Consider the following 143,547-nt stretch of genomic DNA (forward strand, 5'->3'; position numbering starts at 1 on the left):
TTCTTCGCTTAAAGTAATTCCCTGAGTGGATGGAATATAAAGTTATTCTGTTTGGAATTTTTTTATATCTACATTAAAAATAATACTGCTACATTTACACATCCATGACAACTTTTAACTTGATCTTATGAAAGGCCCATTGTCTTAACTTTGTATGAAATCCCACATGCAATACTTTCGGCCGTACCCAAAGCATTTTGCTCTTTTGAAGCTATTGTGAAGGTCAAACCAAAATATTTGGTCTTTCTGAAACGTGTTGGTATGTCAGGGAGGCTGGGGCTGACAACAGGGATCTGCCCTCGCCGGCTAAGTCAGCTCTGAAGTTAGTTTAGCAAAATTCTGTGCAGTGGAACCTGTTGTTGGTGGTCCTCTGGTAAGGGTTCATCCCCGCAGAAGAATCCAAAGGGCTCCCCGGCCTCTCCGGCCTCCCCGCCCGGCCCGGCCCGGCCCTTCCCCCGCCGCCGCCTGAGGAAGTCCATTGTGTCCGCGGCCCCCCCGACGGACGTTTCTGGTGCGCTGGGCGAGTTCCCGGCCGTGCCGAGCATTCTTGGGAAGATGGGGCGATAAGGGGAGGAAATGACGGCGAGTCACCCCAGCGCCACCCACCCCCCCCCCACAGCCGCCCCCGGGGCCGGGCCCGCAGCGCGGGCTCAGGTGAGTGAGGCGGCCCCGGGCCCGTCCCGCCCCGCTCGGCTCCTCCCGGCTCCTCCCCGCCCCGCGCGGCCGGGCGGAAGTGAGCGCAGCGCGGCGGAGCGGAGCGCAGCGGGGGGAGCTGCCCGCAGCCTGGAGCGCTCCCGCCGGGAGCAGCAGGGACCAGGGGAAATGGCCGAGGTAGGCGCGGGGAGCCCGGGGGTCGGGGCGAGGTGCGGGCCCCGCTCCGTCCCGGCCCCGCCCTGCCCGGGCCGCTCCCCGCTCCGCTCCCCGCTCCGCCCGCCCCTCCCGGGGGTCTCCGCGACCCTCGGCCTTGGGGCTCTGCCGCCGCCGGCGCGGCCTCGGCGCGGCCCCGGGGCTGCCGGGCGGCACCTGCGGGCGGCGGGCCCGGCCGGGGCAGCGCTGTCCGCACGGCCCGTCCCGCTCCGGAGCCGGGCGGGCTCCCCGCGGGAAGCGCTTCCAGGCGGGAGCTGCGTGTGCGGGGCGCGGAGCCGGCCGCAGCTCTGCCCGCCCCGCAGGTGCTGTTGGAGCCGGGGGTGAAGGCTCCGGGTGCCGGGGCGCTGGCTCGGGGGGTGCCCGGCGCAGGGGGCACCTTGGCGGTGGCTGCAGACACCCACCGGGGTTATATTTTCCTTTTTGTTCATCCCCTTGCTGGCTGTGGAGCGGGCCGGCTCGCCCCGGGTTGGTGCTTTGCTGTGCTCCCAGAGAAGTTGGATGTTTACAGCCCTGCTGTTTCCTCCGGGAGCTTTGCCGGCGTTTCTTAGTGGTACATGGAAGTTTGTGATTGCCTTGCTGTTCTTGGCTCGATCTGGTTTATTATTCTGTATCAACACAATAAAAAAGGTATTCCTGCACCTTTGTTAGCACAAGTATCCTCCCACTTCAGCTATGCTGTTGTGGTAGCAAGATGCAAGTCAAAAGAAAAGTGTTTAGAAGAAAAGGAGAGTCTGGTGGTCTTTCTACATTTCTTTCTACATTGTATTATTACAAGCCTGATACCAGAGCATAGCACAGTTAAACTGATTTGGAGTAGAGGAGAGAGGCAGAGGTTTTAACTAAAAGTTGCATGTTTAGTGCAGATCTCTTCCCAAAGGGAACTGAAAATTTGAGAAAAAATGTCTGGTGTTTGTACAAGACGTTGTGCAATACTTGTGTTGAATATAAGCTGTGTTCAGGAGTAGTAGTGATGGATGATTTATGAAGAATCCAAAGGGGAAGCAGAAATGGGGCAGGGGAAATGAAATCAGACAGACAAAAGTATTTTTTTGTATGGCTTTGTTGGTTTTGAAGGGAGCTGTGTGCTTCATTCCCCCAACACTGAGAGTGGGCCTGTAACAAACTTTATGCGTCTGGGAGAAAGAGAAGTAGCTTAAATTGGCTTCACTTAGCACTTTTGTGGGAGAGGGAGAAAGGGATTGTAATTCCCACCAAGTGCTGTTTTTTTTTTGGGGGGTTGTGTTTGTTCTTTTGTAAAAGCAAGTTGGAGCAAAACTGGTGAGAGTAAGGGGACAGTAAAAGAAAGTTGCATAGAAGATAAAGGCAGAGGGAGAGAACACAGGCAGAAAGGACAAATACTTGAAGTAAATTACCTTTTGGGGGGGAGACCACAAACCAGACAAGTAATAGGTTATTATGTCTCATCTTCTTAAATGGTGTGCTGTATTTGAGTATTCTTTTACGTCTCTTAGAGATGCTTGTTTATGAAAAATACAAAGGAGATCTTAGGAAATATTTAGAATTTTCATTGATTTAATAAAATAGATTTGTCTTCATTACAGTGCAGTAGTAATCCTGATTTATGTACTTGAAGTTCCCCTTACCTGTGGGTTATTGCTGTCATCCCTTATAACTCAAACATAAAGGTTCATCAGGACATATAATCATTGTATTGAAATTGACGATTTAGTTTTTTTTATCTGATTTGAGTAGCTCTCTGTGTACTAACAAAGAAAATTGAATGCCTTAAATGGAAAATTATGCACTTCAAAACATCAAGTAAAAAAAATACTTTCTGATTTAGTGTTCCTTTGTTTCTTACTTCTCAAACTAAATAGAAACTGCTGATATTTCTTACTCACTGTTGCTTGTTGTGTTTGCTGGCTAACTGGAGACACTTGGATTAAAATGTTGTTTAAGAAATAAAAATGCTGAGGTGATGTTTTGGAGGGCTTTTTTTTGTTGTTGTCTTAGGCTTTGATGTGGGATCAAAACCAGACGGTATGGGGTTATTTAGAAAAATGAATGCTAGATTTGAATTTTATTAGAGTAGGATTGCATGTTGTTTGTCTTTTAAACTCTTGAACAATCTTAAGGTGGCCTTATGGGAGCTTCAAAAATTGCAGTGCAGTGGCACCAGTTTAAGTCCAATACTGACATGACTAAAAGTCATAAAATATAACGTCAGCCTTAAAGATGTTCAAGTAAAGATCTTCTATTTTTTAAATTTTTTTGTTGTTGTTGTTTTAGAAGTATTGCCTTTTAATGTCTGCAGTCAGTACAGAAATTATTCGGTGTTTATTTCTTTTTAGGATAATACAAAAAGCTTAAGGATAGAGAGTATTACACAAATGTAAGTCGTTTGCTTTATGGATGTGTAACTGTGTAAACATATAGTTCTATTTTAAGTAGAAGATGTAGATGTGTCATTAATTACCAGAACCAGGGTTCAGTCTTTATCAACAGTGGTCAATAAAATCAGTCATCTAATACAGCATCATCCAACCCCTTTGTAGGTAAGGAGGTTGGTGTGATGTAAGTTTGTGAGAAACGTGATGAAGTTGTTTCCAGGCTGGACTGGAAAGGGAAAGAGGAAGTGTTTCAAAGCATGCCAGTAATGATAAACCTCACTTAAGCTATAAAAAATTTTGAACTAAATGCTTTTGTCAAAGTGCACATAAAAAAAATTATGAGAAATATTACTTCAATCTATAACTTTGTAGAAATGCAGCTTGAAAGTGTTTCCTTAGATTAAACTGCCCAAGTGATGGTCACTTCAGAGGGAAGAAATGGAAGTAAGAGGGAGAAGGTATGTCTGCATGTTTCATGTAACATGTAATTTGAAGTTACAAACAAAACATCACTTACAAAAACCCAACCACAGCTTGCAGTGTGTAGTGTGTGAGGACCTTGTGGTGTTTGTGCTAAGGGAATGTCACTGGATCAGATCTGGAGGTTGTTTAGTGCATCATGACCCAGAGGAAATATAATTGAGCTTGTAGGCTTCAGTGTTGTAGTTGATGTTTGTAGGGGACTGGTCAGGAACAGGTCATCAGTAACCAATGTGACCTTCTGCTTGGGTTGCAGTCACAGGAGAGGAGCAGAGCTGGTGACAGTGCTGTTACAAGGTGAGGGCTGGAAGTTTACCTGAGTTCAGCATCCATCTGAACAAATTCCTGATGAAAATGTCCACCAAGAGTCTTAATCTTAGAGAAGTTACCTCAGGATTCAGGAAGTACTTGAGTGCCAAATTAATGGCAGTACCCTTAGACTAGAAGGGTATTTTGAGGAAGTGTTTGTGTTGGTTTAGCTTTTTCCTCTTTGCATTTCCAAAGCCACCTTTAGAGACAAGATAAGGATGAGATGAACCTTTGGTCTGAGTGTAGCCATCCTGTTCAGTCCTCTACCTGTGTATTGTAAAAAAAACAAACCCCATGGTTGTAGAATCAATACATGTAATAAACATTTAGTATTTTCTAATGGATAAAGCATGGGGGTACACGTGAAAGGTGCATTGGTTCTGTCAATTAGTAATCAGCAATTCTGCTCCATCTCCTATGAATATGAGGTGTGTGACTAAGAAGCATCTGCTGGTTATAACTGAAACTGTGCAAGTTTCCTGCCTGAGGGGAAACTCAGCTGCTGAAGCAAGTGGTGGAAATAATTTGGCTACTGCAGCAGAATTGCATTAGGTTAGACTGGTAGGGTGATACTAATACAGTGATACAGAGTGAAGTATTTATCTCACAGAGCTGAGGTGTCAGTGTTTCCTCTCCATGCATGTTTTTGATGATGTTTTGTTGAAGGTGTCTGTTGTGCACTGATGCACAGGGAGTAAGTAGGATCTCTGTGGGGGGAATCTCTCTGTTTTCATCTCCCTGTATTAACAGCCTCTGTACCTTGCATCATGAGCCTCCTGCATTTTGTTGTGTTCTCAGTGTTTTGTGACAATAGGAGGATGTATGCACGGCTTACTTCGGGCACATAACTTAGGAAAAATTGGGATTTTAACATGGTCTTCTGTCTATGCTGCAGAATATTATAGAACTATATGGAAAGCTTTTGGGCATCTCTATTGTGGTAATTTAAGCAGACAGCACAGATGTTTCTGTCCTCTTTCTCTGTTCTACCTACACTAGACAGTTTCTATGGTTTTGATAAAATTGGATATGTAGTTTAAAATGTTGTCTGTCTTCTGTTTAGTTCCACTGGGATTGGGATTAATGGAAGTACGAGTTTAGCTACATGCTCCAGGTAATTTGTCATTCTCTACTGGGGTCAGGCCTCACACTGCATGAATAACTAAGGTCCCTTCCTGTCCTAATTGTTCCATGAAAGTGGTATTTCAGAATAAAACTACTTTGCAAGTCAGGAATTACTGCACCAATTATTCAGCTGGGGAATCAAAATATTTGGGATAATGACCTCACTTAAAGAATGGGAAAAAGCCTCCCCTTAGGCCAGCAGCTGATGTTGATTCTGTATGAAAGTTTGTATTGCATGAGTGTTTTCAAGTAGCCTTTGAAAAGCGGGATTGGTGGAGGGATCGTGTACGTCAGGGTGACGTGGAGGAAAGCACAGTTTAAGAGGTGTCTGGAGAGCAAGGGAACCAGCACAAAGTTTTTAAAAGCAAGCTTTTGAAACAGGAGGAGAGGAACTGAAAGGAGAAACATTGCAACAGAACTAGAATTCCTAGCCTTTGTCAAACAATGCGGGTAATAAGCTTGGCTGTAAGGCATGGAAAAAAACTATCTTGGCTAAGTGCATCGGAATGAAACAGCCTGGGATGCCATCAGTTTCATTCTTGCTCTTTTCTGGTACCTGCATCCAGAAAATACTGGGCAGGAACAGACTAGGAGGATGCTGTTAGGAAGCTGAGAACAGGATAGGAGGAAATACAGGGATGCAGACTTTGGTGAGTAGTAGCTGATGAAACCAGTGCCAAGTTTCCTGTTGATTTGTATCTTCCGCTGATTGGCTCTAAGGACTTCTTGCCATGATTCAATCGTTTATAAAGTTTATCCTGGTGATAAATCTGCAGTGTCCCGTTATATGAGCTCATGCTAGGGTTTTCCTCTGGCTGTGACACTCAGTGTTGTTGTCAGGATCAAGGTTTTTGTTTTATGAAACTTACATGGAATTCAATTATCTTTATGACTCCCATCTCTTAACAGACCTAAGTGGAGTGGTGATTAGGTTCAAAATTTGAGGGGAGGAGTATAATAGCAGAAATGTGCTGAATAAGCTTGCGAGCCTGCTGTACCAAATCTGCATGTATCCACGTCTTTGTGATGGAAGGGCTTGCAGTGGCCAGTGGTGCAAACCATTGCAGGGAAGAGAGTGGCCATGAGAAACTTGTGGTCTGTAGGTATCTGTACCTGCCCTCACTGAGACCAGGCTGGAACATCACAACAGATGCATCCATGCTTTGTCTCTCTTGAAACATTGATCAAAACCTGAAGATTCAAATTTAACAGCAGCTACAAAGTGTGCCATATCTGCTAATGATCCTCTGCACAGTGTCCTGGGTGAAAATTGATTTCAGTAGTTCATACATTTTTATAAGCACTGAAACAGCTGAGGTTGGATTTTTCAAGGGGTTTTGCTGATGTTGAAAGACCTTAAAGGCTGAGACTTCCTGTTCTAGTGCTAGAAACATCCTATTCTTGCTTAGCCCTCGAGATCAAAGGTTTTGTGATGAAATTGTACTTTCTAGATGTAAATGAAATTTCAAAATCAAAGTTAAGAGATGTGGTTCCTGCTTAGGTATTTATGATCTGAATGATTTGAGCAAAACAAGTGAAATCAGTGTTAGTTCAGGTTTTGTGCCCAGTTAAAAATTGCACCTGTGTTTGAGCTAGTGCAGTTGTCTTTGAAGGTTCTGTAGATATGAGCTGAAACAAAATAGATTCATTTTTTTGTTTAACTGTGTTAATCTCATTTGCAAGGAGGCACTTGCTAATTTTGCTAAAATGACTGGATTAAAGAAGCTACTAAGTTTTTAATGGAAAGATAGCGTGATAGAACTGTAAACCTTTAACACTGACCTTTCAGAACTGTTATTGAGAAAACCTCCAGTGTAAACCTAACATTATTTAAAAAGAATAACAGCCTTACTTGAAGAAGTCACGTCATGGGTATGTGCTCAGTTTTTTCTCAGTTTGTAGCAATCTGAATGCATCTGGCAGAGAGGGCTTCTGAACATCAAAGTTCTTGTGACTTTTTTCTTTCTTTTTTTTGCTAAGGAGTTTTCCTGCTGTGGCAAATGTCTGGCTATGAATTCCTTTGCAGATGATTAGTATTTTCCACAGTATATTACTGCTGTCGTATTTTGCTAAGTTTTCCCTGGTTTCCCATAAAACTGCTACTGTCTCTGGTATGCAGGCAAGATTTGTTAATTTGTAAGTTAGCTATGATTCAATGTGAGGCAAATGCTTCAAGTGTTTTTATTTTTGTTTTCTTTAATGGCCAAATAACCTCAAAGTTACTTTGAAAATTGCACTTGTTTTGAGGAAGCACTGGCTACTCTAAGCCAGGGCCTTACTTTATAAGGAATGCAGGAAATGGCCTGACTTGTTATCATTGCTTCTGTATTTAGTGCTTGGACTCCAGGGAATTCATGTGCACTGATTTCTGATAGCTATAAAGTACTTCTTGTAAAGAAATTACCAAATAATATGTTCTATGCTTGCGTAAAACAAATTATAAATAGGGTATTACAAGCCTTGGGTGTTTTTGAGAAGAAAGCTGTGCAACTCATCTGAAATAGAGAAGAATGTTAACATGTACATGAGCAGATGGTGAGATTACCTCTGCTTAAGGTAAAACGATTTATGTCTGATGAAGTCATCCCTTGCTTATTAAGATAGGAAGCTAATTCAGATTTTGGGAGTTTTTGTCCTGGTAGAGATTTAATGTCTCATATTGGTTCCCAAAAGCTTCTTACCAGAAAACTATAAATGCTTTATTGGAAAGAAAATTCTGCCTGGTTCCATTTTATGTATTTGCTAGACTAGAGCATTTTTAGTTTTTTTTTAATGTAAGTCTCTCTAAGTGAAAATCTGGTTTAAAATTAATTTCCATTCCATGTAAAGGTTTTGATCTGAAGGATATGATCAGGCATCTTGCAGTTTCTTGGTTCTTGTTTTCTTGCTGCTTTTTTTTAAAGAGTATTTTACTCTGAAATAATGAATGTGCCATACACAAAATTATATGACAATACACAGGTACTTGAGTGATCAAATTAACTTTAGGCTCTAAATACATTTATGTAAAATTGTTACCAAGGAAGTATTGCTCTTGCAGCAACTCTGCTAGATGGGAGCCAAAGAGGTCTGCAGACTCCTGTCTGATCACAGCTGGCTGAGAGAGGAAATACTGCTTCAAGTTAGTGAAATCTGACTGCAGGAGACTTTATACTTGGTCAGGGCTGTAGATAAATTATGTGGTTGAGGTTTTAGACCCACTTTTAAAGGAAGCAGGTGGGGTTCTGCTAGAGCAGTAGAAATGTGGTGACTTCACCCAAATATTAATTTGTCAGTTTAATTTCAAAATTAGGGGACAAGTAAGTGGTGTGGGGGATTGTTTTATTACTTCTTAATTTCTGTTATAATCTCTTCAATTGCTTCTGGCTTTCCTTGAAAAATAAACAAAATAAATTCACATTCTTTGAGTGCTTGGCAAGAGGAGTTCTCTTGAAGGTGAACAGGTTGACAACTGAAAACTGATTATTGCTGTTACTTAAAATAGTGTGCAGCAGTTCAGATGAGAGCAGTCCTAGCTCTGTAAGGATCACTTCTGGGGCTTCAATGACCTCCAGTTGTTGCAAACTTCTGGTGAGTTCCTATAGCTTGGTCAGTAATGGTTCAGGATTCCAGGATATTTGAATTGAAACTTATTTTTCTGAGTGTTTGAGGAGTTCCCTGCTGGTAGATGATCCTAATGGAATTTGCCCTTCTCTTTGTAAATGTTGGAGAAGTTTAAATTCTGCTCACTCTCTGCCTTTGAACTTAAATGGCTGCAAAGTGAGAGGTTCAAAGTGAAGCTAAACTTATGTTAAAAAAGTTAACTGGTGCTGCATGGTTAGCATTTAAAAGAAGGTCTATCAGTATTTTAACAATGGTTATGCCTAGGGGGTTTTTCTTCTTATGTGTTACATGAATTTACTGCTTAGAACAGGGTAAAGCTGCACCAAAACTATTCCAATTTTATCAGATGTTTTATCAGGTTTTTTTTTTTTATGTCAAACTGTCTGAAAAAAACCTGCAGTATGCCTATAAAATTTGACAGACATTTATACACTGACTTTAGAAGTTTCCCAAGGACAGGACTTAAATACAGCAATCACATTATGTGTGTGTATGCTGTTGAGGCTGACTTGCAAAGCACAAGGCTAAAATTCAGTTTTTCAGATAACCACTAACAATAACCTTCTCTCTTGAATGCTAGAAGCCGCTGGATTTGTCAGTGCAAGTGTGCTGTCATAAACTGACCAAAACACAGCAGTGCAATGTGAAATTGTGCAATAAACAAACAGTTATTGAGTGACTGGGATTCTCTAGATGTTGTGAATGGAGGTGCTGTGGTAGCTGTGTACCTTGTTTTTGAGAGCTGAGGAATGTGTGTGTTTATCTGCAGTTGTGACTTCCTCGAGCAGTGGCTCTTCCTTGTGAACGGGAGACTCCTTAGTGATACGGAGATCAAGGCCATTGATTTCAGCAGAAAAATAAGGCTTTTTTTTTTAAGAGATAGCTGTTGTTACATATAAACTTTGAAGACTGTATGATTTTTATTTTCATCTCCTTAAGAAAAAAATCCCTTGTAATTGTCAAGCAGCACATGAATGGGTTGATAATCTTGTAAGTTGTAGCCCAAGCAGTTCTGAATAGTCTCGGAAAGCATGATTATATTTTATTTTTTGGAATAAAGTTCAGGAAAAAGCCCTGCTGTTCTTTAGAATCCTTAGGCAACAGCAAGACTGTGGAAACTGCAAACTGCACTTACCTCAGGCTGCTGCTTCTTGGAAAAGCCAAGTAGGAATTCTTGAGAGGACTTCATAACTGAGGGTGTTCTTGCATGTAGAAATCTGACATAGCAGTTTTAACCAGCTGTAAGTTAATGAAGAGATTAAGGCCAGCTTAAGCTTTCTAGACAGTCTGAGAAGGTGGTGTCAAGTATATGAGACTTCTCATTAGGGTATTATCTGTGGCTGGTAGGCTTAGACCATCTACAAAATATTCAGTACATCTTCAGAGAAGTCTTAGTGTGATTGTCCTGCTAACAGGAGCGTAGTAAATAATTGAAGGCCACATTTGTGCCATTAATGGGACCAGAGACCTGCATTGTCTTGTATTGTAAAGGAGCCCTGCCAGAATAGTTTGGGATTTTTTAATTGATTCCCTGACTGTGTACTACACTGAACTCTGGAGGTAGGGCAGGCAGCAGACAGGGCAAGACTTCTTCCTAATGGCAATATTTATGGCTTTAATGGTTGGCAAACTCTGCGGCTTCAAATACTGAACAGAAGAGGATCTGGTGTCTGGTTTTTTTCTGTAGACTTTGTCTGTGTTGAATATTTACATAATTATCCTGTGGAATGGATTCATACCTGTAATTTCCAAAGCTCCTCCTTTAAGACTTTATGCCCCAGGACCTGAGTTGTGTGGTTTTCAGGGTTTTATAATTTTGTTAGTCTGACACTGCTTTCTGAAGTCACTCTTGTCTTGGCAACTGTAACATCATTTCTTATTTAATTTTGCTTTGTGAAGAGTTTCACTTGGATTTGTCTTCAGACTGAGCTGAAATGTATAGAACCTCTTATAAAGATGTCTGTCCTTCACACTATAAGCCATTGAAATGAAGCAGATAAAACAAAAGCTTGGCCAGACTTAAAGAATTTAAAGAATCTGTTATAAATCTGTTAAGAATCTTGCTGTCTGTGTGGGGAGTCCAGAGAAATACAGTCACTTTGTTTTAAGCACTTCTTGCTAATTTGATTCAAGGAGGGCAAAAAACCCCCCCAAACCCCTGTCTAAAATCCAAACCCTTGTAATGAGTATGGATTGAAAGAGAACATAAAGAATTTCAAGTTCTCTGCCTTATTTGCTGCAGAGAATTCTTAATTTGTAGATTGTTGCATGACTTAAACTCAGAATGATTTGCCTCTATAAGGCTCATGTAGTTCAGTGAAACTGTGTTTTAATGAGGATTGCTGATTATGTAACCCTCCTTGCAGAAACTCATTATTCCTGATTTTTATCTTGCTGCATGATGTGCATACTGCCTATTGCTGGAAGACATCTTATCTCCTGGGCCCCACTCTGATCCAGCTGTGTGCCAAAAGCTGGAGAATAAAGTAGAAGTAATGCTGAAAAATCACACAGTTCTTGTGGTAATCTCTTGCAAGATTATTTTAATAAATAGTCTGCAGAGGTACTGTGATGAATATGGGAAGTTGTATCATAACCCTAAGCACACAACTGGAATTGAAGAAATGTAAAATACCATTTTCTTGGTGGTAGCCTTAAGCAAAAGTGACCTTTTGTAGTTTCTTCCCTTACCTAATAGTGAGTGACACTTTCTGTAAAGGGCTGTTAAAGAGATTAGTCAGTGAGCAGCTGTACTTAAATAGCTTATTTTGCTTCTCCAAGAAATATCATTTCATAACCATTATTTTTCTTGTTAAGAGGGTAAAGTACAATATTTTCCCAAGGAAGAGAGGTCCTTCAGTGTCATTATGACCATTATAATCATGGTACAGCAGTTTGAAAGGTCTGGTTTTGTAATCTAGTGAAATAAGGTGGAAGTCCTCTTGATAATGGACTTTATCAATGCTATATTTGTATAGTATTTCGCATGACTTCTACTCCCAAGATTGCACCTGTGTAATTGCTCAAGTCTGAAAACCGCTACACACCTGGGGGTGGCTTTTGTGTGTCTTGGGTCTAGCAGTGCAAAAAGAAACCAAGTGCTTACTAGCACCAGTAGGCAGAGTGAGAAAAATAAATGGGTCTTGCAGAATTCAAAGACTGAATTTATTTATGTGGCTTCTTTTTAAGTTTCACACTCTCTCCCCCCAAAAAAAACAAAAAATCAACCTCTTTAAAGTTTTACATCCTGGGTTTCTGAAGGACATGTGCAACTTTGTCAGCTGGTGGTGTGTGACTTAGTAGTTGTCCTGGTATGATTTGTTGCATGTGTTTCTAATGTTTTATTTCTTTTCCAGGTCTGCTGAATCCGCTCTGAAGCCAAGGGTGGACAACCAGTGCGAGGGGAGTGTTGCTGCTGTACATGGACATCTGCTCTTGCGGCATGGCCCAGATATCCAGCAGCAATGGATTCAAACAGCGCTCCTCACCTTCTCTGTCAGCCCCAAGGTCAAAAGATGTGGACAAAGAGGAGGCACTGCAGATGGAAGCTGAGGCATTAGCCAAGATGCAGAAAGAAAGAGGTGTAGCTGGTAATAAACAAACCTTTCATTCTTTAAGCAGCCCCAGACAAAAAGCACAGACTCACAGCAAGCAGGACCATGATCTCATGGTGTTTCCAGAGTCTGATGCCAAGAGCATGGAAGATAAACTAAGTACCATTGACATAGAGAAGCTTACTCATGCTGAACTAGAGAAACTGCTGCTGGATGACAATTTTGAATCTAGTAAAGTACCTACATTACCAGCAAGTCCTATTTTGAGCCCATCCATGTCTTCACAATTTTACCTTGGGCCCACGGGTCAGAGGAGACAGTGGACACCTGGAATACCAGCGCCTGTGACATGCACTTTACCTCCTATTTACACCTCAGCTTCTTACACAAAACAGACTGGTGTATTTCAGAATGGATTCCATCCAAGTATGCCATCCTATCCCTCTAGAGAGCCTATTTATCTTGGTTTTCCAAGGCAGTCACAATACATTTCATACCCACTGGCAGCTACCACACCTTTCCATCCACATGGAAGCCTACCTTTGTACCCTCCAGTACTCACACCAGAAATGGCAAAAGTATTTGATAAAATTGCAAGCACTTCAGAGTTCCTGAGAAATGGGAAGTCGAGCACGGACCTAGAAATGACTTCCATAAAGTCTGCAGTGTCCAACCTGCCGGCCTCGGAGAGCTGTGGGGATGTCAGTAAATTCGACTGGCTGGATTTGGATCCTCTGAGTAAACCAAAAGTGGACACTGTGGAGACTTTAAACAAGGCAGAGGATGATGGGGAGAGGGTTTCAAGTATGACTGCTGAGGACCCATGGGATGCTGTTCTGTTAGAAGAGAAGCTGCTACTAGCTTGTCATCTGGAAAGAAAGGTTAATGGGAAATCTTCTGGAGCCACAGTAACGAGGAGTCAGTCCTTAAACATGAGAACAACTCAGCTTGCAAAGTTACAGGGCCAAACATCGCAGGTATGTAAATCAGTACCTTTAAATTGCAGTATAACAGTAAAGATTAACAACAGTACTTAAAGACACTTTAAGGTCTGTTATTTACTTTGTGTATTACTTGGCTTGAGCAGTGTCAAATAATGTGATGTTATGGCATGTGTATTTGTGCTGTTCAGAAAATTGAACATTACTACTGAATTATCTCTCAAAATACCTCTGCCCTTGTGTAATCCTTCCACATTTACTGAGGACATTGATGGTTTTCAATTCAACACTCCAGTAAGAATAGAAATAATACTCAGCACAATTACGTGTCTAAATCATATTGATAAATATTTCAATTTTATGAGCAATTCACATGATACTGTGAAATAAAAAGGTGGTCAGCTAAGCACTGAAAGTTTTATTTTGCCTTTTACACAACGACAATAATTCTCTTTCGTAGGTAGAAAGCTTTCTTTCTGTGTGGGAATGCTAGACAGAACTTTTGGTTATACTGTGCTGGGTGGTAGAATGGCTGTTGGGTCAGAACACTCCACTTCTGCTCTAGAAGAAGGCAAAACATCTTTGTGTGATGTTACTTTTATCAGGCAGGGCAAAAAGATATTTGAGAGATCCTTCGCTAGGATCACTTTAATGAAACATTCAGGACCAAACACCTAACAAGGGCTTTATTTATGGCACTGGTATCTTTGAACATGGAGCACATGCAGTTTGTGTCAAAACCAAACTGCAGGAGATCATCAATACTGTCACACTCTCATCTGCTTAATTACACCCCACTAGGACATCCTACTTTTTCCCAAGTCCAGGAAAAGATTGTAGGTTATTTCACTTTTCATATATTTTTAATTCTGTGATAATTCCACCACAAAGAAAAAAAAAAAAAAAAAAGACATTGTGTTTGAAAATATTAGTCAGTTCGCTAGAAAGTAGATAGAATACTTCTGCGTTTGGGGTTTGTTTTTTTTGGTGGAGTACAAAGAAAGAGAAGTGGAGGAGTTTTCAGTGGAAAAGCCAGCACACTGGCAAGGGTGATAATGGCAAAAAAAATTGTATTTGTAGAAACTGGTTAGAGAATGGGAAGTAAATGATTTTTTTTTTTGCTTTGGAGACTTCGGTTTACAGCTGTTTTAAATCTTAGGTGTTGTCTTTCTAGGTGTTTTTTAATAGGCTAGGGACATGCCATAAAACCCAACTGTTATCACTCAAGGACATTTTCCAAATAATTTCTTAATTCTTCCCTCCCCACCCCCAAACTGGAGGAGGTGTTTTTTTTTCCCTCAGAAATAGGAATATTTACTAGACTGTGGCCTAAAAGGCTGTTGGAATTTCCACTGAAGTGAAATTTTTGGCCCCTCATTTGAAGGATTTCCTGTTTTTTCTGGGTTAGGTGTCAGTATTCTGGCAAAAGTTCAATAGAAGGCCAGTGGAGAACGAATAAAAACCACCCTGAAACCCAAAGAATCCATTTATCTCTGGTTTTGTGCCATGTGTACAGATCTTGGATCTGACTTAATTTTTTTTCCCCACTTGCTGTTGAGCTGTGATACATTAGCTCTGTTATTTCCTGGTATTTGGAGGGGCATGTAAATTTGGGCTCTAGAGCAGTTTGCTTCTCAGTTTGCTCTGTCATCTGATGATGTGTTTCAGTTTTTCAGTGGTGGTTGGTTGGCTGTAATTAACTCCTGACTAATAATGGGTTACTTTGGATCAGCACTTCTCAGGTGGTGTCTGTGGGAAGTAATGTTTCACTGTTGCTGAATGAAATCTGGCTTTATACGTTCCAGGTTTTTTTAAGCAATGTAGGATTTCAAAGGGTCTTTCCTGTTCAAAAGGTCCAGTCTCCTGCTATTTGCATGTCATGTGTTGACTACTGATCCATAAATGAGGTTCAAGCTCTGCCTTCACATGTGGTCTTTCCTCCCTGACACTTTTGATTTAAAGGCTGTTCCAACTCCTCCTCCTCAGTCATCTGATTTTCAACAGAGCACATTTGTAACTAGCTGTTAGCAAATGTTCTTCTTTCAGGATGGAACAGCAGGTACTTAAGATGAAAGAATAATTTTGATATTTACCTCAATATGCTACAAGAGATGGTGACTTTCTGTCAGCTTTCTTTGCAAGCTCTGTGTGAGCACTTCTCTTTTCTTTTTTATTTTTTTAGAGATGACTTCTGAGAATTTTAGCTCTCTGTCTGAGAGCACAATGTACCACGTGCCTTGTCCATCAGCCTGAATAAACCCTCATTACAGACAGGGGCATCCTGCTTGGAACTCTTTTATTGCATTTGCTTTATTTGTGATAGCATCACATCAATTCTGTAGTCAATTAATTTTTATTAAGTCACCATCTTTGTCAAGCAAGTTTTTAATTTATAGCAGACTTCTGCAGTGAATGCCCAATTGAAGTTTTGAGATGTACTTTCTACTTGTGCTCCTCCAGATTTGTTTTGGCATCACACTCCAGTTCTAGCCTGTATTATGAAGGTAGATGATGATGCAAGATTGTAAGTTAGCAGAGTTGTTTCTGCTGAGTTATTAAGAAAATAAATATATTTTGAGTCTGTCAATTGGATATATAACTTGGATAGTCTCTCTTTTGCCTATCCTGTGATTCTACTTTGTTTTCTAGTTAAAATAATTTTCTACTCACTATAACAGGAAGCTGAGTTTTGTAGCTTCTATTTTTGGCAGTTCTCTTGTATTTTACGCAATTTATCCCAGGTTTATATGTTATTTAAAATATATTTTTAAGTCTTGCATCTTAACAAGTCCAGATCATTCCCGCAAACCCTTCCTAAAAAGCTCAGTCTTGCTGCCCTTTAAGCAAAAACATTATATTTTGAATCAATCAAAAATATGTTTTTATTTTATCAAAACTTATGACTGTTTGTCTGTTTAATCCCTGGATCGATAGATTGCTTTGTTTTGGTGAAGTATCTGTTTGGATCTATTCTTATTTTTGCCTATTTAATGTATATATTCATATTTGAAGTAGCTATACATTTAATATTCCCCTTTAAGCACTTCAGTATTTATCACTCATTTCTGAAAGCAAAGGCAAAAAGTATTATTTTGTCCTCTTTTATGTGTTGTTTTCTCTTGCTTTCCACAGAGCTGCTGAGTCTTGTGGCTTTGTATACTCATGGAATTTTATTTAACTTGACTTTTGTTAATTTATTGGAGTTTGGGTTTGTTTGCCATTGTTCAGATTAATTGTATTTACAGCCCACTTCTATTTTTGTAGCCAGTGCTGACATGAACTATTTATCTCATTTGGTCTGAGATTCCTTTCAAGTTATTTCCTGTTTGACTGATAGCTTTTGCACCTCCTAGATTGGTCCAAGTGGAAGTTAAAAAAATTAAAATTCTACTTGTTGCTCAGAACCCATCTGAGTCCAGTGGGTTTAAATAGCATTCTTAGTTTTTCAGAGCTTGTTGTCCTGAAATTATTTTCCCAAAAGTAATCAAAAATTAATATTGAAGTTCAGCTAAAAATAAGGTGTTTGATGTTCTTAATTTTCCACCAGGAGGTCTTTTCCATCATTACATATTTGTAATAACATCAGGATTCTCTCCTTAGCCAAATGTGGCCCTGAGGTGGACCACAGATAACCAAATCTCTTTTTTCTTACTCATTAGATTAGGATTATTATTTATCCTGGCTAAGCTTGCATGTGTTGACATGCCTTGTTAATTCCCTAAACTTTGAATTTAACAGTAGGATAACCTGCAAATTCTTCTGTAAGGAATTCAAAAGCGTCACATAGTGGCATGAAGTGGTGTTTCATCACTGATGTGACTTTATTTGAAGTAGGCTCCTTGTTTAGTGCTTTTATCCTGTGGTTGCACAGTGCTTTGTGTACTTACTTGTAGTATTCCTTAAAGAGTTTCTAAATTGAATTTAACATTTGTAGAGGCAGCTTCTTGATTTGCAGTGGCTGAGTTTTGTGTTGAGTGCCAACCAGCAGGTGATTAACCTTCATCAGAGGTGTTTGCTTTTCTCTGGGTTTGTTCCCTGCCTGTTTCCTTGGGATTTTTCGTGTTGTTGTTGTTGTGCAATTGCTTAGAGAGTGTGTTTACTAGATACAGTTGCACAGGTTAGCAGGTCTTGTGAGGTTGCCCAGTATTTTATGTGATAGGACTTGTCTGAGATGTTACAATAGAAAAACCTATTTAAATTTAAGGTATTATGCATGCTCCTGCAGCTCATTTCAAGTTTTGTGGCTTTACAGCTTCCTGCTCTAATTGTCTCTTGTGGTATGGCTAATCCCCAATTACACAGAATTTCTTCTTTTGACTGATCAGTGTTCATGCAACCAATATTTTAGCTGAAATAATTAGGTTTAAATGCAATTCAAGTGGCAATTATAGGTTGTATCTCTTCCAAGCTTATGCTGTACTGCTTAAACAAGTTAATTTGAAGGGAAAAAAGTGCTTAAATGAAAAGACCTGACAGTATGTGGCTCTCTTAGATTTGACCCCTTTTCTGAGAGTCTAATTTAACTATATTGTCTGATACACTCTAATGAAATTACCTGACTACTTTCGCTAATAATAAATAACCCACATTCTAGTTAAGTAGTTAATCACTGCCTCAAATATGAAGAAATTGTGATTTTCAGGAGAACTGTAGTGCAGTCTGCTTTGTTCCTGGCCTTGTGGTTGGATTAAAGATTTCTATAAGCACTGTAAAATCTTTGGATGAAAAATGAAAAATGTAACTGGTCGTGTAATTTGTTCCAGGGAGGATCTGGCAGGACCTTCATGAATCCTTCAGGCTAGTGGTGGCTTTTAGACTGTGGACAACTGAGTTCCACTGGTTATTCCAGCTTTTCTCTGCTTTTTGCTCACTCCAGCATTTGTATGGATGTATTGTGAATTGGATCAGAAAACAGATACAGATTTAAAACCTTTTGCTGTTTTTTAAAGTTTATAAGATTTTGCTGTTTGAAACTGCAGCTCTCTTTTAGCAGTTATTTTTTTTTTTCGATTGGATACTTTAAAGACTGTAGTTTTAATCCTTTGGCATAAGGGATTAAAACAGTGGTAAATTGATTCCATGGAGTTTGTTGTAAGTTTTATGTTTTGAATGCTTTTTCCTTCCTGTGTTCAGCTTGTATTTTCCTGCTTTGTTGGAAGAGATGATCATGGGCACCAGTGATATGTAGTGGTTCTTTCTGGAACTGCACTGAATTTGAATTGCAGAAGTGGAGGAAAAATATGTTTTTCTTTCATCTGTGGTTCAGCTGAATTTGACCAAATCCAAATGCAACAGGTCACTGCTGAGAGCTCAGGAGCTGCTTGCAACTTAATATTAACTGATAGTGATGCTGGCAAATAAATGACCTGCTGTCAAGGAGTCACTGCTCCAGTGAATCTATACTTTACAAGTTAGTAGTGATAGATGGTTTTCTCCATAGAGAAATAGATGCAAAACTAATAGTACACCTCAGACCCATGAAAATCTGTCACCTGCATGTGGCTTTGCTGGCTTTAGGAATATGTTTGCAGCTGTTTAAATGCTGTGTTCTCTCTGAGTTGCAGAAAGACAACGGGACCACTGGCACGCTGACAGAAAACGTGCTTCTCCGAGCAGTTGAAGGGCAGAATCAAGAGCTGTCAGCTTTTTCTGAAGCAGTTATGAAGTAAGAAATGACTGAATATGAATTAACTTTCAGAAGAGGAAAAAAAAAATGCTAGATGATTCATTTTCAGTTAGCTTGACAGGAACAGTCCTTTTTTTTTTTTGCTGTTTGATGGGACAAATTTCAGTATGTATCCTTTTTCCTTTTCTTATCTCAGTTTTTCCTGGTTTTGTCCTGCTTTGTTTATTTTTTTTTTCAAGAAGGAAACAGATCTTCAGTTAAGATCTTCAGTACTAAGGTTATTGTATTATCATATGTCCTCTTTCTTATTTTTGTCCTATGACTTTCACTTTTCCTTGGTTTTTATAAAACCTTTTTATCCTCAAAGTATTTTTCTGTACCTTGTTGGGTTTTTATTACAATTTCTCTTGAAAGGATTTGAAGTTTTTTTTTTTTCTTATTAGCTGATACACCTTGCAGAATCTATCACTCAGTGGAGTTGCAACCTTTAAATGCTTTTATTTTTGTTGCTTTCACAACTGGAATTCTGTAGCATAAAGCCTTTATCTTACATCAGATAGTGAAGTTCCTTAAAGATCCTGTTGGGTTTTTTTTTTCTTACTGCCACAATTCAATGAGAGATTATTTTTTTGTTTTCTTCTTAGAGAAGACAAACTACTTTTGCCTTTTTTTCCTTTTAAGATCAAAATTCAAGAAATAATGGAGGAAATAGAGACATTTGAATCTCAACAATAGCACCTATGTTTTTTAAAGCAGGAATGGTTATTAAATGAAAAGGAAACTCCACAAAAACAGTGAAAATTCATTGCATGAATATACTGGTGAATATACTGAATGTATGAAACATACTGATGAACAACATTAGGACAAAGCTCACATAGCATAGGCTTTTTTCAACACTTTCTGGTTAAATCTAATTGTTACCCATTCTTTCAAGACCCAGTGTTCAAAATACTGATGGACTTTTGACTGGACAACTCTTGCTGGAGAATCTTGGTATTGTCCAGAATCAAGATAATTAAATAAATGATCCTTACAGAGGAGTTCTATTCTTAATCTCCTATAATATTACTTTAATATTAGCAAAAGTTTAGGGATAAATTATTTTATCCATATTAAACAGCAGAAGATAAAAAGCAAATTTCAAAGTATGGTTTGTTCACTTGTAGGTAAACGTGCAATACTGTTTGCGTCCTAAATAAAAACCTTTACCTCGATTAAGGCCTCTTCTCAACTTCCATACCTTGGAATAGCTACCTTCTGCATGGTATATAAATTCAGATTAGATTTCTAAAAATTGAAACATGAAGAGTTTTGTTGTTCTTTTTTTTTTTTTTTTCTAAACTAACTTTTAGAAAATACTGTGAATTACCTTTTTTAGAACTTGTTTTAGAGCTTAGCTTCTGCAGGAGCTGGATATGTCCTGTAAGAATTGACCTATTAAATATTTTAAGCTATGTGGAAAACCTGCCTAATTATATGCTAGGATTTTTTTCCTGTCTAACTATTACTTGTATAATTATTGTGGGCAATGTTCTGTTGAGAGTAGAAAAATTAAGTGGTGCTTTGCACATGCAATTTAGGTAGAGAGCCAAAGGTAGTCTTTACTGTTCTGCCTTGGGGTTATTACCATGTTATTTTGCTTTAGTCTTGGGCCTCTCCATTGCAGTGTTTAATAAACCTTCTCTTCTTCCAGATTGAGGACCAAGTTTCCTTATACTGATCAGCAAACAAACCCAGGTTTTGTGCTGAGTCCAATCATGCTGCAAAGAAATATGAGTGGGGAGAGTGCCAGTATCAAGGTTTCAATAGAAATCGAGGAATTCCAGCAACCAGTGACTTTCACATGTGATGGTATGTTCCTTGTCTGCTTGTTAAAGACTCTACACTCAGCCCAGGACAGCCTTTCAGTTTTTTGTCATCCTTGGGTCTCAGGGGCATGGGTTGCTTGTGGGAAATGTGGAAGAGGTAACTGAGGAAATGCCCAGTTCTGCGTCACTGTCTCCATCAGAAAATATTTCGAGATTGACAAACTGTAAAAAAGGGAAGTCCAGCAAACCAGAAGCACTGTTCTATCTATAGCTAGATAGGATAAAACAGTTTTTCAAAACCTTTTACTTCATAGTTATTGAGAGGATCATGACACCAGGACAAAGATTTTCAATGTATAATTTTTTATTTCAACACTCTGACGTATTTTAAAATAATTTTTTTAGGCTACCTGAAAATTCAGGCAAACTGCTGCTGGAAAATAGGAACAAACACTAAAACTATCTATTGCTTGCCTTCAATACATGCTTATGAACACAAATACTAAAATAATACTGTTGGATGTGCCACAACTGGCTGTCCCAGTTTTGTGGGTAACCAGGAATAGTGGTTTGGGGTGGACCTTTGAGGTCTGCCTGGTTGTACCACATAAATTCATGTTGTCTCTGCAGTCTTGATTGCACAGTAGTTGTATTTGTAACTGCATGCTGTCAACTTCTGGCAGTTGTGGGTGGTAAAATAACTGGTAATAAATGTTTTTGCCTCTATACTTCTGTAATCTCTTGTCACTTGGAAGGGTTATCATTTGAATCTCAACTTCTAACAGTGTAGATTCTTCAGAGCTGGCTGTTCTCAAAAGATCTGGAGTTGTTCTGTTACATGAACTTGCTTCTCTATTGGAAAAACAAGCTCTCAGTGCTTTCTTTCTATATTAATTTGCTAGACTTTACATTTATTCTGTGGTGATTTAATAATCTTTTGTCAAGAAATGAGATGGATTTTAAATATAGCCTAGGAAGGGTTTCTGCACTTAATCCTTATTAAGACTACTCTTGTCTAATATTACAAGCTTAATCCTTTCCTACAAAAGGCTTTGGTAGGGTAACTAAAATGTTAGGGCTTCAGCCCTTTATTTCTAGTATTTTTTGTAAATAGCTTGGAACGTGTTTTGTATTCTAACTCCACATATTTTCTTCTTTACACTTTCTACTCCCTCCCTTTTTTTCTGATGCTGAAACTAATTGCAGTTACTTGTCTTCCATAGCTGGGGAGGATGGGTATGTGACAAGTAATGGGGGTATTTAAAGTTGTTCTCTACATTTAATTCATTCTCTTCTTGGTCAAATTGTTGCATACCTCAGCATCCTGATGCTAGAGCTGCTTTAATTCAGTGTGGCTTTCAGTCTTGCTCAGAAGGAGCTGCAGCCTCTCAGTGCTCTGACAACTCGGTTTGTAGAAAGGACTCAGGAGGGAAACGGATGAACTTTAGAGCTTATTTGGATTCATTTTGCATTCATTTATTAGACTTTGCATGGAAGTTTGCTCTGTCTGAGCAAACATTGTGTGTCAGCAAGGAATTAATGTCTTTGAGTAAGATGTAGGGCAGGGAAAAAGTGGTAACATCTTGGCAGTCTTCACTGGGCTTTGCAGGGCTGGCAGACCTTTGGCAGTGCAGCCTGTAAGTACAGCACAGAAAATATCCCTGCATGAACTATCACTGCATCTTTTTTTTATTTTTTTAATCAACTATCAGATATAGTCTCTGCTGAAAGTAGCACAGTGATTTCACCTATAATTAGTTAAACAGTGTTAATGACTTAAAGTGTTTCTGAATTCATACTTCCTATCACTCCTTGTTGAATTTCACAAGGTCATTCTTCATATACAATCAACTACCTTTGTGCTTGTAATAATTAATTATTTGTTAATGAGCTGATGCACATGTGTTGTCTTGTGGAAAATATTGTTGAGGCATTACCTCTCTACCATATCTATCATGGTAGTAGTATTTCTTTCTTTAAAAAAAAAATTCAGAAAATCAGGGAGGTCCCTGGAGGGGGAGAAAACTCTATTCTGAAGGTAGTGACAAAATACAAAATTACTTTTATACAGTGGGGTTTTTTTACAGAATTTTAAGGCACTTAGTGATATTGTTCACAAATTATTTAAAGGAAATCATAAGAAGTTAGGTAGGGAGGGCTAGAGAGTATTTTGTATTTAAACAGCTTGCGTCATTCAAACATATCTGTTTTTAGTCAGTGACAGCTGGTGGCTGTGGGGCGATGGAGTTTTTGGGTTGACTGAGATTATTTTTTAGAGTTGCATTTTGCAAAGGCTCGGTGATGTTAACTGAGACCTGCTCTGTACTAAGTGGAGACTTCCCTGGACAAGTGGAAAGGAAAAAGGGAAGAGGACTTGCAGTAGAATTTGCCTCAGCTGCAGCTGGTATTCAGTTCCTAAAAAGCAGAACAAATAGAGGAGTTCCATCTCCAACTCTTCAGATAGTGTTTTTTAAACTTGAAGTGCCTCTGGGATCACTTACCTATTTAAGGTCCTTGCTAAATAGGGCAAATTTATAATTAAAAAAAACAAGAAAAAGGCTGTCCTCTGTCCTGCAGACTGCGTTTGTACTTTTGGTTAAGTGACCACACTGTGTCCTACTTTAAAAGGATTTTTTTGGGCTTTTTATAATGGCAGGCAAGTTTTATGAGGTTTTTACCTTTCTTGGTGAGAGAAAAGTAAAGATCTCAAACTATGACATTTGGGTGACAATAGAAGTGTGGAAGTCTTCTCTACAAGTATAAAAGTCCGTTTCGTTAAATAACTACAATTTCTAAGTGAACAATTCTTAATATCACTCACTGTAGGCTTGTACTTAACTTTTGGATGTAATTTCTTTAAACAGTGAGTTCCCCTGTTGAGCTTATAATAATGCAGGCACTTTGCTGGGTGCATGATGACTTGAATGAAGTGGACATTGACAGCTATATCCTGAAAGTCTGTGGCCAAGAAGAAGTTTTACAGAAGTAAGCAAACTCTTTTCCATTAATACTTAATTTCATGCTTTTTCATGACACAGTTACTGGAAAGTGTATCTCTAGTGATTAAATGTGTGAAAGAAACCTTTAAAATGTAAGGGAGTTGCTCTTTGCACAAAGACCAAAGTTTTTGGAATTGCTCTGGGACACAGCAAAGCAGGTTGTCATCAACTCTGTTCTAATGCAGATGCATGTTTCTAGAGCATTTCTGTAGATAGATATTGTAGGTTTTGACCACTCTTCAAATCTCAGAAATGGGGGGGAAAAAAAAATGAAACCCCAACTAACTGTTTTCAAATCAACTGGGGGAGTTGTGGTTTGCAGTTGTTTGTTTCTTGGTTTAGTTTTTTTTTGTTGTTGTAATTTTTTTTTCCCAATACTAATGGCTTACAAAGCCCCATTATTTTTCTGGGTTAGCATATTTGGTTTCAGTATTAACCACTGTGGTTATGAGTTTTAGCACAAGTACAGGTATCTGCAGTAATGTATAAAAACCTGTGCAGAAGTAAAAATCAGATCAAGGATGGTGTGGAGGTTGATTCACCCTTTCCTTACTTCATGGCAACAGGTTGCCTGGAATATTTTGTGTGAGTTTTTGGGAAAGCAGTGCTTTGGTTGTGGCTGTAGCTTGCTTTTGTTCCACAGCAAGCACTGCATTGGGAGCCACGAGTACATCCAGAACTGCCGCAAGTGGGACACGGACATCAAACTGCAGCTGCTGACCCACAGCGGGATGTGCAGCGACCTGGCACGAACTGTGAGTACCTCCCTGTCTGCAGGAGAGGGCTGGGACCAAGGTGTGGCCTCCTGGTGTGACTGACAAATTGGCATGCCTGCTGCTGGAAATCCTGATCCTACCAGGAAGTGAAATGCAAAACTGAATTTTCACCAGGCAAATTACATAAATATGGATAATGCTCCTTACCAGAACCTAGTATTTTATACCTGGAAAAAATGTGCAAGCAGCTAGACTAAACTTGAGGCTTGAAAAAGAAGGAACAAATTTCAGAGTTAAATAAAAGTTGGGAACAGTTTTTGAGTTTAATTAAATATGCATCAGAGCATCAAAGAGGGAGGAAGGAGTATTTGGTATCTGCATAGTTGGGCACTTGATGGCTGTTACTTCCCTCTGTCCCCATGTGTGCACATTTCACAGGCTATTAAATAGTTATTTCTTTTCCACTTTGAAGAGATCACCTTACATCTTTCCCCTTCAACACCCCAGGTGTTAGTAATTAATCTTTTAAAACAGTATGCATGTTATAGACAGATGAAAACTGGACTTAGTACCTAATATTTTATTGCAGGAAGATGATGACAGGACACCTGTACATCTAACCAAACACCTCTACAAAGTAGAAAAGCCTTTCAGAGAACCTATCATAAGGTAATGTTTTGTGGTTATTTTAATAATCAAGCACTGATCACTGCTGAATTCCTCACCAAGGTTGTGTTCTGTTCTTGTACTTGGGTTCAATAACTATTATTTCTTGCAGATCTTCCATTGAAGAGCTTCTTGAGTTGTATCACAAGCAAGTTATCACAGCCCTTAAGAATGAGGTAAGGTCATTGTACATTACTGCTGCACCAAAAGTAGCATGACCAAATTCACTGATAAAATAGCTGGGAAAAAGGCTTGCAGATTTTCTCAGGGAAATTGAGAATCTGAGCAAGCTGTCAAATGTGAAATTATAATCATGAGTACTTAGATTTCTGTTCTTCTTCCTGGCTTTTCTTGCAAACCAGCTATTATGTGATTATCACAACTAGAAATGTATCTTCCAAGTCCTGGGGTGCAGAGCAACCTCTGTCTCAAACATGCTGGAAGAGGTTAATTCAGGAGAATAGGGAAGAGGTCTGAATTGGCTGTCGTTGGACAGCCATGAAGGATGTATTTACTAACAGATAAAAATAAAAATCTGCGTAACAGGGAGCAGGATTACTTGTGTACAATGGGAGTTAGAAATGAAATGCATTGGGAACACACAAGTAAGTTCTACACAAAGCATAATAATGTCTCATTCTGCGTTATTCAATTAATTTAAAATACTCTGTCAAAAAATTCTCTTTCAGTGTATGGCAGGTAGCTTAAAGCAGCTTGAATGTTGAATAGTTTGGAGTAATATCTCATCTGCAAAAGCTTATGGATATAACCTGCTTTGCTCATTTCTCAAAGGAGAAGGTGCTTTTAACTGCTGATAGTAATGTAACTTGGAGTCTTAAATGCTTAAACATCAGATAACTGTATTTCTTAACCGGTTTCTGTAAGAACTTCTGTAAGAAGTCTTGAAATGAATTACTTAATTGCAGTACTTTTCATTTCCACTGTGTTTGTTTGCCTCTCCAGGAATGCAGGTCTGAACAAGCTGCTGTCTGCTATTTCCATACTCCCTCAATATTATTTAATTCCCTTGGTGGTGATTCACCACGTTCTCAGGGGTAGTTTTGAACACAACCTTTCTGTAGAAGAGTAAGCTGTTCCTGCCCCCTGACATGGTGGTGGTTTTGTTGCTTTGCTCTTGCAGCTGCTTCAGCTTCTTTGTTTAGCTATGATTTCACAGGCTGAGATGAGAAATGCAAAACATCTCAATTCAGACTTGTGTTCTACTCCTTGTAGTCTTTTTGAGGCTGGGAGATGCAGTTTGTAGGTGGTGATGATTAAGTCTAAATAGCAGCAGCTCTGCATTTGAATTTTTTTTACTTCATAAAGTGAATTCCTGTACATATTCAGTAGCTGAAGCTTGCTAATCCAAGTGGTTATCCATAGATAATTTGTACATAGGCTTTGATTTCACATTGTTGAACGCTTTGGAAGTTATCAATTGTCTTTTTATTGAGATTTGAGAGCCTGTGAGGAAAACAGCAGTGGAAATTTCTCTTTCCATGTCGCAAAGAAGCTGTTACCTTCAGTTTGTTAGCTTTGGAAGAATAGCTTAAATATTTACAGTGTCTTCTGACTTCTGTGGTTATTTTCTTACCAGAACAGTTAATTGTTGCCAGGTAACTCTAAATTTAAGAACTTTCTGATTCAAATGGCTTCTTTGCTATCCATTTGTAGAAAGGCCACAAGAATATATCTGGGAGAGCGGTGGTTGGGAATCAATTTACGTCTTAGTGAGAGAATATTGCAATAATTACTCCTCTTATTTAGTTGTAAGTGCTCAGAAGTTATTGTGAAAAAAGCCTATACATTAAGCCTTTAAAAAGTAAACCATTATTTTGAAGCAAATATTCTAATTTTCTACATGTATTCTTTAAAATTGGGTGAAGATTTTCCTTATATTAAAAAACAACCCCCAGGAAACCTAGGATAATTCAGATTTCAATCAAGTGGCTTTTCTTCTGTTGGAAGAGTAGTAGGAAGAGAATATAAGGAGCAGCTCAACTTTGTCTTAAGTAGCCTACAAAAGTATATTAAAGTGAAGTAAAAAGATTAGTTCCATCATGGAAGCAGTACTGTAGTGTAAGTAGTAGAAGTGTCAGAAGTGTCTAAACCTGTATCTCTGTGGACTGAAATTGAAACACAGCTTCTTTAGCATTCTTCCTCACACTAATTGAATTTCCTTCTTTGAACTGCATTTTCTTTTTAGGCCATGAAGGAAATTGAGCTTAGTATCTCATTAGAAAACAATTGTTTGCCAACACTTTATTAGAAAAATGGTTGGGAATCTCCTAGTGTTTCCTGGCACCCCATTCTAGGATCTGTACTACTGTGTTTTTGGCATCCATTAGGAAGCTCTCAATATTGAGGTTTTACTTTATTCCAGTCATTACAGCACAGTTTAATGTAATGGAGATATGCATCTCATAGTGATGTTTTCTTGGCAATTCATTAAAAAACATTAAAGCATTACTGGGTTTCACAATTGTGATCAGATCAATCTGTTCTCTCATACATTCCTTATTAGAACCAGCATAAAGCAGTAGATCATGTAATTAAGACTGTCAGAAAAATCTGTTCTACATTGGATTGTGTAGAGACTCCTGCAATAACGGAATCAGTGAAGAGGCTCAGGAGGGCTGTTAATCTCCCAAGGATTAAAAATGCTGAGGTAAACTTTCACTCTGTAAATTGTATATTTTAACAGATAAATATTATTTCACAGTCTTTAGTAGCTGGCAATAGCAGCAATGGTTCTGTCAGGGTTATGTTGGGATTTTTGGTGGGATTTTATTTATTTATTTATTTATTTATTTATTTGTCTATTTATTTATTTATTTATTTTGCTTGACCTCTTCCATTTATTTTGACATCTCTCTACTGTTAATGCATTAGTTGCTTGCTTTGGGAATATTTTCCTTTTCTAAATCATGACTGTTTAAAAACTACTTTTAAAGTACTGTTTTCTGGTTCTGTTAACTATAGAAACTTGTGTCACTGGAGATGCCACTAAATCTGACTGAGGGGAACTGACAGGAGCTCATGCTGTCTAAAATTAATGCAGTTATACTTTAAAGGAGGAATTGACATCATGTATTTTCCCAGTAAAGTTTGTGCCTAGCAATAGCATCTTAAAACTCTTAACTGTTCATGCTCCTGCATTCCTGAGCATAAGGAAAAACCCAAAAATCTCTCAAATAGCACAGAATTTTATGATGCAGCTGCCTTATAATGAATGGTTCACTTGAGCAGGACAGTGTCAAGTCACGTTGTCAAAAACAGTCATTAAGTGGAGAAGTGTGCAAATAAAAAAGCTAAATAATCTTATAATGCTATTTCTGTTGTCCTGCTGCTTTATTAGAGTGGCCATTCACATGATGCTCTGTTTGCTTTTGGCTTCAGCATGTATTTTGGCTTCAGTGATGTATTTGTAATACTGAGCAGAAGACTGATAAATATAGTTGTCACAAGAACTAAAATTCTTACAGGGAGGTGCAGAAGACATGAGAACAACATAGTGAAATACAGCCTATAAATATTTTTTCAGAGTTTGCTTTTTATAGGAGAAAGCTGGAGAAATAATTAGATTATAGTGTACAAATAGCTCCCAAAAATAATGTTGCTCCAGAAGAATTTGAAAAAGGTGGGGTTTTATGAATCAAACCCTGCAATTATTTTATGATGGACATTGACTTACACAATGATGTGTACGAGGGCATGTAGGACTCCTTTCAGAAACACAATTGCTATAAATGTTGGAGACTGTTGCATTGTAATCTTTTGTAAGATACTGTTTGATTTTATTTTCTTAAAAGTAGTTCTTTGTGGTTGGAAGAAGCGACCAGGTTTTTTTGTAAGAATGTGACATTTTTTGATACTCAAACTACAAGTTGAAGATGCTAAATTAGTACAGGAAAAGTGTAAGGAGAGCTTTCATTCTTCTGCACCACTTGTGGCAAACTTCTTTGGAAGTTAAAAATCCACTGAAGTTTGATTTTAAAACACAGGGTTAGTTTTCATTAAAAATCTAGTTTTATCAGGGCTTGAATTTGGCATGCAACCTGTCCTGATTAGAAGGGAGTAAATTCCCATGATTTGTTTGTCACCTCTTGGTTTCAACTGTGTTTTTGTTGAGACTAGACATTGCTGTGATGTTGCATTGTGTTGAGACTTCCATTTTAGCAGACCAAGAAGCAAACAAAGATAGTACAATGTAACAGTCCTTGCTGTTCATTTTCTCAGTTGTTTAATATTTTTTAATTCAGTAAATTTATAACTCTGCCAACAAAAGGTACATTAACAAATGCCACAAACAACAACAACAAAAAAACTGTTTAAAGCTGTTCAGATTTAAATTACTGGACAATAAGCTCTGCTTTCATCCATAACAGCCCTGAGCAAGCTTTATCTCTGCCTAGAGAAGTTAGATTATCCTGAGCAATATTCCAATGTACTGTGTCTTTCTGGACTTGATAAAGGATGTCAAAACTTGTGACTTGACAAAAAATGAGCTTTTGAATTTGGTGAATAGTTGCAGCATCATATGGAAATTGTGATGCTGTTAGTTAACTCTTGAGGAACTTTGAGTGAAAAGATGTGTTACATAAACTTAAATATGAGCCTAATTCAGATACTTCATCATTTCTGTATAAGGTACTTAATAGCTGTGGAAAATTAATATGGATTTTCAGTATTGAAATTTCATCTGACTTTGAATTTCCTCTGATTATGTAGGTATCCTTAAAATGTGGTGATGACAACAGCAAGAGTCCCTCTGGTGAGTCAAGTTCTTTGATTTTCATTTAAAACTTGTTTTGAGGTGGCTAATTTAGGAAGAAATGCATAAATAAAATAAATTCTCATTTAGGTTCACTGCAGCCTGAAAACCCTCTGAAAGTGAGTCTAGACCAGTTAACAAGGGCAGTTGAGGCCCTTCTGCAACTCCACACAAATTCCTGTAGCAGTTCAGCAGCAATTTCTCCAGAAGAGAGTAAGAGTACCAAGGAAGCTTGCACTGCCACAGAACATCTCCAATTCACAATATTTGCTGCTCATGGAATTTCTTCTGGCTGGGTGTCCAAGTAAGTGACTTACTTGCTGTAAAATTCCTCCTTTTATAGATTCTTTAAAATGTTTTGATGGGTTATGTTTAACTGTTTTTTCCTTGTCCAGTTATGAAAAATACTACTTGATTTGTTCTCTGACCCATAATGGAAAAGATCTGTTCAAACCTGTTCAGTCCAAGAAGGTTGGCACATACAAGAACTTCTTCTACTTGATTAAATGGGATGAACTGTAAGTGACTTCAGCCTGTTAAAAACTCAATAAAATGTTTTGTTTTAGCTAGCTGCTGAATACAGTCATTCAAGCAACTCTTGGTTCTAATTCCATTTCAAGCATCCAAAGAACAATTTACTGATCAGAATCAGAAATATTTTTCCAAATGATATTTCAGTGCTCATTTTAAAAGGGGGAATGGAAATGCTGGACAAGTGCCCTTTGCTAATGTGTTAGTAGCATACAATTACAGAGAGTTGGGAAGGTCATAACATTCCTTGCAATGGGAATGGCTTGTGTTGCTTTAAGAGACATTAAAGAATAAAGCTTGCTTGTATGTACTGCTCAATTTATGTAAATGGAGAGGAAAACCAACTCACTTCTACTAACATGAATGTGGAATCAGTTTTTATTCCAAATACAGAGGGTAGAAATGAAGAAGGAAGAGCATGCAGAGAAAAGATAGGGAGATAATGGCAGGTGGTATCTGATAACTGAAAGGGGAGTGTTTTTCATTATCTGTGCACAGCTTTATCTCTGCCACTTGAGTTATCAGGCAGCCTGTCATAGCTGAAGCATCATGTGAGCTCTGTGATGCCCCATATCTACTCTCCTGACTGTTTTTAAAGGTCAGACATAGACCCTAAGGAATACCCTGAAAGTTTGTGGTGAACAAATCGTTTCAGACCAGCAATGAGAGTTTCTAGAACACCTCCCTTCAGAGAGTACTCCCAACTACCTTTTTTTTTCTGGTGATGTATGGGATTAATTGTCAGATCTTTTGCTGGCAAGTACTAGTGTATTACAGTGAAAGGTCTGCTAGATTGCTTAAAAGCTGCTGACAACAGTGTAGTGCTTTATAGTGCAATTGTCATGTTTTACAGAGAAATCAAACTGAAAGAACGTTTGTAGGCAGTAAAAACAGTGTAAACAAAAGTGGAAGGCTGAATAGCTCAGTGAGGTGTATACTCCTCAGCTGCTTGCTTTTTAGGTTTTGTACCATTTAGAATTTAACTTTCAGTAGTTCTTAATAGATTCTTTCATTTGGCTGGGGACCAAATTGTCAGCTGACCCTTTCAATCTGAAAAATTAGGAGGTGGCTACCATGGAGTTTTGTGTGCCCTTCCTAGTGAGTGGAGTGGGAAAACTGGTTATGCTGGGCAGGTCAATTCTGTGCAAGGAATATGATTTCATAGACAGAGATTAAAAAGGGTTGCTCCAAATCTGACTACAGTGCAGACATGCAGTTTAGCAGGTTTTACAAACTATTGGTGTGGGAGATGGAGTGAAATATGATTGCATGGATATTTAACACTCGTTCTTCAATGTTAATTGACTTTTTGAAAGCAAGAGGCATAAATGGATTATGTGGATAAGGCTGTAACTTACTAACTGCTGCCTTTTTTCTAATTGACTTATTTTTAATACTTTTATTTTGTAGAATAATTTTTCCCATCCAGATTTCACAGTTGCCTTTGGAATCACTCTTATGTCTGACTTTGTTTGGAATCCTAAATCAAAGTAGTGGGAGTTCCCCTGACTCAAATAGGCAGAGAAAGGGCCCAGAAATTTTGGGTCAGGTTTCTCTACCGCTTTTTGATTTTAGGCGGTAAGTATCCAAAACATGGGTAAGAGTATCAATATAATTTGCTCTGTGTAAAGCTTCCTCCACACCCATAACTATAGAAATTGCCTCTGTGATATTAAATATAGTAGGCCATGATAAAGGTAAGAATTGTAAACTATACGGATACAGAAAAAATACATTTCATTAAATAGAGGACAAATTGTGGTCCTGTATTGTAGGATTTCCATCTAACTGGCTGAAAAAACTTTACTGCTGGAGGAAGTTGAATATTGTTTGGATGATTATATCCTAGAATATTCTAAAACTATTCCTTTTGATTCAGAGCTGGATTTATTTTAAACAATTAAAATACAGGGGTAATTAACAACTGTGTTAAACTTGTGACATATTTCTGATTTGAACTGGCTTTCCTTCAAATACAGCTGCTGGATGCTGTTACACGTTTTTCACTAAGAATGAAAAGCCTGCTGTAACTTTCCTAAGCTGAGTGTTTCTGGATTGGTTCAAGTTGCTTTGTGCTTCCAACTTTGATTACCAAGTGAATTCCAAAATTCTTATCACTTGGGCAGCTACTCAGTGAGACATTAACCAGTAGGCTTGAACCACAGGTGCCCAAATTAGACATTATGTTGCAGAACCATTGCAAAACAGCTTCTGCATTTATGCTTAAGGTTTCCTATTTGTGTGTGCTGCTGACTTCTGGGTCTGACTGGAAGTTTAAATTGTCAAGCAAGGCTGCAGAAAGGCAGCCAAATCTTTCCTGGACAGTTACTGCTGTGTGTTGCTTGTGTCTGTTTTGTGTGCTCTGGTTCTGGATTTGACTTGACTTGTGCTGCTTTCTCCTTTGTCTGGTGATTATTCCAACAGCTTGAGGGTGTCACAGAGTTTAGAATTTCCTGCACTGGAAAGATGGCCTGCAGCTGCTTTCAGTCTCCACCAAAGCTTGGGTTTCTTTTCATAAATCATGCTTGTTTCAACTTTCTGTTTAAATGCTGCATTTCAGTCTCCCATCTAAATACCACATTTCACAGTCCTTGAAAACACAGCTTTTGATTTAAATTCAAATTTATCTTGTCTTCATGGTGCTCTCATAAGAGTTAGTTGGGGAGAAAACTGTATTTTTTGTTTATATGGAACACTGCAATGGTGTGTGTTGTTGCAGAGCTTGCTGAGTGGCCTGTATGTAGCAGCTGCAGAGGTGCTTAGTGGTCTAATCCACTTGCAGTCCACATAAATTAAATCCAGACCTAGGTAATTAAACTTGGTAGCCAAATATTCCGGTTACAGTTGAAAATAGCATCAATGGCAGGCAGGAGCTTAAACTTGAAACTTAACTGAAATATAGGGAGAACAAAACTGGTCGTGTATGTGTTTTGGAAGAATCCATGGCCAAGTTAAAATTCCTTCTGCTGAAGTGCATGTGGGTTGGCTTAAAACATCATTACTTGAGGATGAGACAGAAGGCTGTGGCAACTGTATTAAATTGGAGAATTATTTAAAAGAATAAGCTGCTCAGTTGTGCTTTAGTGGCATGATTTGGTAATCTTTATTGGCATGGAAAGCTCCTACTTAATATTTACATATAACAACCTGTTCCTTATTTGAAACACATATAAACCCTAAAACGTCTTTCAAAATACACTTAAGGCTTGGCCTTCAAGCAGTCTTTTGAGCAACATTTTGATTTTAAAAGACTGATAGAAGTTTTCTGTACCTAACATTCAACACTTAATTGATTTATGAAGTGTCATCAGTTGTGCCCTACTATTGAAAATGGTATTATTGTTGGGAATACACTGGCAAATGCAAATATCATTTGATACGCCCTTGCAGAATATAGTAATGTGGGAAGTCCAAGCAGATAGTGAGGCCTTTAAGATTCATATGCCTGGGCCTTTTTTCTAGAAGCTAAGAAGAGAGTATGTGTGTGTTTGTGTTCAGTTTTTTTCTCAGAGGCAACAGTATTCCTGTGTCAACTAAATCAACACTGAACTTTTACCTTTGCCTTTTCTACCTAGAAGGTGTGTGCAGCCCTTTAAAGCACATAAAGTACAGATGACAGCCAGTGAAAATCAGTTAATTGACATGTAATATCTTGGTGAAGTAAACAGACTGTGATGCTAATAACCGGTACATGTTCTTTTCTCAGATTGCTAACTTGTGGGACAAAGCTGTTGCAACTGTGGACCTCATCACATCCTCATCATGTGTCAGGGGTGGCCAGTAAGAAAGGAAATATGGAAAGAGTAGTATTGCAGGTGATGCATAATTCTGATTTACTCTATCTTTGTTTGAATGTTTGACTGTGACTTGTAAGTCATATTAGGTGAACGTTTTGGGGAGAGGGAAAAGTACTGCTAATATTTGAAAGTCAGTATAGAATAGTGATTACTGAAGTGTAAGGGCAAAGAATGGGAACCTCCTGGAAGTCTCTACAAATCTGTTATTGAATAACTGTCTGGAAGTAAGAGAAATCAGAAGTGCTTTGGCATTACATGCTGTCAGTACTGGGACATTAGGATGTTTTTGAAAGCAATCCACAGAAATGTGTGCTGAGATGGGAGTGGTCTGGACACAAGCAGTAGCAATTCCAGCTCCTTTACAGAACACAAGCATCTCTGTTTCTCAATTCAGAGCTCAAATTTCCCTCCAAAGAGAAGGTGCCTTACTAGGCATGACTCAGCAGTCCCAAAACATGGCCTGAGTCAGTGGTTGGGTGGAAACCACTGGTGTGGGTTTGAGTAGTTCTGTGATTATCTCTGCTCTAAGCATTCTCACTTCTCTTCTGAGGAGTGCTGCAGCCACTGCATTGTGCAATAACACAGCTGTACATTTGGGAACTGTAGTCATGTAGAACAATTGAGATGGAAAAAAATATTCAGCAAACAGTATCCGGGGAGTGTTGCTCTTGTAGAACCAAAGAGTTCAGATACCCAAACACATCTGAGATTGCTGGAAGGGTGAGCTTTCTCTATTTAGAGACTTGCATCATCTTTTTTTCTTCTTTTTATTTTTTTTTTCCCAGATTGACTTCCCATCCCATGCTTTTGATATTGAATATAAAATGCCTCAAGCTGCAAAGACTACTGTGCATCATTCTGTAGAAACACTAGAAAAACCATTGAGAGAACGTCTCCTTGCCATTCTCTCCAAGGATAGCACCATTGGGTATGTCCATCTCTTCCAGCTGGGCTCTTTTTGCACATGACAATTTGTAGCTTGAGTATGGAATGCTTATATATTCTTAAGTTTCTGTAACTTTTTTTTAATATATTTTGAAGACCTGTAGAGACTTAAACAAGAGATGGAAAATTAACCATGTGAAATCATGGTACTGACTTAATGAATTTCCTTGTGCTTTCCATGGCTGGTGCTATATTTTCTTGCTCCAAGACTGCTGCCCCTTTGCCTGCCTGTTATAGTCACCTGTTCCTGTTTGGCAGTTTCTCAGTTCCAGGGAGCAGTGGCAGTTTCAGCAGTGGCTGTCGTGTGCCATGGAAGCTTTTCTGGCAGCGTTTCCTACTCATCTGCACCAAACTAACATTGATGGTTTTGGTTTATTTCAGATTATACTAAAACTTGATTTTGTCCTGCCCAAATTATAGATTTGAACAAATGTTTCCTTAATGTTTGAGGCTTTATTTGGCTTCTTGTTTTATTTTTGTGGAGGAAAGAGTCATTTCAATGTCATTCCATTCTGTGTGTTATCTGTGTGAATACAACAGTCAGTGGCATTGGGATTATTGAGGTGATGGTTTGTCATATGCATTTATAAACTGAAATGCTCTTGTCTGCAGGCTGTCAAAAGAAGATAAAGATTTTTTGTGGGAGAAGAGACATTATTGTCATAGCCATCCTAATAGCCTACCAAAAATACTGGTTAGTGCCCCTCACTGGGACTGGGCAAGTCTTCCAGAAATATATTCGTTACTTCAGCGGTGGCCTCCTTTATCACCCTTAGCTGCCCTGGAACTACTTGATTCCAAGTAAGAAAACCAGTGTAAATAAACTCTCTGTGTTTTGTTCAGCATTAAATGACTCTTCTTTGGTAGAAGATCCTGGAATGGTGGTTTGTGGGAAAAAAACTGCTGAATTTCTTGTGGCAAAAGTTAAACGTTTTCAAATTTTTAAAGAACCCCATGCTTACTTTATTGATATAGGCTTAACCAAGTCAGGAAGTGAAAGCACAGCAACAGTGGTTAGGGTTCTGAGGTTTAACATGCAACAGGACAGGGGTTTATACAGCCAGAGTTTTGAGAGGTTTTTTGAGTGTGCTTGTCCTAAACATGTACATGCAGTTGCATCTTTTATGATGGAGGGCCTCATACTTGTGGGTCCCTTATTGGGCTTTTAAAGACTTTATATAGTTGCTTTTCCATCTGGCTGATCTCAAAAAAAGAATAAGAAAAAAGTCCTACATGAACAGAGAAAACTTGATGTGGCTTTGTGGTGACTTTCTAGGTTTGCTGATCAGGAAGTACGAAGTACAGCTGTGAACTGGATGGAGACATTGAGTGATGATGAGTTAACAGATTTCCTCCCTCAGTTTGTACAGGTAAGACTTTCTGTCTACACAGAGACTTGAATTTTTCTGGCTCTTGCAAACCCAAAGGAATTGCTTCTGACTAGAAGCAGAAGTGCAGTTGTGTGCCTCTAACTGTAATGCACAGTAGGGGAAACAGTTTGAATAAATAATCACTTTGTGACTGTTCAAAGTATTTGTGGTAATTCTGTCTATGCGTTAGTAACAAAATACATCAAGAGTTAAATGCAGACCTGATTTATGTAATTTCTGTTGTATTTAGGCACTGAAGTACGAAACCTACCTGGACAGTGCTCTTGTGAAATTTCTTTTGGCTCGGGCACTGGGAAGCATTCGGATTGCACACTACCTGTACTGGTAAGGGGTTCTTTGTTCCATTGCTCCTGTAATGTGGGTGCCACAAGATTAATGTTTCCAGATAAAAAATCCTTCTTAACATCATCATTCAGTAACATAACAATGACTGTTATGAATGGTGATTATACAGAATGTAGATCCTGGTTGTTGTTTGGGTTGGTTTTTTTAATGAAAGAACAGATAGTGCCTCTACAAAGCACAAACTTCTTGTCTTTTCTATCCTGTATATCAGTAAATTCAGGCATGCCTAGTACTGATTAATTAAAATATTTTGATGTCTTAATATTGCATTGTTTTTTGTATTTTCCATAGGAAAATTTAACTTATATCCTTTATTTTAGGCTTCTTAAGGATACGCTGTATGATACAAAGTTTGGTGTAAGGTATGAGCAAATTCTTGGAGCTTTTCTTTCAGTCTGTGGAAAAAGGCTGAGGGAAGAGCTGGAGAAGCAGACCAGGCTAGTGCAGCTCTTTGGCATGGTGGCAGAAAGAGTAAAGCAAACGAGTGGCTCTGCTCGGCAGGTGTGTATATATTTTTAATTCAGAACTAATCCACTTAATTGTCTTTTTTGTCTAAATTAAAAATGTTATGTAAATGTATAGGAAGGTTTATGAACCGGTTGCTCTGCAAAGCTTAATGAAGTTGGTGCTTTTGTCAAGTTTGTCACCTGAAACATTTGGTGAGATGATAGGGCAAGATAGTATAGGATGGTTTCTGTGTCTGATCAACTGGACATGTTGAAACTGTTACTGCTGAAGAATAATCTCATCATGCAAAAGAATGGGATATCTGGTTTTGTGCTGATAATAGAACTTAGAGTTTGATGGGGTGGGATGCTGTCATCTGGTTCAGTCAATAAAACCCCCACAAACATGTGTGATGAGTGTTACATTGCTAGGCTTAGATATTTTTAATAGCTAAGCCAGTAGCTATAATTTCTAGCATTCCTTTGACATTGAGGAGTTAAAATAGTGCCTTCAGGGTAACTTTGTCCAGAAGTTTTCTGTAGATGCTTCAGTTAGGAAAATGTCAGCTGAATTTTCTTTCTGTCTGCAGGTGGCCTTGCAGAATGGCATGGAGCGTGTGCAGTTGTTTTTCTTGAAGAACAAATGCCGTTTGCCTCTCAATCCGAGTCTTGTGGCAAAGGAGTTAAACATTAAGGTACTGCACATTCAGGGTTTCAAAAGCCTTTTGTAAAAATTACATCTAGGTAAAGCTTTTACAAATGGAAAAAATCACTTCAAGTGCTTGAAAGGCCTTTATGCTGTGGAGATGGGGTTTAATCAAAAATGCTGATTAAATAAGGCAGCAAAATTAGCTGAGCAAAGACAAAATGTGTACAAATACATTGTAAAACCAACAAAGGCACTTGTGTTAAAAAATACAGACATATATCTGCAATAACTTACTACATCTTCAAACCCTGTCTCCTGAGACAAGCAATGCTGGTTATAGCAAAGCAGGGGACTGCTCAGAATGCATGAAAAAATCCTGTGTGCATTAGTAATCAAAAGAGGAAATTGACCAAGAATATAAAGTTCAAGCAGTGAGTAAATACTGTGAAACACATGAAGCTAGCTGTTACTGATTGTGTAGCAGTAGTTTTATTTTATTGTGAAGGTCCAGCAAGTAATAATGTAGGAGAAGCAGGTAAATTATTTTTCCAGAACTCTGCAAGGTTTGACAATATCTGCTCAACCACAGTCTTGATTATATCATCATGCATGACTGAAAACCTAAAAGTTTGTTAATGCTTGAACTAATCCTGTGTTTGAGAGACAGCTCATTTCACTTTCCTTCTCTACTGTAATTATTAAATCATGAGCAGGGACTTGAAAGCAGATAAATGAGAAGATACTATGAAACACACAAATACATATTTTTAATACATCTTCTATATTTAAAAAAAAAAAACTGTTGATAAAATATTTGTTCATGTTTTATTCACTTTTCCCTTCAGAATGTATAAAACGTCACTGTGCAGCACTGTTGGCTTTTGTACAAGAATTCAACAAATAATAGCCAAAGGGCTCATTATTCAAAGGCAGCACGTATTCACCACAATTGAAATGTTAAAAGTTTGAATAGACACATTGTGTGTCAAACCTGCTTGTTGTCAGAATGTCTTGTTTTCTGGGCTAGCAGGAATAGTCCTTTCTGACCATTGACACTAATCTACTTGCAGGCCTGTTCTTTCTTCAGCTCCAATGCAGTACCACTCAAAGTTGCACTGATAAATGCAGACCCGCTGGGAGAAGAAATTAATGTGATGTTTAAGGTAGGCCTTACATGTGTAATGGAGAAAGGAAGTTGAATGATAATCACTATTTCATTGGGCTCAATTAATTTTATCATAGATCAATAAGCTTAGTTATTCCATGAGTTTGCTCCTGTGTATCTAGAAAGCAACATGTGATCAAGCCATAAAACATAAAAATCTACCACCATGTGAAGTTTAATTGTAGCCTGTTTCTCTTTTAAGTTTACTGTGTCACTGGTTAACTCTTTTTTTTCCATTTAAGGTTGGAGAAGATTTGAGACAAGATATGTTGGCTTTACAAATGATTAAGATCATGGATAAGATCTGGCTGCAGGAGGGACTGGATCTAAGGATGGTTATCTTCAAGTGTCTCTCAACTGGAAAAGACAGAGGTGCTAAACCAGATGCTGCCTTGAATCTTTGCTCCCCTCCTTCAATTTCTTGTCACACTGATAGTGAAAAACCTGTGGGCAGAGGTGCCAAGGAACAGTTCCACTTCAAGGAACTTCAGTACTTGAGAGTACAATAAGTTAGATTGTTCTGAATTTCCTGATGGCTGCATGGCATCCAAATGTGTTTCTTCTGTTGAGCATTCTGTTGTCAATGAACAGTGGGACAAACAAATACAGTGATAAAAGCCAAGGTTGCTCTTGGTGCTCTTAATGCAACACAAGAAAATAATGGTGCTATAGCAGTCCTTATTCTGGAAGTTTAATTATGGTGAAAGCATTCCAGTGCAAACCAAACTGTTTGGGAGTGTTTGGAATCTGCTGCAGTTGAGTCAGGGAGTATTGTTCTTGTACTGAAATGTGCAAAAAGAAGAAAAATTCCAATCAGCCCTTGCCATGCACACGCACTATCCCCCAGAATTAATGTCATGCTGGTGAAAGTTCTTGGCAATATGAGGCTCTCTGGGGTTTAAAAGTAGGTCACAGAACTGAGTGCAAATACTGCCCTGCACCTTGAACATGTTTTTTGCTAGTTTTAACTAATTCTCTAGAGTTAGCCAATAGAACCAAAGTTATTTAAGCGGATAAACAACTTAAGTATTTCTTCAGTCAGATAAACAGCATGACCAAAACTCTTAAATACATGGAAAAGATGGAAATGTAGGTTGGCAAAACTAAGCAAAGAGCTTCTATATATGTAAGACTTGCTTTTTAGAGAAACAGATGGCTTTTCCTCCTACTCTGAATGATGATTTATGTAGCTTTTTTTTTTCTTGCTGCTAATATTAGTGTCCTTAATGTGCTCAAAAGATTAAAGAGGAAAAGTAAAATGTATGTAAATTACAGATGTACCTTTAGTAGCTCTTGCCAAGATAGAAGTGAAATTCTGTTAATCAACTAAATGTTTTCATTTTATGATTTAGCTATACAAATGTTTTTAGTAAAGTATATCTCCAAAGTAAGGCCACATATAAAGCCCACTGTCTGGTCTTTTTCAACACTTGACAGCAGATAAAGTTACTAGATTATTTCACTGTCAGTGTGTATGACTTGTCAGCATCAAAGTATTTTGCCCAAATTAGACTAATAGGAGTATGTGATTGAAACTAAGAATTCAAGTATAACTTAAGTGTGCATTGTAGCAACTGTAACTTGTAGTAAAGTAAGCAAAGTTGGATTGCTACATGTGTTTCATGGTTTACTTTGTAACATAGTCTGTGGAAATGCTTAGGAGACTACTAAAATTGTTTTTGCACCTGAGTTTTGAAGGAGGTTGGTCTAAGACTGTAAGACTCATCATTTTTAGGAAAGTTTCTACTGAATAATAAAAATGCTGCATTAATTAAGGAGATAACTAAATAGACTTTATTTTGTTCTATATCAAGGCATGGTAGAGCTTGTTCCTGCTTCAGATACGCTTAGGAAAATTCAAGTGGAATATGGAGTGACAGGTTCTTTTAAGGACAAGCCTCTGGCTGAATGGTTGAGGAAGTACAATCCTACAGAGGAGGAGTATGAAAAGGTAATGTTTCAGCACTGTTTTGTTGTTTAAGATTTTTAAAAGGGCTAAGTACAATCTGATGAAAGAATGAAATTCATATTCCATGTCTTCCATTGAAATTTTTGATTTGTATATTTCAGAAAAAAATTTTCTGTACTTGAAAAAGAACAAATTAAAATCCCCCCTGTAAAAAGGAGCCAGATGGATTCTCAGTAATCTCATCAAAGTGTTTTATTGCGTATAGAAAAAAACATACTTTAAATTTAAGAGAGGGAGGAATAGTGGCCACTCTAAATCGTATTTCAGGAGCAGTGGCCTCTCCTTGTACACATGAGATTCAAAAATTAAAATATTTTTTAGGGCTATAATGCTGTTACAATACATTGGAAATACAAGTTTTGTACCCTTTTCTTTGCTAATATAGTTTTGTGATTTGTCTTCAGCTCCTCTTTTCTCTTTCATTTGTGTAAAAAACAAAAAAAACGTTTTTGCTGGAGAGAGGTATGTCAAGAGATTTTGGCAAAGCTAACTGTTTGAAGAACAGTATTTGGGGAAAAAAAAACAAATTTAGGGTCTGTTTTGCTTGGGTTAGATTTTGCACTCATGAGATTGACTGTTATTATGTTTTATGTTCTATGTATTATAAATTATGTTTTTCCACTAATATTTGATGTCCATTCACGTCTTTTCTCTCCCTCCCAGGCTTCAGAAAACTTCATCTACTCTTGTGCAGGATGCTGTGTAGCCACTTATGTCCTGGGAATCTGTGACCGCCACAATGACAACATAATGCTCCGGAACACTGGGCACATGTTTCACATCGACTTTGGAAAGTTTTTGGGACATGCACAAATGTTTGGTAGCTTTAAAAGGTATTTTCTGTACCTAAGCAATGTAGAGAATGAAGTGATTTTCTTTCCAAGTGTTGCTCTGGGAGATCTGCTGTAGGTCCAGTACCATGTGAATATGCTGTGTAACCTGAGGCAGCACTGGGGAGAGGAACTCAACCCAAACCCATTTGGGTTTAAAAGTATAAACCCAATATAAAGAATGATGTTAAATATTCCATTGAAAGCAGTAATGCAATATTTAATATAATTACCTCAGCGTGGGGATGGAGGGCAGCAGGAAGCACATGGCAATGAAGAGACCTTATGATGAACTCACAATTCTGTGTTTTTTGAACAGGGATCGAGCTCCTTTTGTGCTGACATCAGATATGGCTTATGTCATTAATGGTGGGGAAAAACCCACCATTCGCTTTCAGCTGTTTGTGGACCTCTGTTGCCAAGCTTACAACTTGATAAGGAAACACGCCAGCCTCTTCCTTAACCTACTTTCATTGGTAATCATTTTTCACATTCAATTGAAACTTGACAGATCTGTCATGCTGGGTATTAAAAACTATGCTTTTTATGCTGCAGAAATTCATAACGCAGGCTTTTTTTAAAAGCTAGAACCATCGGATCTACTTTATGGGAAGCTTTATTTGGAATTTTTTAAGCTTTTTTACTGCCTACCTCTTTCTTGAAAATTTAAAACTAATACACTACCACAAATTGCACTGCAGAGAGTTTTTAACTGCTTTCAATTCAGCAGAAATAGTCAATGACTGCTGATTATAAGTAATTGTTGTCTATTGCTGTTAGCATTTAGCAATTTAGTGTAGCTACGAGTGATGAGGGTCTAAGTCTTAATCATTTCAGTATAAAATCATACTGGGTTTATTGTGTTAAAACTAAAATTCAATTCCTTGTAGATGCTTTCTTCTGGGTTACCAGAACTGAGTGGGATTCAGGACTTGAAGTATGTCCAGGATGCTCTCCAGCCCCAAACAACAGATGCAGAAGCCACCATTTTCTTTACAAGGTACTGGATAAGGGAAAACTAAAATATCTCCCAGTATCACCCTCTTAATGGGAGATTTCTGATAGAAAAAGATGTACTAGGCATGGTCACAAACATGTCTGTACAAGCTGAATAGTCACACTGTACAATCATAAAATACCAGTTAACTACATAAGTAAGATCAGTTCCATAAAAGAGTAATGCTTGTGCTAAAATACCTTGCAGATTTTAGGGGTGACCTTGTGTGAAACAATTGGTTTAAAGAGCTGAGAGTAATTCTGTCTGGCTGTTTAACACTTATATTTTGAATACATCCTAAATTGTTTAATAGCAGAGTATATGATGGAAAGCATTGTAAAGAAGTTCTCTCTTGGAAAAGTGTTTTTGCACCCTGGGGAGGGAGGGATGATGGCCCAGTGTAAGTGGAGGAGTGCATACAGTGTAACCGAGATGTTGCTACATGTTAGAAAAGTGTTACTGTACTTCAGATATACAGGGGAAACTGCAGCGGTGTACACACGACTTAGAATCATAGAAGAGTTTTGGTAGGAAGAGACCTTTAGAGGCCATCTAAGACCAGTCCACCTGCAGTGAGCAGGGACATCCTCAACTAGATAAACTTCCTCAGAGACCTGTCCCGACAACCTGTTCTGGTGTTTCACAACTCTTACAGTAAAAAGATTCTCTTTCTTATCTGTAATCTGATGTTCTGGTGTTTCACAACTCTTACAGTAAAAAGATTTTCTTTCTTATCTGTAATCTGAATTTATCCTCATATACTTCATCTCTTGTCATCTCACAAGAGGTCCTGCTAAAAAGTTTGTCCTCATCTTTTGTGTAAGTTCCCTTTAAGTAGGAATGGCCTCCCTATGAAAGGCCACAGTAAGATCTCCCCAGAGCCTTCTCCAGTCTGAGCAATCCCCATTCTCTCAGGCTGTTCTCACAGGAGAGGTGTTCATCCTTCTGATAATTTCTGTCACCCTCCTCTGGACCTGCTCCAACAGGTCTGTGTCTTGCCAGGGTTCCAGAGTTGGATGCAGGTCAGGAAAGCCTTCACATCTTCAATAAAAACCTATTCTAAAGTTTGGATACCTGAATCTTCTATTAAATGTTGATATGATACTATTTATGTAGCCCATTGATTACTCTTAAAAACCTTTTCTTTGTAAGTAAAAAAATAGTGTTTATTTTTCTTAGACTTCAATCTGCTGCATTGACAGAACCACTTCTGTGTGTTTTGATGCTTTCTTTTTCTAGACTGATCGAATCCAGTCTGGGAAGTGTTGCCACAAAGTTCAATTTCTTCATTCACAACTTGGCTCAGCTGCGTTTCTCAGGTCTGCCCTCTAATGATGAGCCCATCCTGTCGTTTTCTGCTAAGACCTATTCCCTCAAACAAGACGGCCGAATCAAACAAGTGTCTGTGTTTACGTATCAGAAGAGATACAACCCAGATAAACATTACGTAAGTATGTGGGAGTTGTTTCCACTCAGGGAGGATAATGGTGCATTTTCTTCCAACAAGACACAGCAGGGACAGCTGACCAAAACCAGTCAGAGGGATATTCCACAGTGTATAATGTCCTTGTCAGCAATAAAAACTGGGGGTACAGGGCACAGGACAGGGTTGTCTTCCAAGGTGGCAGTTTGGGAACTGGCTGAGCATGGATCTACTTGTGGACTGTGGTGATTGTGTTGTGTCACCTTCCCTCCCCAGAACTGTCTTAATCTCAGCCCACAGATCTTCTCACTCTTGTTCTTGTTCTCCCCTCTGTCCCACTGGTGAGGGGGTGGGAGTGAGCAAGCAGCTGTGTGGGTGCTGAGCTGCTGGCCAGGGTAAATCAGCAACAGCACTGCTAGAGTACAGACTGGCATTTCTAGCATCCCATAATATCCTTCAAAATGAAAACACCTCTTGAAAAGCATCTAGAAGGAAGTAGAAAGGGCTGAAGTAGTGTTGGTGGAGATTATTTTAAAATGCAGGAATTTGAGTCATGCTGATGGGCTTTTATGTAGTTGCCTTCTGTAAAATGGCTCCTTCCTGAGTAGGAGTCATTAAATCAGGCACTCTGGTTTTGGTTTGGCCTTCCATTAAAGTTTGATTTGTTTCTCCTAAGTAAAAATATTGTTTCCTGTACTAAGGCACTTACACTCTTAGTCTTACTAGAGGCACCAACCAGTTTGCCCTCAGGATTTTAATAGACCTGGGTTACACTTTGACACTTAATATTTGTATTCCTATGCAGATGTGCAACCTTCAAAATTTTAGTTGTTTTATTTCTCTACTGCTATTTGCTGGGCTGAGTAATCAGCTCAAGTTACATACAAAAAGTCCTGAACTTTTTTATAAAGTGAGCTATATTGATAGATGCAAATGTGTGTCTCTTTCCAAGCTGTGTTTGCTCTGTGTGTCTTAATCTGGTAAGAGACCAGCAAGGGAAGGTAGAACGAATCTGACTAATGCTGGAAGTGAAGAGCTTTGTACTGAATCACTGTATAATAAATGTATTTGAGTATTCCTGGTCTAAGCCAGAACAGCCTTGCCTCTTCCAGGAAACTGTTAGTATGGTCTAGAGTCTGTCTAGATTTTTAAAGTTAAATTATATGCTGTAAGTTTAACTCCTCTACCCATAAAATGAGGCCACTGAACTGAATTTTCTGTGCAACTCTCAAACTTCATTTCTCTTGAATAATGTGAATGTATCCTGGGACTGTACCCATGATATTTTAAAAAATTCTTTTTGTATAATGCAGTGAACTTGCGTCTTCCCACCAAATTATTACTTTAAAAGTGGAATCCTTTAGAATCAGGAGGTAATTAAATTGAAAAGAATACACCTGAAAGGTTCTGTGGTAGTTCTGGCCCCACAGATACATGCCTTGATGTAATCCTGCATCAGTGTTAACATTTTGTATACCTGGTATGACCTTCCAGTCAGCTTCAAAGGGGGAGTGTGCACAGCTCAGCCTTACCCACCTTCATCATCCTCCTCTCAGCAGTGGCTCTGCCTTATGGGAAGATTGTGATGTTACTTTGCATTAAGGGCTATTTATAATTCTAACTCTACTATGAAATGCAAATGGTGGAATAAGGGATATAATAATGGGATATGTATTCAGGAGAAGGATTACTATAGGAGAAGGTTGATTGTGAAGAAAATTATGTCGTTAAGTGATTTTATAGTATTTTTATATAAGCTACTTTTATTTTTGTGTTTTGGGCAGGTCTATGTAGTGAGAGTTTTGAGAGAAGGGCAAGTTGAGCCAACGTTTGTCTTCCGAACGTTTGATGAGTTCCAGGAGCTCCACAACAAACTTGGCATTCTCTTTCCTCTTTGGAAATTACCAGGGTATGTTCCTAACTCACTCATCACTATTACAAAAACAACAAAGCTGCTCCCAGCTGGGTGGAGAAAGAAATAACTTGAAATGGAAACAAAACTGCTTGAGGGGCAAGCTAGACCTCAAAGATGGCAATTAAGGGAGAAAACAATTGTCTCTCAGTTTTAAGGAGGAGATCCAGAGGAGCATCTCAATGTTGTGGTCTGTGTGTCATATCACATAAAAGAATTACCTATAAATATTTCCTTGCCTTTCTGGAGTGTCATAATGTATCAGCGTGCTGTGTTTCCACTCAGGATTGGCAAAAAACCAAAATGGATGTCAGCACTTCAGGATGGAAATGACAGTGGAATCCTACTATACTTACCTCTTATAAATTAACTGAAAACTGTGTTGTTCTTGTCATGTAGCTTTCCTAATAAGATGGTTCTGGGAAGAACACATATCAAAGATGTAGCAGCCAAAAGAAAAGTGGAGCTCAACAGCTACATACAGAGCCTGATGAACAGTTCTCCAGAGGTGGCAGAAGTGAGTACACAGAATTTAAATCAAATGCTAGTTTTCAAGTTTTGGTGCTTTTTAACAGTTAAACTAACATGTAACATTTCTTCCAAATTTAGTGTGATCTTGTTTATACCTTTTTCCATCCATTACTTCGTGATGACAAAGTGGAAGGAATAGAAGGAATAGCCAAACCTGCAGGTATGGGATGTTTATGAATTGGATTATATAGTACAGCACATTTACAATGTGTATCTTTGAAATCTTTTTTAGTTAACTGTAGTTTTCTCTCAGTGAAAACTACATCACTGTCTTTCCAAATGTGCCTACATACAGTTTCAAGGACATACATACCAAAAATTGCAATAATGTGTGTGATCACTGGGGCTTGTTTATGGCTTGACTAAATTATTCAGGTTTTCACTCCAAACTGATTCTTGCAAGAGAATGCAAAAACCTTTAAAGCTTATAGCCTTGCCTCTGTTTGGGATCTAGAAATAAAATTAGGAACTGAACTTGGTCTAAGGCTTGTATTTTTTCCTATATGTGATAGGTCAGTGTAGTAGTGATGAAAATGTACCAGTATTACAGAAGAAATAATTGTCTGTTATTTCAGATACAAGTCCATCAAGTCCTACCTCAGGCAAAGTGGGAGGAGAAGTGAAGCTTTCCATATCCTATAGAAATAGCACTCTATTTATCATGGTGATGCACATCAAAGACCTGGTAAGTGGAGATACTGCACTCATTGCCAAAAACTCCATTTTCTCAATTACAATCTTGACTTAGATTGATGCAGGAATGGTGAAACTCTGTTTCCCTCTAAATTTTCCAGCTGCCAGCTTAAGTAACTGTTGCTTTTGATTAGCTTGATTACCAAGTCTAGACACTTGAAAATAAATATGCAAACAGTTATGCACTAATTAGTTTTCTAACTTGTCTTGTTTCTTTGGCTGTAGGTTACAGAAGATGGTGCAGATCCAAATCCCTATGTGAAAACTTATTTACTTCCAGACACGCACAAAACATCCAAACGCAAAACCAAAATCTCCCGGAAGACAAGAAACCCAACTTTCAATGAAATGGCAAGTTAAAATTTGTGACAACTTCCTATAGCTTGCTATAATTTCTTATTCTAAGCAGTAATTAGAGTATTTTCTAAAAAAATCTGTGAGTATGTATAAACAGAAAAGGAACTGTTTTCAAAAATGCGTGCCTTGTTTAAATATAAAGCAACTGAATTAGATCAATGTGCTATTACAAATAAGCAGAAATTTCTCAGACTCACTCTGAGGAGTGATGTGGAGAAGGTAAGGAATCTTAAACTAAAAATCCCCCTGCCCTGGATTCACTGACTCATCGTGCAGAGAAAAATTAATTCAGAAGTCTTGGGAGTGTAAACAGTACTTCAGTGAAAAAACACCAGTCCTTTATAAACACTTAACTTTGAGAACACGAAGTAAAATAGGGGTGGGTGTCCTTCAGGCCATTGTCTTGAGAAAAGGACATACTGAATGGTCACAATGTACAGTTCTGTCAGTGACAGGGCAGTCAGAAGAAAAGGCAGTCTGGGTAATTTCTTTTGGCTAACCAGAACATTCTTGACTTTTCACCTCCTAGCTGGTGTACAGCGGATACAGCATGGAGACTCTGAAACAGAGGGAGCTCCAGTTAAGTGTGCTCAGCGCAGAATCGTTACGTGAGAACTTCTTCCTGGGTGGAATTACACTCCCACTGAAGGACTTCAACTTGAGCAAGGAGACTGTTAACTGGTATCGACTGACTGCTGTACCCTATCTGTGAACTCAGACACACCAGAACTGTTGTATTCACTCGTGCTTTGTGCATCTTCCTACTTGAAGATAACCTGTACATCTTAAAACAAGAGACTCTCCATTTCAACAGATAAGTTGGACCAATGTTCAGGTAGCCTAATTTGGAGGATTGCAGAAAACCTGGTTTATACCCATGTGATGTTATCAAAGCATCATTTGTACACGTTGAAGAGTTGTGGGTAAAGGAAGGGGTTTTTAAACCATCAGTGAAAGTGAGATGAGCAGTTTGACCTTGCTGGTTGGTTGAACCATAACTCAGTCGTTAGGCCTGTGGATGCAGTGCATTTTTGCTTTTAATTTGTTGCCGCTATTGTGTCATCCGTGATACGATGCTGGAGAACATCAAAGAAATTGCATACCTGAGGATTACATTCCCACTGCTAATGAGACACCACAGAAACAGCGACAGGTAAATTCCGGTGGCTGCATACACACCTGTAGAAATGAAGGTTGAAGGGCTGGAAAAATTCCTTAGCATTACATTTAATCCCAGATTCATGCTTCTCTGAGACTTATTGGAGTGAGTGCCAATAGTGGAAGTTGTAAATAATGGTGCCTTATAATTCAAATGCTTATCTTTTACCTCATTTCTGGTATTTAAATATGTATACATATTAACTTTCAGCTCCTTATAAAGGGGGAACATTCTCATATTTGATACCTTGCAGGTCCTACTGGAAGCCTTTTCCCAGGATGTGTTATTTACAAATAGCATCACTTATACTGATCTTCACAGTTTGTTCAACTTAAATACATTTCTTTTCTACTCCATCATCTACCCATGGTCTCCAAAAACTGAATGAAGATTGGCTGAATGTGGTACCGTAGGAAATGTGCCCAGCTTCTCGGTGGGGGATTTTGTTGTAATTTCTAGAACTTTTCAATACTGCGGTGATTAAGTGTGGAACACATTCAAGCACTAATCCAAAGTGGCATTTGCATCTGTGCTTCCAGGGGAAGGGTGGTCTCTAGTTGAAAAGCACCACTGCTGGATGAATTGCAGGCCAGAAATTAATTCAATTAACAGCTTTGAGAGAGGAACTTGGCTAGTTGTTTTTTTTCTGTTAGCAGTTCACAGCAATACTGTTTCTCACTCCCGGTAAGAACTACTCCCAGTAAAATACTTCATTCCAAGGAACATTAGATTTGAATACATTTGTGACAGTGGAGTGCAAATGTCCCATTAATTGCCCATTAATACCACTGGTTACTTAATTAGGCCTTTCTGCACTACAGGTGTCACCTTTTTGTTCACCTTATTTGGGATTTAGGATGTTCATGTTCTGTGTAAACAAAGTTCCAAAGTTGTACACTTCTTTAGTACAAAATCTTGAAGCCAACTTTTAAAGTGAAATATGCAACTATGAATGAGGACGCAATACAGGGAGAGCCTTCTATCTACCCAACACTAAAACCCTATTTTATAATCCAATTTTTCCTTCCCCTGCTATTGACCAATCTCCCTTCAATACAGAAGAGAGAAGTAAACTTGAACCTCCTGGTGCCTAAATAATTCACGGTCCAATTTCATAGGAATTACTGCAATTTAAAAGTTAATGATACCTTGAATGTTAGAAACTGGGCCAATACTAATGGGCGCTAACAAATCCCAGTTGTAGTAGGCATCCTCTGCATATTTTTCATTTAGTATATAGCCTGTAAATAATAAACTGTATAACTAACTAGATATATTTCCTGCTCACTTGACGCTTTTGAGACTTACTCCATTCCATCATTAGAATCACAAGTCACTGAAACACAGGAAAGTAGACTACTGTTTTTGTGAAACGTTCCATTGTGAAATAAAATGAAAGCAATATGGACTGCCTTTTTTGCAGTTTGCTATTAAAGCACAGTGTCTTACAGCACAAAATACAATTAAACTAAAATCATTTAAAAAATGGTTTGCAGTTTTAACAGTTGTCTGGACTGAAAAAAAAAAGTATAGTACTGTATTATTGTTAGCACATGTCCTGACTTCTGATTTAGTCTTCTTCATAGCTTAACTCATTTTGTGCCTTTCCCTTCCTTATCAAAATCGTCACTGGCTGGAGCTGTTTATATTCATGGAGTTCATGTTGTCTATGGGATTTGGCCTTGGCCTCTCCTCACGTGTAGAGGACCAGCACCAAGCTTGCACCTCTTTGCACTATTCTCAATTACAAAAAAACCTGAGTGTTGCAATAAGAATTTGCCGTACTACATAGAAAAACCAAGATGGATGTGAAAGAGGGAAATATTTGATTGGGATGGAATTTACCAGTATGCTAAGTAGCTTGGAAATGTAGTTTTAACAGCTTTTTATACCTTGTTTAATGAAAAGGAAAAAGAAGTCTTTTATGCACCGTTTGACCCACAGCCAGAAGTGTAATTGTCCCTGCAGGCCGTGTGTGGTGTCTGAGAGCAGCAGCTTGCGCTAGGCCTCCTCCTCTACTAACCTCCAACTTTGCACTGAACTTTTTATTACTGCCTTTGTACCACCTACAGCTGCCTGTCTCTGGACGCATGTGCGGCCTTTGGTGAACGCTCTTTTCTCTGTTTTTACAAGTGCAGGGTTGTGTAGACCCCCGTGACCTGCCTTAAGGCCGGGGGGCAGCGACAGCAGGGCGCCTCCCTCCGTCTGTCTGTCTCTGAGAACCAAATACTTTAATTAAACCCTAATAAAGATGTACAATGCGGCCCCGCGTCGGGCGGGTCGGCTGTGACTCGGTGACTCTCCTGTACGTGCATTAAACACTATTCTGGAATAAACCCCGCGCGTGCCCGGCTCTGTGGGGAAAGGGGCGGGGCGGCTGAGGGGGCGCGCGCCGCGCGGGCCGGGCGCCGCTGATTGGCTGACGGGGCTGGGGGCGGGGCCGGGGGCGGGACCGGCGCTTCCTGCGGAAGCGGGCGGGCGGGACCACTCCTTCTTCCCGCTCTCTCCGCCGCCATCATGGGCCGCATGCACGCTCCGGGGTGAGCCCAAGGCCCGGCCGGGACCGCGCCCCCGGGGCAACCGGGGCTGCTCGGGGGGGTGATCAGGGGGCGCCGCCAAACGGGCCCAGGGCGGGAAGGGGGCAGCGGGAGCGCTCCGGCGGCCGTGGGGATGGCGAGGGAGGCGGGCGGCCGTGTGGACATGGCGGCGGGGGGGGAAGGCTCGGGCCGAGTCCCTCCGCTCTGAGTGTCTGATGGATGTGCTTCTCCCCGCAGAAAGGGCCTGTCCCAGTCGGCCTTGCCCTACAGACGCAGCGTGCCCACGGTGAGTACCTTCCCCAGAATCTGCCGCGCTCCGGGACCCCCAGCGCAGCTCCCGGTGGCCGCGGAGCGAAGGAAAACGAGATCGGGAGTGTTTTGCGTCATCACTTTCAAATTGCGGCCTGTGTAAATGCTTGCTTGGCATGTGATGGAACAGGCTTCCCGCAGAGATCGTGGTGTCTCCCTCTGGGGGAACGTTCAAAACCCACCTGGATGGGCTCCTTGTAATCTGCCCTAGGGGACCCTGCTTTGGGGAAGGCTTGGGTGAGGTGATCTCCAGAAGTCCCTCACCCCTAAAAATTCCCTGTTTCTGAGATAATCTTAATATACGGAGAAAGCAAGTGTCTTTTCCTGGCCAGATGGTTCGTTTGGCAAGGAAGTCTCTTTTCATCTCGTACCTTTTTCTATTTAGGTATTTCTTCAAATACTTCGAGTCCATATGCTGATAATTCCTAGAGATTAAATCATTGTTTTCACACTCGAGTTTGCAATTGTAGAATTAATTTGTTGGTCATGGGACTAAACGAGGTAGTTTTGGTGTGCTCTTGGCTCTTTCAAGGGTACTTCCACTTTAAGTGGCCTTTTCGGTCTTCCTTTGCAAGATCATTTCTTAGTGGATCTGTTTATTGGCAGAACAATTTGTGGTGCATGTGGAATAGCAGGGAGTAAAAAACAGTGAAACGAGAACATGAACACAAAATCTGAAATTAAATAGATAGGATTAAAAGTAAGCTAATAGAATAACAGAGCTTGTTGGTGTTAATTAATAATTAACGCCCCATTAATAATCATGGAAGCAGTGGCTTTATCTGTACTGTTTAACATAAAACTAATAGAAAAGGCGCAGTCCTATGTTAGTTTCATTTTTAAATTAATTAGTGTACTTAAAGTCTGGTTTTTCACTTCTCTGTGTAGGTACTTTACTGAGAGGTGGCTGAATGGGTCTCAATTTTGTATTTGTCAAAGGACCTAAATAAAGAATTTCTTCCCAAGGGTGGTGATTTTTTTTTTTTTGTCTGTAACATTGGATTTGTGCTTCTGGTGTGACAGTTAAAGTAGTTGGCTGGGGGCTTTGTGGAGTTTCTTAAATGGAGACTCTCATCTCTGCCTTCCCCCATGGCATTTCACTGGCACTACAGATTTATTATGTGCTTAAAAACTTTCTATATTACTAAAAGTGCAATTTCAGTTCTTGATTGTTTTTTTCAAGCATTACGAAGCATCTCTTTCTGCCATTTATTAAAAGTTTTCGTGTAGCTTGCCTGTGCCTCTGTATTTAGTTGTTAATCAGTTGGCTTTGTTTTTCTAATTTTCTTCAGTGGCTGAAACTTACTTCTGATGATGTAAAGGAACAGATCTACAAGTTGGCTAAGAAAGGCCTGACTCCCTCCCAGATTGGTAAGGATTATAAACCACTCCTGAATGGGGGCAAACCTACATTTTTCAGACTGTAATATTGTAATTATTCCTTCAACCTGTATTAAATAATATGCTAAGAGAACACAGCATTTCTGGTGTACCTGTTCATTGTGGATACCACTGAGAGTCCTAGGGTCATAAATATCCTGCCTCAAGGATCAGCAAGTCCAGCACTGGGACATTATGTGTGTTGTTCTTGCAGGGAGCACATTTGGTGAGGCAATGGGTTAGTTTGGGTTTTTTTTTCCAAGACTTGAAGCATTTGTTTTATCTTACAGCCTGTCCTTAGGAATAGCCACTAATAGTTTATAGAGAAGTTTGGTGTGCCCAGTTTCCTGGAGGAAATTTTCCAATACCAGCAGCCCTATGGGGTGTATGGGATTTACTGAGCCAGGCACTGCAGCTGCACCATGGACTGGTTCTGGGGTTTGAACCCTTCCAGAGCTGAAGTGTTGGCATGACAGTTTTATGTGGTCATGAGCTATGTGGGCCGTGTAAATAATTTTTTGTTACTGTAATCCTCAAAGCAATATTAATTCCTTTAGAGGGATCCATAGAGTGATTGAATACATTGTTTTAGTGAGTTCTGTGAAAATTTTCCAGTAGTACTGGAGAAGATGAGCACCTCATGTGTTACCTGCCTAAGCATGATGGGGGAGTCAGTTGTCTTTTAAGTGCTCCCAGATAAAATGTTTCGGCTTCTGTAAGTTGAATTTTGCTCACTCATTGTCTATCATTTCTTCAGTCGCCACTAGAAAGGTTTTTAACTTGGAGACCTTTTCTTGGATAGGTGTAACCAAGGTCAGTTTCAAAGATTTGTTGGTGTATGCTCTTTCCAGTGTCAGATGTGCAATGTGTGTTTCAGGTGTGATCCTGAGGGACTCCCACGGTGTTGCCCAGGTTCGCTTTGTTACTGGCAACAAGATTCTGAGAATCCTTAAATCGAAGGGACTGGCCCCAGACCTCCCAGAGGATCTTTATCACTTGATCAAGAAAGCAGTTGCTGTTCGCAAGCATCTTGAGAGAAACAGAAAGGTGAGTGCTCCTTCAATTAGATAACTCAGTGTCTGTGGCTTTCAGTTAGGCAGTAGTTCATGTACAGTGTGACAAAGCAAAGACTCTGTGCTGTTAGCCCCCCTCTGAGTAAACTCCTGAGGCTGGGGAGGCATTTTGATCAAGGAGAATGGTGTTTATGAAAAGAATTTTATGTTTAAACCACATATTTCTAGTCCTGCTCTGACTTAACCGCAGCTTTGGTAATGGAGATGTGAAGTTTTTAGCAGTAGCTGTGGGTTATTTGCTTTACTGAAACTCCTCTGAATTCTACATTGAGAAGTCCAAGTAGTTGTAACATTGTAATGTAACTTTGTTTTCCAGGACAAAGATGCCAAGTTCCGCCTGATTCTGATCGAGAGCAGGATCCATAGGTTGGCTCGCTACTACAAAACCAAGAGAGTGCTGCCACCCAACTGGAAGTAGTAAGTCTCCTCCTGCATTGCTCTTGTAAACTATGCTGGGGCTGTCTCTCAGAGTTTGAAGAATGCATTGTGATAGGTGTGTATCACACACCAGGGAGTAGAGAACAAGTATTTTCATAAATAACTGAAAAATCAGTGAAACTTACACCTGGGTAAAATGGCTGTTGTTTGTAACTCTTGGATAAAAACCTTGGTCTCCCAATAAATGAAGTCACTGCCAGGCAATTTTTATAACACTTTAAACTGTGGTCTTGGTTCTCAGGTACTTTTATAGTTCATGTCACTTTCAAAGCTTGGCAAAAAGGAAAATAACTTGTAGCTTTTCTCTAGGGGAGGTAACCACCATAGAATTCCCATAGATGTTAGAATTAGCCTTGTTTCTCTAAGGAGACTCAAGTGTAGCTAGCCTGGTTTTTAAAGATAGGGTTTTATGCTGTCACCCTAGGATTTTTATTGTAAAAGGAAGAGTGAAATCTTAAGCCATAAAAATCTTTAAATAGTGATTCAGCTGCTGGTAGTAGTTAACTGATAGTTAAAACTTGTAACTGAAGCTTTGTTTTTGATAACCAGTTTGAAAAACTGCCTCTGCAATTAACATTTGTTTCTTCTCTCTCCTCTCTTTTTAGTGAATCATCGACAGCTTCTGCCCTGGTCGCATAAGAGCTGGCTGTGACTTACTGAAAGAATAAATTTTCGTTACCTGAACTTGTGTTGTCTCTTATTGATGTGTTGGAAACTTCTGCTTCTTTTAGGAAGCTGCCTGTAAACAGGACCTTTTACAGGTGGAGCAGGCTGTGATTTCTGCATTGCTGTCCTGCAGTATCAAATCTGGGTCTTGGTTGTTGCAGCTGGATGTTGGTGTCTGGGCTTAAACTGGTTTGTTTTTTTTATTACCTGGGAGCCTCAAGTCAGTGAAGTGCCCTGTTCCTTCGCTGCAAATGCATTTTGTGCCTCTGGTGTCCTGCAGGAAAACTGGGGGAGAAAGCAATGACAGCAGGAAGATTTGGAAATACAGAAATTGCACAAGGTGAGGGGTTGCAGGAGGTGAGGGGTTAAAACAACATTGGAGAGGTTAATTAATTCATCACAGGTCATGTGGAGCTGTTGCTTGTGCAGAGAGCTTCAGCAGACCTCAGCCAGTTCCTGGCAGTAACTTGCTGTCATTTGTAGCTAATCTTAAGAGTAATCTTTGAGATTTGGGTAAATGTGGACAGCAGTTTTAGCTCTCCTCAGATGTTGTATCTTGCTGGAATAGAAACCCAAAGAGCAGGAGCTGTTTTCTAGTCATTATTGCCAATGTTATGGCTCCAGATTTTTAATAGCTGTGACCTGAAGTCACCTTTCTGCTGAAGAAACATGGAAAACAGACTGACAGCTTTCTCCTTTCCTAGGAGAAAATTATAAATGGAGTTACTCTTGAGTAGTTGTGACTTGCTTTCAAGTGTGGGTACATTAGTTAACTTTCATAATCTTGAAAAGTTGAGTAAATTCACCTAAGCCATGTAATTTTTGTATAGTGTAGTAGCTACTTTCTAGATCTTAACTAGTGGGACCTGGATTTCATAGAAAAACGGGATTCCTCTGGCAAATTGCAAAGCTAAATACAGACACATAGTTAAGGAGTTGGAGAGGAAAGTGCAGCCTTGCAGTCACAGTGTGTAGTGCTGCTGTCTGGTACCCGTAGAGTGCCGCCCTCCATCCGCACATCCCAGGCCACTGCTTGGTCCCCGCTGCCCGGAGCCGTGTGTAGGTGGGGACAGCGGGCGGGAGGTGGCGCTGGGAGCCAGCGCTGCCGCCAGCCCCGCGCATCCCGCAGCGCCGCCTGCGGGGCCGCCGCTCCACAGCCAACCGAAAGGATCTCGGAGGTGCCGGCTGCTCCAGGGGCTTTGGGAGCTCACTGGAGCTGAAGGTGTTTTCCTGAGACGTACACCATATTCTTGTTGAGGAATAAGTAATGGTGTTGCAATTGTACCGTTGTGCTCAGGGCTCTACTTCTTATGTTGTTAAAGATTCTGTATTTCCTGTAAACCATACAGGCTTGTTTAGGTAAATTGCCCTCGCTAGGATTAATCATAAAATCAGAATAGCTGTGTTGAAAGGGGCATTAAAGATTTTCCAGTTCTAACCCCCTGCCTTGGGCAGGGACACCTCAGAGCCCCATCCAGTCTGGTCTTGAACACTTCCAGGGATGGGACAGCCAAAACCCCCCTGGGCAACCTGTTCCAGTGCCTCACCACTCTCATTGCAAAGAATTTGTTCCTAATACCTGACCTAAACTTCCCCTCTCTGTTAGGACCCATTACTCCCTGTCCTATCCCTCCAGCTCCTGATGAAGTGTCCTTGCCCAGCTTCCCTGTCCCAGCTTCCCTGTAGGCCTCCTTCAGATACTGTAAAGCTGTTGTGAGCCCAACACAGCCTCTTCTCCAGACTGAAAAAATCCCTCCTGTCTTCATAGGGGAGCTGCTCCAGTCCTCTTTACCAGCTTCATGGCCCTCCTCTGGATTTGCTCCAATAGTTCCACATTCCTTTTGCACTGGGGACCCCAGGGCTGGATGCAGTGCTCCAGGTGGGGTCTCACTGGAGCAGAGCAGAGGGGCAGAATCCCCTGCCTTGACCTGCTGGTGCTATCGTTGCAGCCCAGGGCCTGTCCATCCCTTACCCTTTGGATTGCCAGAACAGGCACAGCAGGAGTTGGGCTCACTCACTCCAGGGCTGTCTGCTCAGAGCTGCTGTGGGAACAGTGGGGCCAAGCCCTGGCAGGGGTAAATCCTATGAAACTGAGCAATGTGTGCTCCAGGAGGAAAAGGGTCATTTGGAAGCACCAAGTAAATTCATCATTTGTGGTACAGGCTGTGAAACTCTCTCAGGTAGTCTGCTAAGTTTTCTGCCATGTTCCGAGCACCAGGACTGTCCCAGGCAGCTCAGGAGTGGTGATCCAGCTGCCCAGGAGAGTTAATGGAGTCTTTCTTCCACTCTGTAAAGGTACAGTAACTTCTCTTGTCTGGAGAGATGTGACAATGGGGATAAACCCAGACGTGAATATAGTTGCTCAAAGTCTATTTTTTAAGGGCTAGCAGAAGCTGCCCCTGCCTCAAGGTTATCTCCAGGCACCACTCTGGCTTCCGTCTCCCTTAGCACTGTGGGTGTTCTCAGGCTTTGGGCCCCTCTGCCCTCTTGCTTTCTCCTGTCACTGTCACATCTCTTTATGGCTCCCTTGCCTTGATTTAACCTTCAGAATATACTGGTTTTGCCTTATTCCCAGCAGCAATGCACAAATATCCAGGATTGCTTTTCCGTCCAGCAGTATTTTTTGCTCTCCCAGCAGGTACAAATCTGAACTATGATTATTTTATTTCTTTCCTATCCCAGTATGAGCTTTTTTCCTGCTTTTTGCTGGGACACACATCAGAAAGGAGCTCTCAGCCTCTGTCACTTCCATCTCTCTTGGCCCTTTCTTCTCCAGAGAGGAGTAGCCCCCTTTTTTGCACATCAGTCAAACCAATTTTCCTCCTTTCCTTTAGGTAACATGAGTTTAGCCTACCCTGATTTGGGTCAGCTAGGGCAACACTCAAATGGATGAACACACCTTCATGTTTTCTTCACTTCAGCCTGGAATGGTAAGTCCAGAAAGGTCTTTGGTTAAATTAATAGGTGCCATGTGCAGTTTCTACCTCTGTTTCTAGGAAAGCATTTGAAAGGTGACTGTTAAGTATGAAAAGGATTAACCTTGACAGGGATTTAAGGGAAAGCTTTGATTCAGTCCTGGCCAGAGGACTCTCTTAGTGCTAGGTTTCTCTTTATTCTGAAGGCTTTGGTGGTGTGTGGCTGATTCTGTTGTGGAGGCAAATAAATCATCTTTTACCCCTGAATTTTTCTGATTGGCAGTTCCTGTTTACAGGTACCTCTGCGACAAAAACCTTAGTAATTTATTTCAAGTGAGGAAACTTGAACACCAGTTATTCCACTGTTAAGTCATTCCCACTGCTGGAAACCATGAATTTATTTAGCTGAAAAGGGGCAAAAAAGGTAAACCAGGCTACAGCAGTGACAATCTGAAAAGGCAAGAAATTCTGTGGATTTATAAAGGCAGAGCTGCAAGTATGTGCTGCTTTGTCTTTTCTTAGAAACAGCCTGTTTCCAGTTGCATTTTCTGCCACTGTGCATCCTAATATTCAGCTCAGAATCATTGCTTGCAAGTTAATACCAAATAGTGAATGAAAAGTGCATTTTTTTCAGAGTGATGCTGTGTGTGTGTGTCACTTTCTCCCTCTGTTTTCAGTGTCACTTACAGCTCGTGAAACCCCGTGTAGTTAAAAAGCACCTCACATGTTTCTCGAGGCTCACGGGCTGGTTTTTTTCCCTGTTCCCACTTAACTAAAGAGCAGCAGAGCCCGTGGAATTCACCAAAGGCAAGGTTGGGTGCTGGCCGGGCTCTGGGATGGCTGGTGATTCTGGCTCAAGCTAATGCCGCTTCACGTTCCTGCAGTTGTTTTGTTCCCCTTTCAATGCCGGGATCAAACTCGTGAAAAAATGCGGCTGTTGCTGGGAAGTCCCCTCAATAACTCGGCACATTTGCATGACAATAGGTGGCTGTGCCCTGGTAACCTCCCTCCTTGGCCAGCACATAACTTGGCAGCAGGAAACGCTTCCACAGAGTTTGCTGCGCCAGTGGGATGTCCTGTCCTTGCTTCCAAGGATTTCTGGACATAGTTGCAGTTGGATAAATGAAGGATTCCCTCTTTTTCTCTCTCCCCTCTCTTCTGCTTTCAGGATAAATTTTAGAAATCTATAAAGTTTGTACTGAGCAGCGTTGCTGTGCTTTCCTCTCACCACGGGGTTTATAGGAGGTGTTTATCCAGCACTGATGCAGCCCTAACTGGAGCTGAACCGATAGGAAAGGATAATGTTCATGGCACGGCAATATGTATCGGATGTGAGGCTGAACTGCACATTGGGCACTGTGCTACAGGGCCTGGTGACTGCAGGAGGACTGGCAGCCCCTTTCTGGAGGCTCTTTCAGTGTTTGGGGCAAAGGAAGTGAAGCCCAGCCTGTTACCTCAAGGCCTGAGCTGGAATAGTGGGTGGCAGGTAATTATGCCGGCTGTGCCTGAGGCTAGAGGTGTACCTACATTAAAAGATCACCTGAGTTTTCCAGTGACTGCTGGTTTTACAGGCTGATATTTTATTCCCTTTGAGGCTGCTCACTCAAGACCCCTTTTCAGGTCAGAATTCTCCTTCTTCAGAGCCAGGAAGGGGCTTTCAAGTTTAGTGCAGCTGTCAGGGATCAATCTCTTTTACAGCTCCTTCAAGTTCTTTCTGATGCAGATGAATAATTTCCGTAGATCCCGAGTCCTGGGTTATGCCGGAGTGGGAAGGTGGTGACTGGTGTTTTGAACTGTAGGAGCTGTTGACTGGCTGGGTGAAGAAACCAGTGACAGCCATTAAAAATTAATCAGGTTAAATGAACTTGGGAAGGATCCGAATCTAAGGGGACCAGTTCTGATGCTGAAGGCATTTGAGATTCGCAAGAAAGGGGATGGAAACCTCTTTCAGTATAATATATTTTAGTGGACATGGGAGCACACTGGAAGCTGTTGTGAAATACAGGGCTATAAAAGAAATTATTTTCTCATGAGATTTTTTTTTCCTGTTGCTTTGTTGTTACAGAAAAACCATAGCATGTGCCTTTTTTTTTTTTTTTTTTTTTTTTTTTTTTTTTTTTTTTTTTTTTTTTTGTGAGTCCATCCCATCTTGCTCAGCTCTCCTGGCTTTGGCAAAACTAGGACTATAAATCAATAAATTCTCAGAAACTGCTGATGGAACAATATCTATCTACTATATTGGGTTATTATATTAATATATGTATTAATATAATATATATAATAATAGAATATATTATATTATATTCCATTTATACCTCAAACTCATGCTACAGATATTTCCTTACACATCACTTAGGTAGTTGTTCCTGATAACTTTCTTCAGCAGTAGATTCAGCTCTGGATTTTCTTTTGGTTTAGTATTCTGTTATTTTCAGTACTGTATCTGACAAGCAATACACAATAATATTTTTAAATGGTATTTAGGATCTCAGTCAAGTTAGGATCTCAAAACCATATATGATTATTAAATAAAGCCCTTACTAACAAATAACATTCCTGTAATGTGCAAGGAGGTGGCGGTTTCAGTGGTCCCAAATTCTATGTGAGTGTTGGGTAATGACCTGGGAATAGACAGTTTCTGGAGAGTGTTTGGTTTTCTGGAATGCACCGAATGTGAGTGTTGCAAATGTGATGCTGCAGAAACACCATTTCACTGATGTCCAGCTCTTAGTTTTGACCCATAAATTCAGTGGTTTGTGTGAAAATAGAGTAGATACCCCCCAGCTTTGCAGGGTGACAGAGGCATAAAGCACCAAAAGGGTTTGCTTGGGGCAGCAGGAGCACTTGGCAGCAGCTGTGAGGTCCTGGATCCCAGTCTCCTGTCCTGCACTTTAAACAGGGCTGGGTGTTGATGTGTAAATAGCTTGTGTGGGGAGTGGTGCAGAGCAGAGCATGGGGGCAGCTCATAGAGGCTTTTGGGGACACAGACCATGGCACTGACTCCTGGCACGGGATCCCAGAGTGTGGCTCTTGGTGGACAATGGTGGGTAGTTACAATAATCCCTCTTTGCACTGATGTATGTACAAGGCTTAGAGTGGAGAGAACCATCTCTCAACCTCTTCCTGCCCAAAGTGGGGAGTAGGCTGGACCTTCCTTCCTCAAAGGAGAACCAGGGAAATGGAGCCAGCTTTGTCACCGAGATTTGTGCTCTTGGGCTCATAACTTAATTCTTCAGTCAGCTCAAAGCAGATCATGTGTTGTTAGCTTGTCTTTCTGTGTATGGCAAATATAGATGTAGGAAAGGAGGACATAGAAAGCAGGAAAATTAAGGAGCTTGGCCCTGTTGTACAGTTGAGACTCTGTCATTTTGCAGATTTGAAACTTCTTAGCTTACAAGTTCTGTGATAAATTCCTGCACAATAGTCTTCTCAATTTCGTTGCTAAATATACAGGATTTTCCTTAAAGTATGGGTAAATTCTGTGTCTCAGTGATCTCTGGAAATTGTGTCTCCTCTTCTTAACAAAGATCAGTCCCTTCTGCAGCTGTTTAATGAAACTCTGAGAGCTAAATCAGTCAAGTAAAAAATTCTGTTTCATAGAATGATTCCTGTCTGCCTTGCTTCTGATTCAGAGATCCGACTAATAGGGTTAAATCTGAGCAGTTTAATGGAACAATGTTATTTAAGCAAAGCAATCATGTCCTGCTGCAGCGTTGTTTGGTATTAAACACCAATTAGATTTGTCTGCCCAACAAAATTGCAAAGCTCCTCTGAAAGCAGCTGTAATCGGAAATGTCACACTGCAGATACAGATGATAAATATGGCCTAACAAAACACAGGCTTTGGCTGCAGTTCCCCACATTGATGGATAATCCCATGGCATGCAGCAGTTTAGGACTGTTTATGTAGCCTGCAGTTTGTGTTGGGATTATTCCTTCCACTGTCCTGTACAAGGTTTTTCGCTCCAGTGTGCCACTGACAGCCAGGTTAAACTGAAGGGTTCCACCCCATCACTTACCCTGCAGTGAAAGTCAAGTGAAATGGCATTTGGGATGGGGAACTGAGCTTCACCCAGCAGTGCTGGATATAACAGCACATGCACTGGACTCCACTCTGATGTCTTTGCAAGGGCTCACTCTGGAAGCACAAGGAGCTGAGCAGCAGTTTTGGAAAGCTGCACAGGTGGTTTGTGCAAAGTCAGCACCAGCAGTAAAGCAGATGTGCTGAAGTGCTTGTTTAGAGGGATGTTCCCACAGACACATTACTGGATTTGGTTCAGCAGCCTGCATGGGAACTTCCACAAAGGATTCTTTGTGGATTGCACAAATACCTATCTCCCAGACTAATGCAAACTTGTGAGAATTTTTTCTTAAAAATGCCCCTAGAACATATTGAATGTGTGTCAGTCAGTGTTAAAAAGCAGAACTTTTATTAGGCACAATACCCTCAGTAATAAGCCTTCCTCTAAGCATCCTGACTTTTAATCCTTAAACGTTTGTATTAGAAGTGAAAGAAAGCTTTATTATCATCAGACTACAGAGTAGGTACAATCACATGATGTAGGTAAAAGACCTGGCCATGGGTGTATCTTTAGTCTTAATATTTCCTCTTCTGTGAGCTGGGAGATAGTAGGAAATTGCCTCTTGCTCTGTATTTTTCATGGGAAGACCCAGGGGCTGTGAAGGAGTGTTAAGGTGTAGTTGTCCTGGGGGTCTGCAGCAGTGACATTGCTATGTGTTTTTATGGCCACAAACCCAGCAACAGACCATGGATTAGATTGTGCTGGCTATTTCAAGTGTTTTTTTTTTTTCTCCTGCCTAGTCCCTGTGTACTCCTGCACTTATCAAAGCACTGAAACTCATCAGGGAGTATGTTCAAATGCCTGGATCCTGATGTGTGTTCTTTGTAACTTCCTCTGATCTGTGCCAGTTAGATGTAGCTGGGGTAGTCTGAGTGCTGTCTCTTCCATCACTTCCCCTCCAAGATGGTGATCCTTTAGCAGATCACCATCTGCTAAAAATTCCACACTTCCATGGCTGGAAAAATTGTCTAGCCTCATTTGTGTTCATTTAGGCTTCAACTTGCTCTAGGGGTGAAGATCTCACAAAGAACAATGGATCTGTATTTGTGCACTTTGCATATATTCCCTGTTCATCAGGTGTGCAGCTGCTTCCGGTTATCTGATCCTCTTTCCCTCTCCTGCCCCTGGCACTTTTGGCATCACTGTTTGCCACAACCTGATGCCTTGGGAAGGCTGACCTGAAACAGAGACTGGACAGAGCTGGAGAATAAAGTAGATATTTATTGAAAGGCCTTGGGCAGGACAAGAGCCTGACCAGGGCTACACCCAGGGTGGGCTGAGAATGGTCATAAAATGGACCCCTGGTCACGAGGTCTGACACTTTTATAAGTTCAGGTCCATTTGCATATTGGGGTTAATTGTCCAATTCCAGCTTCAGGTTGTGAGGTCTCATCCTTCTTGTTCCTCCCTTCAGTCCACTGTTTGTGCTTTTGGGCCTGAAAGTTGTCCTTGGTTTCCAGCAGGAAAAGGATTTGTTTTGTCTCCCTACTCTGTGAAGAGAGCTAACTAACACTCAATATGAGGCTCAGAGCTACACCCCTAGGCAGCACAGAGTCTGAAAAACATGAAAGCTAAAACTTAAGGCATCAACCCAGTGAAGGGGACCCAGAAGTTCTCTCAGTGGCAATGTAGGGTGCAGTTCACCCTTTGAGCAATGTTGGTGTAGCAGCCTGGTGCTGCTGGAATTGCAATCCAGCCTGGAGCTGCAGTTGCAGTTGGGTCTTCAGACTCCGATGATCTGACACAAGCATGGAGGAGGTGCAGGGAGGGGAGGCAGAAGAGGATCCCAGTCAGCACAAGTGTCTGTTAAATGCTCTTTGCTGCCGTGCTGGCTGCAGGTTCAGCTCTGCCTGAGCTGGCTCAGGGCACACAGGAGTGAGTGGGTGTGTGGGTCACGCAGCTCACGGTGTGCTGAAGGAGGCTTGGCACTTCAGCAGCTTTCCCTCCTTGCCTGGCTGGTGCCACCAACCCAGCAAATCTGGGAAACTGGGCGTGCCATGAGTTTGTGTGGCCCCGGTAGCAGGAGGCTTCTGCCACCAACGCCTTTTCTGGGAGACTCTTCCCTCCCTGCTGTGTGACCCACACAGGTCTGGGTAAAAAGGGGGACAGCCAAGAGAAAGAAGCTTTGGCACAGAGACATTGCCCAGCGTGGATACAGGCCATGCCCAGGCAGCCCAGTGAGGGGCAAGTCAAACAGAAAATTAGGATAATTAGTTTTATATGTGGCAGTGTTGTAGTTCCTCTCAGAGGGACCCCAAACTTCTTAGTAGAGTATTTTTTCCCCTTTTAATTATTGTTCAAATGTTTCTTACTCCAGTCATGAATTACTTTGAGCACTTTTCATAGGTCAATCTGCCTCTTTTCCCTTGAGGGTAATTGAGCAGTCACTGGGTTTGCATTATTTTTCTCTTTATCTTTCAAACGTCTATAAGCCATTGTCATTTTTAAAATTAATTAAACACCCTCTATAGTTCTTTTATAGTTCAAATTTGCTACAAAAGCAAGATTCAAATTGCATCATTCTCCATGGAGTGTGTTATATAGGGGTGCAATTCCTGTTCTTGATGTAATAACTCTGGTAACAAAGACACCTTTCTTCAGGGTATTCCTTCAATTACCCTTCTATTTTTCTTTCTTTGCTAATGTTAATAATTCAGTAGGTGGAAGCAAAGTCTTAAAGGGAGATAAATGCTTTGTGTCCCGACATTTTGAATTGAAGTTCCTTTGGTAAATGCAGTCCCTGGTGTGTTTGGGCTCAGTAACCCTGGAGCATTAAGCCAGATCGTGCTGCCTTGGGAAAGCCATGAGAGGACAGTACTGTGAGTGAAGGCCTCGGAGCAGTTTGTCTTCACCTTTTAGAGTCGTTTATCCAGTCCCCTGGGAAAGAAAGCCTTTTAGTACTGCACAGTATTTTATAGTGCCTGCTTTTCCTGTTACGTAGGGAGTACTTAGGGCAGGCAAGGGGAGCAGTGGGTTTTGCACAACAGTAATTACTTCAGGCTTCAATACCAAGGACCTTTTGACCTAATGCCACTCAGGCTGATTCTGTCATGTTTAATCCCTCATGCCCCATCCGTCCCTGAGAGCCTGCAGAGGTGTCCTGTTCTTTGCCCTCAGCCAAAGAGCTTCTGATATACTTACATATAAACAACGCCTTAAAGGTAAAATTCATGTGCTGCTTCACTTCAAATTACGCACTGAAGCCTTCAGGAATTGCTCTCAAGCTTTGAGGAGAAGCTATGCTTTTGTTGGGAGGCTGGGATGGCTGGTGGTTAAAGCCTGAGAAAGGCTGAGATTATGGATTGTTTCTGTTCTCTTCCTGCCCTGCAGATTTGCCCGGAGCTGGTTGCTAATTGCTGAGGCTTTGAAAACAGTTTAACATTTTGGCTACGTGTTTTCGTTTCCCCAGGGCTGGCTCTGCCCAAATAGTATCATTTAGTCATTGTTTAATTTTCAGACTGAATGCTCCACGCAGGTGTGGGTAGCCAGTGGCTTCTTTTCTGGTCGTTAAAATCAGGCAGTTTCATTAGCCACTGTTTTTCATTTCTTCATAAATTCTGGGTGTAGAAGAACAGGCACAAACAAGCAGAGTGTTAATTAAGAGTCTTTTGGCCTTATTACTTCGTTTGTCCTTGGATTGGCCCACTCTTAATTACTACCCGGTTACTATTGCTATTATTCTTGTTTAATGAGATAATCCAAATAATCTCATTTCAGTTTCACAGATCATTAGATCCAACACACTTATTAATAAGGCATTTGTGAGCTCTTTATGTCCACTCAGCTGTTTTCAGCCCTTCTCTTATCCTCTATGATGAAGGGATGTGCTGAACATTTTGCAGTTGGGTATGTTTCCTCAAAGTATTAGCACTTGCCACTATATATACATTGTTTGAACAGCTGCTTCTTTTTTGTTAACTGCAGTAATAAAAATGTTGTACATCTTGGACACAGGTGTCGATTGTGCCAGTGAGGAGTAGCTCTGGCAAAGAGGAGCTGCTGCAGCCTCTCTCCTGCCAGGAAGGGTCACCTTTCCCAGTCAGGCAGGGATGCACAGCAGGTGCGGGGCTCCTCTGCTCCACTGGCAGCAGGGGCTTTCTCATGCCAAGTTCCCAGTGACAGCCAAAGGCAAGGAAGCACTGGGGGACCATCTAGTTCATTGCTGCCCCATCTTTTTTAGCAGCACACTCAGCTGTGCAGGCGATGACCTGTTGTTCTGTGGTGTCCCCAGGGCAGTGCTGATACTGATACCTACCTCTGCCCTCTCACACTGTAACTCTAATTCAGCCTTTGATTAGGGCTCCTAGAGGGGTACTCACATATCTGTCTGTTTGTTGGGAGAGTGGTATTTTAAACAGTGAAAATTCTCTAAAGAATTGAAATGGGTAGGTGAGTGTGGCTGTGCTTTTGTGCCAACGATGGAAAACCCCCAGTTTTTGCACACACACACCCCTTTGGATTAAATGCAGAGTAACATGTGCTTCACTGCTTTTGGTAGAGTGAACCTCTGATTCTGGAGTGAACCTCTGATTCTCCTGCTCATGTCAATGGGCTGCCCAGGGTGACTTTGTCTCGGGGGTTCAAAGGCAGGCACACATTGCTGATTTGAGACAGTGATCCAACAGTGAAATAGCAAAAGGAAAAGGGTTAAAATAATCAACCTTGTTCCGTTGTTGGATGAGCTGGCACAGGCTATCTGAGCTGCTGAAGTTCCACCTATTCTGTGAGACTCCTCTCCCTGCTGTGTCACCCACGAGTGCCTGTGGCAGAAATGGGAGAAGAGCTGCTAGAAAGGACTGGGGGCTGGAGGCCCCATCTGTGTGTGGCCCACAGGCCATGGCCCTTGGCTCTACTAAGTCTGGAATTTGCTGTAAGGGCAAGATCTAAAGGACGCTGCTCGGAGCAGTTGATGATTTCTCAGTGCCCGGTGGAGCTGTTCTTTGCAGGAGGGAGAATTCCATCTGCTCCACTCACGGTCACTGTGGGCCTGTCCTCACTCCTGCACCACTGGGAAGTCCAGCCAGGCTACAGACTTAGCCTGCACTCACATGCAAAAAGTCTTTAGCCTGATTAAGTGTTAACTCTTTGTAAGGAAATGTGCCTTGAGGCTGCAGTGGGGATAACCCAGGCTGTGGATTTCTCATGTGGTACCAGCCCTGCTTAAGCAGGATTTAGCAGTCTCCTCCTCAAGCCCCTCTTCCCTCTCCTCTGCCATTCTCTGGGTGTCAGCAAGGCTGGTGCTGCAGGGTGCTGAGCTGGACTGAGAGACAATGGAGTTTAAGAAGGAAAAAAAACCAAATCATAAAACAAATAGGGGAGTTATTTAGTTGGTTGATGCTTTAAAAAAGAAATTCTGTCATCTGTTTTCCCATGTTGCTGCACAAACAGCTCTGCCAGCAAGTGGAGCAAAGGCAGGAGCAGGTCTCTGCCCCAAAAGCGGCAGGGGTTGTTGCATAAGGTTTGTTTTGTGTCTGGTGGCGGGGCCAGCCCCAGCACTGAGCTCATGCCATCTGCATGGTGCGGCTGCAGCGCTGTCACCGCCGTGCCAGGGCAGCTGCTCCTGGAGTCACCCGGCACAACAATGCCCTGTGCCCTGTGCCAGGGCTGCCCGTGCCCCCCAGGCCTGCTGCAGGCTGGGCACGGCTTCTGCCTCTCCTACGTACTCTGGGAGAGCAGGGAATGAGCTTAAGGATGGATAATCCGGGCTAACTCTACAGTGAAAACAAGTCCCCTTACCTCAAATATCACCGGAGTCCCTCCTGCCTTCCCAAGCCTCCGGCTTCCCCATCCTTCAGCAGCCGCCCAGACTCTCCTGGCGCAGACTGGAGCAGGGAAAATTGGTTGTGCTGTAATGACAACCCCTCTCTCAGAACCTGGCCTTCTGCTCGGTGTAAATGAAGGGCAATCTGTGGCCTCTCAACAGACTGTTTCCTTTGGGGAAACAGCCTCACACTTCTCAGATTTCCCTTTACACTACTGACTGCTGGCATCTTTTCCTACCTCAAGATCTGCTTCATCGCTGCAAAGGTTTTTTTTTTCTCTTTAATTAATTTCTTTCAGCTCTGTCAGGATAGAGGGTAATTAAATGCTTCAGTATCTTGTCATAAAAATGCCACTTTTCAGAGGAATTGTCTTAATGAGCCTGTTTTTCAGTATAGCAGAGGCTCATCTATTAGTCCAGTGTATATTTTTAGAGCATGGCATTAGCCAGAAAAGCCCATTAGATCGTTACACAAGTGGCTGAATCAGCAAACTGTATCTGCTGCTATTCTGTCAAAGCAATAACGTTAACATTATCAAAGTGATTAAAAGCCATTCATTCATTTTGCATCTGGGTTGACAAGTTCATTCCTGCAGAGGCATACAGCACGAAGCTGGGAGAAAGGAAAACTAAAAGCTCATCATCTCCCTCAACCTGAAGATCTACCAGTGTGTGACAGATGCAATCAAAATATGACAATTGAGTGGAACACCGGATGCCTGTGTTTTGTCACACGGTGGGTTGTCACTGACAAAGCAAAATCAGCCTTAGCCTGGTACCCTTTCTAAGGATTTCCATCTTTCTGCAGGAAAAAAAAAAAAAAAAAAAGCTGTATGTGCTAGAACAGGGCAGGGTTTCCACCACAGAAACTCTTGTCTTTCACCTCTGGGCCATCCTCCTGGAGGTTCAGAGCAACAATGGTGCTGCTGGCCTTTCCTTTGGGGTTGTTTCATGTGTGTTTTGTCCATTGGCTTCCCTGGATCTCCCCCTCAGGAGCCATGAGGGCTGGGTATTCCAACTGCAGTTCTTGGCCTTGGCAGGGCTGTTTGCCTAGTGTTTACACAGGGAACAGAAGCAATGGGAGGGATAAACAAGAGTTAGCATCACTGTCACAACCTTTCTGGAAAAGCTGAGTAGAAAGAAAGCTTTGATTCCTGGGGACTGCCTGGGGAAGCTGCTCAATTAACTTGCATGCAAAAGGTGCAGCATATCCAAACCCTTCCTATGGATAGGACACGATCCAAAGGGGCATGGGAGATGCAAGAGCAGTCCCTGAGGCTGAGGCTGGACTGGCCTGTTGGTCAGAGTGAGAGATTTGTGGTTTCTGCTAACAAATATAAAGCAGCTTTCAGTTCTGCAAGTCAAATGGTGCATCAAGGAAGGAAAAGGCAGAGGAGAAGAAAGGCAAGCTGCTACTTGCTAAAAATCCACCACCTACTTCCATCAGTGATCCCACCTACTCAGCTCTGGGCAGTACCTGTGTTGAATTGCATTAAAAAACAAACCACTGAGTTATCACACTGGGGTATATACATGTAACTGAGATTTTTTCCCATGTTGTGGATTGTCTTATTTGTGCTGATGCCAGTGTGACTCTTTATTAGGGATTCATTTGGATGCCACAAGCCTGTTGTGGCAATGTGTCACTAACACTGTGTCTGTTTGAAATCAGTGTATTGTGATAGCACCTGTATCACTGTGAGTGTCAGACTTGTGTGCTGTTGTGTGCCTGTCCAGGGGGTATTTGCCTTTTTAAAAGATGATTGGTGTCCGTGCTACACATAAGTTACTATTTCCTACCATAGTGAAGAAAACCAACATTTTTTTTTCTCATTTTTAATCTGCAAATAATAAAAAATAGCAAATCTGATGGTTGATGCTTATCCAGGGAGAATTGCTCCCATAGGGGATCTGTGATATTCTCAGAGCCATGAGGATGGGAAAAAATCCATTAAAACTCTAGATGATTTAGGCACTTTAGTTATCTAATTGAACTGCAGTTTTGGTTTCCCTTTCCCATTTCTGGGCAACTTTGTAGTCACTTGGCCTCCTGTTCATTGAATTTGTGTCTTCATTGCACTCCTCAAATCAAGAAAATGAATGCATTTAGCAGTTTATGGTCTTCTGTAGCCTGCTAGTATGAGTCATGCCTGGGAAACTGTAATTTTTTTATAAATGGTGTATTCAAATCATCAGGTAACGGTGAGAGTTCATAGAGAGAAACAATGGTATTTCCTTTTGAGGAGTGGATTTGAACTTCTGAAAGACATTTAAAAATGTACAGAATGGTTGTTAGGATTGGTCTGATACATGTATCTCAGTAGAAGAGGTCAGAAAAGAGAATTGCAAAAGCAGAGCTCTCTGTGCCAAGTCTTGGCAATGACAGAGACATGAGGATGAATACTTAATCTCCAGTAAGACAAATTAATAATCTGCTGTTGCTTTTTGTCTGCTTTATCTATCAAAAGTGTGAGCATCTGTTTTTATTAGTGGTGGCTTTGTAGATACCCTCAGCCCACTGGATTGTATTAGCTGAGCTGTGTGTAGAGCATGGATCAATAATTCCCTTTAAGTGTCTGCCACAAGAGAGCAGTGTTGGTGCAATAAGCTGGGAGAGCGTGTGCCTCGGGTAGTGGAATTCTTCCATCAAAATGCACGCTGAAATACTGCAAGAGAAATTCAAATGCAGTACAACAAATCTTCTGGGAGCTCAGCAGGATTAAGGGATAAAAATAATGAATGGGGCCTAATTTCTGGTATTGAGATTTGAGTTTCTTAAAGGCATCATTGATATGACTGTGGACTCTGGAAAATTTCAAGGAGTTGAAAATTTCATCATACTGCTGATAATCTAAATATGCTTTTTCCTTTTTTTTTTTTTTTTTTTTTTTTTTCCTCCAGTGTGACTCTATTGAAAACAGTGCTGTTTAGTTGGTTTCTCTGGGACAGTAGTCTGGTCAAGTGTGTATATTTGGGTAGGGTGGCCCAATTGTGGCCTTCCAGCACCTGAACGGAGCCTACAGGAAAGATGGAGAGGGGCTGTTTGCAAAGGCATCTAGTGGCAGAACAGTGGGGAATGGTTTCAAACTGAAAGAGTAGGTTTAAATTATATGTTAGGAAAAAATTCCTTACTGTGAGGGTGGTGAGGCACTGGCACAGGTTGCCAGAGAAGCTGTGGATGTCCCATCCCTGGCAGTGTTCAAAGCCAGGCTGGATGGGGGGCTGAGTAACCTGGTCTAGTGGAAAGAGTCCCTGCCCATGGCAAGGGATTGGAACTGGATAATATTTAAGGTCCCTTCCAACCCAAGTCATTCTATGATTTTCAGAGCTGACTCCAAGCTCTGTGGAGCCAGAGACTGGGAATTCTCTGTGGATTTTGAATGCTGGGTAAGGCTCGTTAGCACCCAGCTCCATTTTTAAACACATAACCCAGTCTGCTGAGCTCTGTGCCTTTGGAGAAGCACAAATCTACTGCTCTGCTGCAGATGACCAAATCCCACTTATATGAAACAATTAGGACTGTGCTCAGTAGATTCACTGCACTTATACTTTCCTGGTTGAAGACCAGAGCTGCAGCAGTACTTGAAGCATATGACTGCCAATTTCTCCTCAAAAAAGGAGAAAAATTAAACCTTTACGTTGAGAAGCTGGTATGGATTAGTCTGGAAATAATTAACCTTAATTTGTGAGCAGCTTGTTAATGAAAATCTGTCTCAATATTACAAATTATAACTGCTTTCAGTCTTGATCAGATTGCTGATTTTCACTGAAATGTATTAAAAACATTTTTCTATAAATAAAAGCCAATACTAAATTTTTAAAAGCACGTGGCCTGGTAGCTCCTGACTTGAAAGCCTGAACTCTGATTTTAAATCTGGCACTTTCCTGTGTGGCTGTCAATGATCTGTTTCCATGTGATGGAGAACTTGCTATCTAAAAATGACAGGGCAAGTATGTGTCAAAACGAGATCCTACAGAAGCCAGGCTCAGGCTTAAGGAAGCAGGATGGATTACTCTGAAGACAAGATGTGTTTAAAGGAGAAAAGGATGTAAATGGGGAGAAGTTGCTAGGGGGTTTAAAAAGAAAAAAGAAAAGAAAAATGATTCAGTCATGGAGCAACATTTTAAGCTTGAAGTAAGTGGAAAAGAGATAGTAGGCTGCACTCTCTCTTGGTGCAATAAAATGCTGTACTTAGCAGAAATGGATCAGCAGATAATTTGTTCCATTTGGAGGAGACCAACAAAAGCAGTTGGGTGATAGGAGAAAATTGTGGGAGAGCATGGCTGTGCTACATCAGAGTAGAGTGGTCTAGACAGGTCGCTGGCCTTTCTCCAAGTATCTGCCACTGGATGCTTAGGAAGGGGTAGCAGAAATGCACGTGACAAGTTTATGATTGCTTTTCTCCTGCTTTACCCATTATTTTTTAAAAGACAAATAGGGAGAAGGGGTCGCAGTGTGCAGTACCTTGTAGGTGAGAATGGGAGCTGGGATAAAGTCTATCTGAACTGATTAGCCAAATTAGTGTACTTGCTAAAGTAGCCAAAACTGAGCTTCAATTTGACTAAAAATAGTCCTCTTATCTAAATATGTCATGTACCCACTATGCCTTCCACTTCCGAAATGTTATCACAGCTGCAGTGTCCTGCATCCTAAATTTAGAACCATTCATGCCACTGAATTTTCCAGTTCAGTGGATGGATGCAGCAGCTTTTTTAGAACCTAAAAAATAGAAAAGGTTAAGAATAACATAATGCAAAGCCACCATACTGAAATATCTGTGCTTCATCTTGGGTAGCCATTACTGTCTTCAGTTCTTTAAGTAAAGATGATACAAAATGCGTGGGGGATTTTGGTGTCTGAACTATCAGAGATGGTTCTGTCTTTTTTCTAGAATGCTGACGAGTGTCCTTGACACCCCTTTTGTGAAACAGTGTATTTGACTACAATCTGTGAGTCACACAGGGCATGAACTGTACTGGCTGCTTATTGCTGCAAGTCAAATTTGAATGTGAAATATATCCCTAATACGCAGCAAGATGAGACAAAGGACTGCCAGAGCTTTATAGATATTTTTCATGAGCCCTCACAAATAGAGGTTGTTTGGAGTTTGTTTGGTTTTGTTGTTGGGGTGTTTTTTTTCACACGTACATGCAGAAACAAGGTCACAAAATCTTTTTTTTTCTCCTGCTCATGTACAGTTGTCAGCACAACAGCCCACATTATATCTGATAGCCAGTGCACTTTCATACTTCAGGACTTTTCCAGAACACCTTTTCACTAAATCCAGGTCTGAATGAATATTTAATAGTTACTGCTATTAAATGGTTGGAAACTCTTTATGTTCTGTCCAATCAAAATTTCTTTGAGAGACATGAAACCCCAATCTCTTGAGAGAGTAGGTGAGCAAGCTTTTATGTTTAGATTAAGCCTTTATGTTTAGATTAGTTATAAGGTTGCTCATAAGCTGACAAACTGAGCAGAGCTCTTGAAACATCCTGAACTGCTGTCAGACTTAGTAAAATGCATGTGAAATATCATGTTTGTCCTAATGTTTTGCCAGTTCTTGCCAGATTACCACCTTAAAAATTTAGCAGTGTTACACTTGAGTATAAAAGTATGACTTCACAAAAGAAAGTTGCTTTTTTGTATCTGGCCAAAGATGCAGAAATCTCGAAGGACTAGTAGATTAACAGTAAATCTCCTGATTTCCTATATAATCTTTACAGCTGTTTCCCTTCTGGAAACGCTATAAATTCTAGATGCTGAGAATCAAGTTCTTAAGCTGGATTCCTAAAATTACTTAGAACATAAAAATCCTATGAATGGTAGAGGAGGAGGGGGAGAGGAAAAAAGGTGTTTTCTGACAGTGTGACCATCAAAATGCAGCTCCTCATGGTGGCCAGGCCAAAGCAGTCTTTAGACTCAGCTCTGTGAGCAGTGCTCAAAGTGGATTTCATGCTCACACGTCCTCCTTTGTGTCGGTGAAAAGAGAGGCTCCTGCCCAGCGCGGGGCGGTGGGACTGGGATGCCATTCCCAAAGTGGGCTGGCTGCGAGGCTGCTGCTCTGCCTGCACCGCCTGCTCTCGGGGAGACTCGAGAGGTTTTGTTGTCATCTGCAATTTCAGTGCTTTTCAGAGAGCTGCAGTTCCCTTGCAGGAAAGTTGTTGCCATAAAAGTAAACTTTAGAGAGAGCAGTGGTAAGAGCTTGGCAGGTGGTTTGCTATGCCTCACACCTGGGATTGTGTGAGGCTCCTGCAACAGCTGGACTTTTATCCAGACTCTGACATCTTCTTTTTTAAAAAATATTTCTTCTAATTCTTCATTTAAGAAGGGAGTCCTGGGGTGAGCATCTTCCTTAGGAAGTAATGAATTTTGCATCTTAAGCCAAGTTGTTCTTTTCAGAGCTGGACTCGATGACAATTTACTTTCTGAGGGACCAGATGGGTTTGATGCCCGTCTGAACTCTGTCATTATCTTCTGAATCTCCAGGTGTAACCTCTGACCCTTCTCTGAGGCATCTCTTTGCTGACAAACCTGAAATCCCAGTTGTTAGCTGCCTCACCCGGCTTGTTTTCAATTCTAATTCCTCAGCTTTCGGGTGAGCCAGTAAAACCTTGGTCCCTTTGGCTCTTTTCAGTTGAGGAGGGCACACTGCCATTTTCCAGAAAGTTGGCATTCCCAGCAAGTTCTGTTTTGTAATCACCCAGGCTAGCACTCTGGAAAACAGATTTGGCCATTTCTTTCTTAACAAACAACTCGATTTCTCACCACAATTACCTCAGACATTTCTGTGGCAGTTTCACAGCTATGGCAATCATTAGGAATGTTCATTATTGCATTCTTTATTGTGCTTGCCTTTAGTCACACATTAAATACACGTTGCTCCCTGAAACTCTGCAGCTCTCTTTGTGCATTGTGTGACCCCATACCTGAACCTTTAATCAGGCTGTGGGAGTGCTCCTGTATCACACTTCCTGAGGTGAAGAATAGGGCTCTGTAAGAGAAAGTGACTCAGGATCAAAGATTAATAATCACCCTTTCATTGTTGCTTTTGCCATTTTCCCATTTCAGAATAAAAAGCATAAAATTTGAGGGGAGGGAAAGTAGAATTTTAGGCAGCATGATTTATTTCACACTGTATTTTTAGATTCTTTAAGTATTTAACTCAAAAAGCAAAAAGTTGCTGGAATAAGAACTGCAGGATGTCTGCTCACAACTGGCTCAGAGGCTGTTTACAACAGTAAAGTTCCTGCTCCTAAAGAACTGAACTTTTTGCAAAGGTTTGAGGTGGGAATTGGTTCAGATTATGATTTGCTGTTACAGCAGCCACAGGCCCCTGCTGAAATCAGAGCTTCCTTTTGCTAAGTAGCTCACATCAATTAAGAGGCAGATTCACAATATGAAGTAAAAGGACAGAGTGCAAGAGTGCAAGAAAGGAAACATTATTTTCCTTTGTATATTTTTAAGATGACAACTGAGTCTGAAACTTCATTAAATACTTGGGAACTGAACTCAGATATTCCAGGCCAGTGCTCAATCACAAGATATCCTTCCTCTGGTTTGTTGCATGGTTGGGATGAGAGTAGAGTGAAATCAATTCTGCAGCTACTCTGCTTGTGTTTGGCAGCTCTTCCATGAGCTTCTGTCTGTCTGTGCTTCCCTTTGCCCTTGCTTCCCATTCCCATATATTGAAATTTCACTGCTGCAAAATTTTGGTCCTTCACTAACAAAGATGTTCCAAAAAATGTCAAGTGACAGATGAAGTAAAGGTCTCTGCCTGGCCTTTCACCCTGCCAGAACGTTTGCAAGTAAAATGCAAACCTAAGGGGTTTTATTAAACTTTGCTTTTTGCTGCATTAGAATAGTTCTTAGAAATAGAGTAATTTTGGCTGATACCTTCGTAAAATACAATTCTGAATTGGATATTGGTAGCTTTCATGCTTTATTATGTATTTAATACTCTTCTCCATGCCCCCCCACCCTTTTCTTTTCTGTTAGCAGCCTTGAGTCATGGGATTAGGCCAGACTGCCAGATTCTGTCTGAAAATAAAATGCTTACAGTTCTCCTGAGGGTGATTAGGGTCTCAGGAGTTTGAACCTAAGGCTGGAGAACACCAAGGATCAGAAAACAAAGACTTTTTAAAAATCAAAATATTTCTGAGCTGTTACTGTCAGTTTCAGGGACTGACCCAGGTTTGAAGATGCAGGTTGGTAATACTGTGCTGTATATCCCATCTCAAAACTGTGCCCAAAATGCAGGGATGTGTGCTGAGCTGTGACTCTTTTATTTCATAACACCAGAGGCTTGAAGCAGGCATTGGGCTTTGCTGACAAATGCCTTCAACACAGAGTTCTCCGTGCTGAACCTGCTCCAGCTGCTTGTCCTTTGTGGGAGAAGGAGCAGGGGAGGTGCAAGGAGCAGCCTGGGTGTGGTGTCTTTACTTTTCTATGCACAGCTGATAAAGCCAAACTGCAAATCGTGTCAGCCACAGGGAGGGGAAACTTTGGCTAGACCAGCCCCTGGTGTTTGCATAAAAATGAGGGAAAGGTATGAATAAGTGTGTTCAGGGAGCAAATGCAGGCTGTGCCTCTTGCCAAAGCAGTGGGGATATCTTTTTCCTAGATATCATTTTCCTAGATATCTTTTTAGTTGAGTGATAAAGGCAACCTCAGGTGAGTGGTTTCTGTGTCCATTCATCTAACATACATATTTTAAGACTTATTCTAGTGGGAAGTTTTAGCTGCCTTAATAATGTCCCTTTTATTGTTGTCTTCATCCTCTCTGTCATTTGTCACTGAGAGCAGTGTGCCAGGATAATGGGAATTGCGGCAGGGATTGTATTATAGATATCAGTGGGAATTATAAGCATGCATCAGAGGGAAAACTTCAAAATGTTAGAAACAAAGGTATTCTTGATCTCCAGTGCATAAAAATTGCATTGTGTTTAATTTAGGTGGTCATCTCACACTGTCCTCACATCCTCACGGTATCAGTGAGGGACAAACTCTTCTTTCAAATTTCCCAGGCTAAATCCACAGGAGCTATGCTGGGAGTGTGTGAAACTTGACCCAGAATCTCTGCTTGTGTTGCATCTCCATTAGCACAGTATGTGCTGTATATGGCAGGAACTATAGGGTAACAACCTTGCTACAGGGGAGCTTTGCTTAGAAAGGTTTTAGAAGGTATTAGTCTTATCTCCTGCTGCTGATTTTCCGAGACTAATATCATGGATTGTCGAGGAATACCCTGACTGCATTGCACAGAGGTCAGCAGGTAAACTAACTTAGTTTCAATAAATTAGCTTAGAAAACAAGACCAGCAGGCAGTATCCTTTGCTAACCTTGGAGCTGATTTGTATGGAACCTATGTATTAATCGTAACCCAGAATGAATTATCACCATCGCCATTAAGGAAAAAGTTGGATCTTGGAAAGACATTTTGGGGTAGTCAGAGGTGGGCATCATGACAGACATGGCTGACCATGTCAGGTGTCTATAGAGATTTATATACACACCCCAAACCCAGAATTTGTGTTACATCTCCCCTTGAGTTGGTGACACAGTCTCTTCAGTTTGAGAACATGACAAGCCCATCTTCTCAGCAGGACCCCTCAGCATCCCCTGCTCCTTTTGCCAGGGCTTTTAAGGAGATGCAAGGAGTGCATGTGCTGGTAGGAAACTCAGCACTGCATGGGTTTCCACTTCAGCAGAGAGAGAACTGGGCACTTTGCAGTATTGGGACAGCTATGACACAGCAGTCTCCTCCCAAAACCAGGTGCCAGGACTCTTGACTTCTAAGAGAAGCAGACAAATCAGAGGTATATAATGAGATTTGATGGGGTGTTCATGTTCTGTTGAGAAGAGGGATGAACTCTGGGCTCCTTAAAGTCGTGCTAGAGATCCACATGTGAAACAGGTGCCATGGCAACTTAGGCTGTTTTCTTGCCATCCTGTTTCACCAAGAGGGAGGGTGTTTTTCTGATGACTACATGTGTTTTGCTGGGACAATTTCCTGGAAGAGTGAAGTGGTTCTGTTGCACAGAAATCCTTGAACCTCCTTGTCTCACAGCATGCAGTACTTTATTTTTCCAGGAACTTCTTTCTGAGTGTGTCTGCACTGCAGCTATCAATCAGCTGCTTGGCTCTGATCTCACCTCTCCCTTCCTCACTCAGGGAGGTGTGTGGAGTCTAAAATTTGCTTCACAAAAGCAAAATCACTGCTGGCCATGGTGAGGAGTTTGCAGAATGAAAACATTCTTGACATTTTCACTGGGCCCAGCTCTTGCATAGCTGCTCAGAGCCCATGGCAAAGAGCCAGTGGTGGTCCATGTTACTGAGACTGGACCACGAGCTTTAGCTCCATGGAATTCTGCTGCTTTATCCTGTCTCCATAGGGCCCGGTGGTGGGATCAATCCACATTCCTTAGTCATCTGATTTGCATGCCAAGTTTTCTCACATAAAGGCTGTTTTCTGTTGGCTCTTTTAGAAGCTGCACTTCAGAACCTCCTTGTTTTAGGAAAAGAGGATATGAAAATTAAAACTAGTAGCAAATCAGGCTTTCTGGGCTCTTCTCTATAAGGGTCAGTGTGTTCCTTTAAAAACAGACATTGTGAACTTTGGGCATAGGAAACTGGGAAAGATGCCAGTACAGGATAGAATGAAGATTAATGCAGGCAGCTCCTAGGCAAGTTTTCCATATTTCCTTTCCAGGATGTCAATATGTTAAGACCATTTATGAATTTATATAGGATATTGTTATAGAGTCTGCCAATAAAGACTCTCCTTCTTATCCTAAACTGTAGCAGTTCTAATGTTTCAGTGTGAGGCTTCTCCTGCACAGAGCTGCTACTGTGCTGAGCAGTGTTCCTGTGAAGAGAATACATTTCTGAAGGGATTACGCTGAAATCACCCAACTTGTTTCCCTTTAGGCTTAAGTGAGATTTAAATTTTGGCTTGTGGATGTGAAAAACAAACACGTTGATTTGCTGAATTGCTTCCTGTTCCCAGGAAGCACTTTCAAATAAAGATAAAGTTCTTTTAACTGCTCTTTTTGCTCACCCACCTCAGTGCATAGGGGTGAGCTCCTGTGAACTAAGACAGAGCTGCCACATTAGGATAAATATTAGCACCTTACACTTACCATGGCCCAGTTTTCTACGGATGCTCCAGTTTTTCCATTGTAGCCAATTATGTTTGAAACCAGCAGTTTGTCCCACTTTCACTAAAATAACACCTTACGTTTATGAAGTGCCTATTATCACGAGTTTCCCCAGCATTTTACAAATGACAAAAATATCCTTTAATACCTGTGCAAGCCGGTGGGAGATGGAGGAGGCAATTGGAAATGAAATTACAAAGACAATAATAGCGATAAGGAAAGACAAAATGAGGTACTTTGAGTTGTTAGAATTGATGAATAAGTTTGAATCTACTTGCATTTTACTCTGCCTGAGATCAAATATTGAGTAAAAATCTAGAAAAGCAGAGAATGTAAAGATTCGTTCCTTTTTCTGTCAGAAATACTTTTGATTTCAGGAGAAAAAAAACCCGGTGAGCATTGGCAGGATTCCCTGTGGATTTCTATTACATCTCCTAGTAAAAATCCATTGTTCTAATGCCTTTTGACTATGGGATTTCTTCACTTTTGGTCGATTTTATCAGCTTAATAAGAAAGCTACTGTTCTTTATTTGGCAGACTGTGTGTGCCAAATGAAAGTTCTTCACAAATTAATTAAAGATTATTTCCTGCTTTGCCTGGCATTCCTCAGTAATAATGCCATTTTTTTCAGAATTCATGCATGACCTTCTCAGTGAAGCTCTTTCATGCACAAAAAACACCGAAAGCTTGTCATAAGTGTACCTCAGTCCTATTCAACACTCCACAGTTGCATTTCTTATTTTCTTTATTCATTGGTGAGACAGGATTATGCTTAATCCTATCAACAGGCTCATATTTGTGATGTGCTGGCATCTTTTCTAGGTATTGTGCTCTGTCAGTTATTACAGAGGCTATTAGAGAGATATGTCTGAGACAGTTCAAATAGTTGAGCTGGCAAATGTTTACTCCAAGTGGCTTTTGATTCCTAAGAAAATCCCAAGGGGATTTGAATTGGTCTTTTGCTCTTTGCCTTGCATGTTAATTTCCTGGTGTGGGTTTTTTTGGCAGGGGTATACTAAACATTTATGCCAATAATATTCTTAGATGAAAAATGCCACCAAATGTAAATCAGACTGTTTTGCAAAGCAATTTTAGTAAAGCACAAACAAACTTCACTAATAATCCACAGTGTACCCATTCTTTTACTCTAAATTTCTCTCTTCCACACAGAGGAATAGTGTTATCCCACTTCTGAGATACTAGCAGTTGGAGGTGGCCTTAATTTAGCTGTAAGAGTTGCATATAATTATTTTAAGCTTGAGATTTGAAATCTCATTCAGTGGGAATGATAAGGCAAGTTGTAGAGGGTGGTCAAAGAGGTGGGTTCCCTTTCCAGGAGAAACAGCAGAGATACTGCTTTTTTCAAAGCAAGAAGCTCCACCCCCCTTTGCAGTGGACTGCCACTGGATGGTTTTTGTTTGAGGAGTTGGAGGTGGGAGGCAGTAAAACCAGACAGAAAGGTTCCCCAGTAGACAGGGCATTGGCCTTATGCACATCCAGGAGGCTGCTTTTGCTCTGAATGTTGACTTACCCTTTGGACAAGTTACTTTCCATCTCTTTTCTTGCTTTTCGTCTCTTCTGTCTTTTTTCTACTCTTCCAAATAGGAATCATGTCCCAGCACACGTTTTCATAGCACATTGCCAGTAGCACCTTGAGTGCAATTAAGGTCTCACTGCAGCACCACAAGCCTGCTCAGTCTGCCTGCTGCTGGGAACTGTGGATGCATTTGCCACCCCGGAAAATATCCTGTTCCTTCTCCCTCTTTTTCCAAGATTGCTGTGCATCTGAGAGACAGAGTGGGGATGGAGAAAGGCTGCTTTTAAAAATATTTTTTCCTTCTTTCTTGTTTTGTGCTATTTTTTTATTCTGTGTGGCAAAGGAGCTGTTACATGGCAGTGACTGGCCCTGCTGGCTCATGCTCTCCTCCCTGGCAGCTCCAGCAATCCAGCCACAGAAGCCACACAAGCACGTGTGCTGGCTAATATGTAACTACTTTGTTCTGGTGTTGTTCTTTCAGAGGCTTGGCTCTTTTTTTCTTTTTTTTTTCCAGGACTTCAGTTGGTTGGTTGTTTTTTTTGTTTTTACTCTGAAATGTAGGGCCTGTGGGGTGAGTGCATCCAGCCTTCTGCTGTCACAGGTGCAACCGCGTTCAGTCTCATTCCCAAACCTGACAAGTTCTGTCTTAAAACTGGTTACAATTACTCCCACTGGAATGCTGTTATGAAACCTGCACATCTCACACTTGTAAGTATTATTAGTTTGCCTGTGCTGGTGCAGCCAGGATAGCAGAGGGCCATATGGAAGATGCAGCATGTCACATGGGGAAGTTTTTCTACTGGGCTTATTTCCCCTCTTCCCTGAAAGCCACCAAGTAAGCCAGCAAAATATTCTGTCGTTTTGCCAATGTGGCCACATAAGATACGGATTTCTTTTCACATTCTTATCTGGCAAATTGTGTTATCAAATCTTTGTAGAATAGACTGCAGATAGCAATTGTACATTTTGCAATGCATTGTTTTTGGAAGATGCTATGGGTCAAGTCTGAAGGCAGAATTTACTTCAGGTAAGGGGAGGAAGGGAGGGGATAGCAGGTGGAAAGAGAGAAATGTTTGAATGCTTCAGACCACCTGCAAGGACTGAGAAAAGCCAAACTACAGGCTTAGGGAAAGAACAGCAACTTTTTTTTTGCTTGCAGGTAAAGAGGAGATGCTGTTTAGCTCCTCAAATCTTCCCAGTGTTGCTGTGCTGCTGGCAAGGGCACTCTGACCATGTGGGACTGGTAACAAGCTGGAGCTGTGCCCTCAGCTTGCCTCAGCTGCAGATTGCACGGCTGCCACAGCCAGATCCTCCTCAGTCGTGTGCCCTTGCTCATGGTAAAAACAACACATCTGGGTTTTCAGACTGTCTAAATAAACTGACATGCCCTCAGGAGGAGTAGAGCCCTTCACCAAGCAAGTTGCTAAATGAATTTAGTTACATTGAGATTTCTTTACATGAATAAAGCCTTGGTAGATGCTTAAGCTTAAAATTTTCTAGAAAACATTGCCTGTAACTGTTAGTAAGCAACAATTTTCCTTGTTCCTTGAAGAAGTCTTTCAGAACTCATTTCTTGAGGGAACAGGAATGCAGGAAGTTGATCAACAAGTTTTCTGGCATTGATCTGCTGCCTCTTTAGATGACAGCTATTTTTACTGAGAGACTTTCCTGCAGGAGCTCAAACACAGGTGCTAGGAATGACGTTCTTGCTTAGACAAATGTCAAAACAAGAGAATTTTTAAATTTTAGAACAAATTCAGGACATATAAAACTAGCAAAATTCAAGGAATGCTGTCTTGATCCTTATTGTGTTAGGGAGGAGCTGCATTTCTGCTGCTCCCCCTCACTTGTCTGAAAGCCGTCTCCTCAGTTTTCATGATGCACCTGCTCTTTGCTCTCAGGTCATCAGGCACCCTGAGTGAGACATGATTACAGATATTTGCACTTCTTGTGCCAATATATTGCATTAATCACCAGGGACAGCTAAGCTTGTGTCTGAACATGAGGAGGCTGCATCTTATAAGGACCCACAGGACTGAACCCTGGAGACAGAACCAAAGCACATGCTGGTTCCACAAGATGCTTACAATCACCACAGGTGCTCATATTGCCCATAATTCAGAGGAATTGATCTGGGTAATCTTTAGGGTGTTCAAAATACGTGTGAAGTTCCAAAATTCCTCCCTCATTTTCCACAGCACTGGCCACTCCTATTTAATTGGTTAACTGCCCTCAGTTCGATCCCTCTGAGGTCAGAAATGTGATTAATTAATATCACTTAGAAGGGTTTGAAACTTTATTAATATTACTTAGAAGGGTGGAGTTTGCTGTGTGTTATGTGCTAGTGCTACTAGTGATATTAGACACTGATGTATTTACAACAGATTCAGGACAAACCACTGCCTTTTATTGAAACAGATACGGTCACGTTTCTTTGTGCTTCTGCCTGTCCATCTAACCACTCTGATGTTCTCTCTAGAGTCTCTGCATGCTTACAAAATGCTTTAAAAGATGTGATTTCAATACACTCTTTTGACAGTGGTCAAGACATTCCCATTCTCCAAGGCGTTAAAGTGAGGGAGGTGGTTATTTTTTAATTCATATCTCATTCATTGGGAGAACTCTGCATATGTGATTTTCTGTAAAATGTCATGAATACTTAAATATACATTTAAAGTGAAATTCAACTTTAATTATTCACAAGGAATTATATATTTGTGCCAGCTGTAAAGCACAATTGCAATTGTGCAGTGAATGCAGTGATAATGCAATTGAGAACAGTATTGGTCTGTTACAGTAATTTATCCTGGGTATTTGGAATGCTGGAGTATCCTGGTTATCTGAACACATGGCTTTTATTCTGGACTGATGCAAAATTAATTACAATTCCTGATGTTGTATGTGCAGCTGTTTTCTCTCAAGAAAAAGAAAATCCCACTGGGGCAAAAACTTTAAAAGTACACCCGAAGATCAGGGAATTGGCACTTGTGTTTGCAAGAATCTGAGTAATTTCACAAGTAGAACAAGAATCAAAATCTGTAATGGTCTGATTGCTAAAACCAGTAACTCCAAGAGGAAATCATTAGGTATGACCTTCTTGCAAACAGGAATTAATAAAATGTAATCTTAGGCTACAACACATTTTAATTAACGTAATGCCTATTTCTGGGAGATGCTGGTTTCTATAAATATTATCTGCATATACAGTACTGCTAAGGAAATTGGTATAATCTGTGATTTCAGTCAGGTTTCTTCTGGGTAATTTTTTTTTCTTTTAAATTTTTTCCTTCAGTCCCCATACTGACCCCTTATTAAATTATATTTCAGCCAAACCAGTCACTATGCCTGGCTAATGAGAAAAACTGACATTAAAACTTCCAAGCTGGCTAATTTAATAAAAAGTACTTAACAATAATGTGTGTTCCTCTCTGTCCAGGAGGCTGACATGAACCACTGACTGCTTTATTTCTTGTTTGTACTTCGGCATTGATGTATATAAATATAAACTATACCCTCTCTTGTGTCCCAAGAATGCAGTAGGTGCAGTGTATGAGGGAAGTAAGAAAGTAGAAATAACCACCATTGACAGGTGTAGAAGAGATGAACTAATGAGCAGAAAGGTGTGAGATATCAAAAGCCAAGATTTTGCCTTTCCTGACTTCTCATTCATTGTGCACAGCATGATGTAGAATTAAAGTGTCTGGGCAACAGTTAGTTAATGTGGAAAGAAGGATTACTTAATCCCAGAATCTCTATTCTGCCTGATCTTTCTCTTTTCTGACTAAAATCTGGTCTTATGAAGTCTTGGATTTCCTTTAGAATTACTAGGACTACTCTTTACCATCATTAGTGTTTCATGAGATTTTGTTAATAGTGATAAAGCAACTATCAGCATACAAAGAAGAAAAAATACAGTTTAAGAAAATTAACATTTGAATTTTTTTTTGGTAGTCATTTATCTAGTTTAAAGAGCATACAGCATCTGTAACAGGTGCAATGGCACTGCAACAATGGGCAAGAGAGTCATATAAACAAGCAGATAGCACATGGAAGCATGAGGACACCTTGTTTGCCTCTTGTGCTCAGAGAAGCCTGCTGTACCAGAGACTTTCAGAGACCTCTGATTCAGAAAACTGACCTTCCAGGAAGAAACACGGTCATGCAAGGAACTAGAGGTGACTTCAGTTCTTCCTACTGAGGGTGGTGAGGCACTGGAACAGGTTGCTCAGGGGTGTTGTGGATGTCCCATCCCTGGAAGTGTTCAAGGTCATGCTGGATGGGACTTTCAGCTCTCTGGTCTAGTGGGAGGTGTCCCTGCCCCTGGTGGGAGGACTGGAATGAGATGGGCTTTAAGGTCCCTTCCAACCCAGACCATTCTATTGCTCCTTAATCTTGTTTATTCTCCAAGCAGTTCTTTGAGATGTGATAAGAGATTGCCTCATTTGGGCAAAATATGGGGGACATGGGGTGAAACAAGAGAAGAGAGAAAGTTCCTCAACTTTTCCTTTATCAGAGTGGATTCAGTGGGAAGGAAGCACACTTAGCCTTTCAACTGCACAGGACTGTGAGCAGGGGCCTGGTGAAGTAATACACCCTTCAAATGCACATGTTGATGAGCTGCAGTGGCTTTTCTGAACTAGTAATCTACACTACTTCATTCATTGTAAATGGTTTAATGTTTTGCATTTTGAGAGTGCATTTCAGTCAGAGCTTTACAAATACTCATTAAGCCCTGAAACACTGCTCTGGAATAGATGAATAAATTATATGGGGAAAGTAATCATTAGAAACCTTGTTGTTTTGTTGAATGGTGTACAGTTTTCATGTAACCCAGGACTTAAGTGCAGCAAGTCCTTGACACCTATTTTCACTTTCCTATATGAATATTCATTTGGATTAAGTTAGCGTTTCATCCCCACATCTTATCAGGATTAAAATTCATCCTCTTCTAATGGAAACTGTGCTGTTTCCCTGCCACAGACAATGGTTGGCATAAAATAAAATTGTTCTTTGTTCCAAAACTATGGTTAGAATTCAGTGGTTAATCAGATGCTGATAGCAAACACTCCTGGTTTCCTTTACATCCATGTGACAATACAAAAGACAATTGATATGTGGCTAGTGTAAGATTCACTCTGGGCATTCCAGGCACACTGGGCTTTGTCAATGCTCCAATGTACAGCTTGACGTTATGTGTTGCCTTACTTTGAGCTGTGTTTGTTTCCCTTAGTGCAAAAACTATTCTGTTCTTTGAATTGTATCATAGATTTACCTTAAATACATGTTTCTATGGATTTTACATTTTGTTCTTAAAATCCCTTTAGAATGTTAAAATTAAAAGAAAGGATGCTCCCAGAGACATATGGTGGGTTATTAAATGGTTCCTTCTAAAAATCCAGCCTGAATCTGGTCCACTTTTTTAATCTCCAGATGTTTCTTCTTGCATTAGTATCGACTTAAATGAAACAAGTTTAGTCAGGGTTCTCATATTAGGAAAAAAAACCCACAATGGTATCGTTTTTGCTACTTTTCTTAGTGAAGGTGATATTTGAAAGGCTGGAGCTGTAGGTGCACTTGATCCTGCCATCAGGTCTTATTACATTGGAGCTTGGATGTTCACAGAGCCAAGGGTAAAACCTGCAATATCCTGGTTCATCTTGTGCCTGCTTTATGAACTGTCTGTACAATACCTATTCTTCTTGGTTCACAAGTCAGAAAATAATCTTAGAAAAGTAAATATTCCCAAAGTGGTTAAAACTGAAAATTGCAAAGCTGATTTCCCATTTAGCAAAGTCTATATGACAAAATCATCAACACCACCAGCTGTTTTTCAGCACTCCAGATGGACATAATTCTGATGAAATGGACATAATTCTGATAAAATGTGGAATTTTAGCATGATTTTATCTGATTTGCCTTAGCAGCAGCAACCCCAAAGGCAGAGTTAAGTGGAATAATAACCTTCGGTTGAGGTATTTATTGTGAAATTCATCGAGGGTGGAAAGAAAGGCCTGAAGTGCAAATGCTGGCTTGTTATCAGTGTCTGGAAATGCCTCAGGCCACTTCTGCCACTGCTACAGCAAAGCTGCTCCCTCCACTCGGGAATTAGCACATTCCCTACAGATTTGCATATAATAGAAGAAGTTGTGATAGTTTCTCAAAAAAGTCTTTGTTTTCACCGTGTCTTTGCCCAACCTGAGCCAGAAATGTGTCATCAAAGCAGTCATTTATGTATTTAAAAAACGAGCCCTGTTTCCACGCTGTTGCCATGGGACAGCTATAGCAGGAAATGAGCAAAACACCCACATAATTATTGTTGACAGAATACAGTTTCGATTTTATCAAGTGTAGCCCCTATGTGATATGTTGTTAAGGCAGCCTTCAACATCTCAGTGAGTGAAATGCTGATTTGAAGAGTATGCAGTGCCCAAAAGAGACGTACAATTGTTATGCTTGAAAAACAGAACGTCTTAAAGACGTCTGCCACATTGAGATGATATGGGAGTAATTATTGTAAAGTCTCCGAGGAGCAATTGGAGTTGTTTTTTATTAAATTTTCATGTCTTGATTGACATTGAAACTGAATGAATCAATATGTAAATTCAGATTACAGTGGTCTAATAAGACATTGAGAAAGATGTTACTTTACAAAACATTCTGTGGCAAAACTCTACAGCACTGAGAGAAAAGCCCCATAAATTTATCATTTTGCAAACTGCTTGCTGTTGTTCTGGCTTTTGAATTTAATCTGCTTAACTACTATTTAAATTAGATTTCAGAGGATGCTGTAATTAAGAAGGGGGATATAATTCATCATTTGTAGAGATCACATCCATTATGTATCTAAATAATATAAGTTATTTATAACAGTGTTGTATAACAACCTTAGAGAGCTTTAAGCATTAATCAATAACAATGGAGAGATGTCAATGTGTAAAATTGAATCAGATATAATAATATTCCAGTTTGACAAATATCAGGCTATTCCTTGCTGCAGTACATAATTCTCTCTCCTGATTTGCGTGGCTACTGACTTCACTGATTAAAAGGAAATCTATTTCAGGTGGGTTTTATTGAGAAGAGCAACACATTTGTATATATTTAAAAGATATATGGAATAGTCCTACTCCCTCAAGAAAGGAAGGGTCAAATAAGAAAAAAAAAATTTTGGAAGGTAATACTGCAGTGAACAAAGACAGTTTAGTTTCTTTTAGTCTATATACAATAATGAAGTTTTTTTGGGATGAATTAAGTCTGTACTGTTTATCTATTTTGACATGCATATTCTAACAACCAGGAATTAAAAGGTGTGATGCAGGTATACAAGTGTGTTACATTACTGAACAGTGTTTTGCTGATCTTTAGAGTGGTCAAATAAACTGAGGCCCTGAGTCTATTTTGGTCTTTTCTGTAGAAGTCCACCTACACAGGCTCAAGGGAATGAAAAATATAAGACAGTTAGATAAAGCATTTTTTTATTACCTTGACTCAGTCCAGCTAGATTCAAGAGTTCTGCTCAAGAACCTGCAGAAGGTTCTTTTTCTTGTACCTGTGTTTTTCAGGTTACTTGGCTGTTCTGCACTGCCAGAAATTGCTCTCCAGCTCTGTGTGACAGTGAGATGGGTCACAGGTATCAACACGTGGCCTTACTGCTGGGATAGTGACAGTTTTGCCTGTCCTGGATTGGCAACTTACAGATATATTATTTTTTCTTTTTTTGGAGGGGGAAAGACAACCTTTTCCTAGTTTTGTTGCGCATGATTATTTATTTATTTTTCCTCCTTAAGCCAAGCAAAATAAAGGGTTATTTTTATCTCACTGTGTTTTTGGCTAGGTGGAGATACAATCAGGCAAAGGAACACAGGAGGACATTCATGGAACTGTGCAATATTTGGGGATGGAAGAACAGTTGACTGATATCCCTCAGATTTTTTTTTTTTTCCAGTTTTGTTTAAAGCTTTTCTGTTACTATAGCTACTGTTTTTGTCACACTCACATATAGATGGTTTATCACACTGCCTTTGGAAACTGATTGCTGTTACAAATCACTGCAGCCAAGAGTGAAAGGGGTACAGGTATGTAGCAGCAGACTATGGAATGAAAACCACAGAAGGACCGGAGCCCAAGCATTAGAAGAGACAAAAAGAGATGTGGAGGATTGTCAAGAAGACACGTGCTGAGATTGTAACAAAAAGCAGGAAGAAACTGGAGAGAAGTTGGATATTGGAAAGCTGTGATGAGGTATGCACACTTCATGTTGCCAGAAAAATGAAGGAGAATGAATAACCCTCAGGTACCTCCCTCTGGAGCCAAGCAGATAATCAACATCTTAGATTATTTTGCAAAGGGGTCTTTGAAAAAAAGAAATTGGGAGACCACAATGGGAAGAGATTGTTGTTCTGCCTGGCAAAAGTTTATTTAGGAAGAGGACTGAGACCTTGGCAAGTTACAAGCCTGCTGAGAAAGTAACATCCCTGGAAAGATGGGGCAGAAGATGCTAAAATGGAATCTTGCCTGGAGTCTTGTGTAGGGTTTGCTATTAGCATGCATAGAGGTGTGTTAAGTGATCTGCAGAGTAGGGGCAAGCTATTTACGGGTGTAGGAAGAAAAATGAGGTGAAAATCCGTTTTATCTTTGACATATTCAAATCTGAAAACATCCTGTTGAACAGGTTAGTTTCTGTTACTACTACGGGGACTCCAGGGTGAAGTTTTGGGTCTTCCAAAGCAAATGAAGAGTGAACTTAGGGAGGAGCCTGGAAAGTGAATTCAGAGGTCCTAAATTCTCTAGAAAAAATGTCCCAGTGAATATTGTTGGGAATATATGGCACTCTGCTTGCCCTAACTATGATATATAAAAATGAAAAAATGGCAGTTGCCAAAAGGGCTGGAAAAAGGGTAATACCAGTCATGGAATGGTGGACTCAAAACTGGGGAAAGAAGCTTTGATGGAAATAAAGTGATATATCTCATACTGGGGAAAGAAATCAAATGCATAATTCCTGAGAAAACATCAGAGAATTGAACAGTTTGATTTAAAATTTTGAAGATTTTAGTCTTAAGGATCAGTGATGTTTGTCTTTGCATTTGTCTCGTTTCTTAAAAAAGGATCTCCTCATACTTAGGTGTCGTGGTCTGACAGGGAGTCTGTTTGTGTTTGTAAATATGGAGCTGACTTCAAGTGTCTGCTTTAAAATAAACCAAATGTTGATAGTCACAGGTACTGCAGTATTGAAGAACTGAGGATTTCTCTCAGGCTGCCAGGCTTGCAGTGTCCTTTGCCAAGAAAGAAAGAAAAATACCCTCAAGTGTTCATTATAAAATGTAAGTTAAATTTCTGGAAATGATCCCGTGACTTTGGCACATAATTGTTCTTTTGTACTTCTCCCTTCTACAAATAACAAGAGCACTGTGCAGACATTTAACTATTGCCACCTCTGTTTAGAATGATAACACTTGTCATGACAAAATTATGGCTATTTGTTATTTAGTTTAATTTTTGATTACCAAATATATGCTAGTGTGTGGATTCTAGGTGCTGGGTATGTAAATTATTGAGACTTTGTAAAATGCAAAAGAGAAAAAATGAAGAGGAGATGGGACTACGTTAAATATAGTAATCACAACAGCTTGTGTCACAGGAAATTGTAAATTGACAGTAATTAGGGAATGCATTCATTCATTTTTGCTTTTGTGTGCATTTCAGGGGACATGCTTAACTTGATTCTTTGAATATAATTCTTTTGGGCAAATGGATATTCAGGTGAGAGAGATATAATTGGATATATTCAGTTGTTTGCATTTAGAAGGTAAATCAGGAGGATGTCTTTAAACATGAAGGACATTTGTAAGGAAAACTGAATTATTTTGAAGATATCTTCTGGATTTCACACAGGGTACTTTCAATAAGAACATACTTTTGAAAACCAATGGTGGTTTGGACAAGAGAACCTTTTAACTAAAGATAATTACCCTTTTTTTTATTCATAAGAGAGTTCAGTACGTTTTGGAAGGAGAAGTTTGGATATGTTATGCAGCACCAGTGTTGCCCTCTCAATGTCATTTTCCCATCTGTCTTGCTCAGCAGTGTCACTGTCTGGGCTGATGCCTGTGTGCAGTCTCCAGTCAGATCCTGCTGCACAAGGGAGACAGTGACCCTCCAAACTAATCTTGTACAATGTCATGCTCCTTATCTTCCTCAAAGGAACTGTGGATACAATCTGAACTTGTTTATGTTCTTTCCAGTGGCCAGGAAAATGAATAATTCCTTTTTCCATATTTGGAATTCCTTCAACAATAGATTTACCATTATTTAATCTTTCTTATTTTATCAGCTATATTTATCTTTTGGTGCTCTTAGAATTCTGTTGCTTGACACAGGTCCCATGGAAATTTAGGAAAACTTCTCAGTCTATTGCAAGGAAAATAGGCTCCAAAAATCTTACTTTGTCTAAAATTTGCCATCACTTTCCCCAGAGCATAAACTGCCCTGTATAGAAAGTGTAAAAGATGTTTCATTTAATGTCAGCACTTATAAAAAGGTAAAACACAATCTATTCCTTTTCTGTTCTGATCAAGATTTATTTGGCATTGTATCAATACATATATATTAATTCTGTCCTGGAAAGTGCTTAGGCTGGAAATGGATGATGTCTTGCAGATGGTGTGCCAAATTTGTGTACATATCTTGTGACTCTTGCCCTTCCTTCTGTCTAGCTCTCCTGACTTCTGTAGGTTGTGTGGCTTAACAGAAAACACTCCAGATCAGGAACAAGTATGTGCTCTATATTTAGTCATGTCATCAGTGGTACCACTGTGCAAGTTGCTTATCTTTCTTAACTGTATCAGGGACTGTCCTTCCTCTCCTTGTAAATAACAGAAATCTTTAAATTCAAGAGGTTGCCATGAATTCTTCCTGTCAACTAGATAACCACTCAGTAAGGTGCTCTTTAGTACCTATCAGGTGTTGACAATTTTTGATGTCCATCTATTTCTAAAAGTCTTAACATTTTGAACCAGCACTTATTTTCACAGAAATATAGACTAAAATGGATCTTGTGAGATCACCTTTTCATAGTTCCTGACCTGAGACAAAATAAGTACACTTAGAATTTCCCTGACAGAAAATTTTGTCTGAACCAGTCTTTAGAAATTGGTGGTAAGGGAAATACCATGATGTTCCTACTTAGGCTGCTTTACTGCCCATTAAATTTGGGAAAATTTCTATGTATCATCTATCTTCAAATTTATCTTGGCATAAATCAAGCTGTTTCCTACTCATCCTGACACGGATGGACAAGGAATAAAGTTGATTGGTATGTCTTAAATCAAATCAACTATAGTTTGAAAATAATCTAATAGTGATCTTTTTGTTATCTTGTTTGCTTTCCCTACTCACCAAAGTAATGTTTGGTCTTGAACTTCAATCCTTTTAATTTGTCCTCTTCATGTTTTAAACAATCTTAAGACTTCAGACTAGAAGAAAATCTTTCTGCATGTTCAATCTATTTCATTAAGTGCTTCTTCATCCTACAGCTTGACACTGGCTCTAGCTGTGCATGGCCTTTTTTTTTTTTTTTTTTCAAATTGAAGAGTTCTGTGGGTACTGTTCTCCTGAGATGGCTTTTCCCCATGCTGTCTGAGAATCCAACAGCTGAAGTTGTTTTCTCCAATCTGAAGAAGTATACCATAGTGATTCCTTAGTGTAGTTCTTCCATGATCTGAAAAAGTGTTGCAGTTTTGGAGTAGCAGCATTGGAAATTTTCCAGGAATGTGGATTTGCCTAATGTCTCCAAGATATCTTCCCTATTTCCTCTATTGTCTGATTAATACCTTTTTCTACTTCTAAGAATCAATGTATTAATTTCTAGTGTCTTAAGCACTTACCACTGCTAGATGGGAATCACCCTACACAATACTGAAGAACAATGTGGTTGCACAACCTACATTTCAGTATAATCAGACAATGAACTGCTCTGAAATTGTCTTGCAAATTAATCCGTCTCACCATGAAACCTTTCGTGATTTTAATTCTCAGCTGTCCAAAGCAGAGCTGGAAAATCACACTAAAAGGCATAATACATGTTTTGCAGCTAAAGGGCATAATACATGATTTGCATTGTGGCTTATAAGCTTTCTTAACCAGGATTTAATAATTCAGATTCATTACTCTTCAAATGCTCTGCCTCTGTCTGGCCTCACACCTTTTATAAGTCGTGCTTATCCTTTATGAAATATACAGGTCACAATGAAAAAGTCATAACTAGCAGGCTTTTCTATGCATTGTACCTCATTTAAGCATCCTGAAATAGCTGCAGCTTTTGACCTCTAAGATAATCAAATTCAATTGTATTGAATTCTCTGAAAAATAGGAAATGGATCATTAGAGTACACACCATGCTGAAATCCAGCTGTGATTCTGTAACCTTCTAGACACTGGATCTAATTGTGACTGAAGGAAATGAAACCCTTCTTTTTTTCTTTTTTTCTTTTTTTTTTTTTTTTTTTTTTTTTGTGTGATTCTCATATAGTGTCTCCTGCATTATTTGCAGATTCCTACTCCATGTTTTGTTGAAAAGTTATAGTTGAAAAAGTGCAGGGAAACATACAGACCTGAATGGTGCAAGGGGTGGGGATGTGTGTAATGAAAGTGGAAAAAAGAGGAAATGAGAGTATTTGGATGTTGCCACTGCCAGGGTGAAGCTGGGTTGTAAGGGCAAGGGCTGAAAAAAAAGGGATGAGGTAGAAAGGATGTCCATATTCAGTGAGTTTTTCTGGAAATAGCAAGGGCATGTAGTGATGGGACAAGGATAACAGTTTTATGCTGAAAGAGGAGAGGTTTAGAATATATATTAGATTAAATTCTTTACTCTGAGGATGGTGATTGCCCAAAGAAGTTGTGGATGCCCCATCCCTGGCAGTGTCCAAGGCCAGGCTGGATGGGGCTCTGAGCAACCTGGTCTAGTGGAAGGTGACCCTGCTGCCCAGGGCTGGGGGATTGGAATCAGGTGATCTTGAAGGTCCCTTCCGACCCAAACCATTCTATGATTCTTTGTTTCAATGAAAGCGCAAATACAGATTTTGGCACCCTTTAAAATGTAGCACTGCTCTCCCAATTTAAGTAAGTCATCCAAAAATGTGTCCTCAGAGGATGCAGACAGAGCAAGTAATATTAGTGACACATTCCTATAAACCTGTCAAATGTGGGTACAAACTTGCAGTATTTAGGGACCTCAGGATGTCTCCTTGAATCACCCAGTTATCAACAAAGGGAGCCTCAAATATCCTAGCTTTTATTAGACCCCTGCTGAAGAGCATATTTCACTTCCTTTAGCTGAGTTCCAGATATTGTGGCCTTAAGGTCCCAATTTTACCCCAAATAGCTTCTTCCAGACTGTGCCTCTGGAGTGCAATGAATGATATGTAGTAGGAAAGTGTCTGATATCAGCCAGGAAGGACTGGAACAAGAGCCTGGAAAAAAACCAACCAAACAAAAAACCAAAAACAAAACCCAGAAAAAACTGGTAATCTTATTAATAAATGATGCCTGGCAGCATTCTTCCTCCAGGCTCTAAATCACAAACCTACCTCCTGATGAGGCCAACACCAGTCAGCTTGTGAACTTTCATGAATCTAGACTAAATTTTCATCTTGATTTTAATCAAGTTTCTGTAAGAAAATACGCTTTTTCAATAATGCATTTCTCTGTAATTTGCAGGTGTATGTGATAATGTGCTAATGCCTCAGGCACCATGATGCATCAACTCAAGATTTGGTCATATGACAATGGTGACAAATTGAATCAGGGAGTTTCTAAATTGATATAATGAAAGTATTTTCACCACAGGCACATGGGAACTAGTTGCTAAGAGAGGCTGTTGAATTTCTGTCCTTGTAGTATTTTTACATCCTTACCTGGACAAAGGCCTGGGCCACCTGGTCTAATATCAATGCTGACACTGCAGGAGGCTGCACTTGTGACCCCAGTCTCCTTCATTGCAAGAACTGAAGAAAATCAATGTAATGGGATTTGGATTCAAAACAAAAAAACAAAAAAACTCAAAAAAACCCCCCAAAAAACCAAAAACAAACCCCAAAACAACCCCCCCCCAAAAAAAAAAAAAAAAAAAAAGAAGAAGGTGATTCTTCATACACAGTTCAGGTAAGATGAGCATTAGGAGCACTTTGCTACTGCTAGATGATAGGAGTTATGTGGGATCTAGTCTGGACAGGTTCACAGAAAAGATCCATTAGGAGTTAGATATGGAAACAACATCTTGAGCACGAGCTTTCTGAGCTCACAGCTTCTGCAGGCAGGCACTGGATGTGGGTAGAGCTGAGGAAAGAAGCTCTGGAGTCACCTGTGACTGTCTGGCTCCTGTGTTCTTTCCCAGCACCTGCTCCTGTTGGGACATGAGACAGAATATTAGGCTAAACGGACATTTAGTTTGACCCAGTACAAATGCTTTTAGGACCTGAAATCCAAACCACAATAATGTTTATTCAATGAAGTTACTATTCATTGGAGGTGGATGACCCTATTTTGTCACGGTGGTTGAGTGGCCAAAGCCGGTGGAGTTACAAGCTACATGCAATGAGCTCATGCAGCTGATGGAGCAGGGAAGCCTTGCTTCAGAGCATCATGGCAAATGGGTGATTCCAGAGCAAGAGCTGGTCTTAATCTCTTCTGCACAGACAGAAACATACAATTACACTAAGTAACTTGTGTTTGATTTACTTTGGAATTGCACTAGAACTGACTTTACTGCCAGTTTTGTGATAACTCACACCTAATCAGAATGACTCAGAATTGTTAGGGCTTCTGTGGTGGGTTGACACTGGCTGGACATCAGGTGCCCACCAAAGCCACTCTGTGATTCCCCCCCTCCTCAAGTGGTCAGGGGAGAGAAAACATAATGAAAGGCTTGTGGGTCAAGGTAAGGGCAGGGAGAGATCCCTTACCAGTTACTGTCATGGGCAAAAGAGACTCAGCTTGGGGAAATTCATTTAGTTTATTACAAATCAAATCAGAATAGTGTATTGAGAAATAAAATCAAGTCTTAAAAACACCTCCCCCTACCCCCCATTTCCAATTTTATTCCTGATTCTCTACCTCCTCCCTCTCAGTAGCACAGAGGGATGGGGAATGGGGGCTGTGACAAGTTCATCACATTGCCTCTGCCACTCCTCTTCCTCAGGGGGAAAATCCTCACACTGCTCCAGCGTGGGATCCCTCCCCTGGAAGACAGCTCTCCATCAACTTCTCCAACTAAGCCCCTTCCCATGGGCTGCAGTTGTGCATGTGCAGCTCCAGTCTGGGTCCCTACCATGGGGTGTGGTCCTTCCTTCAGGAACAGGCTGCTCCAGAGTGGGTCCCCCTAGGGTCACAGCTCCTGTCAGCAATCCTGCTCCACCATGGGCTCCTCCTCCCTGGGTTTGCAGGTCCCTGCTCCAGCACAGGCTTCCCATGGGGTCACAGCCTCTTCAGGCATCCACGTGCTCTGGTATGGGGTCCTCTACAGGCTGCAGGTGGATCTCTGCATCCCTGGGGTGTTCCATGGGCTGCAGGGGAATCTCAGCTCTGCTGCCTGGAGCACCTCCTGCCCCTCCTTCTGCACTGACCTTGGTGCCTGCAGGGCTGCTCCTCTCACATGTTCTCACTCATTCCCTGGACCAAATTTCTCCTTCATGCTAACTTTTTTTCCCTTTTAAAATCACTTATCCAATACATTGGCCAGCATGGAGTCCATGCTGGAGCTGGATGGCATTGCCTCTGTTGGATGTAAGGGAAGCTTCTGGCAACTTCTGACAGAAGCCACTCCTGCATCTCCCCCTCTTCCAAAACTTTGCCATGGAAACCCAATAAGGTTAAAAAAAAAAAAAAAAAAAAAAAAAGAAGGCAGAACAGAAGCAGAAGTTTTAGTACTAGAAGTTTTAATCAAAATTCTGACATAGGATAAAGGGCTACAAGATGCTCTCTCCTGCTTTATAACTGTGGATAAAGTAAAATTCTGTGGCTTGTTGGAAGATGAGAATATCAGTTAGTCTGCTATGTGTGCCACAGTAATGACTACTCTTGGTTGTTAGATGACACCATGTTAATATAGTGTGTGTATATACATAGTATATATAGTGTATATATACACAGTATAGTATCTTCTCCAACAGTGGTCAAAAAGGCAAGTCTACACAAAGCTGATGCACCAGACCTGCAACAGTGTCTGAAACTGGCGTGAAATACAGCAAAGCCCTCTGTCTCCTGACTGATGCTGCTTCTCTTGCCTCCTGCTTTCTTCTCATGATTTATTTTGGTTATTTAGAAGAAAAAGCAAACGTTATCATTTTCCCTGTGCTGCAGCACTCTCCCCTCTCACACTCTCCTGCTGCATGCTGGCGCTGTCCCCCACAGCCGTGTCCTCACTTGGTCTCCTCTGTTTTTCTTTACCAACCTGTCCCCAGTCAGACCCACCCACCCTTCCCCACCCCTCTTTGCAGCTTGTCTTTCCCCTTTAGCACTCTCCTATGCCAAGCTTGCAAATGTCCCATTTCCTGCCTTTTTGATCCTTCTCTCTTCCCCGGTATCAGAACAGCAAGAACCCCACAGAGCCATGCTTGGCTCAGCCATCTTATTGAAAGAGACATTTCTGCACCCCGAACCCTTTGGCTTTGTCAATCCTGCTGCAACTTTGTCTCCTGCTGCAACCACCACCACGGCCAAGGCAAGGCGCTGGCTGGGGCTCCTCACCTGGCATCCATCCAGCTCTGCTGGCTGGCGCTGGGGTGAGAGTAAGGAACCCACGGGCTCTGCTGTACGGCAGCCCACTCCTGGCTTGTCCCATCCACTCTGTCCCTAAACCACATTCTGAGTGACTGGAGCACCTAACTCCATCTGGAGCACCGGCACACACCCCACAGCACCAGTGAGGCTCCTGGTGTGATTGGGAGCCCGCCCAGCCCCGCTGAGATGCTCCGGGAGGACTCTCACGTTACCCTCCTGCCTTTTCTGGGTCACGGATGAGCCCAGGGGCTGGCACAGGTCCCTCCCGACGCCGGTGACAGCTCTGCTTTGCCGGCCAGCTGCCTCTGTGTGAGGTTTTACCCTCGGTGCCCCCGCACGCTGTGCCCGGGGTTCAAAGTCCCCGCGGCCTGTCTGTGTCTCCCCACGGGGCCAGCGTGGTGCGCTCACACCTGCACAGCTCCCGGGGCGGAGACGGGACAGCCCCGCTGCTGAGGGGATGTGCGGCTCCCGCCCGCGGGGCTGAGCCCGGAGGTGGCCGCAGTGGTGGCCGCGGGGGGCCGCTGCGCCAGGCCGGGGCCGGGGCCCACACGGGGCCGGGGCCGGGGGCGGGCGCGGGGCCGGGGCGGACAAAGCCGGGCGGCAGCGGCTCCCGCTCCTGTTCCCGCTCCCGCCGCCGCTCCCGCGGCCTCCCGAGGGGCGGGAGGTGCGGCCCCCCGCCCGCGCCGCGGTGGCGCTGCCGAGCAGAGCCGAGCCGAGCAGAGCCGGGCGCTGGGCGCCGAGCGCCGGCCGCCCTCCCGCCCGCCCGCCCGCACCACCGCCCCGGCCCGGCCGGCGGCGCGCACGGCGAAGATGGCGGCGGCGGTGGGGCGGGACACTCTACCTGAGCACTGGTCCTACGGCGTCTGCAGGGACGGCCGCGTCTTCTTCATCGAGTAAGGGCCGCCGCGGGAGGGGCGCGGGGGGCGGCTCGGCTCGGCCCCGCTCCCGCCCCGGCTAACAGGTGCGTGTTTTCCGCTTCTCCCCGCAGCGACCTGACCCGCAGCACCACTTGGCTGCACCCGCGCACCGGCGAGCCCGTCAACTCCGGCCACATGATCCGCTCAGGTGGGTGCGTGTCCCCAGCCCCTCCGAGCCCCCTGCCAGCCCCCTCCCAGCCCCCAGCCGGCCGGGGGGGTCCGCGGGAGAAGTTCTCACCCTCCTTCCCGCTCTCTCTCTCTGTCTCTGTTTCCCCGCTCCCCGTGCCCTGCAGACCTGCCCCGCGGATGGGAGGAGGGCTTCTCGGAGGAGGGCGCCAGCTACTTCATCGAGTGAGTACCGGCCCCGCGCCCACCGCCCGGGGATGGGGGGCGCTGCTGGCGCGGCCCCGGCCCGGCTCATCCCGGCTCGGCTCATCCCGGCCGCCCCCGCACCGGCCCCGCACGTCCGCCGCCCTCACTGCCCATCCCCGGCAGCCGGAGCCATCCCTGCCCGCGGGAAAGTTGGCTCCGGGCGCGGCGGGATGCGCGATCCCCCCAGCCGCGCTCCGGCTGCGGTCAGCAACAGGTTTCCTTGGAGGCGGCACACTTCACTTTTCCCTTTTTTTTTTTTTTTTTTTTTTTTTTTTTTTTTTTTTTTTTTTTTTTTGTGCCCGCTATTTATTTACAGTGAGGTTTGCGGCAGGTGGAGCGTTGCCTGGCTGGGCGCCGGCCGAGGTGGAAGGTGCATGGTGGTTTTGTTATTTTAAGCGGCTCGTGGCTGCGGACGGGAAGCAGCCCCGGGAAGTTTTTGCAAGTGAAAGGCTTCCAGTGTCTGTTCCCAGGGACGGGGCTGAAGGGATGAAGTTGCCTTGCCAGGGCTGGTGGTTGCTGTCGGGATCTTTCATGTGGCGTTTCTTGTTCAGGGAGCTGTTACAAGCAGGGATGTGCTGCTTATTGAGGTGCTTTTCCTCTATGGGATGCAAGAGTGTGGCAGTGAAGTAGAATAACTAAGGGAGCTTCTTTCAAACGTTGCAGATATAAGGCTTTTACAAACACCGATGTAAAAGTAGAGATTTAATCAAATGAGCAAAACTCTGGTACATCTTGGATATAGAGTCATGTGTGATATCTTTGCGTTTTCATTCAGAATGCCTGACAGATTTAATGGAACCAACAGAAAAAGACTGGAAAATGCTCAGTCTCTCTCATTGCTTCAGAGCAGGACTGGGATGGCCACCCCGGGTTGTTAAGCACAGCCCCAGTCACTACTGACAGCAGTGTCACAGTTGTGCAGTATTGAAATGCCTGCAGAGCATACTCCAAAATCCTTGGGTAACTTGAGGTTTTAGTAAATATCAAACTTCCAAACCACACTGGGGTAAGCAGCAATTGACTGAAGGTATGACAAATGCCTCGTATGTTGGATGTTTGTTAACTAAAATTCCAGATGATCCTAAAATGTCTTTTTTTCACCCACAAGGGGAAAAAAGGCATTCAGTCTTCATTTGTCTGAATTCCTTACAGGGCTGGGCAGTTAGTTTAGCCCTTGATTCTTGAGCAGTAGGTAGTAGCAAAGTGCTGGAGAGCAGCTCAATAACACTTAGAGCTGCCACCTTTATCTTTGGCCAGTGCGTTGAAAGGAAGGAATAAGAGTTCTGCTGGTTGGACAGCCCAGAGATGGAACTCTAAAATATCCAGTCTGTAAGTGTACTGTAAACAGATCATTTACCTGAGTACATAAACTTCTGGGTGTAGGAATACATCTATTTGTTTTTCTGTCCTGTCCAGAACTTACTAGTGCGATTTTGGAACAGCTTAAATTCTTCATCCCAACTGCTCTGTTTGGAAGACCATCTCTTATCTTGTTTGTCATGCAGTTACAAAACTTTTACTTTCTGATCCATTTAATTTGAGTTATGTGCAGTACATTTTCATAATTCGTGCTAATGTTTTTCTTTACCTTGGGCTGGAACTGCTACAGGAAATGAAATAAGGAATGGAGTATGTATTTTATTGAGCAATTTAGTAAACTCAATCGTCTTTAGTAAAGCAATGTTTTAACATAAGTCTGTTCAGTTGAACAGCTTCAGACCAAAGATCCTCCTGATATGGGATACAGTATTTAACTCTTCAGCGGTGATACTTCCCCCAGCAGTGCTCTACCCTCCCTAATTTCAGCTCAGAGCCTTCCTGAGCCTAGTAGAATTTCTCATTTTTTCTTCCATGAGCATACCGAGCTCTGGTTGTGCTCATGTAAACATCAGTATCCTCAGATGATGATTCCATACCTCACTGCTCTGTTCATTCTTCCTGTGCTGCTTCCACGTGGTGAGTTCTCAGCTTACAGAAAAGGTTACTGGTCCCTAAACGCATGATTTCACATGTTGTACTATTAAATTCCATTTTCTGGCATTCCAGCTCTCAAACCCCGTGAACTCTCCTGGATAACTACCCAGTCCTCTTTGTTACTGGTGACAGTTCCAGTCTGGTGTCGTCTACAGAAATTTCACAAGCACATTGTTACTCCTTGGCTACTAATTTATTGAAGGGTGTCAGGAGGAATGTTCCAAGTAACCCCTCCCCCTTGTGATAATTTCACCAATTAATACACTCTATTGTAATTTTACCACATTGGCCCTTTAATGGATTTTGTAAGTCTTATTATTTCTCTAATGAAATTAGAAGTATTACGAAGTATTACTGCTGTTTCAAATAACTTCAATCTGAATATATACAGGCTAACTCCACTTATGCAACTGATTTGTGAGATCATGAAAATACAAGATAAAATTTTGGGTGTGAGCTGTATTTTATGTAAAAAAAACTTAACTAGTCTCATGTTCTTTTACTTCTGTGTCTTTATTGCTTCTTTCAATACTGTGGACAAACTTGTGACATCATATAGTAAAACAAAGGTTTGAAACGTCATGAAGTAAAGCAAAGTTTTATAACCTGGTCAAGCTTCATATCAAAACCAGGTAAGATTTTCTCTTCTTTCTGCCTAACAGGTGTTTGAAATTTGAAAATTTCCACTTCTGTTGGATAGAAACTTTCCAAATTAACGTGCTGTGGTTTAGAATGTATTTTGCTGTTCTGTAGCTGGGCAGCTGTCTTGTAGTTGAAGGGGTACTGTTTTCCCTTTGGTTATTTACTTGAGATGCTTGTCTGAAGTCACATTCCCTCTTAGCCTTGTTTTGCTCAACTAGGCAAGCCAAGTTCTTTGTGCAGCCCTTTAAAAAGGGCTCTCCGTCTGTTTGATTATCCTGTAGCTCTTCTCTGCACCTCTTGCAATATGAAGTCATCTTTGTTGCATGTGAGTGAACAGAATCCTCTGCTGGAGTGAGCTTTTGTCAGGCTTTCAGACAACAAAAGTGCTTTCTTGGCTCTAAAAATTTCTCAGTTTTCTGCATTTTAGGTTGTTTGCCTATTTAGGGAAGACGCCCACACTGACAGCACATGTAAATACTGCCAATTACTGATACATACAGGTCTTTCTTTTTCTTTACTGCTTTAAATTTTAAGAACTGTAGTTTATACTAGAAAGCTACATTCCAGTTCTTCCCATTTGTGCACATCCATATCTTTGCGAATGATTTTCTCTGTTCCAAATATTCCTCAGGTTTTCTTGATGGTGGCAAACCCTGTGAGGGCAGTGCTGCCTCTTACCCTAAAATCACTAAATAAAACATTAAATAAGTGATGTATGAACTGATTCTTCTGGATCCCCATGTACTAGTCTTTGAAAGTATCATAGTTGTCATAGTTTTTGAGTGCTGAATATAGCTTGCACCACACTTTTCCATCTTTTTTTGTTTTTTTTACCGATGTTTTTCAAATACCTTGTGTTTGTGGGGCAAGTGCTTTATGGGAGAGTCACTGCAGAAAGGTTGTTGCTGAGTATTTGTGGAACTGAATGAAGACTGGACAGCACTGGCTCTGGTTTGTTTCTGGTTGTGATGTGCAATGTTAATTGTGGTTGGCAAACTCTTTGTGGGGAAGGAGATGGGACATACAGGGAAGGGTAGTGATGATGGTAAAGCAGTGCATGTATGCTTTACAGTGCAGATTTTTCCTTCCATTTGCTTCTCTTTTTCTAATTGTCCAAAGGACTTGGGGAAGTTGGAAAGTTTGGAAAGTGTGGAATGTTTTTTTTTTTAAATCTTCATACAGCTTTCAAAGATTGTGGTGGCTATTGGTGTGAAGGGATCTGTTCTTGCAGTGTTAGGTACCTAACTGTCTTGTATTTAAATATGTTTAAAAAAGCATACTGCTGCTACACAAGTTCTTTGTGAACCTCTGCAAAGGTATTGCACATCTCAAAGGTAATCATGCATTCAAATTGTAGCCTAGAATTAGGAACAAAAAAGTACAAATCAGCACTTAAATATCTGAAGTTAACCTTTTATTTGTTTCTGAAGTCAGTTTCTAGTTCAACTTGGCCTTTTCTTTGGGTAACAAAGTGGCTGTACAAGAAACAAACCCATGAAATTGGCAAAGCAATAGTCAGTAACTCTTTGCAACTGCTAGTCTTTAATTCTTGTATTTAGCCTGTACTGTGTGTAGGAAATATGCATGGTATGTGTTTCAAGTGTTTGGAAATAGCAAAGAGCAAAGCACACTAAACAGAAGTCTGCCTTTTCAACTTTGATTCTGCTGTGCCAAGTGTGTACATTCAGGTCCAGTGTCACTGAAAACCATACAGGAGCTCAGATTCACCCACAGTGGGCTACAGATGATACCCACTTAATGATTATTTAATCACAGAAGCCCAAAGGGGAAGAGACCGTCTGGATTATTGAGTTCAGTCCTTTTGATTATCTGAGAAGATTGTTTTATAATCTCATTAATAAATTTAATCAACAGGTTTCTTCTGCCCTGCAGAAATTCCTATCTTCCCCACTCCTATAAGGATGTTGAAAACTGTACCTTTTTTTGGTGGCTGTTTAGGTGGTCTAAAAAACTTTTTACTGTATGTGTTCCTTGACCTGCTGTAAACAAATTATTTTTTCTTGCTCTGTTCTCCATGATGGAGAAGTAAAAGATACTGGAGCACCCAGCTTACTGTAAGGAATAATGATGACCCTCATTAATGAGATCTTTTGTGTAGATGATGTCCTTTGTGGTTCTTGACCCTGTGCTTAAATAGAAGTTAATGTATAAGTAAGTATATAAAGTGACATATGTGAGGAGCCGGCCCATGAACCTGTCACTGTGTCACTGCTGTGCGTGGCCAGTTCGAGCTGGGGGGAGTTCCTGGAGTGGAATAAAAATTGGGTAGCTGGAACCATGTGAAAACTTCACCAAAAGTGGTGTGTTCACACCATCTCTAGAAATTGTGAGGATAGTCTCTGGTGAAATGAATGGGTTTTGTGTGCTGTAGAGTGTCGTGGGAAAATTTTTAGGGAAAGAAGCCTGGAGTGGTTCCTCAGCAGGGGGTAGAAGACCCAGTTTGGGGATGCTTGAGAGCACCATGTGCATCGATGTGGATTCTGGTCACCAGTGATAGCCTGCATCAGGAGCTGCCCTTGGGGGGGACTGGACTTCACTGGGGTCATTTGTACGGGTGGAAAAGCGGCTGTGGGACTGAGAAGTGGCAGAGAAATGCCAGGAGTGGCTGTTGTGTTGGAGGCGAGGGTCGGGAAGCCGCCGTCCCATCCCGCGGTTCTGCGGGAGCGATCCGTGGTCTGGAGCGGCCTCTACTGGCCCCTGGCAGCAGGAGGAACAACCCTGTCAGTTCTTCTCTTATTGTAAATTTTCTTAGAAGATAGTGTTCCGTTTGGGCTATGGGAAAGCCGAACTATATACAGTAAAAGCACATCTCACTGCTCGTACGAGTTTCTTTGCATCTCTGTTTCTTGTGCTTTGTTCTCCCGCTTTGGGTTTGTTTAATACACTTTGTTGTCCTGGGTTGTGAGCAGAGTTGAGCTGGGAACATCGGATCTGCTGGTTGGATACAGTAGCTGGGTTTCATTCCAGCCGGGGAAACAATTAAGTGTCCTCTCTGATGACAGTTAAAATGGGAGATCACTCATTAATGAGTGCAGTAAACGCTGATGGATTTGTGCTCGGGCAGGGCTGGCTGACAACTGCAGAGAGCAGAGGAAGTGCTTTGTAGTTCAGCTCCCAGAAAGCGGGAAAAGGGTGAGTCGTTCATGGTGCCTGAATTTCAGAGTGCCCTCTGCAAGAGCAAGCTTGGAACTGTGAGTGAGGAAAACACCACGTGTGGTTTGGTTCAGCAAGGTATGTGAATGGAGAGGGATGTTGTGTGCATTCCTTAGGGGAGGCAGGAGGAGCACATAGGGGAAGGTGCTGGAGTTTGTTTGTTTTTAAAGCAAGGCTGCACCACAGAGTACTTAGCTTGGTTCATTAATCTGTGTTTGCCTTTATTCCAAGATACACACATGTAGGAAAACTGAATTTTGACTGCCTGGAGAGGCCAGCAAGGATACCACACACTTAGAGTGAGATGCTTTCTTAGGTGTTGAATGTTTCAGGAAATCAAAGTTTTCTGGGAAACATATTGACATTCTTTTGTTCTGGTTGGGGCTATGTGGCTTCCTTGTGTTTTAGCTCAGAAACAAAGGCATGGACTGGTTTTTCAACGCTGCCAGCCTCCACATTTTGTTTACGACACATTCCAGCTTTTTATTAATGTGTAAGAAAAATTTCATTCATTCAGCCTCTTTACTAAAGTGGTGTCCACTTCTGCGTTCCTTGGATCTGTGCAGGTGAATGTATGTGCCTTTTTAAAGAACATATGTGTGGCAGTGAGGGTTTCAATATTTCTGAAAGTGTGTCTAAATATTAAGAATAAATACAGTCATGCAGCTGTACTGGGCAGGTATTGCTGTAGTCTTAAAAGTAGTTTTCATAGCCTTGAGTTACATTTCAGACTGCTTTTACAACTGTGCAATATGCCTGTCACATCAGATGAGGAAACAGATAATTTATTCAACACTTTTAATTTTATTAATTACATATTATCTCCCAGAAATGAGAGAATCTCAAATATTTGGGACAGCAGAATCTTTATATTAAAGCTACATGTTTTGTTGAAAAAGGTTGCTTCTTCAACCTATCAGTAGTGAACTCTAGGAACTGGACCTAGTGGAAAGGATTACCCATCTGCAGACCAACAGTGCAAGATGTTGATGCATTTTATAAATGGAGGAAATAAAAAGGTACCTTTTTCCAGGCAGGTCTGGCAATCCTGAACAATCTTAGCAAGTGCTTCAGAGAAAAGAGAAGTGTGTGCTGTGAAATACATGTGTTCTATACCCTGCATTTTCCCATCATTCCACTTGCTGCAGATGGATTATACTGAAATGAATTTTAACCTCGCTACTGATCCAAGTTTTCTATCATCTCAAATATTTACATTTCTTTGGTACAGATTAAGTGTGCTGCTTCAGTATTGTAGTGCTGGATCTCTGCAAAGACCAACTTGTATAAATGTGGTGTCACATTTATTTAATATCACATCCAATGCTAGCCAGTATGACTGTAGACTCTAATTTGCTGCTAAATCTAATTTGTTTCTTCTTTGCCTCCTAGATGTGCTTTTTAAACTTTTCTTTTTTTTATGGCCTCAGTGTGGATAACGGTAAACGATGGGGCATTTTATTTATAGCTTAATTGTCTTTTCCTACAGCATTATTAAACTGTTTTACAAGGTCTGCTCTATGTCTTTAGAAGCAGAACTTTTAATTTAAAGCAGATTTGTAATTAAAGATGTTAAAATCCAAGAAGAATCTGGTTAAGTGCCCAACCCTTCTCTTTTTGATTGTCTGCCATGGAGTACTTGGCAAGAATGTCACTGACTTGTCTAGACAGGTACAAAGTCTTGTTACCAATACAGAGCAGGTATGTGCTTTTCTGCCTGAAGTTTTGTGTTTAAGCCTTTGTTTTCCTTATTGCTTATCTGTATCTTTGAAGGTTTTACCTTTAGTTTAATAAAAAGTACAACCAAAACCACCAAAACTTTTAAAAGGAGATTGGGATGCACTACTGAAATGAAGCATTTGAGTAATACTGGGGTTTATTTACAGTTCTTTGTCAAATAAGGACTTTTATTGTATTTTTATTTACTTACCAGAGACCAAATATCCTGAACGAAGAGCTGACTGAAGCATTTGAAAGTACACATTAGTTCTGCAACATGCAGGTGATTTTTTTGAGGAGCTCTGTATAGACTTTGTAAAATACAGTAAAAAGCAGGAAAGCTGCTGTTAATTTTCTGTTTTAGTTAATCTGAAAAAATGTATTTATTGCCTTTTGCAAGCAGCATGTTTGTTTCAAAATGTCATAGTTTCACGTTTGTTTTCAAAGTAGCAAAATGCTTGAGCAGCAACTTTCACTTAACTTTCATGTTTATTGCTCTTTACTTTTTGCAGTTGCTTTTTTGTTCTTTTTCTAGGGAGAAGGAAGATTTGCTTTGATTAACTTAGGAAACTGATACCAATATAAACGAGAGCAATGAAAATATCAAGGCTGTGTTTGTCTATCAAGCAGCATAAATCAGAGGCCAAAAGCTAAATTAATTAATTTTTTTAATGTTTGGCTTTTTAAGCCATTTTTAAAATGTTTTAATTGTGTGCTCTGCATGTTAACCTCTGAGTGCTTGAGTTCAATGCCTACTTTGAATCAAGGAAAATAATTGTGCCTTGTCCTAATACCTGAGATAATAGACCTGTTAGATCTTTTTCAGCAAAATCTTTAAACACATCTGCAGACAGAACTGTGCTAATGGGTGGGATTCATTTTATGTAATTTTCACTGGCTGGTAAAGCAGTCATATTTTCTGTACCTTTTGCTGCAGATCAGGAGTTATAACATTAGCTCCTTACATGGTGAGGAAACACTGACAAAAGTCTAGATGTAGACAGTTGTTCTACAGAGGATGTGGTGATTCAAGGCCATGCTGAATCTCCTGGACAAAATTAAAATTAAATTAACAAAAGTTAGCTGCAAGATGATGAAATCCATTTTTCTTAGATGACAGTTATTCAACACTTGATATTTATTGTTACCATCTCAGAATATCAGCCCTGTTTTTAAATTCTTTTACTTAAAGAATGGAATTTGTGAACATGCAATTTTTTAAATGCAAAGTCTTTGCTTGCTTTCCAATTAAGACAATTATATTGTCAAGTGGCTTGAGCAGATATTTTTATTCCCTTCCTTGGAAATCATAGATTAATGCTGTTCTTTAAATGCTACTTTTGTGCTTTACTTTTTTAGCACAGAAATGCTTGACTGCCTAAAACTATTTCACTTAGTGATGCAATTTATTCTTTCAACATTATTTTATTATTCCCAGTATTCAATTTGAAATAGCCTAGCCACTTTCCTTTTGCTCTTCCATTTGGCTTTGTAGTGAGGTGCAGTTTGAACTCATTTAAAAAAATGTAAAAGTCAATGACCTATTTCTCATGTAAAATCATTACATGAAATTCTTCAAATGACGAGATTACAGGTATCAAGTTGGGCTTTGATATACTCATTTCACAGGATATTTAGTCCCTTCTGTTGAAATGGGAAATGATAAATCTTTCCTTCAGTGAAGTGTGTATCAGTGTAGCATATGTTTTTCCAGTGTCACTGTCTGGTTTTTCTCCACTTATTTCTAACTTGCCTAAGAAGGTGGACAGCTAAATCTTTGCATCAAGTCTTTCTTGAGAGTTGCATTTCCTGGTCTCTGGAGAATATTGAATTGTCTAAGGAAATACTGAAACACCAGAATGGTGGAAGGGAAATTGAAATTGCTGAGGTCTGTCTCTGACAGTGTCCTCTGGGAAAGAAGTGAAACAGCATTCACTTTTATGACTTCAAGTATGTTTTCTTGGTGTGGCACGTGATTGTTGGGCATGAAATTCGTGTTTTGCTTCTGCATTTTCCTTGAAGGATTAAAAACCATTTCAGGTAGAGGCAGAAGTCAGAGTTAGCATTACTAACCCAGAGCATCCGGTGTCAAGGTTAAACACAAGTTATTAAAATACATGAATAAGGCATTTAAAATAATACCCAGTACTTGCTGAGCAGGAGCTGCTGTACTGATGCAGAGTAGTCCTTGCTGAGAGGTTTACAAATATTATGTATTTTTAAATTCTGGTGGTTTCTCTCTCACTGAGCAATTTGAAGTGTTGCAACAATACTGCTGGTTTTGTCAGGTGATCCAGAGAATTTCGGGAGAAATGTCTTCAAGTTTTGCATGAGGTTTAAATTTTAAATAACCCTTGTGCTGGGTAGATTTCTGCACTACAAGGGAACATCTACTCCTTTTAGTGACTACAGTAAGGAATCATTTAGATTGGAAATGAAACTTAAGAACATCAAGTCCAACCATTAACCTGGCACTGCCAAATCCATCATTAAACCATGTCCCAAGCGCCAATGAATTTAAATGAGCCAATGAATTTAAATATGCCCAGGAATGGGGACTCAACGACTTCCCTGGGCAGCCTGTTCCAATGCTGGACATTGGTGAAGTAATTATTTGGTGAAGTAATTATTTCTGATATCCAATCTAAGTCTCCTCTGGTGCAGCTTGAGGCCATTTCCTCTTGTCCTGTTGCCTGTTTCTGGGAGAACAGCCTGACCCTCACCTGGCTATAGCCTCCTTTCAGGTGGTCATAGACAGCAATAACCCCTCTGAGCCTCCTTTTCTCCAGGCTAAACACCCCCAGCTCCCTCAGCTACTCCTTATAAGACTTGTGCTCCAGACCCTTCACCAGCTGTGTTGCACTTCTTTAAATAGGGAAAGGGAGCTCAGCTGTGACTTTCCCTTGGGATGGCTGCAGAGTCAGATGGCAGCTGAGCACCTGAACTGATGCCTGAACTGATGGTTTGGTTCTAATAATGATAATAGTTAAATGTCCCAGTTATTGGAAGTTCGTGAAAACACTGGTTAAACTGAGTTTGTGTAAGGAAGAGAACCAAAGTTAGCAGAAGAGCAGGAAGGATGTGAAATACTTCTGGAAATACAGGTAAGTAGTGAATTTAAAATCTTTCAGTGTGGACGTCTGGATGTGTCGTATATTCAGAAATCAGAAGGGAGATGAAGCATTTTGGGCAGCAAGCAGTGTGGACTTGAGAAGCCAGAAGCAGTGTTTTTGCTGGATCATACGGATGGTTTCAAATGTGGTTTCTGCCCCCTCTCCCCCAAATCTGTCTTCTCTTTCTGCACCATTTGCTGCATTAGCATTGCCTATAAGGAAAGTCCCAGGGTTTTATTTTTTCCATTGATCAGATGCAGCAGTCAGCAAACAAACTGTCAAATGGTATTGATAAATAACATGGGCTAAAGACAGAAATCAAGGAGGAGAATTGAAGTTCCTGTATATGGATGATGTGACTTTTCCCTCAGCAGAAAAGTAGAAGTAGAGGGGAGCTACAGGAGCCCAGGTTTTATCCAGCTCATCTTCCTGGATAGGTGCAATAGAGGAATTGCAATTAGCAATTTGGGGAATGCCTCTGATTGCCAGCCTGCTGTTCCTGTGTCGCTGTGGTGGGCAGACAGCAGGAGCTCGAGGAAACTGTTGTTTGTGGAAATCAGAGTAAGTGTTGCCTGAAATCTTGAAAGGAAGTAGTTGTAAATTGTGTTTTTAAGTAACGCGAGTAGTATTTGAATTATTGATGAGCAGAAGAGCCTTGTTTGTGTATAGAAACGAAAACACTTGTAAACTTCTGTTTAGACTGTTACACAGCTGTTTGCTGAGTAATTTCTATCACTTAGAATGAGGTACGTTGTAAACAGGCCAGTTGCTTTTTCTTTGTGGGCAGGGGGAGTATAGAAAAAACCCTTAATTTTTATATATATTGGGCTGCTAGTGAATAATATATCTATTTTCTTTAGAAAGAAAATTGTCTCTTTTCTTTAGACAGAAAATTCCAAATTGTTTTTTTCATGGTTTTTTAAGATTTCTGTGATTAGCAGTGGAATAAGAAACTCTATTAATGCACTGGGTAAACCGTGATAATTCCAAATAAAGTAATGCAAATGGAATTGGATTAAAAGTAACATTTGGCATCAATATTTTTTTTTTCTCTGAAGGTTAATGATATATCAACTTTTTGTTCCTTTCATCTAATTTTTCAGCAATTCCATGAATGATAATGAACATGTTTTTTTTACTTATTATTGGGTCTGTGTAACAGTTTTGGTTGAAACTGAGTGAGAGAAATGTACTGGAAGTGCAAAATTTTGGTGTCTGTAAATGATGTAGGTGAATATGCAAATTAAATATGATTATATGTTTGATTGATTTAACAGAATTCTTAAGCATTCTGTCACAGGATTTCTTGGTTCTGCAGTAATACAGAAATTGAGAGATTGTTGACCTCTGCAAATATATTAAAAATTCTAGTGCATTATTCATTTTCATGTTTAATTTGACTCAGCAGCTCTTCCATGCCAATTAACTTGACATTCCATTTATTTTGGCCCCTGATATTTGCAGTGAAAATGTTAAATTGCCAGAGTAAGGATTCTGCCAGGGAGGCGAGTAGAAATATGGAGAAGGTGTGAGTTGAGAGTGTTATGGTTTGGGAGGATTGCCCATGTGAAGAATTAGAGTGGAGGAGCAGAGTTAGGAAAGCCCCAGTGTTCTGCTGATTTAAAGGGACTGTGCTTCTCTCTCAGCTGACTCTGGTTTTCTTTAGGTTGAGCTTTAGTTAAGAAGTTTAGGGTGCACTTAGGAATGGATTATTTTAAGCAAACCCAACCTTCTGGAAGCCTTTAACTGTTTGTGAGGTAGACAAAACAATTTCTCTGTAACAATCAGAGAAATTACTTTTTGTGGGGAAGTGTAGTGTGTCAGAAATTGTCAGTTAGTTGAACTGCTGTCTTCATGAACAAAAATTACTTCTGATTATGAGCTATACCCTGCTTAACTATTTAAATACTTACTTGTATTTAAATAGTTAACTATTTAAATGCTTACTTGTAGGTTTTTTGGTAATGTTTTGGACTGTGCTGAATTTAATGTATGAAATCTTCCTCTGAGTATTTCATGCTGCACCCTGTGTTTCCAGAGATGAATGTTTGGTTATCTGGAGTAGAAGTCACAAAATAACTTAAATTGTGGCAGTTAATACATGGGTCCCACTGGAATTTCACTTCTGAAGTGAGCTGAAATAAAATGTGTCTTAATAGTCTGTGATACAAATGGGTTTTTTAAATCTTACAGTACTTTTTTCTTGAGTGCTTCAGGTAATTTTGAATACTAAATCGTGATTTCCTTTTCTGTTTTTCAAGCTGGTTTAATCTAAAGCCATGTAAATTTGTTCTCTCGTTCCTAGTGGCTCATAAATTGCAAAAAGAAAAAGAGGTTTAAGTGTTTTCCTGGTAGTTTTTCTTCACTTCTGACATCCTTGTTAACTGAATTTGCTGAATGAGAGAAGGAAATATTTTCTCTGTACCTGGCCAGAAGCTAAAGCATTAAACAAAATTTTGAAAGTAGTTAAGAAATACGTTAATTACTTTATCACTTTATGTTATGGGCAAATTAAATTGACAAGGATGATGTTAAAGTGCAGAGTTTCCAAAAATAATACGGGAAAGGCTTTTGTGGAATTGTGTTGAAATAATTATGTGTGCATACATTTTGAAAAGCTCCTGAGATTATTTGGCATCAAGGTCTTAAAAACAAGCCTTTATACTTCATCTGCTAGGAAAAACCAAACACATCTCTTTGGACTTCTGAATGCTGTATGTGGAAAAAACAAAAAGAAAAAAGGGATTTTTTTCTGTGTCATTCCATCTAAGGTAACAATTGCATTTGTAGTGGCTTCCATTCTTTAAGAAAGTTGCTGAGTTCTAATCTTGGAAGGCTTTGACAGTGAAGTTATTCCCTCTTCCCAATCAGTTTGTGTCAAAATGCATTTATGTTAAAATACATTTATAATTATATAGCTAGCAGCTTCTTCCCTCCCCTGCAAGGAGTATTACTGAAGCTGGTCAAAGACTGTCTTGTTGAGGTTTTGTTGGTACCTGATGCTGGATAAATAAATCTTCTGAGAGGTGAGCACTTGCTGTCTTCATAAAAACATGATAAATACTATACTTACTGACACAAATTGCTTTGAGGAAATATTTCTGCATTGGCTTAAATTTTTTTTTTTTTATGCTGGGAAAAAATAGCTACACCTCTTTCAAAAACTTTCTAAAATGGTAGGAGCTATTCTGTCCTAACTCTTTCCTGAAGTTCATGCTGTTTCAGTTGGGTCAGTCAGAAATTTGAAGTAAACTTTCAGTTTATAGATGTTTTTATGTTCATTTTCCTTTATTTTGAATGTGTCGTTCTTTACCATTGTTTGGGATAAAGACTCCTTTCACTAACTCCATTGTCAAGTAGATATGGTAACTCTGTTAACATTAAAAACGGAAGTTTTTAATGCTTTTTTTGTTATTATTTTAAAAAGTGGGTAATCATGAGGAGAACTACTTGCTTGCCAACAGGTCTGACAAGTAGAGGAAGGAGTTTGTAGTTAGTCTGAAATGCAGAAGGAGAGGAATGCCCTTCAAAGCTTTCTCCCTCTTAGGTTGATATCCCCCTCCCCCAACAGTGTTGAAAACAGTTTCTGCAGGGCATGAAAAACAGGTTTTTATTTATCTAATGTTTCTGTGGAAATAAACTTTAAAAATACTAAAAGAATAACAGTTTTTAGGAATTCTGAGTTTTGAAAAGCCACGATTTGAATGCTTGGAAGAAAAACACATCTGCCCACTCAAATGGGCTGCTGCTTCATATGTTCTTAGTAATAATGTGGGGGTTTTTTGTATATTGTCTGCTAGAGAAGCTTATCTTAAATGTCACAGCTGCCTTTTTAAAGTTGCCTTGTGTAAGGATATCCTGTATAATTTGTTATCTTAACTGCTCATAGTAGCTGGAAATAGCTGAGGGACCTACAATTGTCAGGTGAATTCTTGCCTTGTGGCTGATGGGGAAGTGCTCCTTGTTTCAAGAACAGTGAAATACTTGTGACCTGTGCAATCGATACCATTTGTTGAAACATGCATACACTAAGTGATGTTGTAAATGACAGACCTTCCTAGTTCAGCTGCTCAAGGATTATGAGGAGTTATTTCCTGTGGGAATTGGGAAATTGTACTCTCTGCCTAAATGGGTAGGTTGGTGCTCTGGAGAGGTCACTTGCTGAGTCAAGATGGGTGGGTAACAGAGATTGAGAATTTCCTTCCAGGATCAGAAGACAGAGGGACTAAGAGAGCTGCAGACATCCTGGGACAGGTGCTCAGGTTGTGATCTGGGATAAATTATGGAGAGAGGAATTTCTTGTTAGGATATGCCTGAGGAAGGCTGATTGAGGAGGAAGCCTACTACTGGTTGGAGACTTAATCTCTTGCAATCTTAGGTGTGGCTTAACCATTCTGAGGTAATAAGGACAATTGTGATTTCTTTTTCTCTCCTTCCCCAGCCCATCTCACTCCTTTTATGTGGGTGTGTGCACACATACATCTATTACTTACATTCTGTAAGCACTGGAGGAGGACTACATACAGCTGTGTGAAAAATGGCACCTTTTAATAGGTTGGGATCTTGACCAGATAAGTGATTTGTAGATCTTCCTATGGCTTGGTTTTACTCAGTGGCTGATAGTGAACTTATCTGTTTAGCAAGACCAGGATATAGAAAATAGACACAAATGAGGATAACTCTGGAAGGAAATATTGATTTATTGCTTTCAAAAGTGATGAAAAGCTCAGTTGTATTTAGGAAGAAAAGGGCTGTTGAACTCTTTCACCTGGGGAAATGCAGCTTAATGACTTTTGATTTGAGAATCTTTACTGCAAGTGCTGGGTGAGCAACATGATGAGAAATATCTCAATCCTACTGGTTTCCCCTGTTGGCACGTTGGTTGCTAAACTCTGTCACCATAATCCTGCGTGGTTTCTGAACTACCTGAGTAACTTTGCAGTGTGGCTGGCAGGGCTTTCTTCAGAGGAATCCTCTCTGATGTTCATTGCCAGACGTGTGTGTGTTTCCATGGCCATTTCATAGGTGTTCTGCCTTGGAGGGCTCAGACCACTATAAATACAGTTGTGTGCATCCTGCTCTTCATGGGGAGACTTCCATATCAGCTACAAACAAACCAAGTTTTGAGAAAAAGTTCACTGGCTCAAAAAAGATTTAACTTTTTTGAGTTTACATCTCTGTTCTGACAGATAAAATGACCTAGTGATTTCCCTGAGGATTAAACCGTAACTTCAATTTTAAAATGCTTTGGTTTTATAATAAGTATTTTAAAAAAAGTTCTTGGAACTTCAGCTGAAAACTTTGAAAATGCCTTTGTAGCAACCAAACATGGATGGCTTGTGTCTGAAATAAAAAGTGTCAGATACTCAAATAATTAAAATGTCTTTGTGTTCTAAAGCTGACTTAATATTTTAACTAAAATTTTATGCTTGATTGAGGGTTTTTAATAGATTGTAAAACTGTTTTGTGGTGGGTTTTTAAATTATTGCACTGAGGCAAAAGATCAAAATGCCTTTTTTTTTTCATCTCAGATGTAACACTTTCAGACCTGCCTGTTCTCTCCTGCTGCTGCCAGCTCCATCTGAGCTACTTGGAATGAGCTCACCTTAGTGAGTGTGACCTTGCTGTGGGCTGCTGCAGGTGAGCTGGCAGCTGAAACAAGGTTTTCCCTGCCTTCAAACAGCTGCTTCCTACTTGAGCAGTGTTTTGGGAAAAACAGATAACACCTCTCACTGCAGACTGTTCAGAGAGGAGCAGGGTGAGGGACCCAAGCTGTTGGGGACTGTCCTCAGGAATAAAAGGAATAATTTGGGAGGCTGCCAAAGCTGCCATTGGTTGAGCAGATGCAACCAAGGGAGTGATGTGTTAAAGAATGTGCTCTTTGCTGTATTGTAGGCTCAGGATGGGAGAGGCCCCTCTCCATGGCTGGGCATCAGGATTTTAGTGCTTGTGGAGGGTTGACTGCAGTTTAAAGGGTTTCTTAATGACTTTTTTCCCCTTTTTTTTGTTTGCTTGCAAATGAACTACTATTTTTAAGATCATTTTTGCAGGCTGAGAGCTAGAAAAGCAGCAAAAATAATACTTGTGTGAAAGATGCTGCTTCCAGTTAAGGGAATTGAAGCTGTTGCAGCCCCATTTCTATTAACAGGAAAATGTGTACTGTGCTAGCTTTGCTCTGTGAGAGAAAAATCTGTTGATTGTAGTTGTCTATCAGTTGTTCCCCTCAAATCAGTGGTACATCTGAGAATTAATGGTCTTATGTGAGGGAGAGTGAGGCAATCTTGGAAATGGTTGCTTATTGTTGAAGATATTGAAATTGTTTTTACACATATTCCTTAATAAAGAGTTTCAAGCAGCATGAAAACTCCTCTTTCAGGAATCTGCTGAAGTGACAGTGCTCTGTTTCAAGCAAGAGAGCAGCTTTCCCTAGGAATTGGATTATGCTTAGATTTATAGGAGGGCCAGATGTACTCACTACTCAGATTAACACTCAAAAAAAAAAAAAGAAAAAAGAGCCACATAGAGAAACTGGGTTCAAGCATTCATCCAAACTCCGAATGATACCTGCAGTTTTAGTTTACTTTATAACCTGCTTTCTTTATCTCATTTTAGTATCAAAACAAGCCCTGAGTCCCGCATTCTTGTTCTAAAAGCTCAGTTGGAAGACCCTGGGGCAGGCTCTGCAGGGTTCTGCTGTGCCACAAGAGGGCATTTTTTGTGCCAACTTTGCAACTGTTAGGAATAAATCTACTTTTTAAATGTCTCGCTTTGGATTAACTAGTCTTGAAAAACAGTTGCAATGATACATCTTTTCTCTAAGCTCCTTAGTTTCATAACTAAGAACAGGTTTAGATCTTGGTTTTCCTAGATAGTGTGGGATTTTTTTAATGATTTCTGTAATACATAAAGCCTGAGAATTCAGAGTAGAATTGTGATACATTTGGAGTTTTGTGTCTGGTGAAGTTTATTTAAATGATCTGCCTGGCATTGATTGCAAGGAATTCAATTGGACATTGAAGAAAATAATGATGCTGGAACAGTTTTTCCTTTTAGGACCAGTAACTTAAAATAATGTTGTTCAGTGTGGGAGATTGTGACAATAAGTGTATCCTTCTCTTCTGTTTATATGGCATATGAGGCCAGTAAAATCAGAGGCAGTGTACTATTAACACAGCAACATGCAGTGCCTTGAATATTGCAAGATATCATTATGCAAACGTCTTAACAGAGTTTGCATTTAATCACCGAAGATCAGCACTACTGTAAACGGCAGGAGAGAAGCTTCACTTGCCATTCCACTGGGAGCTGCTCACCCTTTGCAGTGGGAAGAGCCCTGGAAGAGCTGGGGGTGCCTGCCTGGGATTGCTCCATGGTGTGCCTGGGACGTGCGTGTGCCTGTTCCCTGGGAGCCTGCATCCTCCCTGCAGCACGGAGGAGTCCTGGCAGGGTGTCCTCAAGGTGAGAGAGAGCCTGCCTCCCCTCCTTCATCCCCATTCCCAAACCTCTGGTGTGATATGGGGGGCTCTACTCATAGGAGGGCTGCAGGAGCAGCCTGCTACAAGAGTTTATCCAAGCTGAAATATGTCTGTTTTTGAGCATTCCTGGGGAAATACGGCTGCGAGGAAGAGCGTCTAAGCCAGGTGAATTGTTCTGGCAGGTTTGGGTTGTTCTGCTGGCTCAACTCATCTTCAGGGGCTTTCCAATCTCACTGAAGGCAGAACGTAATTGTGGCAGGATTTTGTTTGTTTTTTAAAATATGGGAGTTTAAGCTTTGCCAACTGCTGCTCATGCTCTCGGGTTGGTGGGCCAGCTTGGGATGGAGACATTAGCAAATCCTGCAAGAACAGGAAAGGCTTGGAAAGTCGACACAAAATTCTGTGTGCAGCAAAAATTGGCTGGATAGTTTTAATGTGATTTTTTTTTCCCCTCCACCAAATTCACATTTAGAATAAAACAGCACCTTATTTTTTTAATAACCAACCTTTGCATTTTAAATTAAATTTAAATCTTTAATTATCTTTAAATTTAAAGATAATATCTGATCTCTGTCCATAAAAGCTGAAGTTAGGGAAAGACCTTTAGCTTTATTTATTCAGTCACTTGGTATTTTATTTCCTCCAGTTCATAAATTAAATTTGTACTGAAATTGTGCCTTTAAAAGTTAGCGAGTGGTGTGCTCTGCCTCAGGAAAACAGACAGCTGTGCTTTTGTAATTTGGTTCTGCGGCATCTCTGCATGATTGTTTAGAGGATATCTGAAGCCTTCTGAGTACTTCATGTGGAGGGGTATGTTGGCAACAGTAATTCCTAAACATCAGTTAAATAACTTACTTGTAATAATGCAGCCACTTAGATTTGGCACTGTTCATTATGAAAAACAGGAATTATTCTGCTGGTGTAGTTTTCTATGGGGGACTTTTTAATTGTGCTGTATGTTTTTCCTGAAATTTATGTGCTTTTGTATATGATGTGCCTGTTTTTGTGGCTTGCTAATATTTGGATTACTCCATTACTTGGTTTGGTTTTATTTGTTTTGGCGTTTTTTTTCTCCTTTAAAAGAAAATCTACCTTACTGGTTTCAAAAAAAGAAGTTTGCGAAAACCTTCTTATAATGCATGTGCTTTGAAAGAGGTGGTGGCAAACTAAATATGTGCTGACAGAGAGGATAACCTTAATATTGCATTTAAAAAACCCCAACCACCTGGGTTCTGAAGTGCTCTTGTGTATTCTAACAACTTCATTTTGAGGCTGTTCCATAATTTGAGTATTTTTTGCAATGAGAAGGTGCATGTGCTGGTAACTCCTGTTATTTTCTCTTAAGGAAAAAGTGTTTCAGTCATTAAAAAGAGTTTATTAAGACTAGGATGACAATTAAAAACCTTTCACGTGTGTCTCTTTTTAAGTCTTTTTAGCGTTTCTGTATAGAAATGCAAAAATAACTAGTTTCAAACCAAAGGCCTATTCTTTTCTCAATGCTGAGGGTTACAATAAAAAATGTAGACAGCTGCTGCAGATTTGGGTTTATAGATGCTTTTGGAGAGATTCTGTTGCATGAATAAAGGCTAATAAAGTGTTTGCAGTCTTTGGCTAGCCGTTCTTGGATTCTTAAAGCCTGCTCATATAAGAAGTGCTGGCATAATTGACACCAAGTAATTATTGTTTTGAAAGCCTTAATTGGGGCTTGGCATGGATTACTCATGGAATCTTTGTTGTTTTCCTCTATAAATTCTGCCATAAATTGGTGTTGAACTGCAGGGGAAACTGGTAGAAGTCCAAAGGTAGACCCTTGTGCAACAAATGTGCTTGCCTGCAGATACATGCATGACTTGAAACCCATACCTATTGCCAATAAAACGGCTCTCAAAAACCTTTTTCTTATGATCTAGAGTCTGGGAAGTATGACAAGTTTTGCTAGCTGTATTTAAAAACAAACATACCCTCCCTCTTCCCACACATGCACGTGTGGAAATGACAGGACTTAAAATTTGCATCAGCACAGAACTGCAGGACTTGTGTTGATACACAAGTGAGGTAAAAGTCATACTGGATGTGTGGAAAATGAGTGTTAAATGTCTTGTCAGAGGGCATGCTTTGGCTGGGAAGGTTTTACAGAGATGCTGCTAGTATAGTAAATATTCTAGTGGAGAGCTATCCATCAAATCAAGAAGTAGATTCCAGGCAAGTTCCAGTAAAACATAATTGTTGCTTTAAATTGTTCAAGTTCTTGGATTCTAAGATAAAGGGCCTGTTGTAGTGTAAAATATTTGTGGTCAGCCTTATTCAGACACAACAACAATCGCTTTTGTTCGTTCATGTGATGTAACTTTTCAACTTTATGACTTCTGGTGCCTTCAAAATGGGGCTTTGGAAAGAGTATCTTCAATTAAGATGAGTGGTTATTGAATAGGCTGGATGTTTTTCATAGTAGTTTTCTATTGATACACTAGAATAAAAAAATTGGTTGAAATTATTTTAAATTGTAAATGCCTTGTTTGTTTTTGAGCCATTAGAACAGTGAAAGTTGTGAACTGCCCAAGTAATTTTTACTTTTTTTGTAGTTCATAATAGGCGAGGGAAAGAGTTAGTGGAGGGACGTGTACAGAATGTGAGCAGCTGTATTTATATAATGCTTGGACATGAGCTTTTCCTGGATGGTTAGGAGATTACTCAGTTGTATACTGGTCAGTAAACGAGGAAACATTAAGTCCCCACTTTACTTCTGTGATTACCGTATTACTTGGTGTGGAAAAAATACAGTAGCTATGAAAACAAACAGTGTATCTTTACAGGATATAACTAGAGCATGTCTGCTTGGTGGTTTAAAGCCAGGGCCAAATCCCGGGAATGTTAATTTGGCCAGGATGCACATGTGAATACTTGCAGTGCTTTTCAGTATGTCATGTGCTGCCATTCTTTGCAAACAGAGTTGGTTGGTGTGGAGAATACAGTACCTCAACATAGGCATCGTACTTTTGTAAAATCCTCTGTGTGTGACATTCCAGGAATTCGAAAAGGTCAATGACAGGGGGAAAACACTTGTAGTTAAGCTGGAGAGAATATCTGTTTGATTGGAACCAAGTATCTTTGTGTGTATTTCTTAAATATATGAATGGTTTGCAATTTCTATGGATAAAGTACTAGAACAAAACCAGAACAATAGCACCACACATAGCAAAGCTTTGCTTGTTTATAAAGTCTGTCCTACAACTGTTTAATAAATAGGAGAATAATGAAGTTATTAAAACAAATAGGAGTTGTTTTTCCTATTACTCAGCCCGTGTATTTGGTTGTTTTCTACTTCACCTCTGCATCACTTCCTATAATTGGATGAAATCGGTATCTGTGCCATCTCTGCTGGTTATATACACTGTTATAGGGGTGGGCAGGTGCATTCACTGCCTGTTTCACTCATGGTTTTTATGAGGGGGAAATCTTGAAATGTAACAGATGATGTCTGACTTGGTTAATGAATGTAAAGGTTATTTGGTGATGATTCAGCTAGTGACCTTGAAGATTGCCTTTTTGGAAAATGAAATTTCTTCAGCAGTTAGTGTTCAAACTTGTCATTCATTTTGAGGCATTTGTTGAGACCTTTTGTTTTTAAGCTTCATGATGAAATTAGACGATAAGATCATGCATTCACAGTTTTGAATCTTACTAGAGCTGGTCTTCTGTCAGTACTTAAAAAAACCAAATTTATGTAGCTAAACTACTCAAAGTAAGAAAACAGTTGTTGCTGTTTATTTCTGAACAATCTAATAACCATATGTGTTTCTTAGGTAGTTAAATTCTGGCCTAAAACTTTGTTGATATACATGCATTTAATTCTGTGTGGAAGATTTAGGTAAGCCATCCTGCTTTGGTTTGGGTTAGCACACCTGGGCATATTTGTCCTGTCTTACCTCTTCTGAAGTCAGTGGAGTGTACTTGTTGCCTTGGGCATGAGGATTTGCTAGGTCTGTGTAACTGCCAGAGTAGCTGAGGTTCTGTGTGACCATAAATTGAAGTTGCATCATGTGAACACAATTAACTCTCATTATGTGTGCCTCATGAGTTCCATTCAGTTATCTGAGCTGCAATCAGCTGAAGAAGTGGTGGAGGTCCTGTGTTCACCAGCCACGCAGAAGAAATGTAGGAATGTGTAAACAGTGGTGTGGTTTGTGCTGGGGAGGGCTGGACCTCAGGGGCCAGCGTGCAGTAGCACTTCAGGACAAGGGAGCTCCAGCAAGAAAAAGTATCAGTAAGTCAGAACAGTGTTGGCTGAAACTACACATGGGATGAAAGACACAGGAGATGTAACGGTGTGAGGGAGTAGGATGGTGTGTGGCATTTTTTCCTATTAATTCTGCAGCTATGGATGTGCCCACTGCTCTCCTAAAATGATTGGTGTGCTCCTGTTTAACTAGAAGTTCAAGCTGGCAGTTTGAGAGCCTCACATCTTGCATGTAGCTGAGATCCTGAATTTGGAACTACTTTTGAGATCCGGTGACCCACTCCTCCATCAAGTCCTCCTTGTGTATGACGTTTGGCCAGAATGTGCATCATCCTTGCTGATGGGCTTTCTACCAAAGTACCCATAAATAGTGAGTATTAGCAAATATATGAAAAGATAGGAGGCAAAAATTGCGTGTGAAATAGAGGATAACGTTGAAGGATAAATGGTACTTGCATACTATTAAGTTAGCCTTCTTAGAAGATTTGCTGGTTGGTAATTAATAAAAAGCCTTATTCTGTCAGCTTTAAATCTCATGCCTTGATTTTTTTCCAGAAACTTTCTGTTCTCTGAGATAAATTCACAGTATCTGTCTTTATTGTTCTCTTTTATATGAGCTTTTAACAATAGCCTTTCAAGTAAACTGAGTGTGCTGACAGTTGTGAGAAGTCTTCATAAGTGAAATTGTAATGGATGGAAAATGAGGACTGTTAAATAATGGGTCACTCAAATAAGTTTAAGGAAAATCTAAATGTCTTGAAAATTAATATACTTACAGTCTCATAAACCCCAGGCTTGTCACAGATTCATTTTTGTATGGTGTTACATTCTTGACATGCATTTCTCCTGCCTTGCAGTTTAACTTTTTTTGAACTATTTCAGGGAATGCATTAAAACTGGGAAAGCCAGGTTGTCAGAGTTCTACATTTTAAAAGGGGGTACTTCCATTAAAGAAACATAATTTGTCTGTATAGAAAATACTGTACTTTGACATAGGCAGACATTTTGATAAAGAGTTAAGTTTTCAGGCTGTGTAGAAATTATAGCAAAGGCTGTAGTTGCTGGTATAGTTCTGGAAGTGGAAAAAGGGACAGAAATGTCAAAAAGAGGAACTGTCTTAAAAGCAGTATTTTACTATTTTTAACTAAGTTTTGGGCAATTTTAATTCTTTCATTCGCATGTTTATATGCATATCTTTGTTTGAAAAATAAAGTGGAAGTGGGAAGTATACAGGATTAGATTAAGTGATCAGGTAGGGTATTTGTTACTCTATATTTGTTTTTTGGGTTTTTTCCCTCCTGTTTTTCTGTTTCTGGTTGGCTTATTCCCCATCTCACTATCTTCAGATTCCTTGTCTGCTTCTCACCCAAATTTTTTGATTAATGTATTTTAAACAATGTCATTCCAAACTGATTAGATTTAATCTTTTCCTTCAGTGTGATGACTAAATGTTGTGAATTGGTTTTTTTTTTTTTTTTTTTTTTTTTTTTTTTTTTTTTTTTTCCCCAAACTTCAAAGTTTGAATTAACTCCTTTAAGTATTCTGGGCAACTTTGTTATAGTCAGAATCAAATGGCCAAATTATAATTCAGTCTAGTCTCCCCATGTGTATTTGGAAGTTACACAATGTGCAGTGCAGTTCCTTTTAAAAATAATTTCCAAATTGGAGTCCTGCTGCACATGACTCCTGTACTCCCTGCTGATCTAGGACAAGCTGCAGTCCTGCCTTAGAAAATGGAAAAAGGCTCTTTGGCTAGACTTTCTTGTGATACCAGTTCAGCCATTTATTTGTGTTTTCAGTTTCGGCATAGATTGGTTCTAACAGTGTTCAATTCCTTTATGTTCTTGGATATTCTTAATGTAGTCTGATCCTAAAGGCTCCAATCTAAAAGTTACTCTTTTCAGTATCTCTGTATTCCTATTTCTACAAACTTCTTTTCTGGCACAGTTGTGTTTGCAAAATATGCTGTGATAATACTTGCTGAACAGCATTGTTAATATATATTTAATTTTAATTTTTTGTATTATATATGCAGGTTTTATGAGAGAGAAGCTTCCAAGTATTCAGTAAAAGTTGCACAATTCTGTGTGTATCTCAATAAATACTGTGTGACTTGAGGGTATTCAGCAGTATGCTGCTTTTGGCTGAAGAACAATAGCTATTCATTTAATAAATTACTTTGGTAGTTAATATTTTAGCTTATAAATCTCTTCAGTACAGTCTTAGAATGAACAGAAATATTGGCAGAATACTTTATATAAAAATATATATAATATGTATATAAATACAAGTATACATGTGTACTTGTATATAAAGTCATATGGTACAGTTATATTTAAAAATGCAAATCTATACAATTAATTCCAAAATTATATTCTGTCCTCTCCATTAAAACGTTTTACATTTAGAAACATTTTTACAGTAGTATTCATAAATACAGGTGCAAATAATTTAGGTGTTTTTAATTGCCGTGTAGTTTATTTAACAAAAAGAAGCAAAGTATTCATGAAGAATTAAGTGGGATTAGCTTTAAGTGTGCTTTTACATTGTTGGCTGTTACTTCAGTAGAAGCGTTTTGCTTCTGCCTTTTAGCATCTGTCATTCCTTGTGCTATTTTATTCACTAATACTGTGTTTGAAGACATTTTGACATGGGTTATTTTCTAGAATCGTTTTTACTAAGGATGCTGAAATCATGTTTTTAGTAGAATTACAGATTTTCTTGCCCCATAAGAGGGGAAAGAGGGGTGGTGCTGAGGGTGTCTGGGACCCTTGTGCCCTGATGTGACCGTGCGATGTCAGCTGCCAGGAGGGTGAGTGTGCAAAGCAAAGTGTTCTAAAATCTGTGCCACTGTCAAACCAGGCTTAGTCTTGTGGGGGTTGACTGGGGTCTTTTATGATTGCCCAGCTGTCAAGTGTGGTGCTCACCCATGGCTGTCCTTTGAAGCCCATCAACTGGAAACCATACACAGGTTTACTTCTTGTCTAGCTGTGGGTAACACAGAGGTGACACCTGAGAAAGTCACATTTGGGTTCATCTATAGGCAGCAGAATGTCATTTCCAGGGATACTTCAGGAATCTTGGTGTCTAAAATAGACCAGGTGACTTGTTCCCCCAAATTTCCTTTCTTTCCACTGTGAGATGCAGGGGACTGCAATGCAGTGACTAGCTCAGCAACTGATGCTTAGAGATAAAAGAATGTGTATTATGTGGAAACTTAATGTGCAGCTGGTACCTGGTCTTTTGGAACAGGGCTAGAAAAGTCACTTGGGTAAAGAACTTTCCTTAAATGCTTTCAGTAAAGATCCTGAAATTAATACCTACGTGTTAACTGCTGTGCTTGTTGATTTGGATCCAGAGAGGAGAGCTCTGTCCTTGCTATGCAGTATTTTCAGCTTTCTACTAGTCTGGGACTGATGGAGTAACAAGTATTTATAAAAGAAAACAGTAATGCTGTCTTCCTTGAAATTTACATTATTATTTCAGAATGGGTGGTTGCTTCTGCAGTGTGACATTTCATGGGTTTTCCTTATTTAGTCTAGATACTCTGGGGTTAAACAAAGTTTTGATTTTAGAGTCTGAACACAGACTTAGATATCTTGCTATTTTTCTGTGTTCAGTTTGGCCCTCAAATGTTTTCTGCCTGCATATAATTAAGCTGCTCAACAAAGACCTAGTTTTGCTTCTCTTTTGTGACAATAGCTGTTGTGAGCTTTCAGTTTCCTAACAGCTAACAAAATACTGTCAGCAGGAGTATCTGAGAGAAAGACAAAGAACTGGAGTCGTCTAAGTCAGAAAATCCATGAATAAATCATTAAGAGTACTGCAGTACCTATTTTGAAGGTTATATTATTTTAAAAAATACTCATTTTTCCCTTCATTTCAGCAGATGTTCACCTTTTTTTTAGGCTTCAAAACAAACGGAGAGGAGAACCAAGACTTTTTGTAATAAACAAGTGACCTTGGGTAGTTTTTGTACTTTTGCCTTCTGTGTGGTACCATTTCTCAAGTCCCCTCACTCTGTCATAGCCATATGCCTTAAAGAGGCTTTAAATGGTGCTATGGAAGGTTTGTTGTTGCTTCCTAGGACTTGGAATTTCTTTCTTGGGTTACTGTTTTGGTCAGGGTGCTGTTATATGCTTGGTTGAAGTAGCTTTTGCCACCAGACAGAGAGCTACTTACAGTTGTTGTGTGGGAGTGGAAGAGGCAAAGGAATTAACATGTGCCTGTTTCTGAGCATTTCTGGGAAACAAAGGACAAGGAAAGTAAATTGTGTCCTTTCACTACTCTAGGTCATTAAAGGTCTAATCTGAAGCTTGGTGGTTTCAGTGAGCTTTGAATCACTGCATGGTTGAGTTAGAGGAAAATTAATTCGACAACTTCAATTTCATTGGAAGGGAAAGATGTAAAGCCCTTTCCTGATGGCTGTGGATGAGCACACCACAAATTGGCTGGCTAATATATTTCAGTGGGGCTTAAATTAATCCAAGAGTGAGCTGTCAATGGAGGGGATGCTGACTTTTCCATGGTATCTTTCCTTAGCAGCCCTTTCCTGACCAGTCCTGGAACACTTGTTTGGCAGCCTGATGCTCCAGCTCACTCCTTTGCTCTAGCTAGGAATACATCCTGTGGGGAGCTGATTTCAGCTGAATCACTTGCCCTTTGCTGTGCTGCAGGGCTGCACAGGCACCAGTACCAGTGCAGAGGAAACACTGGGAAGGCAGGAGCTGGGACTGTTCCTTTCAGTAGCAATGGGATCTTTGTTGGACTTTTTAGCTTTTTAGAAAATGACATGTTCAATGGAACTGCATGGCAGATGAAAATTGAGTAGAGCACATCTTAGAGATTTTCACCTCCCAGGAGAGAAGACATTTCTTGAGATTTGGCAGTTGTCCTTGAAGTTTGGTTTATACACTTCTTCTCTGCAGTAATTCTATTTTACTTTTTATTACATTAATGTTCTTAGATCCCTCTTACCTAGCCTTTGCTTTTTATGCCTGTCACTTCCCTGAGCAGAACTAAAATAGCTCCAGTAAAATAAAAACAATGGATAATTAAAATTAAGTAGTTTTACCTATGAAAGCTTACCTTGGATTTCATGTGAGCTTTAAAATGAAGTTATTATGCCAAAAATCCTTTGACAGAGGTAGGAAAAAGTAGCAATTTGCAAAACAATGCCTTTGTTAAAATTTTATTGGAAGTGCATTAAACTTATTTTTAAAAATGGGCACTTTACCAATGCTTATAGACAATGAATGTCTTGTGAAGTTTAGAATACAGATATGAATTCTTTTAACATAGTTTAGGCTTTAATGTATTATTTATGAGAACTGAATATAAAGATATGCAGACACCCAGGTGAGATCACTGATGTGTTCTGATATGTAGTTTAGGTTTGTAGAATTTCCTGGGGATGGGGCACTTTGTTTTGCTACTTTTTGAGATGGGGAGCTTCAAACTCTTCAAGAACTTTGGAAAATACCAAGCTATTGTTTTGGTACATGAGAGTTATTACTGTGAAAAACTTGCTATTTTTGTCCTTCTTCTTTTTTTTTTTTTTTTTTTTTTTTTTTTTTTTTTTTTTTTTAACAAGGAGTACAAAGAAGCGTTGAACTCTACAGCTGTGGTGGGAGGATGTGCTTTCTGCGGGGACACCATGGTACATTCCATCCCATGGAATGCACTTGGTGTGACATTTAACAAAATGTGTTGCATAACAGCATCAAGAAAGGCCAGCTGAACTGTAAAGATGAGTGCAATGGGAACCTTTCCTACAAGATGGCATGCTTTCCTTTCACTTCTGGAGAAGGCATTTATTGGCCATATGGGGAATGGGACTCTGCTGCTAGACGGCGTTCTTGAAGCATTGGTGGATTAAACCAAATTACAGAAGGCACACTTCCCTATATCCCAGAAAGCAAAAGGATTACCTAGTCCATATATAGTTCCTGGTGAGCAAATTGAAGTGATTCATTTAAATAAATAGGATAAATATTGTTCTTCAGGTGTTTATGTAGTCAGATTGAAAACTGCAGCTAATCTGCAATCATCTCCTGTCTGCTTTTTATGCTAATATGGAGTTATTTTGCAAAGGTTTGGGAAGGAAATCCATTACAGGGTTTACTGATCTTTGTGGTATTGACTGCCTGTAAAATAGTTTCCACAGATGGCAAAACAAACTCATATTTTTAACTTGAGGTGGTGAATTTGAATGCTGTCCTATGTCTATTTCATAATGAAATCCAACAAAGAGCATAGGAATTGTGAGTTGGGTTTTGGTGTTTTGTTTTGTTGTTTTGTTGTTTTGTAACAAAGCTTACTAGAATATTTCTTAAGTCCTAAGGGTTTTATTAGATCAATTGTGGCTCTTTCTGTGCTTTTGGGTGGGGGAGAGTTGGGAACAGTAACTTTTTATCTACAAAAATTATATTGGTAGGATGTAGTGGTGATTATGGCATATAATCAGTGAGAAATAATTCCAAAATTAAGCTCCAGTGTATCAGTTGTGAGGATTTCTAAAGAACAGAGTACTGTTTAATGTAAAAAGAAGAAAAGAATTGTGGGAATGAGGCATTTTCTTTAAAATGGGCTTGTCACACATTTGATTCTCTGCATTTTGTCTTCACTGGAAATACCAGATTGCAATTAATGCAATTATTTTAGATGTCTCTATTTTGATGAGGGGCTACAATTTTCAGAATTATAAAAATAGTTCAGAAAGAATTAAATGAAATTGAGAAGGAAGCAAGCTGGTCAGATTTAGACAAAATCATCTGATTTGGCAGGCAGGAAGAGGATAAAATTTTATGTTTGAATGTATGCTTTAAAGAAGATAGGTTTAAGCTGAGAAAATTTCCTGATGAATCTGTAAAATACAATGGTGTATGGTTATATCTATGGTGTTAAGGTTATCTTATCTACGTTTGTGAGTATTCCTGAGACAGTGGGAAAACAGAACCACTGGAATAAAATGTAATTTGAAAACATTCTTATCAAAGCCTGTTTTAAAGGAATGTCATATATTTTTAAAAGAGAAATAAGTTTGGAATAGATAATAGAAATAGAAAAAAGTACTTATTTCAAAAATCTCAGTGTTTGTATCTGAGACTGACAATGAGCATCAACAGTGCAATTTTCCATTTCTATCTTTGTTAAAGCTTTGTCTTTATTCAGAGGGAGAACATTCAGCTTCATGAAAGTAATGGAAGTGTTCTAATCTTCTGGAGAGTGCACCCAGAGGACCAAAGAAGCTCTGTGTGTGAGGAAGGTCTTTCTGAATTTTGTTGAAACTGATTTTTGTCAGATCTGTTTCCAGGTGATGGGGACAAGGAACTTGCAGTTGGCGAAGTATGTCGAGACTTCCGTAATTCTTTTTGTCAGCCTGTACCTTTCTGCAGGAGCCCGTCAGTCCTTATTAGTGAACCAGCTTATTGTGAGATGCTATGCTAGGTCTTGGTCTTGAGACAAGGACTGACCCTGCTTTCCTGGTACTGCTTGTTCTAGGAGACTTGAAGGTGTGTAATACTCTCTTGGTATACTTGTAATACTCTCTTATTTTGTTGTTTGTTTTCTGCATTTCCCTGCTCTAGCACAGCGAAGATGTCAAGATGTAGAAGGGAAATAGTGTCATAAATAAATAAATTGTATTCAACTTCTTCACAAAGACCTGTAGGAGCCCTTTGTAAAAAGCTGTTTTGTAGCCAACTGGTCTCCAGCCTTTGCTGTATGGGCTTATTCCGTCCCACGAGCCTGCATTTGTCTCTCTTGGATGTCATAAGGTTTTTGTCAGCATTTCTTCACCCTCCAAATGGCAGCTCTACATAGCCTCTAGTCTAGTGTTGTTTAAAACTGCCATAGTAAATTTAGAAGGTTGCTATAGCAAAACTTCAAGCAAGTTACAGTCAACTTAAAAGTGTCAGTTCAGGCATCTGTGATTGTCTTGCTCTGATTCTTCTTTCAGACTTTGCTGTGCTTGGCTCAAATGGTTACTTTTCCATGTGTGTTACTTTGGTCTTTATTGAGAAGGACTACAACAGCTTTATGAGAAAATCACCAAAATGCCTTTGCTTCTTTGTGGAATTTACTTGAATGGAACTTTTTTTTTTTTTTTGGTGCTACTTATGCCAATAGTTTATATGGCTTGTTTAGTTTTGAAAGGGTATATAAAAATGAGGGATAGATGGGGCAGCTGAGAAATAGGAAAGCCAAAGAATTGTACTTGGTTTTGCTTTATTTAAACTCATTTTGAGCTACTGTCTCTATGAGGTCAAATTCTGATTTTTTTGTTGCAGGGGGAAGGGAAAAGAACATACAAGGGAAACTGTTAGGGTTTGGGAGTTAGGAGCAACTTCTGAGTAAAATGAGAAAAACAGCATAATTGTGTACCTGATTATAATTTATCTGTGGCATGCAATAGAATGTCTGGAATCTATACTTCTTTAAAATTGCTTAACATTTTCTAGATTTACTGGCTTCTTACTCCTTATTTATACCCACATATTATCTCTTTTTTTTTTTCCTGAGCATCTCCAAGGCCTATTTTTTTCCTCTTAAAATATGAATATTAGGACCATCTTTATAAGATGAAAGCCTGCATTCTCAAGTCATTGCATGATGAGGAGCTGGGTTCTGAGTAAAGATGCTAAATACCACCTCTCTTTGCAAATGGCAGCTCTTAGCTGCCTGCCAAAAGCTTTTTGTTGGACTGAAGGCAAGGCTGGCCCAGAGAATTGGAGATGTGTATTTCCCTGACTAACGCCACTCTGCGTGACTCTTCTTGCTGAAGTGCTAATGAGCAAGTGCCTCTTTGCCAAATATGTTCCAGTGTGGTTGTTCCTGTCAGCTATTCTATGGCCAGGTCTAGTACTTGGAGTGTATTGATTAAAAATACATGAATGTTTCATTTAACATCATATTTATTTCTAGCATGAGTAAGAGCCTAGCAAATCTCTTTTTGAAAAATGTACATCTAGGAGAAGCTGTGTTACAAGGATTCTGCTTACATTCTTTGGAGTTTGAAGGGGCTACTAAAAGCACTACGTATTTCTGGATGGAAATCCAAGTGTAGCAATCCCAAGCCATCACAGTCATCCCTGATCAGTCAGGAAAGGTGATTATTCATTTTGGGAAGAGTTAAATATCTGAGAAGGTTGATTAGAGGAGGGGTGGAATTTCGTTTGCTGGAAGTATTCAAGATTCAGTTTAGCTGACCCTGGATCATCTGAAGTCTCATTTTCAGCAAAAGATTGGACTGGATGATTGCCTGAAACCTCTTCTTGTCTGGGATTTTCTGCAGTTCTTCACTGGGAAAGGGTGAGACTTACTCTCCAAAGTCTTCCTTAGATTACTTTGGGGCAAGAATTTCAGTACTGCTGTTTGTCTTTTTATGGATCGAGCCGGAGTATCTTCCTTTTTCTAGATTTAGTGGGATCATTTGAAGCTTTTAACATCCATGTCTCAGGAGGCTGGACATCCTGGCTGCACAGGTTGAACAGCAACAAAGTGGGTTTATACTTCTGGGACAATCTAATGAATCCAGAGCAGACTGGGAATCCTGGATGGATTTAGGATCCAGAAGATATCTTCCTAATGAAATTTTGTATGATAATTGAGTTCCTACTTTGCCAGCAAAGAAGAAGATGCCCTTGTCATTCATTTGGTTGCGGGGGGAGTAAGGAAGAGATTCCAGTAGTTGCTGGAGCAAGGCCTTTTAACGACACAAGAAAAGAAGAGTTAAATCTACTTTGCCTAGTAGCTTACCAGGGTAAACTCATAACAGATTATCTTCTAATATGTTACAGATGAAAGACTTCTATTGAGAATTCTTGATTCAGAAGTTTTGAAGTTTGAAGTAAGTAGGTGTTTGCACAATTGGAGAAGATTCATGGTTTTAGAGATGTAGTAGAATCCAAAATATTTATTGATGTTTACAATCAGTGACAAATTCTTTGCATGAACAGTGTTATGAAATCCTGATGAATGGCCTTTTGTTCCTGATGTCTGCAGGCAGGTATTGACTCAGTCGTGTCTCCTGATTTTCACCACATTGTCATCTCATGGACTGATTAATTGGATCTGGGGTTGTTTTGTTGGTACTTGATGTGTCCTGATCTCTTCCCCAGGTTCACAAAGCCCTTTTTACATGCTCCTATTTGGTGGTTTCTAAATGTGGATTGTCTAGAATGTGGCATGTTATTCTTGATAAACACTTGCTAAAACACAGTTGAAGGCTGCTTAAAATATTTCCTTGTCTCTTCTGGAAATACCTGTCATGATGTATCCTGGCATTGAATTTTGTCTTTTTCACTTCCATGTTATAGTGGTGACTTCTGCTGGGTGCCTCCTGCTTACTGATCAGTTTACTCTTGGGCATTCATTATGCATTACCTCTGCATTTCTCTCCTTTCAGTTGTTAGGTCATGCTTTGGATCTAATTTTGAGTGTTCTATTTATCTTGCTTTTTAAAACTTCACGTTTTTCTTCCTTAAATTTGTGTTCAGCTAATTATCTGCTACGTATGAAAACTTTTGGTTTTGGGAGGGAAAGTTTATCTTGCCAAATACACCTTTTCATTTTTTTTTTCTTTTTTAAGTGACAGGCTGTTGTGCAATTCCTCTGGCTTCTTTTAAGCTGGTTGTAGGCTCTGATGTCACAATATGGCCATGAATATTTCATTATATTTTTGAAGTGCTTCGCTGAAACTGGTAGAAGTGGTGGTTTCTAATTGCATCTAGGTAGTTCTTTCACATAACTCAATTGCCATCATCTTTCTCAAATTAAACTAATAAAGGAACATAAAGGAACAAAAAGCTGTAAATTCGTATAGGACTCCTATTACAATATTGTTTTTATATAATAGTACACACAGATGTACGTACCAGCAGCAGAGTCTTGATTTTAGGCTGTGATTTTTAAACCTAGTAACTGTCCCTTCAGATGGAGAACTGGGCTTTTTGCTCTGCTTCATTTATTCTGCTTCTTGCTACTGATAATGAGGCAATCCTCCTCTGAGGCTCCAGCTGCTCCCAGGCTTTGCTGCTCATTTGAAAAATCCTATTTAGCAGAGGGAAATGTGGTAAAGCCCTGCTGCTGTCTTGGCCAGAATAGCTGTACTGTAAAGGTGTATGGAGAAGAAAATGGGAGGTTTCTGGAGGAATGTAATTCTCTTAGAAACCATTTATGTTTGAGAGATGGAGTGTAATGACAACTGCTTTTTCTCTGATGTGGTACTTGTTTGCTGCTCAGTGAGTGTAGTGCTTAAAAACAAAGATGCTGCTGGTTTGTTTTAATCTTCTTATTGTAAACCCTCAAATTAAGATAGGGCCAGTCTTTTCAATCAGTGTAATCTGAGTCAGATTTGAGAAAATTAGTATTAACCACCCTTCTTACCGTAGTGCAGATAAAACTGTCAAGACATGAAAAGAGATAGGAAAAGCTTAACTACAGCCAAATAGTGCTTTTGGTTGTTGCAACAATATTTGCTCTGTCCAGGGATGCCAAGCCAGAACAAGTATATTTATCATGTATTTCACAGGTTAGAAACATGTTTTATTTGTGTTTCTTCTAGCTTCTGTTCTATCTAAACCAGACTTGCAATTTTTGCATTTTTCCTTTCCTTATGGATGTTTATTCTTTCTGTGTTTGCTAACATCTAGAAGTAGAGTGAGTGCCTGTTTATTTTCATTTTCATGGAGTCTCGAGATTGCTTTCTTTAAGCAGTTGGAAATTATTCAGAGAGAGTGTAAACCTGTAAATTGGGAAGGTTTCTAGGTATATTTAAGCAGAGGTAGTCAGTAAATGAAGGTGAAATAAATCAAGATACACTTCTGGTCTTTAAACTCTGTGTAGGCATTGTAGAACAAGTGAGGGCTTAGTGCACTTTTAAAGGCTATAGACAGATATGAAACTTGCAACTGAGCAGGAGATTGGGGACATCACTCATTCTTACTGGTCAGTCTTTTCTCCTTTGGGAGCTTACTGTCCCCTTGGATCAGCTAAACATAACTGTGTGGTCTTTTCATCAGCTGCTCTCTCAGTGATCTGGGTTCCCTTATACTCTACTGTATGGTTTGAAAAAGTCAGATTATTTTGGTAGAACTCGGTTAAGGAACAGCTTGTGGTGACTGATCTGAGGGGGACGTTGGCTGACCTTTTCAAGTGGGAAGCAATGAGATTTTGGCAGTAGGAGCCTCAGCAAAGCCATGCTTGCAGCACAGTCTGAAAAGAGTGATTTGCACTAGTAATAGCTTTTAAACAAAAGTCTTTCCGAGCATGGTGGTGATTTTTTTAATCTCAAACCTATTCTTAGTCAACACAGACTTAATTGTTGTAATTTGTTCATAAGCTGGAATCTATGCAGATTTTGAACTCAATGAATTTCATGTCTTGTAAAAGTATACAACTGCCTGTACATCTTAGTGATTCGTACACTGTGGAAGGTCAGTAAGACAAAGTACTGAATTTTCAGAATCCTTCTGGCAATGGGATCTTGCAAGTCATGGTATTGTCCTCTTTAGTAGTGCAGAAACATTAAAAGCAAACAGAACTTGATGGAAGATCATTCTTCAGAAGAACTTCATAGATCTTGATCAAAACATTAACTTAGTGATTCACACAGATGTGTAGACTGTGCAGTTGTCATAGACTTTACAAAGTAGAATATACAAATGATAAAAAAATCCAGTGGAACATACGGGGAAGCTGCATAAAACTATCCATTATCAAAATACTCTGTAAGGTAGTTTCTCATCTTTCTTCATAAATTGCATGTGTGAAGTATAATGATACTCCAGTGGAATTCTGGGGACAAAATCTAAAGACTATAAAGTAGTGTAAAATTGACAGTGTGAAGAGGGGAAAAAAGGTGGTGAACACAATTTCTAGAGCAGCTGAGGTCTCACTTTTGTATGAGTAGGAATACACTTCATGAGAATGGTTTATGCTGCCATCATGAGGAAATTTTATTGCAAGTAGCTGTTCCTGCAGTGTGGTACTTGTTCATCATTTGAATGATTCCCAGTTAAGATTGTTGAAACACCTTTGAAATGTTTTTCAGCATGCTTACAGAATTAGTAGCATGCTTTAGATAATGAAATTGGTTTAAAAAATATTTAGAAATCTTTCAAGCTGAAGCATTTGGAAATAAGATGAGGTGTAAAAGTGAATCTTGGGAGATCCAGTGTTTCTATGCTTTTGATAATTAATTTTTTAGAAGAAATCTGGTGAAGTCTGCAGTGTACTTCTGACATTTTGAATTAAAGCCCAGAGAACATCCTTTGTAGTTTTCTAGATCATTATTATGCTGCTTTTAGCCTGCAATGCAGAAGGAAAAGTCTTCTATAATAACACATCACTTATGATGTGAGGTTTACAATGTGTCTTTAGGCTGAACAAACACTTGGAAGCTTCTGTAGTAGAATTGTAGTGCTTTTCTCTGTCTTAAATGGCAAAACTAATCTGTTGGAACACAAGTAACCTGGGAATGGCTTTGACATTTTAGGATGTTAGATTGGAATAAATCAGAATTTGAATCTAAAGTCTAGTCTTAGAGGGCAGTAGTTTCACAGTCTCTGGTATTCCAGCTCTAATTTCTTTATAGCTCCAACCATGTCATGCTTGAGGGGATATGTTTTCTTAGTTTAGAGAAATCCATTGAAGGGATTTTTTTTGTGTTTTTAAATACTTGTAGAGCCATTATGATTTTAATTGGTGCTTCTTACAGAGTTACGTTTTCTATGCCAAAAGCGTAGACCTAATGAAAACTGTTCAGACAACCTCACAGGGCCTCTGAGTGTTTCTCTGTGCAGAAAATATGTTTAGCATATTGATACATCCTGTGTCTATTCAGTTTTAGATGATGTACCAGAGCTGGAAGACAGGTCCCCAGATCATCAGGCATCTTATGTGTCAACTTGTTCTCCTCTCTTCAAAGGCTATCACTATCATGGATCCCATGGTTTAACATTCCCATCTGTTAACTTACTATGGTAATTCTTTGGAAGTTCGGATATTGTGTCTCATTTTATACTTAATACTTCCTTTTTCATCATTAAAGACTAATCTGTCTCCCCTTCCATCCCTGTTGTTTAAGTGAGAAAACTGTTCAGGTGTACTAAAGTAACCATGAAGTAAAGTTGCAATCTTTTAGCTTTTCTAATCTAAATTTCTCTGTGGAAAGAGAGGTGGTCTTGTTTCATGTTTTTTTTGTGTGTTTTTTTTTTTTTTTCCTTTTTTTTTTTTTTTTTTCTTTTTAGTATTTTTCATCAACTATTCTCTTTTAGAATTTAAAATTAGCATGTAAAAAGTTGTATTTTTCTTGGCAATGAGACAGTTCTGGTTTTTGAGGAGTGGTGAAGATATGAAAGAGTATTTTCCCTGAAGCCAAAATAAAACTCAAAGCAGGTTGAAAAGTAATAGTTCCACTACGAATGGCCAAAATATCCTAGTCTTCTATGAAAAAAAAAAAAATCTGGTTTGCAGATGGCGGGATATGACCACAAGTTTTCATACTACAGACAGCTCCTAAATTCAGAAGGTGTTAAGGACAGTGGATGCAATTGGAAAATGGAGGAGAAAAAGAGTGAGTAACCAACATGGTGAAGTGGTGTCAGGGAAAACTGGGGGAATCTGGGAAGTGGTTGGTTAAATATCCGAAATAATTGGATAGAGCAGTCTAATCAACTCAACTGCTAAGCAATGTTTTTTAAACATCCCTACAGGCAAAACCCCCTTTCAGCCAAGGAGTGTAAGCATTGATTTTACTGGCAGCTCAGTGTGGAAAAGGCATTTTTGGTTGGTCCTGGAAAGCTGTTGGAAGAATGGGAGGGACACTGGGATTTCAGCAATTACGTGTAGCACTGCAGGAAGACACTCATCCCCTCCTGGCCCATGTAGTCTGTGGGAATGAACAATGTGGGAACTGGTGTCAGGTTAAGCCAGTAATTACTGCTGCATTTGTATGTAGTTGAAGAGTGAAAGTTTGTCAGCTCAGCTGAGAGGCAGCAGCTTCCTCCTGATGTTGGTTGTTTCTGGTCTAATGCACCCCTAGGAAGAGCTGTCTGGGACATGTTTGCTGGTGTACCATTATGTAAATGTTATTTCAAAGTAAAAGTAACTTACTGTCTAAATGACTGTCTAATATTATGATTTCAGATTAAAATATTCTGCAGTGAGCAGAGATCAATGTTATCTTTTTTAAACTTTGTGAGCACCTGCAATTAAATGTAAATTAATCAAAAACAAATGTTGAGTTAGGGTGGCTTGTCACTTACTTGCTAGATCTCATCTCTTGGTATATTTTAGTGGAGGTACTTCTGTAGCATTTACTCCTAGAACCACTTCTTTGCATGTATTTTCATATCTCATTTATAAGGTAAGTAAGGAGTAATTGGGTTATTTCCAAACTTTTGAAGTTTTTGATCCTGTGGTGATGAGGAAAATACAAGCTTAGGTAGAGGTTTTGTTTCTCACACGTATGTTTGGTGAACAGGAAAGGAAACAAAGCTTGCAGTTTCACAGATTTTTATTTGATTTTATCTTTTTTTATAATTGCATCCCTTAGTAAAATGGATATGGTAGTTTTGCCTTTTATTGTTTGTGTTGCATTCAGCAATGAAAGTAAAAGTCAAAGCAACTTGGTGACAAATGACAGCCTCCTTCTGCTCCCAAATGCAGGAAGAATTTCAATTGTGCATTTGTAACTGATGGGATTTTGACAAAGGCTTCTCTGTGTATTTGCAGCAAAACAAAACTCATATAAAATACATATGCTTTGATGTAAGTGGCAGGCAACGTGTTGAGTTTCTCAAAGACTGTGGTTTGTCTCATATTTAATTTTAAATTAACAGTGTTTTAGAGAAAATAAGGCAAGCACATCTCTTGCAACTAGATTTATTAGGGAGAGCTTTAAGGCAAATCTAATTGAAACAATGTGACCTACTTATATTAACATAACATGCTAGGTAATTGTTTTCACACAGCGTATTGTTGAGACAAAATTTAGTTACCAAGAGCAGTAACAGTGAGTTTTCTGATTGGTTCGTGTGGAAGTTTGTAACAGGAAAATTTTAAACTTACTGAAGCACTTAAGCCAGAAGTCATTTTGTATTTCAAAGGCAGTTTTAAAATAAAACATAATAATTCCCGATAATTTAGTTGCTTTGAAGTAGGAGTCATGGAACATGTCACTGCTCTTTTAATAAATTTCATACCTCACCCAGGTGCAGAGATTTTTAATTCATACATCTGAGGAGAAATTTACAGGTTTAATCCTCCCATCCATAAAGTGCTCCAATTTTATAAGCATTTCCATTAGAATCATGTGTACAATGACTGTTTGTGTTTTGCTTCAACTAATTAATCAGAGTAGGGGTATTTTCCTGAAAGAATATATTTAATTTGGCTTTACAGAACAAGCTGATTAACTTGTTCTAGATGGGAGGAAACCCAGAAGGTGGTTGTCTGTAGACTTAACTCTGCAAAGCTGCTGTGATCTCTACCACAGAAGTTGTGTGGCCAGGAAAAAATGCTGAGAGCTAATTCAAATGATGCATCATTTAAACATCTGTTTTCTGGTTTTTAGGAATCACCTGGAATATAATATCATAATTATGGTTTCTCGATGTATCTTGATTTAAATTTATTGCCTTTATCTCAAAACACATGAAAGAAGGATGGCACTGAGTGGATGTGGTCATGGCAGGGCCACATGTAACTCACATCAGTTACATAAATCAAGTTAATTCTGATTTGTTTCACTCAAGCCAGTCTGAAGCCCTGAAGCCAATTTGGAGACCATTTTTGGTCCTTTTCCTCTGTGTGGCTGACCTGTTGGGAGGAAATGATGGCAATGTAGGCGGTGTTCTGCTCTAATCTTCTTCCCTCCCCTTGCTTTCTTTCCCTGGGCAGAAAGAGAGCAGTGAAGGCATTAATGAATTTTTTCCCAGCTAATAGGGAGAGTGCAAGCATGGTCCTTTTTAATGACTATGCTTCACTTTTGAATGCTTATGAGTGCTTCAGGCTTAATTATGAGGACTCTTAATGGCTGACTGGAACTGATGGGTCTGCAAACAGTATTATGAAAAGGTATGTATCAATGCTCAGTCCTTGCAAAAAAACCCCAAACAACTTGTAATGTTTCATTTGAAACTGTATTTTTTGCCTGTGTGCTGTGTGCTAAATACCTGAGGTTATATGAGGATTTTGTACTGGTGTCTTGCTAAACCCTTTTGAGTTTTCCGTCCTGAAACTCTAAATATGCACTGTTTACTTAATGGCGTGTTTTGCAAAGTTTGCTTTGTGATTAGAATACCTGTCTGAAGGTTGGGCACGATTATCTTCAATTATTAGGGCACTGAATGTCAGATATTCCTGCCTTTCTCTCAGCAGTTACATTCCAGATTTCTGAAAAATCCTGGTTGTTTCTTGGTCTTCGTAGACTTAGCCTTCAAACTGATGATTAATTCTTACCAAGGAAAATAAGTATTTGAATGCTTTCCAAAGCATTTAAACAGATTTTATTATGAGGGAGGAAGAATGGAAGTATTTCTAATATCTTCTGGAGTAATGAAGTTGCTGTAGCAACCTAAAGCTTAGTTGCAAATCAAATCATGCCTTACCTTGGCTTTTTCTTACGATGCTGAGTCATAGGTTTGGTTGTCCAAGTTTGAGTCTATATCCTTCACCTTTTTATCCTTGTTCTTATGGGGAGGAAAAAAATAAAGCCCTTCTCTTTTGACAAAGCACCTGAGGTTAGGTGGTCAGATGTTGTAAACATGAATCATTTCACAGGCTTCAGAAGATTAATTGAAATATAATTAGTAATTTTTGTGTGTGTGTGTAAGTCAGTGTACATTTTAAGGGATGTACTGTTTTGCATAGAAATGCGTTTTCTGTCCTTGAAAGCATATGGTCCCTATTTGCTGTGGCAACCTGTGTGTTGCCATTCCTGATACTTTTGGTGTTTCTTTTTTGTTGTTTTTTTTTTTTTTTTTTTTTTTTTTTCAAATATCATTGTTCTTTTAGAATTCTGTGCAATCTGTTCAGTTCTTAATGGTGTGACTGTGGGTCAGACATGCAGTGTATAATATCATGGTTAGGTTTAATTTCTTCCACTTCAATATTGGGGATAATATAGAAATAATAAGCATGTAACAGATTCCTCTGTAAGAGATGTAAAGAATTCTTTGGCACTGTTTTTTTCTGAGATTAATGTAGATTAATATGGAAGAATATGCCAAAAGTAATTAAAGTTTGTACACCAACACAGAAGAGTTTCAGTGGTTCACTGCTTAAAAATGCTAGTATGAAATATTTACATTTCAGAGAAGAGATTTAATAATACTTTAGTTTGTAGTCCTGAATTGTCATTTAGTGGCACACGAATTGACTTAAAAAATAAAAATTTTGCTATGCAAAATAATTTTCTTAAGTGCAAATACGAGTATAATAAAAAGTGCCATCTGTCTAATTAAGCAAATTAAATATTTCTTCAGGGAGGATGGGAAGACATAAAATTGATTAAGACTGTTTATTCAATGTTTCTGTCTTTTAACAAAAGAAAACTCACCCTTTTTAGTAGTCCAGGTGTGCCTGTGGGGACGAATATGTAAAATCCCATAGATGTAATCCAGGAATGGATGGATATGCTGTTTCATTTTTTTTAATGCACAGATTATAATATATAATACATATAATATATAGATTATATAATAGGTTGATAATTATAAGAAAACTTCAACTGATTTAAACAGGGAGTTTAAAACTACACTTCTCTGTAGTTTTAGGAATGAATGTGGTATTTCCCTGAGTGTGAACTTTTATTTATTTCACCCTTATGACCTTCAACTGGTTTTAATATGCTGGTGTTGATGCTAAAAATATTTTATCAAGAATATTTCAGATTACTTGTAACAGTGGTAATAACTGAATGCAAGCCAGCTCTAGTGTAGAAGCCTTAATTAGGAAAGCTTATTTGGGAAGTGGTTTCATTTATCACTCTGACCCTCAGGAGTTTGTACACCCCAGAGTTTCTTTTTACTTTTGTTCTTCGGTGGCATGTTGAATTATACAAAATGCCAACTTAAAAGTGAGGTGACAGTGCAATGTTTGCCCCTGCTTGTAACACTTTTCTGTCACCTGATAGGTGGTTTGCACCATTTGCAAGGTATTGTAGTTACAGTTTACTTGCTGAATTTTGAATAGGTTATTATTACAGATAAAAAATTATCAGGGATGTTAAACTAAAATATATCTTGGTTAAAAAGCACACTGTGTGATGGCCTGCTTGTGCAGAAGACTTTGATTTATTCTGAACCTCAAAATTAGACTCCCTGTCTGTATTTGCAATCCTACAAGAAGTATATTATTTACTCTAGAGCTTCATCAAGGGGCCAGTAAGCTAAATGCCATTAAATAGGCATCTGTTTAGTTTGAATTAATAAACTCTATCTGTGGAGAGAGAAATTTACTATGTTCTGGTAGCTCACACAAGTTAATATTTGTGTCATGATAGAAAGTAACCTTGCTCTCTAAATTCAAAGTAATTTAAATATTTGCATATAATATCAGCATTCTGACTTCTACATATGTTTGCAGTGACTATTCCAATTAAGTCACTTCAGTCCAATTTACTTGCATGCATGCTTAGTAGTTATGCAATACTAGATTTCCTGTTTGTTTTAGCAAAAGTTAGTTCCTTTAAAGTTTATTTGGCTGACTCAGAGTTTTGGTGTATGGGGTGGTGGTGGTTTTTTTTGTTTGGGTTTTTTTTTTTTTTAATTTTTTTTATTCAATCGTTTTAGTTTTCTGTTGAATATTTAATATTTTCAGGTCACTTGACAGGAAGTATTTGTCTCTATCCAGTATAATTCATTTTTTAAATAGAATAAAGTAGCTTAATCCCATTTCTGGCTTTGCGTATTTATTTTTTTTCTCTATATATAATAATGTAATGTCTTCATGAATGCCCTTTTTCTGGTTTTCATAAAAGTAATTTCAGATGTAAGAATATGTAATTATTTCATACAGTGAGAGACTGCAATTTGATTCTCACATTATCTTTGAGCTGAAATGTGTAATACCTGCCGATTCCACAGTGCACAAGATTTATACTCCTGTATTTACAAATGCAGTAAGCAGAAAATAGAACTGTCACTCTGGAATGGTCTCTGTAGAAGGTACAGGTGTTAAAAATCTTTGTTGTGTAGAGTGGATCTCCTGTTTTCCTGGAAGAGCAGTTTCTCCCTTGCTGGTAATGACGGTGTGGCCGGGTGCTGTTTGTTCTGTTCCCTGGATAAAGGTCATGGGGATGGTAGAGAGTGAACGTGGTGGTTGAGGGAAATGTTTCCTTCTAGTGAAGGTGAGATCATCCCCCAAAGTTTACCTGGGTTAGAATTCAAGGATATGCAGTACAGGCTGTTTGATGTGCTCAGGTACAGAATAACTAATGTCTGTGTGCCTCAGACTATCACCAGTGATCAAGTGAATCCTGGAGGTTAGTTTCCAGTTGTAGGTTTCTTGAGGCTAATTGTTTCAGCTGGAATTGCACTTGTAGAGGAGGGCAAGGCTGTAAGCAGGGTCCTTCACCCTTCTTGTCTTGGTCATGGTCAATGGCTTTATGTCTGTGTAGTTTCATGACTTGCGGGAGGTTAATTTACAGCTCAGGTATTCCTCCCCTGCCCTAGAAGACATCCTGATGTTTTACTGCTGACAAGACTTCTTCTTGTTCCTTCTGCAGATTGTTACAGGCTGGTTCAGACAGCTGCAGGGCAGAATGGCCTGGTTGAGAACACAGCACCTGGTTACACAGCAACCCTATTGTGGCTTTGGGTGTGCAGGCAGGAGGGTTCACTGCTCTAGTCCAACAGGACGGGGTTATCTCTCTACCAGGCAGGGTGCCAGCCATGTTCAGTTACTCATGAATCAATTGGGAACCTTTGGCCACTGTGAAGAGTTGTTTAGTTGCTGCCTGAACACTTGCTAAACAGTAAAGAAACATGCATGCAATATGCAGTCTGACATCTAGGTCCAGTTTGAAGTTTATTAATCTCACTTCTAGTGCATGATTTTTTCCTATGTTTGGTATCACACAATATGTGTGAGAGCCATTGAGAATTTTGAGAATTCATGGCTGGCTGCTGAAACATCTGGTGGTAAAAGTTACCTAAAGCTGCAGAGTAACTGAAATCAGTGATGATGGCTGTATTCACGTGCAAAGCCTGAAGAAGGGTGCTGTCTCTTGAGCACCCAGAGCAGAGTAAAAGGAATGGAGGCTTCAGCTATGGATAAATGTAGAGTGCCAACATGCAGGAAGAGTGAAAAAAGGAAAAAGGGAGGTGTGTCATCTCTGGTTTGGGCACAAAGGCTGTTATGGTATGCTTTGAGTATTAATGGCAATGTGGCGATAGTGCTTGAATGGTGAGTTTTGATTTGCTGTATTCCTGGAATGTGTCAGGCCACTGGAGGCTGTGCAGGCTGTCCCGTGACTCGTGGTGGCTGAATGGCTTTTGGGTAGTGCTGCTTAGGTGGCCTTGCAAATCAAGGTGATGCTGTTGGACTCTGAACACCTTTACAGCCTTTCTAGTAAAGTAGCTAAGAGCAGTTTTATGTTTGGCTTAAAAATAAATCTTGTTTAGATAAGACTTTAATATCTTCTTCCCTCTTATTCCAGATAGGAGAAAAAAAAAAGTTAAAAATATGATTTCTTAATCCAAGTAAGAATGTCTGTAAGGACTAAGGTAGCAAGCGGACATGTAAGTCTAGTAACTCCACTATGAATTCTCAGACATTTAGATAAAGTTCTAGACCTTTTTTCAGATACAGGAATTATTGGTCTCTGCAGCTTTCTGAAAGGAAGCTGTAGTCAGGTGGGGACTGGTTTCTTCTCCCAGGAATCCAGTGACAGGACGACAGGAAATGGCTTCAAGCTGCACCGGAGGAGGTTCAGATGGGACATCGGGGAGAATTTTTTCCCTGAGAGGGTTGTCAGCAATTGAAACAGACTACCCAGGGAAGTGGTAGTCACCATCCCTGGGGGTGTTAAAAAACAGCTGGACGTGGCACTGAGTATCATGGGTTAGTTGACAAGGTGGTGTTTGTTCACAGGTTGAGCTGACTACTCTTGGAGGCCTTCTCCAACCTTAATGATTCTGTGGTTCTATGGCCTTAAGATAAAGCTTCTGGATGCAGAAATGTGTCCTTACCTAAAATATAATCTACTACTATGTCTTCCTGTTACTTTTACTTCACTCTTCCTCGAAGGACAACTCCTTAATGGAAATAAATTCCTTAAATTTCAGATACTTTATACTTCAAGGCTCTTACTATTTCTG

General features: G+C 40.1%; 3 protein-coding genes across 7 annotated transcripts in view; all 3 read left to right on the top strand.

Annotated features, from left to right (window-relative positions):
* Nucleotides 1-743: 743 nt before the first annotated feature.
* On the top strand, nt 744-51,286 carry PIK3C2A (phosphatidylinositol-4-phosphate 3-kinase catalytic subunit type 2 alpha). Of its 2 annotated transcripts, none has more exons than XM_083863301.1 (33): nt 744-831; nt 12,092-13,266; nt 18,789-18,895; nt 20,553-20,710; nt 23,532-23,652; nt 24,310-24,421; nt 24,972-25,051; nt 25,161-25,224; nt 27,573-27,716; nt 29,780-29,822; nt 29,913-30,126; nt 30,218-30,340; nt 31,764-31,931; nt 34,060-34,168; nt 34,936-35,078; nt 35,708-35,896; nt 36,372-36,465; nt 36,716-36,810; nt 37,152-37,332; nt 37,868-37,972; nt 38,997-39,089; nt 39,334-39,463; nt 40,906-41,042; nt 41,724-41,893; nt 42,210-42,366; nt 42,781-42,890; nt 44,127-44,334; nt 46,095-46,219; nt 46,622-46,739; nt 46,832-46,913; nt 47,329-47,438; nt 47,672-47,797; nt 48,333-51,286. In XM_083863301.1, the coding sequence occupies exons 2-33, from the start codon at nt 12,157-12,159 to the stop codon at nt 48,513-48,515; spliced, it is 5,109 nt and encodes a 1,702-aa protein (XP_083719427.1). In that variant the 5' UTR covers nt 744-831; nt 12,092-12,156; the 3' UTR covers nt 48,516-51,286. The 2 variants fall into 2 exon arrangements, with proteins under 2 accessions (XP_083719427.1, XP_083719428.1); XM_083863302.1 differs by having other exon boundaries at nt 18,795-18,895.
* A 131-nt stretch (nt 51,287-51,417) lies between these two features.
* Nucleotides 51,418-55,383, top strand: RPS13 (ribosomal protein S13). Its single transcript, XM_083862676.1, has 6 exons — nt 51,418-51,502; nt 51,737-51,785; nt 53,101-53,179; nt 54,066-54,235; nt 54,578-54,678; nt 55,305-55,383. Exons 1-6 carry the CDS (start codon nt 51,480-51,482, stop codon nt 55,336-55,338), a joined length of 456 nt encoding a protein of 151 aa, XP_083718802.1. The 5' UTR covers nt 51,418-51,479; the 3' UTR covers nt 55,339-55,383.
* A 25,705-nt stretch (nt 55,384-81,088) lies between these two features.
* Nucleotides 81,089-143,547, top strand: part of PLEKHA7 (pleckstrin homology domain containing A7) — a 160,563-nt gene continuing 98,104 nt past the window's right edge. For 3 of the 4 annotated variants that reach the window (XM_083864059.1, XM_083864061.1, XM_083864060.1), the window contains exons 1-3: nt 98,383-98,489; nt 98,585-98,661; nt 98,807-98,864. In XM_083864059.1, coding sequence (XP_083720185.1) covers nt 98,407-98,489; nt 98,585-98,661; nt 98,807-98,864 — 218 coding nt within the window. In that variant the 5' untranslated portion in view covers nt 98,383-98,406. Of the gene's footprint in view, nt 81,529-88,874; nt 89,062-98,382; nt 98,490-98,584; nt 98,662-98,806; nt 98,865-143,547 lie in introns of those variants that run through there. The other variant, XM_083864062.1, reaches the window with a different exon arrangement.

The sequence above is a fragment of the Zosterops lateralis genome (genome assembly GCF_965231275.1).
Source record: "Zosterops lateralis genome assembly, chromosome: 6".
NCBI lineage: Eukaryota > Metazoa > Chordata > Aves > Passeriformes > Zosteropidae > Zosterops > Zosterops lateralis.

Bases quoted from the DNA above. Each gene is read 5' to 3' on its own strand.
- PIK3C2A (XM_083863301.1), top strand. From the start codon at position 12,157: ATGGACATCTGCTCTTGCGGCATGGCCCAGATATCCAGCAGCAATGGA. The intron at 31,932-34,059 runs GTAAGTATCCAA...TTCTTTTCTCAG, and splicing joins CCGCTTTTTGATTTTAGGCG to ATTGCTAACTTGTGGGACAA. The intron at 47,798-48,332 runs GCAAGTTAAAAT...TTCACCTCCTAG, and splicing joins ACCCAACTTTCAATGAAATG to CTGGTGTACAGCGGATACAG.
- RPS13 (XM_083862676.1), top strand. From the start codon at position 51,480: ATGGGCCGCATGCACGCTCCGGG. The intron at 54,236-54,577 runs GTGAGTGCTCCT...TTTGTTTTCCAG, and splicing joins ATCTTGAGAGAAACAGAAAG to GACAAAGATGCCAAGTTCCG. The intron at 54,679-55,304 runs GTAAGTCTCCTC...CTCTCTTTTTAG, and splicing joins CTGCCACCCAACTGGAAGTA to TGAATCATCGACAGCTTCTG.